Genomic DNA, 111,949 nt, shown 5'->3' on the forward strand with positions numbered 1-111,949 from the left:
CTGAAGACTGCACTTGCCCTGTTGAGCTGCAACCCCAGAAGTGTAGCAACAAGCGGTCTCACACTCAGGCCCCACGGCCTCCATGAACTGACCTGTTCTCACAAGTATCCCTCCCCGTTTTCTGTTTGATCCTTCAGGATTGAGCCCTCACCAGTTCTCACAATTGAGTTGTTTTCACTGAATAAAGTCTCTCCCTCCACCACACCCCAAATTGGAAACTCCTGTTGGCGTTGATGATGACCTTCGGTTGACAAAAGTCATTAGCAGAAGAAAAATGAAAGTTTGTTGGAGAGAAGTATGAGTTCAGGGTGACCATGACTTATTGGCCAAGTTGTGGCATTTTCTGTTGGCTGGGCTTCTTGCTGGGTAAGAAAATCTTCCTCCTTCCAGAGCAGTAACGTAGATACGCTTCCTCTTGGAGACACAAGGTATGTCTTTTCCTGTTTGAGATAACTGACAAGGAGTGGTAGGAGGTGAGAGCTTCCTTTACATAAAGCCTTCCCGACACCAATTTTAGCTAAGGATTCCTTAATTCTTATGCCTGTGTTCTTCAAAATCATTGCATTAGCTGTTCATTGTTCCACACCTAGACAACCCAGAATTTACCATACTACTCTGTTGATGGGCATTAGGGTTTTTCAATGTGTGTGCAGACTGTAAAAGCACTTTAATGCACCTCTCAGTCCCATCTCGTTTTCTTAGTTCCTTTGGTACAGATGTTCATTAGAGTTTGCCTGCCCAAAGTCCTTTAGTCATGTGCCACAGAACGATGGTTAGGACAACGAGGGACCACATGTATGACAGTGGTCCCGTACGATTATAATGGGCTACAGGCAAAAGTTACTTGTGATCTTGAAAGAAAATGCTGGACTCCACTACACTGTTGAAGTTACTACTAGCTCTCTATGATACAAGGCTCCACATTCTGTCCACATTCTACTCCATACAATCTCTGATAACACATCTCCCAACACTCATGAGTCCTCCTGAAGCTGGGCTGGGAGTTAGCAAGGGAGTAAATGGAGAGGGCTGAGGAGGAGGGGAACTGGGAGCCCACTGCCCATCCACTGATGATGGACATATCCCTTGTCTATGGAGGACCAAGGTCCCTAAGAATAAATTATTTCAAGTATGTAACCAACTGATGGCCTTGTTGGTGAGCTGGCATTTTCAGTGATTACTTTACAAACAGCAGTGAGACACACCACACCCCTCACGCAGGAGCAGCCGCATTACGTCAGCAGCTCATTGCGCACCTGATGGGTGGCAGGTTCTGTGTGGGCCTAGACCTGATGTGAGCACTCACTCCTCTCGCAGGGAAAGACCCCACCCTCACTCACCAGTTAGTGGTCATGTGACACGACCCCAGATCTCCCAGGAGACTCTTCCACAGACTCACAGGACACATAGCTGCTGTAACAGGACACCCCACTTGTATATGGCGAGACCCTTCACAATACTCACAGCACCGAGAGCTGTATTTGACAGGGAACCCCTCTCTCACATCACCTCCACATTCACAGGACTCAGAGCTAATGTCACAGGACATTCCACCCTTAAGGGTGGGACACACACCCCCCTCACAAGACCCAGAGATATCAGAGGACCCAATATTCTCTCAGGTGGATCCCCATTCCACACGAATGGATCCAGGGCTGGTGTGAAAGGATCCCAAACTCCTTCAGAAGGGAATCCATCTCCCCACTCAGGACTCAGAACTGACTTGACAGGACCTTCTACTCCCTCAGGTAGGACCTCTCCTCACAATCACAGGGCCCAGATCTGATAGGACAGGACTCCATACAATCTCTGATAACACATCTCCCAACACTCAGAGAAGCAAGAAGAGAGAAAACAGAGAGAATCAGGAAAGAAGATAGAGATCAAAGAAAACTGAATTAGGGGAGAAGTGAGATCAGAGAAGGGGAGATTCAGGAGAGAAGTGAGAGTTGAAAATACTCACTTCAGAGAAAAGGGCACCTTTCAGACACTGTTGGTAGGAACGTAAATTTGTGCAGTCTATGGAAACAGTATGGAGGTGCCTCAAATAAATCAAAACTAGATCTACCATGTGATCCAGCAATTCCTCTTCTATTTATCCAAAAGAAGTGAAATCAGTACCTCAAACACATACTAGTATCTGCACTCTCATGTTCATTGCAGCATTATTCACAGTAGCCAAGACATGGGAACAACTTAAGTGTCTATTCGTGGATAAATGGATGAAGACATGGAACATACATACAAAGGAGTATATCCAGCCACGATAAAGAACATCCTTCCATTTAGGATGTGGATGAACCTGGAAGACATTATGGTAAATGAAGTAAGCCAGGCTCAGAATGACAAATACTGTATGATCCCACTTTTGTGTGGAATCAACAATAGTTGAAATAGAAGCAGAGTAGATATAGTGGTTACTAGGGGCTCGGGGAGGGGGAAATACAATTGGCTTTAGTTATGCAAGATGGGTAAGTACTGGAGATCTAGGGTACCACCATGTGACTACAATTAACAATACTTTCTCACATGCTTGGAATTTGCTGAGCGCACACTGTACGTGGCAGCCTCCCTGGGACCCCCGAGCACCTCACAGAACCCCCATCGAGTCATTTCACCTGAAGAGTAAAGACAGAACAAGAGGCCAGACAACATGGACAGTCCATTTATTCAGCAGCAGCTTTGAAAGTGAGGTCTGTGGACTCTGAAGGGATGAGTGTTCCCATTTCTACTTCACCCCTTTCCCACACGTTTCTGTCCTCTGCAAGCTAGAGCTTGACACAAGAGGCATGTCCTAGATGTACTTGTACACCACCTTGGAGGGCACCGTTTGGAGGTGCACCCGCACGGGGCACTTGTAGAAGTGGGACAGCAGGGTCTCACTGTAGCCCACGAGGAAGTAGAACTTGTGCGCTGGCAGCTGCCTCAGCACCAGAGCACAGATCTCCACCTGGTTAGCCCGGCGCTTCAGCACAAGCTGGTCAGCCAGGCAGCCGGGGAAGGTGCCCAGCATAAACTTGCGAAGAAAAACATCCTCCACTGTTCGCTCTGCGGCGTGGTCCTCCCCATCCAGGTTCCCTGAAGAGAGACGGCACCACAGAATCAGCAAAGCTCCAGAGGTAACATCCAAAAGCAAAGGGTACCCAATTCTACCAACCCTGCCTCTCCTCTTTTCTTCTGTAAATGGAATAAGAATAACACTTTAAAGTTCCAAGTACATGCCGAAACTGGTTTGGCTCAGTGGATAGAGCGTCAGCCTGCGGACTGAAAGGTCCCAGGTTCGATTCCGGTTAAGGGCATGTACCTTGGTTGCGGGCACATCCCCAGTAGGGGGTGTGCAGGAGGCAGCTGATCGATGTTTCTCTCTCATCTCTCTCTCATAGATGTTTCTAACTCTCTATCCCTCTCCCTTCCTCTCTGTAAAAAATCAATAAAATATATTTAAAGTTCCAAGTACATTATTTCACTAAACTCCCAAACTAGGTACCATCACTATCCTTATTTTACAAAAGGGAAGAATGAGGCCTTAGCCAGGATATAGAACTCAGACGATCAGTCCATCTACTCCCTTTCCCACTCTCTCTTGACTGCCTTATAGCACTGGTCATCCGACAGGCCAGAGATGAGGCCACCAACTCCTTCTGAGGTTTGGGACATGAGCTTTCTCACAAACCAGGGCCATGGCCTACTCCCAGTGGATTCTCAGTGTGGACCCTGCAACCCCTACGCCTCTCACATCCACTGAATCTCCACACCCACCTGCAGACTTCAGAACCAGACCCTGGAAAGGGTGGGGACAAGAACCTTTAAATCACTTCTCTAGGTAGATGCATCATAAACATCCAAGTTGAAAACCCTCATACTGAACAAAATACCGTTGATTATCATTAATTTACAGTTCTGTTCTATAAAGTTGCCGTGATCTATGAATTAGCAAAACCTCAACCATAGCTCCTGGGGAAATGCAGGGCTAGGCTCTGCAAGCATTTGGCTCCATTATTTCTGTCAACAGGTCAATATAGAACCTTGGTTTATGTGTTTCTACTTAAAGGTAGTACCTTGTTTATTAAATGGGCTGATTAACACTGAACTCTCCCAACAGCACTATAGCTCAGGCCTGAAGAAACCTACTCTGACAGGCACCTGCTCTCTGTAAAGTTATCACAGCTCCTTAAGCTCGGCATCAACGACTATTTTAAGGCAGCAGTCATCAACAAAAAGCACAAAATTGTGAAAACATGGCAGTGATAAATCTCGAAAAGGACACGTTTAGTGTAGGAAAACTGAAACAGGAGGGCAGAGCCAGGAAGGAGACTTGACTTGAGGTGGTGAACAGACAATACAATATACAGATGATGTCTCATAGAATTGTACACCCAAAACTTATATAATTTTATTAACCAATGTCTCCCCAATAAATTCAATAAGATGTTTTTAAAAATAAATAAGTGTGGCCCTAACCGGTTTGGCTCAGTGGATAGAGCGTCGACCTGCGGACTCAAGGGTCCCAGGTTTGATTCCGGTAAAGGGCATGTACCTTGGTTGCAGGCACATCCCCAGTAGGAGGTGTGCTGGAGGCAGCTGATCGATGTTTCTAACTCTCTATCCCTCTCCCTTTCTCTCTGTAAAAAATCAATGAAATATATTTAAATAAATAAATAAATGTGAATAATTAAATTTTTAAAAAAGAGAGCAGAGCCCAGCCAGCGTGGCTCAGTGGTTGAGTGTTGACCTATGAACCAGGAGGTCACAGTTCGATTCCCAGTCAGGGCACATGCCTGGGTTGTGGGCTCAATCACCAGTGTGGGGTGTGCAGCAGGCAGCCGACCCATGATTCTCTCTCATCATTGATGTTTCTCTCTCCCTCTCCCTTCCTCTCTGAAATCAATAAAATGTATTTTTTTAAAAGAGGGCAGAGCCCTGTTCAACCTCAGCTGGGAAGGTGCCCATGGCTGAGAGTGACCTAGAAAGAGTCAAGAATAGGCAAATTCAAACACAAAATGAAGAAAAACCTGTGGGAAATTGCATTATTTACAGCACACTGTCCCACGAGTCCAGGCTGATTCTAAGGGGGTTCACTCCTTTCATGGACTCTGAGCCACTGCGCGTCTCTGTCCATCACGGGTGACTCCGTCCCGGCTCACGCACACAATTTCCGAGGAGGTTCACTGCGGTCCTTGCACCCGCGGAAAGAGGCAATTCTGTATCCCTTTCAATGCATCTCAGCATTCCTGACCCAGTCCCGGCTTTTTTACTTCTCTTTGAGCGTGAACCGGCTTTCCGACTCCGCACTGAGTGCTGGTTGGAATAAACCCTGACACGAGCTCATCTCGTGCGTCTGACAGTCACGACTGAGAACGCCTTCGTGGGGCTGGGGTCGCATCGCCAGCCTCCAGCGCGTGGTCGCCCCCTCACCTGTGTGCAGCGACAGCCAGCCCTTGCGGTGGGCGATGTGGTGAGGCGCGTGCGCCTCCTCGTAGGTCACGGGCTTGTCCCCTTTGCCCACTCGGACCCGGGCCGCCCGATTCTAGGAGCAAAGAGCGGCCTAAGTCCGTGCGCAAGACCCGGGCTGAGAGCGGCCCCGGCCCCGCCCCTCTCTCCGCCCCCAACTCCGCGGCCTCTCGTCCCCCGGGCCCTCGCCCCGGCCCCCACCTCTCCCCACCCCGCCTCCGCGGCCTCCCGTCGCCCCGCCCGGCCCCTCGCTCCGGCCGGCTCACCTTGGCACAGACCGCGGACACGTGCAGGGCGCGCCAGGCACACGGCAGCGCTCGGCTCCAGGACAGCACCTGCGTGCGCGGAGCGAAGAGCGTGAGACCGGAGCTAGGCCACCCCTCCGACCGCCGGGCCCGTCTCGTCGCCCACTCACCCGCGGCCCGAGGCCCTTGCCGCACACGGGCGCCGCCATCTTGAGCTACCGCAGCCTGTGACGTAACCGCGCCGCGGAGCAAAGGTCAGCGCCGGGAGGCGACCGCGGACGGAACCAAATGGAAGCGGGTGTGGCAGTCTCTCGGCCGGGGCGGGGCCTCTCGGCCGGGGCGGGGCGGGGGCGGGGCCTCTCGGCCGGGGCGGGGCCTCTCGGCCGGGGCGGGGCGGGGCTCGGGCCGGGGCGGGGCCTCTCGGCCGGGGCGGGGCCTCTCGGCCGGGGCGGGGCCTCTCGGCCGGGGCGGGGCTCTCGGCCGGGGCGGGGCCTCTCGGCCGGGGCGGGGCTCTCGGCCGGGGCGGGGCCTCTCGGCCGGGGCGGGGCCTCTCGGCAGGGGCGGGGCTCTGGGCCGGGGCGGGGCTCTAGGCCGGGGCGGGGCCTCTCGGCCGGGGCGGGGCTCTAGGCCGGGGCGGGCCTCTCGGCCGGGGCGGGGCCTCTCGGCCGGGGCGGGGCCTCTCGGCCGGGGCGGGGCTGCAGGGTGACGCTAGTTTCCGTACCTCTCCCGCCACCGCCGGAGTTGAGTCGCGGTTCCGATCCGGAGGTCTGAGGATGCAGAGCGTGAGGTCCCCCGCCCCAGCGCGCCGGTGTCCTGAGGACCAGAGCGTGGCTCCGCGCCGCCCCGCCCGGACCTCCCTTGACACGTTTCTCAGCCTACAAATTAGGCTACTTGACTTGTCTCCAAATATTTTCCCCCCACAACGTGGATTATATTTATTACATTAAAATCCTCACGATACATAAAGACAAGATCACAAAAACTGTCAACAAGATGCCATTTTTGTGAAAAAAAATCATATACCTATGCACACAGAACATAGAAGCCTATTTCAAATATTAGCAGTAGTTTATCTTTGGAAAGTATGATCACGTGTAATTTATTTTGGTTTATATGTATTTTCTATAATGAACATATATTTCTTTTATATTTCTGAAAACTTTTAAATTTATTTTTTAATTTTTCAAATACAGTTTACTTTCAGTAATATTTTCAAATAACATTCTTTGGGGCTTCTAGCGTCTGCCTTGGGGGATGAGAACCATGGGGATCTCCCTGGGGGCCTGGGATACTCAGACCAGAGCATCACTGCTGATTGCTCTCTGGTGTCACAGGGGAAAGGAGCAACACTGTATGTCTTACTGCAGAACTCAGCACAGGAACGGGAAAAACCTAGGCTCTAGGTCTGGAGTTGGGCCTGGTATAACAACCTGTGTACACTCGAGCATTAGTTCCATTATCTGTAAAATGGGCTAATTGATAGTCCCACCTCACAGAGCTGTCGGAATAAATAGTTGTCCTTGTTTGTTAGGTTGGCTCCTGTGGAATCGCTAGCGTTTGGCCCGTTGTTGTTTTTACCGACATCATCCACCCTCAGGCTGCTGTGGTTCCCCTGGGAGGGAGGGCAAGACCCTTTATGTAGAAGGGAGATGGAGGCAAAGGTGGAGGGTAAGTTGCCTAAGATCACACTGGGGAAGAGGAAAAGGGACCAAGTCTGTACATTCTCCGTAACCACGATTCTGCTGGCCACCTGAAGCTGGGTCCTCAAAAATATATATATATAATAATAATCATAAAAGGACAGTGTCTTTCATGCCCACTTCACTAGAAATGTTTTATTTCTAATTTTTTTAACTGTGGCCTCCAACTATTCTGCATGTTGGATAAGATGGCAAAACAGGGATGAGATGGTCTCTAAGCGCAATACTTCCTGGTTATAAGAACTTTTAACCCTTCCTGAAGGACCCTTTTAAACTGATACTATTTTATTTTCAATAAAGTTTGACCATTTTAGCCCTGGCCGGTTTGGCTCAGTGGATGGAGTGTCGGCCTGCGGACACAAGGGTCCCAGGTTCGATTCCGGTCAGGGGCATGTACCTTGGTTGCGGGCACATCCCCAGTGGGAGGTGTGCAGGAGGCAGCTGATCGATGTTTCTCTCTCATCAATGTTTCTGACTCTCTGTCCTTCTTCCTTCCTCTCTGTAAAAAAATCAATAAAATATATATATATATTATTTAAAAAGTTTAAAAAAAAGTTTGACCATTTTATAACTTGACTAGTGGCCTGGTGCACGAATTTGTGCACATTTAAAGGAAATTAATTAGAAGAAATATTTTAATATCGCTATTCGCCCTTTCCTCTATAATTAAAGTCTCAACCAAATTCACAATCGACAATGACAGATCAAAACACACACGTGTTATTGGCACCAGCGAGAGCTTTATATATCATGCATGTGTGAGTTAACTTAGCCTTTTATAGATATAGAATAAACTTGCTTAATTAGACCTGCTTTCTGATGTAGCTAAACGTTTTCCAGCCCAGTGAAGCACCCCAACTTCTCTTTCAGGTAATTGTCAGCAACACAGCAGTATATATCAACACGAAGTAGATTGTTATTGTAGATCACGCAGGGAGAACAAAGGGTAAAATATTTAACTGCAGCAGTGTTTGACTATATTCTGTGCAGTGAGAAAACCTGAAGTCATTTTCAAGCTCCACCATTTCTTACTTCAGTTGGGTCAAATTTCTAAGCTTTCTAAATCTCCATTTTCCAGCTAATGAAAAGAAAATAGGATTCTACCGAGTCTCCTATCTGCCTACTCCAGGACTTCTGTGAGGATCAAATGAGATGAGGCAGGGAAAACGCTTCACAGACATTTGGTTAAAGTGTAAAGTGTTTACACCTGGCTATAAAGCAAGCCGTGTTCCTGGGCTGACAAACTGCAAGGAGGCTAGTTGCTAGGGAGAGGAAGCCAGGTGTTGCTACGTGACATCATTACCCGGACGGAGGGAAGGACACTTCGCATATTAGCATTTTATATATATTCTAGTAGCCCTGTGCACGAATCCTTGCACCAGTGGCTCTCTGCGGGGCCTGGCCACTCCACGCCCACTGCCCAGAGGCTCTCCGTGGCCCAGAGGCCCATCCGCAGCCGGGCGCAGAAGGCCGCTCACACTGCCCACTCTCAGCAGCCACCCCTTCGGGACTGCTGGCTCACCTTGGCACAGACCGGCTGGACACGTGCAGGGCGCGCCAGGCACACGGCAGCGCTCGGCTCCAGGACAGCACCTGCGTGTGCGGAGCGAAGAGCGTGAGACTGGAACTGGGCCACCCCTCCGACCGCCGGGCCCGTCTCGTCGCCCACTCACCCGCGGCCGGAGACCCTTGCTGCACACGGGCGCCGCCATCTTGAGCTACCGCAGCCTGTGACGTAACACCACACCAGCAGGGCTGAGAGGACTGGGCACCGCCATCTTGTGGCTATGGGCGCCACCATCTTTGTAATGAAGTGATGGTTAATTTGCATATTACCCTTTTATTAGATATGACTAGAAGCCGAGCACCCACATGCACCTTGCCATGCTTGCAGCCCCACCCACCCACGCTAGTCTTTGGTCGGTACAGCATTAGGGCCACTGGGTTTTTATAATATAGATATATAGATGTTTTATAAATTTGCTCCAAAGTGCTGAGGAGCATGGGAGTTGATATCTGAATTCCTGATTCCTAGTGTATAATTTAGGCAAGTGACTTGACCTTCCTGAGACTCAGTTTCCCTGATCTATAAAATGGGGACAGTGATGATTGTTTTGAAAAAATTTCATTATAAATTAACAGAATGAGTAGCTAATAAATGTGGGGTTTGCAGGGGTGGTTTTGTTTTTTGTTTGCTTGTTGGTCCATTTGTTTTTAAGAATAGAGTCCCTGATTTCTACATCCTCTGAGGGAGATAAGCCAGCTATTGAGGGTTCATGAGAACTCACAAGAACACGACCTCAATCAGAGAAGAGGCTGGTTTTGCAGCAAAGGTGACAATGGCCTTGATTCCTCTGGGAGCAGAAGGCAGTGCTCAGCAGGGCTGTTGTGCTCAGGGTTCAAGGTCTGCCCTCGAGGCAGTAGGCAATCCACTATCAAAGTTTTCTTCTTCTTTGTTCCTGAGGTGTCTCCCAGCAATTCTAACTGGTCTGGCTCTCATGGGTACCCACCTTTTTAAAATTCTTACCTGCCTTGTTGCAAACAGGAGCTGGTTCCTTGATGGGGAGCGGGGGGGGGGGGTGTCTTGTGAGTGCATGATTAAAATAACTTAAAAGGATAATTTTAATGCATGAATTGCTGCACTGTTTTACGTTGCCAGTGGGAATTTTTAACAGGGTGTTTTATTTTTCTGCAATTTTCACTTGTGTTTTGATGCACTTTGCATCTTCCCCCATCATTCATGTGAAAGGCAATATTGTCAGGGTTTGCAGATGAGAAGATGGAGGTCAGAGATTCACCTGAGGTTAGAACGAGCAATGGTAGCAAGTGTTTGGGCTCCACTTCGTCTGTGAGCAGGAGCCTTCAGAACCACGTAGGATCGGGAATGGTGGGGTCCCGGGCTGAGCAGACTGCTTAGGACTGGCCCTTCCTGGATGAGGAACAAGTGACACACCAAGGGCCCAGGAACAGGAGGATGTGCAACGGTGGTTTTCTCACACACGAGCCCTTGTGATCACCAGGCATCAGTCGCTTCTATGCTCTCAGAGTGGAGGTTCTCAACCCTGGCTGCACATGCGAGTCCACTGGGCCCCACACCCCAAGTATAGGACTGGGGGTGGCACTGTGCTTTTCCAGTACTCCTCAGGTGACCCAGATTTGTAGCCAGGCTTAAGAACCAGCGCCCTGAATGCAGGTTTATGCGGCAGACTCCCAGAACCTGTGCAGGGGCACCTGGGGTGGGGGGGGGGGGCGGGGGCTGGTCTAGCTCTTACACCAGCTCACTCAGAGCGGATGGACTTAGTCCACGCCTGCCCCTCTTGGACCACAAGGCAGAGGAGGAGCCTGCTGGGGGGTCTGGACGTCTTTGAGATTGTCTGTCCAGTGGGTCCAGCACAGCCCAAGGGCTTGCCTGTCAGATAGGGCACTGGCCACTGTGGGTGACACTGTGTGAGGGGGACTCTGGGCCCCTGGATTTGCACAGTCCAGCCAGGAATATGGTGAGTCTAGTCTCAGGGAGAGGTGCCCCAGCCAGAGCCCTCTGCCTTCCTGTTGGCTGTAGACTTAGCCCAGACAATCCCACTCACAACGGTCCTCCTGGCAAGACTAGCATCCTCGGAACTGCTCACACTTGACATTTGTAAACCTGTCTCTCAAAATTACTCCTGGTAGTAAGGGGTCAATGGGAGAATCAAGGGGACATATGTAATCCTTCCAACAACAAGGATTAAAAAATAAACCAATGGCTCCTGGTGATTTGTTTTCTCCTAGTGGCCGGCCCATTCACCAGGAAGAATCCAAGGCTCCAAGCTCTCATCTGGGAACTAAGCCAAACCACAGCGGAACCCGAGTCCCGGCACCGTCCTCCGCTTTCTTTATGGAGAGCCAAGGGGCTCTGACCCTGGTCCTTCTCCAGCCCCCTCTCGGCTGCTGAGGCACAGAACGGGGTGGTACTGCTGACCTCAGCTTCGGGGTGCTGAAGTAACCAGTTCCTGACGGAGCCATTTCCAAACTCCCTGTTCCTTTGCCAAGGAACCTGGGGCTGAAAGCCACACTCCAGGCTTGGAGTAGTGGATGGGAAAATGGGCATCACATGCCAGCAACTCAGACCCCAGGACAGATCAGGACTCCAAAGTGGCTGACACCACCTTCCGCAGGGAGCAGGGAGCTTGGTGGGGGGTGCGGGGGGGGGGGCAGACAAGAGGGAAGATCAGGACAGTAACGGGAGCCTCACAGGCCCTGCTTCTCGGAGGGTAGGGTGGAGGTGGGGCTGCATCCTGAGGGAGAAGGGCCTGACAGAGCCACAGGCGGTAGAAGGAGGCCCAGGCCCAGGACAGCACATGGGGGCTGTGAGGTGAGAGGTCAAAGTCACCACACCAGGATCAAACCCCCCGGCGCTCCTCTGCATCCTGACTCCATGCAGGGAAAGCCACACTCCGAATTGGTTTTGTTGACGTCTTAGCAACTGGGGATAGTTTTATAGTCAAAATAATTTTTTTTTACTACTGACTCAGAAAAAAAGAGAAAGGATTTTTCTTTCCCAGGCTCGCTCACATCTGAAGAGCTGGAGAGAGCTACCATGCCAAGCGCACACCCGCACACATTTCTAACACAGGTCCTGCCAGGTGCTGTGTTTCAGTAAAGCTGAGATAGCATCAGTTGCAGACACTGCTTTGTATGTCGTTAAGAAAAAAGCACACACCTGATGTTCAGGAATTCAATAACCGAACCTTAACTCTGGACAACGGACAGACCCCTAGTAAGAACCCTTGACTGGTAGGGGCAGTAGGGCTAGCTTCCCCAGGTCAGACTTCTGGAATGGCTGGAATCAATTTTAAGGGTTACACACAGCAGATCTAAGACAGGTTCCCAGTGCCTGGACGTGGGCCCAGAAGGATCCTGGGTGAACGTCCCACTGAGCTGGAGAAGCAAAGTAATGGGGAGTCTGAGGTATTTCCTGTGAACCAATATCTAAAAACTTGTGTTATTTAATGATCCAGAAGGAGATGAGCTTCTAGTGCCTGAGGATTACAGATTCTAAGTTTCAGAAGAGAAGACATTTTCTGAAATCAGGTTTCCAGAGTTGGAGTATGGCTCTGCCTGTTGTGAGTCTCGAGACTCACAGCGCCCAGGGGGCAACATCCCAAACACGAGGAAGCCACGGGTGTCCTGGGATGCAGAGAAGGGCCGAGGGGCCAAGAGGAAGCTGTTCCAGACCGAGGCTCACAGGAATAAAGGACACAGAGGAGCTCGGGCCACCACCTCCGGCCGAGTTTTCCTGAAGCCACAAAATACAGAGGGGAGGCGGCCCAAGGACTAAGCTGAGGTTCCCAGAGCTGGTGACACTGCTGGGACTGGGTTCCGAGGCTCAGCAAGTGACCTTGATGAAGGCCAGTACAGGCCAGGACTTCAGCTGGAGGATCGACAGGACAGGGGCCCAAGATTCTGGCTCAAATGGTGGCGGGGAGGAAGGCTGGTCCAGGAGCACAGCGGCAAAATGAGGGCTGGCACCGTGGGCCAATGAGTGAGCCTGCTGTGTGGGCGCTGGGGACGAGAACCAGGAAGTGGAGGCCCAGTGCCTAGGGCAGCGGCTCCCTAGCAGCTCTCTGCCCTCCCAGGTCCACTGCTCTGGGCCCCTTCCCTCCCCTACAGAAGGGGACAGTGATGGGAATTGTGGCAGGAACATTTCCTTTTCCCAGGAACAGCCTAGAAGGGACCTCCTCTCGGGGTCCCCTGCGCACCCTCTCTCAGAAAGACACTGATCCTCTCGGAGGAAGCGGGAGCATCAGGCCCGGAGAGGAACCGCCTGCTCCTCTCCCTCGTGCATCCATGCGTTTCACAAACTTTTATTAACGCACCCACAGTGTACCAGGCCCTGGGGTGACAAAGTTGGGTAACAGCCCCTGCCCTCAAAGAGCTCACAGTCTGGGGGCGGGGCTGGCACGTGAGCACGTGTTCCTGTCATGGGGAGTTGTATACCAGGTGCTGCAGGGTGTGGGGTGCAGCAGGGTGGGGCTTCACGTCAGGCAATAAATAGACTTGCCACATGGGCACTCTGTCCGGGCAGCATGGACCCACCAACGCTGGGCTGGAGGGAAGCCTGTATGCTTCCTGGGGCCCCTTCCCCACCCCTCTCCTGGGACTCATGCGCCGGCTGCGTGATGGAGAGAGAGCACCTCTCCGCTCCAGGCACCGATGAAAGAGGCCCCATCGCGTGCCGCCCAAGGAGCTGAGACACAGTCCTGTATGCATCCCCCCAGAGCCGCTCCATACCACAGCCTCTGCAGCTTAATAGGGCAGGAGACTCCAGGCCCTGTCTTTTGCTTTTCTACCTTCTCCCACGGGCAGGGCACCAGCGCCTCAGGTGCCAGCCCCAGGTGGACACCCTGGAGCAGCCACACTCACAGCAGTCCCACCAGCTCAATGAGCTGCTGAATGTTCCTGTGGGGGTCGGACAGGCCGTTCCTGATGTTCTCCAGCAGGCATCTCTTCAGCTCAAACACGGCCTCACTGTACCCCAAGCTCACAGCGGCCATGGGAGGCGCTCCGTGCCACAGGCCGGGAACATGCCAGACGTGCTGCTTCTCGGGGTCACAGAAGGCCAGGTCCGCCAGCGTCCGGAGGCCGTCTCCCTGCTTGTCCACGTGTGTGGAGGCTCTGCTCACGTCCGAGGGTGGCTCCAGTAGCGGCCTCCTCTCCCGCGGCTTCGGGCCGGGGGCAGACGTGTCATGAAGGTTCTGGTACACAAACTGGTAGTTGGGCGTGTGCCCCGTTTTCTCCAGCCTCAGGAAGGCGTGTAAAATAGCCGGTGGGATGTCCCTTGTTTCCGCTAAACTGACCACGGTGACGTCGCTCAGCCCCATAATCAAAGTGGCCAGGGAGGCCTCCAGCTCAAAGCGCTCCCCAGCCGTGGCCGGGGCGCCTGCTATCAACCCCCCCGAATCTATCACCAGGATGTGGTCACAGCCCAGGTCCTGGCTGAAGCTCTCGGCCACAGTGACGAGCTGCATGAAGGCCCCTCGAGGACCCCGACCCCTCCCTGTGGCAAACCGAAGCCCGAACATGGTGTTGAGAAGAGTGGACTTCCCGGTGCCCGGCACGCCCAGCGCCGACAGCACCACCAGCCGTGACCTCCTCTCCAGGCGCGTGTGCAGCTCCTTCAAGAGCCCCGTGACCCAGCGCAGGGGGGTGCTCCGCGTGCTCCCATCAACCAGCTCCAGGGGCAGCCCCCTCACCAGCAGCTCCAGGGCTAAGCCTGGGAAGTGGGCGAACCGCCTCTGACCTGGGGGCAGCTTCCCGGCCTCCACCAGGCAGCTCTCTGCCTCGTAAAACTGTCCCATCTCCCGCAGGAAGTGCTCCACCCCCAGGGGCTCCGGCCAGAGCGGCTCGCGGTCCCCAGCCCCACCCTGCTTTGGTCTCAGGGCCGGAGCTGTCTCTGGGGGCGGCCTTGGCCTTGGCTGGGCCACCCAGGCCAGGCCCCACTCCATCCACCTCAGGAAATACTGCCTCTCGCCCAGAGAGGGGCAGCTGATGCCTGCGATGAACTCCTGCACGCCCCCCGCAGGATCGTGGACGCTCTGCTGCGTGCGAAGTTCCAGCAGCCGCTGCCTCAGCTCAGCCCGGCGCTTGTCCGAAGGGTCCCCGGCCCACTGCGCCTGGCACAGCTCCTTCTCCACGCGGGCCGCTTTCCTCCACGGCTCCCCCTGCAGCCGCAGCTCTTCCCTGCGGTAGGCGTCGGGGTCCCTGATGCTCCGGGTGATGCGCTCCATCCGGTCCTTCGCCCGCTGGCACTCCTCGCAGTCCTCGTCCACCTTCAGCCCCAGCCTTCGGGCGGCCTGGGCCATGTCCTCCACAGACACCCTCCTGCAGGGGGACCGGGCCACGCTCGCCACGATGGCGCGGACCCTGCGCGTAAAGCGGGCGCCATCCGTGCTGCTGACCTTGACGAGCACGTGGGAGTGGTCCATCCTCAGCACGGGGGTCAGCCTGTTCAGGAACCGCAGGTTGGAGTTGCGCTTCCCACGGTAGGGACTCAGGATGAAGTAGTACTTGGTGGCCGACCCTTTCATGGAGGACAGCAGCTTGTACTCCTTCTTGCTGATGTTGTCGGTCAGGATGAACACAGCCGAGGAGACCTCTGTCAAGAGCTTAAACTGCAGCCAGTGAGACCCAATGTCACCTCTGAGGTTCAGAAAGGCCACGGGTTCCGGGCAAAGGTCCAGGTCCTCCCTGCCGCTGGGCAGGAGCCAGGAGACCTCCACCAGGCCGTCCGCGATCTCCCGGGGGCTGGTGCCCAGGCTCAGGTCCCGGTGCCAGAAGCAGTCGCGCTGCCTGTGGCCCGGGCTGAGCACGGCGTTGAGCAGCTGGGACTTGGAGTTGCTGCTGACCTCCATGCGCACAAAGGCGAAGGCAGGTGTCCGGGCCAGGACCACACTGTCCTCCCTGAGGCTGCCCGCGCCCCTCAGGGGCTGTGCCCACCACGTCCGCACGACGCCCCGCATGGCCCACAGCAGGAAGGTGTGGGCGTGGTGCTCCGAGTCAGGCAGAACGAGTGGGAGCGCAAACTGGCAGAGAGACATCCTCAGCACGATCTCCTGCTGCAGGAACCCGTCGGAGGCGAGCAGCAAGGCACACAGCAGGTCCAGGGGGTTCACGGGCGTGTCGGGCGTGGGCAGCTCCGAGAAGGAGTAGATGTCCGCGGAGACGTCGTCAGCTGTGTCCCAGTAGATGACCTCCTCCTCCAACTGGCTCTCCTTCTCCGCGGGCCGGGCATCCGAGGGCGAGGCCAGCACCGTGGTGCTCCGGGCCTCCGCGCTGCGGGCCTGCAGCTTCCTCAGGAAGGCCCAGGGCAGGTCTCTGGGAGCCTGAGGCGCCCAGTTCCTCACACTGTCGCTGCTGATTTGCAGGGCGTCCTGCAGGCCCAGTTTCTGTGCCTGGTGTGTCTCCAGTCCCAACAGCGACAGCATTTCCTGCAGCCGGCTCCTCTCCACTGTGGAGGGAAAGGAAGAGGTAAGTGCTCGCCGAGAGGGCGGGGCCCAGGGCAGAGGCAGGAAGGGGCGCCAGCATGGCGGAGGTGGCCCTGCCAAGAGCAGGACACCGAGCCCCCGAGACGCAGACACACATGCATCACACCATCCAGTCCCAGCACAGGCAGACACGAGGGACAGGAGGGGTGAGGACAGGCCGCCAGGGCCACATGCAGATGTCTACGTGGCTGCTTCTCTGGAACCACGGGCTCAGCCTGGGTGAGCGGCTGGACGCCCAGAAGGCAGCCCCTGCACTCGGCAGCAGTGAAGCCCTCACTGTCACCGGGGATTGCCCACGGTGACACAATCGCCGAGTCACTCGATTTTCTTGTTCATGTTCTTTTCTCTTTTCAAAACTGGAGGATTTTTAAGGCGTCAGGAGGTGGTTACTAGGCACACACAGCTGCAGATCACAGCTCATCTATTTTGCAAGTCTGTAGCCAATACGATGGGTTTACATTTTCATTGTTTTCAAGTATTTGTTAGAGATTATTGTACTTCTGCACTTATTTATTCAGATCTTCAATGTCAGCCATTACGATATAGACTCTTACAAACACAGGATGCTCACAACAGTCAGGCCCTGCCAAGGGTTTTACCCGCTTCTCTGTCTTGGCCAGGGCCTCTTACCAATTTCCATACTTCATATAATTAGTACACTTTAGACATTAAATAAATCAACAAAATAATTACACCTCCTGCTGCTCTCCAGGGTTCTCTCCGTTCCTTTCTCAAGAGAGGAAGCACTGCCTGTGATACTCACGGAGCCACATGGGACGTGCTCAGGGCACGTGGGGCCAGCAGCACTGGGCACAGGGGCACATGTCTCCCTCCCCTGCGAGGTCCATCTGCTGCCTGTGCCGCCTGCACGGCACTCGGCGGGTTCTCGGGCCGTGGCTGCCGTCGGACCCGGGCTGGGGACTTGTTGCAGGGACATGACTTGTGGGGAGAGGGACACTGGAGAAGAAACCCTTCAGGTTCTGAGTTTTGACAGAATGAAACCAGGGACAGTGTTTTTCTCCTCAGGCATGGAACAACCGTCCTTATTTCCTAAGAAGTGAAGTGCAGCAGGGAAAAGCCAGCACAAACAAGCCTATTTATACGCCACGCCTGCCCCGTCTGTGGCCCTCGCGGTCTGTGAATGCAGCCACGGGCCACACGAGTGGTGCACAGCCTGGCTGGGCTTTAGAGTCCCTCGGAGAACTCGTTAAAAATAACATCCAAAGTGCCAGCTCACTACGTCCCTCTCTACAGGGACAGCTCCCAGGACTTGTTTCCCGCAGAATCACTCCTATGGGACTCGATATGAAGGGCTCCTGGGTGGAGTGAGTTTGATGCAGCCACCAGCAGTGATGCTATTTCCTTTGGCGGGACAGGATGCGGAGCAGAGAGCAGAAACGCTAGAGAAAGCACATACCTGTTGGAAAGTCACTGTCCTGAGCCTCGGTCATACCATCTGCAAAAGCAAAGGAAAAGGCGTGTCAATCAAACCAGGTGCCGGGACTCACACCAGTCAGTTTAAGCCGCACGCAGAGCCCTGTGTTTCTAAGACAGCAAGTTCTCCCGACGGTTCAGCACATAAAACCCCACTTAGGTTTCCCTTTGCCCGTTCCCTGCCCCTGCCCCCCCACACCCGTCACCAAACCCTGTGGCTTCTACCTCCGTACTGAAGCTCACAGTCCTCTCCTTCCATTTCTCTCCATTCCAGATCTGGAAGAAAAAGACATACGCGCTGAGTCTAGGCAGCAAGTTAGAGCGACCACATGTCCCAGCAATCCCACGCCGGGGCACACCGCCAGACACCGGCACAAGGTCTTGAAGAGATATGTGCACACTGTGTTCTGATGTCGTTATTCACAAGAGCTAAGACATAGGAGCAACCAAGTGTCCATCAATGATACACGGATAAACAACATGGGGTCTGTATCTACAATGGCAGGTTCTGCAAAATGCTGCAGCATGGAGGAACCTGATGCTGAAGGAAGGAAGCCAGTCAAAACCAGACAAAGACTGTTAAGAGTCCCTCACTGGAGGTACCTACAGTACAGACAGAAAGTGTAATGGTGGGTGCCAGGGGTTGGGGGATGGGACGGGGGAGTTGCGGTTTAATAGGTATAGAATTTCTTATTTACAGGGTGAGTAAAGTTATGGGATGGATGGCGCTGATGGGCACAGTACAATGTGAATGCATAAAATGCCACTGAACTGTACACTTACAAATGGTTAAGACGTGTATTTAACAAAAAAGGGAAAACCTTTGGGGAAGAAAACCATTTTATAGTGAATGATTCTGTGGCACTTAGCACAGTCACCAGTTGTGCCACCTCCACTTCTTATCTACTTACCTCCAAATAGTTCCATTCCCTGAAAGCCAGGCTCTGTCCCCATAAGCAGTTTCCCACATCTCCCCTCCCAGCCCCACAGCAGCCGCACCCTTTACACGCCCACCAGCAGTGCACGAGGGTTCCAGTTGCTCCACATCTTGGCCAACACTGGTTCTTTTCTGTTTGTTTTTTATAGTTGCCACTCAAGTGGGTGTCAGGTGGTATCTCACTGAATAACTATTTGTTTGAATTAATACAATAAAACAAAACGTGACTGACCCTAACTTATTTGCATATTTTGTGGAGTTATTTTTGCGTAACACTATTAATATCCAATAAAACACATTCATTTGGAGACACACCAAATCTATGAAAGACACATCCAAAATGAGTTTCTAGGAGAAATGAAGATGTCTGGAGTGTGGCCACACCTGAAAGCTTAAGTCACGAGGGGCAGCTACAGCCCACCTGCCCAGGACAGTTCCAAGTTATACCTGTGGTCCCAACAACATACACCTTTCCCTCTCAGAGATGCCCAGCTTAGAGACTGGTCAGTCACCCCAGACGGGTCTCGGGCAGCAGTTATGATGTGCTCACACCGGACTGACGGACAGACACGTCCTGCTGAGCAGTGTGACATCACCTGTTTAAAACTGAATCCTGCCCTAACCAGTTTGGCTCAGTGGATAGAGCGTCGGCCTGTGGACTGAGGGGTCCCAGGTTCAATTCTGGTCAAGGGCATGTACCTTGGTTGCGGGCACATCCCCAGTAGGGGGCATGCAGAAGGCAGCTGATCATGTTTCTCTCTCATCGATGTTTCTAACTCTCTATCCCTCTCCCTTCCTCTCTGTAAAAAAATCAATAAAACATATTTAAAAATAAATCAATAAATATATTTTAAATAAATAAATAAATAAAACTGAATCCTAGCTTGAATATAAAAGAGAAGTTTAAAGGATTCCTCAATGGAATATTCGGTGAAAGGAAAAACAAAGCCTATGTTTATTTACTTTTTAGGTGCATGACCCCCGGCCAGGGCGGCGCTGGGAGCAGCATCCCGAAGGGACAGAGGAACGTGCAGTGTCTGGTGGGCGGGGCCACCAGTGTCAGGTGGGCGGGGCCACCCTTACCTGCAATGGCCACGGCTGCTGGTCTCTCCGAGGCTTTTATTTCGGGGGCCACGTCTCCCAAATCTGACTGTCTGAAACAATTTCAGAAGAGCATTAAAATTAAAATAATGAACTATCACATTGGCTGCATATCAAAATCTCTTGGGGAGCCTTTAAAAACTACAAATCCTGATCGCACCCCAGATCCTCGAAACCAGACTCTCGGAGGCTCTGAGTCCGGGCGAGGCGTCGCTGCTTCTGAAAGTGCCCTCAGTGGTTCTGGTGTGCAGCCACACGGAGGGACACGGGCCTGAAACAGCAGCCCTCTCAGAAACCAGGAGCCACACAAAGACATAAAAACATACATACCCTCTGACCAGTAACTCCACTTCCACCCTAAGGAGATAATTAAGATTTAGTTACAAAGATGTTGATGCCAGCTTTATATATCACAGCAAACAACTGGACACACTTTAAACACCAAGTCCAATAACAGGGAGTTCTGTGTACGTCTCATTCTGCTACCATTACCAAGTATTCTATGGATCTCATTTTGTAGACAAAGCCATGTTGGATAAGATGTTATGGAGCCCGATCGGTGTGGCTCAGTGGTTGAGTGTCGACCTATGAACCAGGAGGTCACAGTTTGATTCCCGGTCAGGGCACATGCCCGGGATGTGGGCTTGATCCCCAGTGTGGGTGTGCAGGAGGCAGTTGATCAATGATTCTCTCTCATCACTGATGTCTCTATCCCCCTCTCCCTCTCCCTTCCTCTCTGAAATCAAGAAAAAAATATTTTGTTAAAAAAGATGTTGTGGAATGGTGTTGGGGGAAAGTCAGGCGAGAGAGTGCACAGAGCGATGACGATTTATCTGCAGTCGACACAGGAGAGCAGAGGTGTTCACCCACAGTGGACAGGGTGGGCAGGGAGGGTGGTCCTGACTCCTGAGTCGGTGTGATAGGCACAGTCCACTTCAGAATCCCTACTTCAGGTGTGTCATGGGGATGAGTAAACGTGCTGACGTGGTCAGGAGCCGGGCCCACAGCTGAGGACGGACACACAGACGAGGAGTGGAAGAAGTCAGACAAAGGACTCATGGAGCTGCGCTGGGATTGCAGGTCCACGCGTGACCTCGTGATCCCTGCCTGCATGCTCGTGTGCACATATGTTTGTGTGTGCATACACGTGTGTGGATTTCCTAGCTCTGTCCACTGACAGGGCCACAGCAGCAGTGAGCACACAAGCACACCTTAGTCATTCTTCGCTAACAGGCACCCACTCTCCGTGGAGAAATGGCTGATGCCAGACCTGGGGCAGAGGAAGAACCGGATGAGCCTAAGTACCTAATTTTAGAAAATACAAAGTGCTCAAAAATAAAGTAATAAACTAATTAATTTATTCTAGGGCATGTCACAGGACACAGCAGCCAGCGTGAAGGGGTTTCCACTGTCACATCTGGGACAATTTGAGCACGAACAACATTAAATACGGTAATTAATTAGAAGCCATTGAAAAGCAGGAATCAGTGAGTGCATGCAGACAATGAGCAGAGGAGCCCACGGGGGACGAGGGCGCTTGTCATGACAGGATGCCTCCGTGGAGCTATGGCAGCTGGAAGGGCACCACATGCAGCATCACAAGCAGGAAACACCAAGACACCCAGTCCGGGCAGGAACCCTGGCAAGGACGAGGTGTCTGCCCAGCCTCGCACCGCCTCCTAGACGGCCTGCCAGGTACCAGGGAGAGAACCCTGTCACCCCGAGAAAGGAGGGCTGTGGCGGAGAAGGCTGAACCCCGATGGAATCATGAGGACAAACCCAAAGTGAAACTTCATGTCAGATGAGGCGGAAACTGCATTTTCCCAAAGTATGAGAGTCATAACACAAACAGAAAGTATTGAGGAGATGGGCCAGATTCAGTGCTGTGGAGGCAGGAAAACAAAACGCAACACCTCACCCTCGACTGGATCTTGAAACAGGAGGAGAAACTTTAGGGTCTGCTGACCAAATTGAAATATGGGTGCTGTCCAAGTTAAGTTTATGTCGTTGACAACTGTACTCTGCTTGTGTAAGAACATCCCTATTCTTAGGACACAGACACAGGAGGATTCAGGGATAAAGGCGATGATGTATGCAACTTACCCTCTAATGCTTTTAAAAAATGGTACACGTGTGTAACTTATATGTGCATGTGTGTATACACACATGCATACACATAGAGACAGCGAGAGAAAGAATGACAAATGAGAATGGCAAATGAACTAAAATGTCAAGAATAGGGAAAACATATTTGCAAATGCTATCACTGATAAAGGTTTAATCTCCAACATCTACAGGCAGCTTATGCAACTTAATAAGAGGAAGATAAATGATCCAATAAAAAAATAGGCAACAGACCTAAACAGAATATTTTCAAAAGAAGACAGAAGGAAGGCCAAGAGACACATGAAAACATGTTCAAAGTCACTTATTATCCGAGAGATGCAAATCAAAACAACAATGAGGTACCATCTCACACCTGTCAGAATGGCTATCATCAACAAATCAACAAACGACAAGTGTTGGCGAGGATGCGGAGAAAAAGGAACCCTCGTGCACTGCTGGTGAGAATGCAGACTGGTGCAGCCACTGTGGAGAACAGTATGGAGTTTCCTCAAAAAACTGAAAATGGAACTCTCATTTGACCCAGTAATCCCACTCCTGGGAATATATCCGAAGAAACTAGAAACACCAATCAGAAAGGATATATGCACCACTATGTTCATAGCAGCACAATTTACAATAGCTAAGATTTGGAAACAGCCTAGGTGCCCATCAGCAGATGACTGGATCGGAAAACTGTGGTACATCTACACAATGGAATACTATGCTGCCATAAAAAAGAAGGAATTCTCATCATTTGCAGCAACCTGGATGGAATTGGAGAACATTATGCTAAGTGAAATAAGCCAGTCAATGAAAGAAAAATACCACATGATCTCACTCATTTAGGGATAGTAAAGATCATTATAAAGTGATGAACAAAAAGATAGATACAGAGACAGTAAAGCATCAAACAGACTTTCAAATTACAGGGGGAAAGTTAGGGAGAGGTGGGGGAGTTATGAAATCAAACGAAGGACTTGTATTCATGCATATAAGCATAAACAATGGACGCAAAACTCGGGGGGGGGGGCATGTGTGGGTTGGGGTGGGGGGGGGTAATGGTAAGATATGTACACATATAATACCTCAATAAAAAATATTAAAAGAAAAAAAATAAATAAAAATAAAATGTCAAGAATAGGCCACTCTTGTTTTTAAATATATTTTTATTGACTTCAGAGAGGAAGGGAGAGGGAGAGAGAGACAGAAACATCAATGATGAGAGAGAATCATTGATTGGCTGCCTCCTGCACACCCCCCAATGGAGATTGAGCCCTCGAGCCCGCAACCCAGGTGTGTGTCCTGACAGGGAATCAAACCCTGATCTCCTGGTTCATAGGTCAATGCTCAACCACTGAGCCATGCCAGCTGGGCTAGGCCACTCTTGATAAGGGGGATTTTATTTTTATAATTTATTTCTAAGCAGAAATTATTTCTAAATAAAATGTTTAAAATAGAGGTTAGGTATTTCTGGGTATAGTATGTTTATTGTCTTATTTGAAGTCTTTAAATAGAAGCATGTACTTATTTAATAAAATTAAAAGGGCTATGAAAAGGATGCTGTGAGTGGGGAGTCAGGCCAGAACACAGTGTGTGGGTGCCGCAAGGAGACCCAATGCTCTGGGACCTCTTCAAGCCAATGTCAGCTGTAGTTGGTGGCAGGCACCTGGGAGAAACACAGTCCAGCTCCGCTTAATCCACCAGCAACACGAGTGCTGTGTGCACCAGTCCCCACGCCCCCCCACCAGGAAATTTCAGGACCCGCACTGGTTATGCCAGCACGTTCCTTGGGTCCCCCGCGCCCTCTCTGAGGCATGCCAGTCCCCATACTGGCCACTGTGCACTAAGGAACTGACTTCATCTGAACTGCTGCTGGTAAACATGGGAGTTTGCCTTCTCACTGTTCTGCAGAGAACATATATTGCTTTTGTAATAAGGAAAGAAAGCAACCTTAACAAAAGAAAACAGCAGGATGGGTGACAAAGAGTTCCCCTGAGGGCAGGTATTTACAGCCCGTGGGAGAACAGCAACAAAACCTCACTTTCATCCAATGCTTTTTGTTGTTGTTAATCCTCATCCGAGGATATTTTCCCACTGCTTTTTAGGGAGAGTGGAAAAGAGAGGGAAAGACAGAGAGAAACATCGATGTGAGAGAAACACATCCTATGGGTTGCCTCCTGCATGGGCCCTGACCAGGGCCTGGGCCAGGGAGGAGCCTGCAACAAAGGTATGTGCCCACCCTAACTGGTTTGGCTCAGTGGTTAGAGCGTTGGCCTTCGGACTGAAAGGTCCCAGGTTCGATTCCCATCAAGGGCATGTACTTTGGTTGCAGGCATATCCCCAGTAGGAGGTGTGCAGGAGTCAGCTGACCAATGTTTCTAACTCTCTTCTTCTCTGTAAAAAATCAATAAAATATTTTTTTTTTTTTTAAAGGTATGTGCCCTTGACCAGAATCAAACCTGGACCCTTTGGGCTGCAGGCCGACACTCTATCCACTGAGCCAAACCAGCTAGGGCCATCCAATGCTTTTCACTGACAACTCTGCTTCCAGTACCTGAGTTGTGTACTTCAAGTCCCCATGATGGAGCCATAACCCCACTGTGACTATTTGGAGAAAGCGGGGCATCGCCTGGGATCAAACGCGGTCCTAAGGGGCAGCCCTGCTCTGATGGGAGTGGTGTGCCTGCAGGATGCTCTCTGCCTGCGGGCTCAGGACAGGCCACAGCAAGAAGGCGGGCACCTACAAGCCAGGAGCGGAGCCCCAGCAGAAACCAAACCAGCCTGCAGCGTGATCTGCAAGAGATAAGGTCTGCTGTTCAGCCCCAGTCCCGGTACTTGGTTGGTCACAGCAACCTTGAGCCGTGGGCGCCTCCTCAGGCCGTCCACAGCTTCCAGACCAAGACAGCCAACCAACAGCTCTTCCAGCGGCCTCAGACATGGGCGAGGGGCTTTCAGCACAGCAGTGTTTGAAAACCACTGATACCAGTAATATCTGTGTCTGATTCCAAACATACGACAAATGTAGAACACAGACGTACAAAGAAACGCCTTTGCTCTTTGAAAAATACTAACATATTAACCCGTCTTCTCCTTTCAATCTAGTCACGTTGCTGCAGGTCATTCCATGAACTGACAATACTCAGGACTAACTCTATGGCTTGTTTCATTGCTTAGGGGGCTGCTGAGGTTTCATCTCCTGTCCTCTCCAGACACCAGGGCACGGGCACAGGAGCCCAGCGCAGGCTCTGCCTGGGGCACGCATGGCACGACACGGCTCCCCTTCCTGCTGGTGCACCTCCCCACACACTGCTCTCAGGGCAAGGGGTGATGGACTGCTGCCCTGAGGCCTAACGTGTCTAGCAATTCCTTCTCAGTCCGGAGATGGGTGTCCTGGTGGGCACGCAGGGCTTCCTTCACGTCTGCAGGTGGCATCAAGACCCTGACAACTTGCACTGCTGGTGGGAATGCAGACTGGTGCAGCCACTGTGGAGAACAGTATGGCGATTCCTCAAAAAATCAAAAATGGAACTCCCACCTGACCCAATGATCCCACTTTTAGGATCACTAGAAACACCAATCAGAAAGGATATATGCACCCCTATGTTCACAGCAGCACAATTCACCATAGGTAAGATCTGGAAACAGCCTAAATGCCCATCAGCAGACGAGTGGATTAGAAAACCATGGTACATCTACACCATGGAATACTACACTGCTGTAAAAAAGAAGGAATTCTTACCATTTCCAACAGCATGGATGGACCTGGAGAGCATTATGTTAAGTGAAATAAGCCAGGCAGAGAAAGATAAATACCACATGATCTCACTCATTTGTGGAATATAATGAACAACATAAACCGATGAACAAAATCAGATCCAGAGACAGAGAAGCATCAATCAGACCATCAAACCTCAGAGGGAAGGCAGGGGAGGGTGGGGGTAAGGGGGAGAGATAAACCAGAGGACTTGTATGCATGCATATAAGCCTAACCAATGGACACAGACACCAGGGGAGTGAGGGCATGAGCGGGGGGTTTGGGGGGCACTGGGGGGATAAGGACAGATATGTAACAAAGAAAAAAATTATATTAAAAACGAAGAAAGACCCTGACAACTGTGTGTCTGCCTCGCTGGCTGTCTCTCCGAGGAACTACCCGAGGGGCTTTGTACTTACACCTGGAGAGTCTGGCTCAGGAGAGACCCCCACCACACACACACACACACACACACACACACACACAGGAGAGACCCCCACCACACACACACACACACACACACACACACACACAGGAGAGACCCCCCACCACACACACACACACACACACACACACACACACACAGGAGAGACCCCCCACCACACACACACACACACACACACACACACACACACACAGGAGAGACCCCCCACCACACACACACACACACACACACACACACACACACACACAACGGAGACGCCTGCGACCACTCAGAGCTGCGCGCAGCTTGCAGGGTCCCTCGGCACCCAGAACTGTGTCCACACCTCGTGAACTGGGCCAGATCCTAACAACAACCCAGCTCCTCCCTGACGGTGCCGATGAAACCCGACACACAGAACATATCGGCACAGAGGCACCGCCGGGAGCACACGTGCTCTGCTCACGGCAGTGTGGTCGGCACCATGTGGTAACTGCTTTGGATAATGAAGATTCGGACAAAATGTTTGCTGTTTGATGCTGACAGCTTTGAAGACCTGCCGCTTGTGCTCGCTTGGGCAGCACATATACTAAAACCGGAAAGAAACAGAGATGAGCATGGCCCCTGTGCAAGAATGACACGCAAATTCGTGAAGCATTAAAAAAAAAAAAAAAAAAAGACCTGCCATTTGCCCCTCCAGCTCATGTGGGCCCAAAACACAACAAAGCCAAAGCCAGTTACTCCGCCCGAAAAGCTTCACAAAATTATTACAAATCTTCTCAAACCCTCTTGGTGTCTGTTATGGGTTGAACTGTGACTTCCCCCCACCCCCTCAAAAAAAGAAAGATTTGTTCAAGTCCTAACCCCAGACTCGTAACAGGAACTTGTTTGAAAATAGGGTCTTTGCACGTGTAATTAGTTAAATGAAGATGAGGCCACACTGGGATAGGGTGGGCCCCTCAGGCCATGGACAGAGGACACCTGGACACGGGAAGAAGGAGGTGACAATGGAGGCTGAGATGCAGGGAGGGGTCTCCAACCCCAGGAGCCCCAGGACAGACGGCAGTGCCAGATGCGGTGAGAGGCCTGGGACAGACGTGCTGGAGCTTCCGGAACAAACGACCCTCCGGCACCTCAGTGTCGGGCTTGTGTGTGTGGAGCTGCTGCAGCCCCGGTTCTCCCCTCGAGCGACCGTCTTCTCTGCTTCTTCGAGGACATCAGTCATTGGATTAAGGCCCAACCTCACCCAGGGCAACCTCATCTCTACTACTCACCCCTGCAAAGAGCCCACTGGGAAAAAGGTCACATCCACAGGCGCTAGAGGTCAGGACTTCAACAGGAGAGTGGGCACACGGCAACCCAAAACTAGGGGTCACACCTCTGCAAGGTGACCGAGGTCCCCCACATCTGCTGGCCAGGGGGCACCCTCCCATCGGGCAACACTGTCGTGGCTGCTTGCCAGGCCCTTCAGCAGGCCTTGGGGCAGCCATATTGCAACACCCCAACTAAGGGCGCTCCGAGGAGAGGAGGTGTCCCGAGCACCCAGTCCTCACCCGAGTTCATGCTGCGCAGGTCCGCCCGCGGAGAGGAAACTGCAGGAACTTACACTAGAGCAGGCTGGGAAGAGCTGTGAACACTCACACACACACTGCAGCAGCGGTCGCCAGCCTTTCGGACCTCGGACCAGTGGTCCATGGGCCACCGGTTGGCGACCGCTGCTCTACAGAATACACGTGACCACGGCGCTGCACACCTCATAAGGTTAGTGTCGGGATCCAGAGAGACTGACGGACATGACGTGGGTTTTCAGGAGGCAGTCCATGTTCTCTTGGATTTATCCCCATAGTCATCTGCTGCTAGGAATATTTTTTAAAATATATTTTTATTGATTTCAGAGAGGAAGGGGGAGAGAGAGAGAGAGAGAGAAACATCAATGATGATGAGTCATTGATGGGCTGCCTCTTGCACGCCCCCTACTGGGAATCAAGTCTGCAACCCGGGCATGTGCCCTTGACTGGAATGGAACCCGGGACCCTTTAGTCTGCAGGCCGACGCTCTATCCACCGATCCAAACCGGCTAGGGCTAGGAACTTTTATACAAGTCTGGGATGCATCAGTGAGGGGCACAAACATCCCTGCTCTTAGCTTCCACTCAACGAGGTGGGGAGACTGACAATGAACAACAAAGGGTGCTGAGTCGGGGACACCCGGGAAGATGTTCAGGGTGGTGACCGGGTGGACATGCTGCTGTAGCTACAGGGCGCTCAGGGCGGGCAGGCTTGGCAGGAGGTGAGGACGTCACCATGCAGCTCTCCCGGGGGGAGTGGACCCGGGAGAGGCAGAGGGAGACGTCCGGTGAGGCCGGTACAGAGTGAGCAGAGTGAGGGGAGGGCCCCCGGTGAGGCCGGTACAGAGTGAGCAGCGGGGAGGCGGCAGGCGAGGTCAGATGGATGGAGCTTCTAGGCCCTAAGAACAGACTGGCTTTGATTCTGAGGACACAGAGGACCAGCGACACGCCTGTCTTATGTTGACAAGACGAGATGGAGATCAGGCCTCGGTGGCAGCACCGGAGGTGACACTGCAGGGTCAGGTTCCACGTCTCTGAGGATTTCAATAGACTGGCCAGAGCGTGGGCGAGACCCCAGGAAACCTCTCGTGTTCAGGCTCAACAGGGCTGCCCGTCTCAGGGGGAAGGTGTGGGTGAAAAGGGTGGAGAGGGTCACGGGCAGCTTGGTGCCAGGTGCCAGCCCAGGACACAGGGGGGCCCGCCCGTGAGGATGCTGCGCAGACACAGGGCTGGAAGGGGCTCACTGGCCGGGGAAGTCAGCCCTCCATCATGCCCGGGGCAGACACTGCCGCTCCTTCCCCAGAGACACTACCCACAGGAAGGCAGGATGAACGTGCTGATGTGCCCACGACAACAGAAAACAGCCCGGTGCTGAGACCTGGGAAACCCGAGGGCAACTGCAGTGAGACTGCACACAGAGAACGGGTGGGGACACAGCTGCCTCCCTCTGCGGAGGGGAAACGCCCGCTTACAGGGCCAACGAGGGGAACTTAGAATCTACCTCATAAATGTGCAACATGTACATGACAAGACTCTAAATATGACAGCACAGACTTGAACAAATGAAAAGCCCAGCGGTTTGGGGGAAGGAAGGCTCTCCTTTAAAATACATTCTCCCCCAGCATGAGCTGGTGTGGCTCAGTGGATGGAGCATCGGCCTGCGGACTAGGTTCGATTCAGGTCAGGGGCATATGCTGGGATTGTGGGCTCGATCCCCAGTGGGGGGCGTGCAAGAGGCAGCCAATCAATGATTCTCTCTCATCATTGATCATTGATGTTTCTATCTCTCTCTCCCTCTCCCTTCCTCTCTGAAATCAATAAAAATATATATTTTTAAATCAATGGAAAAATACCCTCGGGTGAGGATTAACAACAACATTAAAATAATACAGTCAATTCTCCCTCAAAAAGCCTACCAGTGAATTTAGGCTCAAAAACAGATACACTGATCCTATGGGGAGAGAGCTGTATAACACTAATCGGGAAAACTCTGAGAAAGAACAGGAAGGAAGGAAGACAAACCCTGCAGCGAGTGACACGGGACACAGCCACGGCACTGGAGGCTGCAAAGCTGGTCTGTGAGAGTCTGGCCAAGGGAGGGTCTGCTAATCACTCCCTAACAACTGCCTGGAAGAATAAAGGGAATCCCTAATGCTGCTTTCACCAAAGTCAATGCCAAATGAGTCTAAGAGTCAAATTAGAACAGGCGTCCTCAAACTACGGCCCGCGGGCCACATGCGGGTTTTTTGCCGTTTTGTTTTTTTACTTCAAAATAAGATATGTGCAGTGTGCATAGGAATTTGTTCATAGTTTTTTTTAAACTATAGTCCGGCCCTCCAACGGTCTGAGGGACAGTGAACTGGCCCCTGTTTAAAAAGTTTGAGGACCCCCGAATTAGAAAATGAAACAAAAAATGCACTGAAAGAAAAGATTAAAGACTTAAAACCTCAGAATATGATGAGCTCAAAAGGCAAATGACAGATGGACAGAAATATTTGTGACACAAATGACAAAAGGCTCACGTTCTCGACGTACAAACATCTATAAATCCATGAGAAAGAGGCAGGGACACCTCCATAATGCGTTTCTGGCTTAGACCAAGTCTCAGCAAGGAACAGGTGCAGAGGGCCCTGAATTTTCATCTAATTCCCTTCCATACCTTTTGAAATGTGTTCCAGGCACATGTATTACTTAATTTTAAAAATAAGGCAACTAGCCCGGCCTGTGTAGCTCAGCGGTTGAGCATCGACCCAGGAACCAAGAGGCCGCTGGTTCGATTCCTGGTCAGGGCACATACCCAGGTTGCGGGCTCCATCCCCTGTGGGGGGCGTGCAGGAGGCAGCCAAGTGATGATGTTTCTCTCTCATCAATGTTTCTCTTAATCCCTCTCCCTTCCTGTCTCAATAAAAACATATTTTAAAAATTAAAATAAGGCAACTAACAACTTTATGAAAAGCTACAATGTAGCCCTGTCGCTGGTCTGGGCTAGAGTATCAGCCCCCACAGCGAAGGCTCTGGGTTTCATTCCCGGTCAAGGGCATGTACCTAGGTTGCAGGTGTCTGATTGTGACCAGTCGGGTGTGTGTGGGCAGCAACCAATCTCTGTCTCCCTCACAGCGATGTTTCTCTCTTCTTCTCTCTCTTCTCCCCCCGCCCCCTTCTACTCTCTCTAAAAATCAATGCGGAAAAAACAAACCAAAAAAGGGCTACAATGCAGAGAATCTACAGAACCACCGCATCTGAACGACAACAGGAAAGGCCATCCTGGGCACGGGCATGGGCATGGGCACGCAAGGTGGATCTCAGAAAGCACAACCTCGAGTGGGAATCCTTCTTTAAAGGAAATGGCCACTTCTAAGTTATTTCCTTTTCAGCCAACTTTTGTAAAACCATAACCAAAGGGACAACCATTTTTCTAATACAACTTCTTACACAAACGAAGAGAGAGAACACATCCTCACTTCAGCTTCACGCAGAGAACTCTGGTCAGAACAAAATACAGAATCCGACATTTTTGTTTGTGCTTCATTAACCAAATATAAACCAACCTTCCTCAATGTGGTTGTTCTACACCAAGTTTTAACTTAAACTGTTTAGTTAGGCCTCAGTTTCCTAACCTGTATAATGGAGATAAAAACAGGATTTACTGATAGGGTTGTGGTGAAGATTCGGTAACTTAATACATGCAAAAGCACCGAGAAGGGGCTTGACAGCTCTTCCAGGAACAACCCAGCAGAAATCACGCTGCCCGTCCCATCCGTGCCCTGAATCCCTGCACTGCTCCCACAGCACCGACTTCAGTAGACAAAGCGCCTGCTGGTCAGCTGGCTGAGACAGGCCAGAGGATCTGAGGAAGCCAGGTCTCCCAGGCTGAACTGACTGTCAGCAAAGCCTGCAGAATAGACGCCTCTGCAAGGGTGGACTGCCCCCAGGTCTGAATGCAGCATGAGGGCACAGTTCTCTTATAAAACAGCATAACATGCGTTAAAGGGTTTGTGACCCTGCGTTTGCAGTGGGTACTTACAGATTTGAACCAACTTCAGACTGGTGGGGTCACTCACAAGTAGTTGGAACTGCAAACATCAAGTCTGCACTAATGCCACCTTCTACAGGGACACGGTGCAGGGCCCACGGCCTCACAGAAGGGCACACCAGCCTGGCACTGAGTCCCCTTCTGACCATGCCTGCAAGGAGAGGGCCTGGGTGCCGGAGGCACCATCCCTTTCTAAAAGGCGTCATGGCTTCCCCACCCAGGCTCAGCCACCTGCCGCTGCCCCGCCCTGAGGGCTGGCCGCAGGGGACCTTGACCCCCTGGTGAATCAGCGCGGCCTTCTGAGGGATGGGCCCTTGTTTATCCATTTATGAGCTCAAAGTACTGGCCCCTCTGACCACTGCTCCCCAAGCCCAGAGGCAGCGGTAGGGCGGGAAGTGCCGTGACAGCTGGTCAGGGCCTGTCACTGGTGGGGGGGCAGCTCCCCCCGCCGCTCATCCCCCCCAGGCCTGGCCCCACCGCCCGCACCCGCGGGGCAGGCCCGCACCGCAGGCCCGAGAAGTGAAGATGCACAACTTGCTCCATGTCACACGCACCAGGTCTGAGCCCCTCGGGAAGGTGGGTCACAGTCAAGTGACGACTCCACCCGCTCAGCCCTGACCTTGAGTCTAGTCTTCCTCCTCCGGAGCCGGGAGGGACGGGCACTCCGGCTGCCGACTAGATCCCCCAAATGAAAGTGACCCTATCGCATGCATGAGGTTTCATTTTGCAAGTAGGATTTCTTAAAAATGGCAAACTCTGTCACCATGTTTCCTAGAGAAAAGAACAGTTTAATACGGAGCTGGCAGAAGGGAGGGGAGGTCAGAGCAGGGCCCCACAGGCCCACGGCGCGCCCCGCGCCCCGCACTGCCCCGGGGCCAGGCGGTGCCGGCGCGCGGGGTCCCCGCCCTGGCCGCTGCCCCTCGGGGCGTCCGGGCCGCCGGCGAGCGAACCGACCGAGGCGACGGCCGCGGGCGCTCCCCTCCCCCTCGCCCGGCCCGGCCGCCGCGTCCGCCCAAGGTCGCCGGGGTCCGCGGGGCCCGCGCAGGAGGCCGGGGGGAGGGAGGCCGCCCCCCGCCTCGCCCGCCCCCGCCCCCGCCCGGCCGGCCCCGCCGGCCCGGCCCGAGCGCTGCACTCACCCCGGTGACGCCATGAGCGCGGCGAGGTCTCCGCGCCGCCGCCGCCGCCTCCGCTTCCTCCGCGCGGCTCGGGGAGGGGCCTCGCGCGGCCACCGGCTGCCCGCGGGGCGCTCCGGGCGGCGGAGCGGGGGAGGCGGGAGCGCGGGAGGCGCGCGGGGGCCCGAGAGCGGGCGGAGGGGCGGGGGCCCGGGGGGTGTCGGGGGAGGAAGGGTTCTGGGGAGGGGCCACCGCCGGAGTGAGGGAGGTCGGGTAATTTTAGGTGATGCTGCGGGCTTGAGGCGGTATCTTACATCATTAGTACAAGTTCACGGACATTAAGAATTGTTTCTCTACGTGAGTGTTAATGGGCGCGAGGCGGTTCGCTGCTGGGTGGGCCGCGCGGTGCGCACAGGCCCTGGAGCCGTCCCTTCCCCAGAAACAGCGGACGGTGCCCACGTCCCGTCCCTCCATCCGGAGGTCTCCCTGAGCCCAGCTTCCCGGGGTTGAATTTCTGGGTCGGATGACATCAGGGTTGTCAGTCTTTTCAGATCCCATGTCTCTGTACATACAAACATAAGTGCCAGTACACGTACACCTATGTGTAGATACCACACACATGTATACATACTACATGCACACACATGCATGCTGCTCCCCAGCAAAGTCACCAACATGGATGACAGGGCCAGTTTCCCAAAACTCTCTAAATTCCCCATGTTTGCTTATCATTGCCAGCTTCATAGGTTAAAAACCGGTCTTCCCCTGAATGGCAGCCTGCAAGTGCCAAGCTCTCTTTCCCCACAGAAACATGGAGGACACACCCAGAAACTGCCCGCACTCGCTTTGTAGGGCTTTGAACACTAGTGGAAGTTTTGCAGCAACCAAGCAAACCTCAGGCCAGGAAAAGCATCTTCAGCAGGACAGGGGGTCAGTGGCCTTTTTACGTGCTGTTGCCCATCCTTCCCCAGGGTCCAGTGGCCCTGGTCCAGAGGCCCTGCCTGCTCTGCCGTCTCTAGTTCAAGGGGATTTGGGGCTGAAAAAGGGGATGGGGAACAGGAATGGAAGCGCCGAAGGGCAAGTTCTAACGGAAGAGCCTGACCATTGATGTGGTGAGGGGTCAGCACAGGGCTTCCTGGGCAGCAGACCCTCCGCTCTGAAAGGGGGTGGTGGCGAGTTCTCATATGTCCAGGTTCTTTGGTTCCCTGTAGGAAAGCCGGGGTTAGGGGGGAGGGAGGGACTTTGGTTCTGGTTGTAGGTGGAAGAACTTTTTTTTCTTAACTGATTTCAGAGAGGAAGGGAGAGAAAGATCCATGATGAGAGAGAATCATTGATCGGCTGCCTCCTGCACGCCCCCAACTAGGGATCCAGCCCGCAACCCGCCATGTGCCCTGACCAGGAATCAAACCATAACCTCTTGGTTCATAGGTCGACATTCAACCACTGAGTCACAGCAGCAGGGATGGAGGGACATTTTAAAAAAACAGCAAAATGGCAGTAATTCCTTCTCATCAGTAATTATTTCTCAATGTAAATGGATTAAAAAATGATTCGAGCCCTAGCTGGTTTGGCTCAATGGATAGAGCGTCGGCCTGTGGACTGAAGAGTCCCGGGTTCAATTCCGGTCAAGGGCACATGCCCAGGTTGTAGGTTTGATCCCCAGTAGGGGGCATGCAGCAGACAGCTGATCAATGATTCTCACTCATCACTGATGTTTCTATCTCTCTCACCCTCTCTCTTCCTGTCTGAAATCAATAAAAAATATATTTAATAAATGATTTGAATATATACAGTGTACACTCTAAAGAAACTCACTTTAGATCTAATGATAGATAAAGGTAGGGAGTAAAAGAATGGAAGAAGAGATCCCATGCAAATATTAACCAAAATAAAGCTATACTAATATGACGAATAGAGCTACCCAGCAATTCCTCTTCTGGGGATCTACCCAAAAAAATTGCGAAAACATTTATAAAGACACATGCACCCCTACGTTCACTGCAGCATTAGTCACAATCGCCAGGGCATGGACAGCATCTAAGTGTCCTTCAACTGATGACTGGATGAAGACATGATGCCATGGACTATACCCCTTAGCCATAAAAAAGATGGAATAGCCGAGGCCGGTTTGGCTCGGTGGATAGAGCGTCGGTCTGCGGACTGAAAGGTCCCAGGTTCGATTCCGGTCGGGGGCATGTACCTTGGTTGCGGGCACATCCCCAGTGGGGGGTGTGCAGGAGGCAGCTGATCGATGTTTCTCTCTCATCGATGTTTCTGACTCTCTATCCCTCTCTCTTCCTCTCTGTAAGAAATCAATAAAATATATTTAAAAAAAAAGTGGATTTATTTAAAAAAAAAAAAGATGGAATACTGCCATTTGTGACAACATAGCTAGATCTTGAGTATCAAGCTAAGTGAAATAAGTCAGACAGACAGGATGAGGACCATATGATTTCACTCATATGTGCGATATCAAAAACAAACAGCCCTGACTGACTGGCTCAGTTGGAGCCTCATCTGTACAACAAAAGGTTGTGGGTTTGATTCCTGGTCAGGGCACATACCTGGGTTGCAGGTTTGATCCTTGGTCGGGGTATGTTGCTGATCAATGTTTCTCTCTCACACTGGCTCCCCCCCCCTCTCAAATAAAAAAAAAAAAACATATCCTTGTGTGAAGATTTAAAAAAAAAGATGTCGAATCAACAAGTTAACTCTATGCCATAAGGAACAAAAAAAATGAAGAGCAAACCAAATCCAAAGTAAATAAAAGGAAGGAAATATTAAAAGTTAGAGCAAAGAAAAATAGAGACTAGAAAAACAATAGAGAAAAATCAACTAAAATAAAAGTTTGTTCTTTTAAAATATCAACAAAATTAACAAATCTTGCTAAACTCACTAAGAAAAAAGGAGAGAGCCCTGACTGGGTAGCTCAGTTGGTTACAGCATCGTCCCTATAAGCCAAGGTTGCAGGTTCGATCTCCAGTCAGGGCACATGTACAAGAAGAAACCAATGAGTGTATAAATAAGTAGAAGAACAAAACAATTTCTCCCTCTCTGTCATCTCTATCTCTGCCTCTCTATCTCTCTCTCTCCCTATCTCTAAAATTAATAAAGAAAATTAAAAAGAAAAAGAAAAAAGGAGAGAGAACTCAAATTACTAAAATCAGAAATGAAAGTGGGGACATTACTACTGATTTACAGAAATAAAAAGAACTGTAACAGAGTAATATGAACAGTTATGCAACAACTTTGATAACTAACTGGAAAAAAAAAGTTTCCTGGAAACACAATCAACCCTAACTGGAATAATGAAGAAATGGAAAATCTGAATAGATTTATAATAAGTAAAGGCACTGACTTAGTAATAAAAAATTTTTTAAAAACCTGCCAAAATAGAAAACTGTGGGACAGATGGCTTCACTGGTAATTCTACCAAACACTTAAAGAAGAACCAATTCTAACATTATCTTCCAAAAAAAAACAGAAAAGGAGGGGCTTCTCAACCCATTTTATGAGGCCAGCATCACCCTGATAACCGAACCACACAAAGACCATCCGAACACGGGAAACTGTAGATCAATCTCTTACAAACACAGAAGCAAAAACCTTCCACGAGCATTCATCAGTGGAACTGAGCAACAGAGAGCGAGCTCCGGGATCCGGAAGGATGATAGAGCAGGAAGCACCAGGTCTCTGACTTCTTCTTTTTATTTTTATAATATATTTTATTGATTTACTACAGAGAGGAAGGAAGAGGGAGAGAGAGTTAGAAACATCGATGAGAGAGAAACATCATCAGCCGCTTCCTGCACACCCCCTACTGGGGATGTACCCGCAACCAAGGTGCATGCCCTTGACCAGAATCGAACCTGGGACCCTTCAGTCTGCAGGCCAACGCCCTATCCACTGAGCCAAACCGGTCAGGGCAGGGCTCTGACTTCTTGCCTGGACGGTTGTACTGGAGACCCTGCTGGTAGGACTGTGTTGGGATCCTAGAGTCGTCAGAGATTTGCAGCTTTGCATAGACTAGATCTACCTTCTTAGCAAATTTTTAAGTTTCTCCACACAAGTTACTTTTTTTAAATGAATTTTTTTTTTAAATTCACAATGGAGAAATTTGAAAAATGTCAAGAAGTGCTCAGACTTAACCAGTCGTACTTACCAATGCCACTACCCTCTGATGCACAGCCCTGCGAGGGGCACAGGTCACCTCTGAGACAATCTTCTGTAAATGAGCAGACTAACTCATCAATCAGAAAACCCACACTGAGGGACAGTCCACAAAATAACTCTCCAACACTCTTCAAAAGTGTCAAGGTCACCGAAACCAGTTTGGCTCAGTGGATAGAGCGTTGGCCTGCGGACTCAAGGGTCCCAGGTTCGATTCCGGTCGGGGGGCATGTGCCTTGGTTGCGGGCACATCCCCAGTGGGGGGTGTGCAGGAGGCAGCTGATCGATGCTTCTCTCTCGTTGATGTTTCTGACTCTCTATCCCTCTCCCTTCCTCTCTGTAAAAAAACAATAAAATATATATTTTTTTAAAATAAAATAAAAAAGTGTCAAGGTCATCAAAGACAAAGAAATACTAAAGGACTGCCTAAGATGGCAGGAAGCTAGAGGGACAGGATGAACAAATGCATCATGGGATCCTAAGTCAGCTCCTGAACCAGAAAAAGGACCTTAGTCAGACAATGAATGAAATTTGAATAAAGTCTGTAAATAGTTCATAGTATTATACAGATGTTAATTTTCTGGACAATTGTATTACAGTTATGTAATATGCTAATGTTAGGGGAAACTGGGTAAAGGGTATACAAGAATTCTGTGTGTTATTGTTGTTACATTTTAAAAAGCTTTACAGACATATAATTTTCCAATTAGCAACCACTGCCTATTCCCTCACTCCCTCAGCCCAGGTGACCACTAAACTACAGTCTTTATACAGTTGCCTAATCTGAACATTTCATATAAATGGAATCATACAATATTTGGCCTTTTGTGACTGGATTCTTTCATTTGGGGTAATGTTTTCAAGGTTCATCCATTGTTATATATTGAATTGTGTCTCCAAAAGAATATTTTGGCATCTTAACCCCCAGTATCTGTGAATGTGAATTTATTTGAAAATTGGGTCTTGCAAATAGATGAGGTCGGGGGGGGGGGTGCCCTAACCCAATATGACTGAGTCCTTATGAAAAGGGGGACATTTGGATACAGAGATAGACATGAAGACGATGTCAGGACACAAGTAGGCCACCATCCACAAGGCAAGGACTGCCTGGGGTCCCCAGTAGCTAAGAGAGGCCTGGGAAAGGTTCTACCTCGCAGCCCCAAGAAGGAACCAGCCTGTCAACTTGGTTTCAGACTTCTAGCCCCAAACTGTGAGACAATAAATTTCTGTTAAGCCACCCAGTTTGTGGTACTTTGTTACGACAGCCCCCAGAATCTAACATATCCATGTTGTAGCATATATTGGTACTTCATTCTTACTTATTGCCAAAAGTCTCCATTAGGTGAATATATCACATTTTGTTTATCAAGTCAACAATTGAGTTGCTTTGACCTTTTTGGTTACAATGCATAATGCAGCTTATAAACACACGTGTTAAGTTTCTGTATGGACATGTTTTAATTTCTCTTGGGTAAATACCTAAGAATGGAATTGCTAAGTCATGTAATTATGTTTAGCTTTCTAAGGAACTGCCACACTGTTTTCCAAAGTGGCCGCACCATTGACATTCCCACCAGTGAACGTGTGAGGGTTCCGATGCCTCCACGCCCTCACCAAAACTGTCATTGTCTGTCCTTTTGATTAGAGGCATGTTAGGATATGAAATGTATTTCACTGTGGCTTTGATTTGCATTTCCCTAATGATTAAGGATGTTGACCTTTTTTGTGTTATGTACCTAATGGCCATTTTCTATCTCTTCTTTAAAGAAATTCCTATTCAAATCATTTGCCCACTTTTTAATAGTTTGTCTTATTTTTATTACATTAGTAGAGGTCCAGTGCATGGATCCATGCACCAGTGGGGTCCCTCGGCCTGGTCTGCATCCTCCGGGACCCGTTGGGGGATGTCGGAGGTCTGGAGCACAGATTCACCCTGATCCCCGCAGGCCAGGCCAAGGGACCCCGTTGGTGCATGACTCTGTGCACTGGGTCTCTAGTTTGCATATAAGATCTTTGGTTAATCTCTTCCCTGCCCGCTTCCCTCTGAGATTCATCAGTCTGCTCCATGTTTCCATGCCTGTGCATTGAGCATCTGCCCCCTGGTGGTCAGTGTGCATCATAGCTACCAGTTAAACAGTCGCTTAGTCTTTTATATATATAGATAAGAGTTACTTTATGTATTCTGGATACTGAACCCTTATCAAATTGCAAATAATTGCTCCCATTCTGTGGGGTGTCTTTTTGCTTCCTTGATGGTGCTGTTTAAAGCACAAAACTTTTAAATTTTTATGAAATCCAATTTATCCATTTTTAATTTTTTTGCAACACTTCTGTACATCTAAAACTACTTTTAAATTTTAAAAAAATGCATAAAAGTTTATGTAAAAAGTTTAGAAAACTATGCATTAAACTACCAACAGGAAATAGAAATTAAATTTTAATTTGCTATTCAACACAAATTTGTTTCTTTTCCTTTTTCCGATTAAACAAGTGATGCAAATTCTCTGAGGAAATTTTGGAAATTAACATCATAAGTAAAGTCACCATCCAGAGATAACCATCATTGTAATTCAGATTTACAGTCTTAAAGGAATAAATAAACATTTACAAAAATTTAGGGTCGTTTGTTCTATGAGGGCACAGCCAGGTAAACAAAGTGGCCATGGATGACTCGTGGACCAACAGGAATTTGTGTTGCACAGAAACAAGAAGCCATTGGGGGCGGGGTGGTGCTTAACCTGGCTTTGCAAGATGAGGGATGGCTCTGCTTTGGGGGGGAAGGAAAGAGAGGGCTTTGCAGACAGAGGGCAGCCAGGAGTAAAGGAGTGCAATCCGGGCAGGGACGGAACCGCGGACAGTAAGCCAGGCGGGACAATACTGGATTCCGAAGGGCCCTGATGACAGAAGATGTACGTGATCCTTGTAGAGCGCAGGGCATCCTTGTAGAGTTTTAGACAAGGACGCGTCATGATAAGATTTACATTTTAGAGGCAGTTCATGAAGTTGTGTGCGAGATTAGAGGAATGAGAATGGACGCCAGGGACTTGGCTGGGGACCATGGAAATGTCTGTGATGCATTCTATATTCTGGGTGTGCACATGTCCTGCTTGGCCAGAGACAGGCTCGGATGACACCTTTGTCCTAATTATACTGCACCCCGTTTCCGTCTCAAAGGGTCTCCGTTTGGAGGGTAAATATCTATACACACACAACAAAACTTCCACAATCCTTACAATGTGAGACGCACTGATACTTTGTATTCTACTTTATTTCATTTTCTGCTGATTGCAACCCATTACACTTACTTTGTGGCACACGAACTGTTCCTCGCCCAGTTTCTAGGCTCGGTCCGGGTGCCTGCAGGTCTCGAGAAAGGGAAAGGGTGTGCGCGGGGTGAGGCCGCGTCAAAACCGCCGCGCAGACCGGGGAACGCACATCTCAGCCCCGCTGCACCCGCTGCCAAGCTCCGTGTGTCTCCAAGGGAAGGGCTGTAAATGCCTGACGCCCACACACGAAAGGGTGGGAATGCTTACAGCCTCTGTTCACAGCGGGGCTGAGAGCCGCTACGCGGCAGCCGGGGAGGGCGCCGGAAGCCGCACGGGTGCCGCGTGCCAGGGCTGCGCGCTCGCTGCTGACCTGGAGCGCCCCCTCCCGGCGACATCCGGGCCTCCGGACCCTGCGCGACTCGCTCCCCGCGCGCCTCCGGACGCCGACCCACAGTGCCCCGCGGCGCGCACGCGCAGGCGGCCGTTCCCCTAGCGGCGCTGCGCGGCGGCGGAGCCGGCAGCGGGCAGCCTCTGGCCGCCCTGGACCGGCAGCAGCCTGGTCCCCAGCAGCGGGGAGAGGATGGCTCTGAAGCGGATCAAGAAGGTAAGGAGCCCTTTGGTCCTCGGGCTCCTTGCGAGTCCCAAGCCTCCACTCGCCCGCGGGCCGTTGGCCCGAGTGGACGGGGTCGGAGGGCCACCGAGCGCGGCGACACCTGCCCGGAGGGAGACGAACCGCCGCCTGAACGGCGCGCGCAGGCCCGGCCGGTAGCGCCGTTGGTGCGAGCGTCCCCGGACGCCTCGATTGCGGTTGGACCCGCTCAGGGCACGTACAGTACCAGCCAGTAGCGCACAGATCAGCGGACAGCAAAGCCATGTTTCCTTCCCTCTCCTCTTTCTCCGTCAATAAATTTTAAAAGTTTAAGGGCGGGGCACGGCGCGTGGGGCTGAACCCAACAAGGCCGGCCGCACCTGCTGCCGCCCGCGCCTGTTAGGGAAGCGCGGGAACGTGCGGGCTTGTTTTTCTGAAATCACATTGTTCTTCCTTTATTTTTATTATTTTTTAAAATATGTTTCATTGCTTTTTTACAGAGAGGAAGGGAGAAGGATAGAGAGTTAGAAACATCGATGTGCCCGCAACCAAGGCACATGCCCTTGACCGGAATCGAACCCGGGACCCCTGAGTCCGCAGGCCGACGCTCTATCCACTGAGCCAAACCGATGCGGGCCGGACTTGTTTTTCTGAAATCACATTGTTCTTCCTTTAAATGCCAGTTAGCAGTTGACGCTCCTCTATGCTGTTGAACTCCCTCCATCAAGACTCGGGGTCTTGCCCTGGCTGGTGTTGCTCAGTGGCGAGAGCCTCGGCCTGTGGACTAAAGGGTCCCAGGTTCGATACCAAGGGAACATGCTCGGGTTGTGGGCGCGATTCCCAGTAGGGGGCGTGCAGGAGGCAGCCAGTCAACGATTCACTCATCATTGATGTTTCAATCTCTCCCTCTCCCTTCCTCTCTGAAATCAATATATTATTTAAAAAAAAGAAAAAAGACTCGCGATCTTTCAAGAAGCATTAGGTCCCAGTAACCGTTCCCCATGCCACAAGAGAGGGGCCGCGTTCTGGGGGGGACGGGGAGCTGGGCCTGCGCTCGGCCCTTCCCGTGGTCTCTACAAGGTTGTCCTGACAGCCCTTCTCTCTCCGTGGCTGTGGGGATGGCGGTGGGGGCGCTTACCGAGGGCAGCTCACGTAGGCACTGTAGCTTCTGAGAGCCGGGAGGTGTTTACAACCAACCAACCCTCTGGGATGAAATGTGGCCGGATGTGTAGTGCTTGCTGGTCACTGTGGTGTAAACACTCCTGCGTGGCCAGTATTGGAGGGCAGGAGGAGTAGACACAGGTGGCGGGAGAGCCAGAGTGTGGAGTGGGGGGGACTAGGATGGTCAGCACGCCCCAGACATCGGGAGTCAGGAGGGTCTTGGTGCCTGGGCTCATTTTCAGGCTTGTTCAGGTAGGAGTGTCGCCAGCCAGGTGCGAGCTTTGTGCATGTTCTCCAGACCCGGGGAGTCCCTCTGCCACCTGCTGGACCCAGGTCTGTGCCTTCTTCCTGGGCGTTAGAGCCTCCCTGGAAACGCCGAGGTTCGCCCAGATCTGGAACCTGGGAGGATGGAGAAGGTTAGGACACATGCACGGACATGCAAGCTCAGTTTGAGAGTCACTGTCCAGAAGCTGGGCTTGGACGCTCATGCTGGGCCAGGAAAGCAGGGGGTTGTGAATCTAGCTGTCGTGTGATTCCCGTTTCTCTGCAGGTACACGGGCGGCTGTGTCAGTCAGACTGACTCGTGGCCTTAGTCTCTCACCCAGAGCCTTGAGCCTTGCCACACCCCATGGTGGGTCAGGTGGGAGGGGAGCCGGATGGAAGTGCAGGAACCCTGTCCGTCACTGACCACCTCCTCTGGGCTGAAGGCTTCTGGGCGTTACCTCGGGAGCTGAGAGCTAAAACCCTGCCTTCACCTGCGTGTGAGCAAGGCTAGGCTTGAGGGTGAGGGACACACAGAGAACTCCTTGCCCTGCCCTCTCAGCTCGGTGATCTTGGTAGGCAGCTTCACCTCTTCACATTTCAGTTTCCCAACTTACAAAATGGAAAATGCTGACACACACTTGACAAGTGTCTTTACAACCACAAGCAGACCTTCCAGTCTCCTGTTTTCATCGCCAGGCCAATCGTTCCTGAGGCCTGGGAGCCCTCCCCCGGGAGGATGCACTGCTGGCCAAGGGGTGTGGGTGCAGAGCAGCCTCCCGCACACAGCTGAGCCGCTCCCTGTGTTCTAGGAATTGAGTGACCTGCAGAGGGATCCTCCTGCCCAGTGGTCCGCAAGACCTGTGGGAGATGATTGTGAGTATTCTTTTCCAGGCTCCAGGTCACACGAGCCTTGCCATTAAGACCCGGAAATTTATTAGCCCAGCTGTTTCTTAAGAACACTTGCTGCTTTCCCTCATTTGCTCGTGAGTTGCTTTTTCATTAGACACATTGAGTTCATAGCCTGGCTGATCAGGATGGTGCCTGACATCACCACCCCTCCAACGCCCTGTCCTTCACTGAGCTCCCTCCACTATTGGTCCCAGGCACTTGCCTACTCTAGGTATATCCCCTAACGGGACCACACCTTAGCCCTTTTGTGTAAGGCTTACGTGACCGTGCGTGCTCTCAAGGCTCGTCCATCTTCAGCACAAGTCAAAACTCCTTTCCTCTCCGTGGCTAACCACCTCTGCTTACTCCTGTCGCCGGGCACTCGGGCCTTCACCTCCACGGGGCACCTGAAAGCACATTGGCTTCTGGAAAGTGCCTCTGACCAACGAAAGCGTGGCTGTTGGTGTGAAGTGGTCATGACAGCGGTGGTGCTGCTGCACGTGGGGCACCTGGCCTCTGCAAAGTGGGGGTCGGGGGTGGGCAGGGCCCATGCTTTCCCCCACTCTGCTCCTCCCCGGGGAGCAGCAGCCAGCCCTCGGCTCCTGTACAGCTGACCGGCCAAGGCCCGGCTGCCCCGCTCGTGGGCCCCCAAGTACATGTTCTGCTCCCACCTCACCTCCACTTTCATCTTGACTATGAGATGGTGTCAAAGAGGGGGTGTCCTGCACAGACACCAAAGAACTGAAAATAGGGACTCAAACAGAACTCGATGAAGGTATCACAGTCACCGAAGGCCCGAGTGCCCGGCGACAGGTGAAGGAGTAAGCGGAGGTGGTGTGTCCACACAGCAGCGTGTGGTTAGCCACGGGGAGGAAAGGAGTTTTGACTTGTGCTGAAGATGGACGAGCCTTGAGAGCACGCACGGTCACATAAGCCTTACACAAAAGGGCTAAGGTGTGGTCCCGTTAGGGGATATACCTAGAGTAGGCAAGTGCCTGGGACCAAAAGTGGAGGGAGCTCATAGAAGTGGAGGGAGGCAGAAACGTGCAGTATGTCTGTTTGGAGTCATGAAAGATGTGTCAGAATGGGCAATGGTGGTGGCTGGGCAACGTTGATACACTTAATACCGCTGAACTTCTCACTTAAAATGGCTACGATGACATTTTACCTATTTTTTACTTTTTTTTTTTTAATATATTTTATTGATTTTTTACAGAGAAGAAGGGAAAGGGATAGAGAGCTAGAAACATCGATGAGAGAGAAACATCGACCAGCTACCTCCTGCACAACCCCCACCGGGGATGTGCCCGCAACCAATGTATATGCCCTTTACCGGAATCGAACCTGGGACCTTTCAGTCCGCAGACCGACGCTCTATCCACTGAGCCAAACCGGTTTCGGCTATTTTTTACTTTTTATTGTGTGAAAATGCACATAACAAAGTTTACCATCTTAACCCCCTTAAAGCACATAGTTCAGTGGTGTCAAATACATCCACACTGCTAGGCAGCCACCGTCACTCTCCCTCCTGGTAACTGTCTTGTCACCATTGTGTTGCACGTGTTACTGCAATAAAAAACAAGGTATCTTCACAGCGCTGTCAGGAGAGAGGTGGGTCACATGCAGTGCTGTGGGCTGCAGCGCTGAAAGGGGAGGTGTGAAGGCACGTGTGACCGTCTGGTGGACAGGGTGGCGCTGGTGCCGCTGTTCCCTGGTCCTGGTGGCACCTGGCCCGTGCTCTCTCCAAGCATCCCAGGTCTCCGCAGCATAGTCTCCCATGTTACCTGTCACAACAATGCCAAACTGGGGTGGCTGGTAAAATGGAACTGGTCCCAACTCAGCCCAGCTTCCTGGCAGCACGCTCAGTGTTTGCTCTGCACCTGCACGCTCACCTTCACGGCAGCCCCGTGCTGGAGGCAGCATCATTGCTGGAGGGTGTCCTGGCCCCCCTCCCTGCTCAGCACCTCCCAACTGAGGCATGTACAGCCTTGGACACACCTAACCTTTTGGGCTATTCCATGCCTCCCTGTGGGCAAACAGCCCCTTTCCAGCAGTCCCTGCAGTTTCCTTTCTCTTCCTCTCTTTTGGGGCCTTCTCTTCTGACCGGGCCCAAGCCCTGTGTAGCCCCCTCAGCCCTCAGAGGTCCCAGAAGAAACCACTTTCACTCTCTACTTCTCCCCATGGGCTCCCAGTCCCTCGTGTTACTTAACAAAAACATTTAATAAGGAATTCCATTCTACAGTATTATCCACCTGCCAACCACAGCTAGTAATTAGCACGAGTTGGCATAAAACCAGTCAAAAGCAAAAGAAGTGACACTGGTCGGCTCAGGCAGCCTTGTTACAGGTAAAGGTGTGCTCTTTGTACCAGTTCCTTGAAGTGTTGAAAAGGTCCTGGGCAGCCTTGACTCCTTCGGCACCTCTAGGGTCTGGAAAGCCTCCCTTTAGTCCCCGCACCTGCCCCTCCTCATGCCTTGATGATTTCCTGTCCTGCTTTCAGGGGACGGGGGGGAGGGTATTTGAACAGGGGGCAGGAACCCAGCACAGGTCTGAAACTTTGGGTTAATTCCACACCACCCTGGAGCCATAAGACAGAATTCCCTAGAGAGGGACACATTCCTCCAGTGGTCTCAGCAGCCCACTTGGTGGTCGGGATGTTCCACAAAGATGAGTCATTGCTCTAGGAGCTTGAAGGTGAGTCATTGCCACCACCACACCACCACCACAGCCCCCACCCCCCCCCCCCCCCCCCCCCCCCGTCCCCGGAGGCCAGCTTTGCCGAGTGCCCTGGAGCTTCTCGGGCTGAGATGCAGAGAGGGCACCAGGTATGATGTCACCGAGTCCCCAGAGCATGGGCAATGCCAAGGGCGATGTGGGAGAGACACCATGGAGGGTGGCCCCATAGAGGTCCCAGGGCCAAGGGCATGTCTCCTGAGAAACCCTTGGCAGAGGGCTTCAGAATGACCCAGGGAAGGAGAGACTGGAAGCGATTTATATAAAGGAAGATGGAAAATGGTTGAAGCCTTAATTCTGTGCAAAGAGAAGAGGGAACTGTTGGTGTAAAAAATTTAGTTCTGTCAGAGATCTGCCTTTGTCCGCAGCCTCGGGAGGTGATCTCTGTGATTTCCTGCCTGTTGGACAGTCTCTGCCTACCTGAGGCTTTGACCCACACCGACAGTGTGACTTAGCGTGGGGCTGGCCACGTCCGAGAGACCGGCCACGTGGGGATGTGGGTCCTGCCCAGAGGGACTGGACTCTCAGATCAGCCATGTGGGCAGTCCATTGATCAGTCTTGGTCAGCCTCCCTGGTGATAACCACTAACTGTGAGCACACATCTCCTGGGAGTCTGGGGGCCCCTGGGGTGGAGTAGACACTTTGGGGGAGGTCTCTGACATCCTCTTCTTTTTCTTGCAGGGTTCTGCTGGCAGGCCACCATCACCGGCCCGGTAGGTAGTTGCCGCTGAGCGCCACCCCTACGCTTCCTCCCTTGCCGCTTGCTTCTGTGCGCACTAACTGCCTGTCTCGTCCTTCCAGAATGACAGTCCTTACCAAGGAGGCATTTTCTTCCTGAACATCCACTTTCCCACAGATTATCCGTTCAAACCCCCAAAGGTGAGGACGGGTCAGAGTGTGATGAAGGGGCCCTTCTGGTCAGTGGTGCAGCAAGCTGCACAGTCACAGCCCAAATTTGAAACCCTGGAGCCATGGGGGCGTGGTTGTAGCTGCGTCTGGCCCTTCTCTGCAGTCCCTCTCAGTCTCAGCCAGGAGTCCTCAGCCCTTCCCCAGGGACATTGGATGCAGACCTGGGATGTTTGGGCTATGAAAACGGGGCGGGCGGGGAAGGGGGGTTGCTACTGGTTCTGGGGGGGGAGCCCAGGAATGCTGCTCATACCCTATGGGCTCAGGACCTGAGTGTCAGTGGGCCTGGCAGTCACCTCCCTGCACACACACCATCCCAGCCATGGGGCCTCGGAGGGAGGACAGCACCACCAACCAGAGGGAGAAGGCGGGAGGGTCCTGCTCCACACCCTGGCCCAGCAGGGCTGCCCATTACTCACCAGGTGCCAAAGGCCTAGGGCAGAGCCCAACCCAGAGGAGTCCTGCCTCTTACGGGAACAGTCCTGTCTGGTGGCCAGCGCCAAGGAGCACAGAGCGGCTGGGAGGGTAGCAGCGGGCTCGTCCTGAGCAGGTCAGGGCCCACAGGGTGGGGAGGAGCCCAAGGAGTTGTGCGCTGAGGTGGAGGCTAATGGGGTGGAGGCAATAGCAGTGGGCACATGAAGCTGGGGAGAAGAGGTGCATTTTGGGTGCTCACGGTGGAGCCAAGAGGACAGGCATAGGTCAGGGGCGGTCATAGCAATGTGTGTGGGTCCACATTTTAGATTGTTTATGTTTCTGACTGCACAACTGGTAGATTGATTATTTTAAAATTAGAACCTTGGTGCCATAGCCAGTTTGGCTCAGTGGATAGAGCATCAGTTCGAAGACTGAAGGGTGCCAGGCTTGATTCTCTTCAAGGGCACAAACCTCGGTTGCAGGCTCCATACCCAGCCCTGGTCAGGGCGTGTGCAGGAGGCAACCAGTTGATCTTTCTCACATCAATGTCTCTCTCTCTCCCTCTCTCTCTCTCTTCCTCTCTCTTTCTCTCCTTCCTCCCTCTCTAAAAATCAATAAAATCATATCATCTGGTGAGGATTAAAAGAACTGGTGCCTCAGCCCATTACCTAGGAAAATTCCGGTGTGGCTGCCGTCCTTCTTGTCGCTCCTCAGAGCCCACTCAGTGCTCTGGGGGAAGTGGGTCAGTCCCAAAATCAGAATGAATGAGTCAGGACTTCCCTCGGCTATCCCACCTGAGTCCTGTCAGGGTTCAGGGTGGGGGCCCAGCTCACCCAGGACCGTGTAGCCAGCAGCGGCCTCTTCTGCCTCCCTCGGTCCATGTTCTAGACAGACGCTGTCTAGAGCATCCCTGTGGCCTGTCTCACTTGAGGTCTTGTCTCTGCAGGTTGCTTTCACGACCAAAATTTACCACCCCAACATCCACAGCAACGGCAGCATCTGTCTCGACGTCCTGCAGTCCCACTGGTCTCCATCACTGACAGTGTCGGAAGGTAACCTCGCATGCCCTGTCCCGCGCTTGTGGCTCTTACAGCAGCCCTTCTGTCTCCGCATCCCTGGGTGGAGACTGAGGCTCAGAGACAGCAGGCAGCTTCCCACAGCTCCTAGGGGAGGAATTGGGAGACGCTGTTCCCACCCCGAACCCCACAGGGTTCTGTTGCCTACATTATAGAGGGGGCTTCAGAAACGCAGACATTCCTTCGGAACCTCAATGTAAACGATATGAGTGTCCTGTCGGTGGAGTGGGTGGGATGGTAAAAAAAAATCAGCCAGAGAGAAACAGGGTCCCAGAGCCCAAGAAATAAGCAGAGGGGAGTGTGAGGCAAAGCAGGCAGCAGAGCCTGACAGACAACTGAGGGGAGGGGAGGGGAGGCACGGGCAGCTGGGGGGCCAGGTTTTCAAAGCTGAACGGTGAATACAGAGGGAAAGTTGCCACCCCCCCATTCCAGAATGTTCTGAGTTCCCATATCCTAATTAGTAAACAGGCCCCTGGGAATACACACCAAAGGTCTGTGGCAACTGCGGCCTCCCTACAGCAGCTGTGTCTGGGACAGCTCGGTTCAGCTGATAGATGAGCAGAGCAAATCCTTTCATGACTTTTGGGGTGTCGAGCAGAATAATTCAGACGGAAGAGAGCTTGAGTTGGGGGGCTCACCAGATCCAGGCAACCAGGCAGCCTCAAGGCTGACCCAGCTCCTCTTCTCTTCCCAGTGCTCTTATCCATCTGCTCCCTGCTCTGCGAGCCCAACCCTGACGACCCTCTGGTGCCAGAGATAGCTCACACCTACAAGGCCAACCGAGAGAAGTACGCGTCCTCTTCGGGCTCCTTCGGGCCTCAGCGGTACCCACCCTGATCTGGTGCCTCCTGGCGGACCAGGTTCCCTCAGAGGTCTTCCTGCCCTGCCCAGGCCGTGCGGGGGTGCAGGGGGTGTCCCTTGGCTCAGACTCCTGACTCTCTCATGAACATCCCCTTTGGCTCTGAGAAAAGGGAGGAGATAAAAGCAGTTCACCCTCCTTGGTAGCTCATCAGCTGCTGCCACAACACCCTTAACTCTTGTTGCCCAGCCTGCCCTGAGGTCAGCCGAGTTGTGGTCAGCCAAGAATGGGCTCAGAAGAATCTGACAAAATGCTGGATTACATTCTAAACTTGATAGCATAGGACAGAGTGGCTTCTCAGATATGCCAGGGTAAGGCAGAGGCGTCCTGATTGAGGCTCAGCAGTCAGCAGTGTGTCACCCTCATGGCCAGCCCTATTTCATTTTTTTGTTTATTTATTTTTTTAGATTCCACATATAACTGAGATTATATGGTATTTGTCTTTCTCTGACTTATTCACTTAGTGTAATACCCTCCAGGTCTATCCATGTTGTCACAAATGGCAAGATTTCATTATTTTTTACGGATGAGTAATATTTCCTATATACGTACCACGCCTTCTTTATCCAGTCACCTATCGATGGATACTTAGGTTGCTTCCATATCTTGCTATTATAACTAAATAGAGGCCCAGTGCACGAATTTGTACATGGGTGGGGTCCGGCTGGCCTGGCCCAGATCGGAGCAGATCAGGGCTGGGCCTGTTGGGAGGAGGAGATGGTGGGAGGTTAGCCGGCCAGCCTGCCCCGATTGGGGCCCAATCAGGGCTGAGAGGGAGGGATCGCTGGCCATTGGCAGGTGGGCCCCGCCCCTGATTGGGGAGGGGCTGCAGGCAATTGGCCGCCAGCCCCACCCACTATCGGGCCGGTTCGTTGGCCTCAGTGGGCATCATAGTGATTGGTCATTCTGGTCGTTACATTGTTCAGGTCGCTGGATTTTTATATATATAGGTGCTGCCATGAGCATAGGGATGCGTATCTCCCTTTTTTTTTTTTAATTTAATACATTTTTATTGTTCAGATTATTACAATTGTTCTTCTTTTTTCCCCCATAGCTCCCCTCCACCCGGTTCCCACCCCACCCTCTGCCCTTACCCGCCCCCCAGAACTGTCCTCATCCATAGGTGTACGATTTTTGTCCAGTCTCTTCCTGCACCCCCCACACCCTTTCCCCCCAAGTATTGTCAGTCCACTCCCTTTCTATGCCCCTGATTCTATTATATTCACCAGTTTATTCTGTTTATCAGATTTTTTTATTCACTTGATTTTTAGATTTACTTGTTGATATGTATTTGTTGTTCATAATTTTTATCTTTACCTTTTTCTTCTTCTTCCTCTTAAAGAATACCTTTCAGCATTTCATATAATACTGGTTTGGTGGTGATGAACTCCTTTAGCTTTTTCTTATCTGTGAAGCTCTTTATCTGCCCTTCAATTCTGAATGATAGCTTTGCTGGGTAGAGTAATCTTGGTTGTAGGTTCTTGCTGTTCATCACTTTGAATATTTCTTGCCACTCCCGTCTGGCCTGCATAGTTTCTGTTGAGAAATCAGCTGACAGTCGTATGGGTACTCCCTTTTAGGTAACTAACTGTTTTTCTCTTGCTGCTTTTAAGATTCTCTCTTTGTCTTTTGCCCTTGCCATTTTAATTATGATGTGTCTTGGTGTGGTCCTCTTTGGATTCCTTTTGTTTGGGGTTCTCTGCGCTTCCTGGACTTGTAAGTCTATTTCTTTCACCAGGTAGGGGAAGTTTTCGGTCATTATTTTTTCAAATAGGTTTTCAGTATCTTGCTTTCTCTCTTCTTCTGGCACCCCCATAATTCTGATGTTGGTACGTTTTAAGTTGTCCCAGAGGCTCCTTACACTATCTTCATATTTTTGGATTCTTTTTTTCTTTTTGCTTTTCCGGTTGAGTGTTTTTTGCTTCTTTGTATTTCAAATCTTTGACTTGATTCTTGCGATCCTATAGTCTGCTGTTAGGTCTCTGTATAATATTTTTTTATTTCAGTCAGTGTATGCTTAATTTCTAGTTGGTGCTTTTCATATCCTCGAGGGTCTCGCTAAATTTAACGGTCTTTTCTAGAAAATTCTTGAAAAACCTTATAACTGTGGTTTTGAACTCTATATCCAGTCATTTGCTTTCCTCCATTTCTTTCATTTGTGATCTGTTTCTTTGTCTCTGCATTTTGGCTGCTTCCCTGAGTTGATATAATGGCTTTGTGTGCTAGGTGTCCTATAGAGCCCAGTGGCTAAGCCTCCCCAGTTACCTGAGGTGGACGCTCTTGGTGCACCCCTTTGTGGGCTGTGTGCACAGTCTTGTTGTAGTTAAGCGTTGATAGTTGTTGGTATCACTGGGAGGATTTGACCTCCAGGCCAATTGGCTGTGAGGATCAGCTGTGTCTACGCTGGGAGAACTTCTGTGCTGGAGACACCCTTATGAGACAAGACTTGCAAGAGCCTCTGTGCTCAGCTTGGATGGGACGGAGTCTCAGGGCAGAGCAGACAGCATTGGTTTCCCGTCAACCCTGCCCTAATAGGCCCCTGTGTCTCAGTGTCCCGTGGTAATCGCTGCAAGCACCTCTGAGAGAGAGCCGCCCTCGAGTTCCGCCCGCTGCCTCCCCAGAGTCTTGCCCGGAACTGGAGTTCAGTGCAGTCGGGAGCTTTTGTCTCCCTCCCGCTTGAGAAAGCCAGCCGCGTACTCAGTTGCCCGCCCTCTCCGCGCGCGCCTTGGTACCTCTGCCTTCCGCAGTTGCCCTGAGTCTCAGTGCTTTTCTCTTTCCTGACAGTCCAGTTTCACCCCGTATGGGTCTGGTCCCCAGAGTCTCACCCGGAACTGGAGTTCAGCGCAGTCGGGAGCTTTTGACTCCCTCCCGCTTGAGAAAGGCAGCCACGCACTCAGCCGCCAGTCCTCTCCGTACGGGCGCGTCTCAGTACCTCTGCCTCCTGCAGCTCCTCTGAGTCTCAGTGTGCTTTGCTCTTTCCTTCTAGTTGTAGAATTTCCACTCAGCCAGCCTTCCTGTGGTTCTGGATGATGTCCATTTTGTCTTTTAGTTGTAGTTTTGAAATTGTAGTACGGGGCAGCAGTTTAGGTGTTTACCTATGCCGCCATCTTGGTTTCACCGCATATCTCCTTTTGAGTTGGTATTTTCAATACTAATACCCAGAAGTGGAATTGCTGGATTGTATGGCAGCTCTATGTTTATAGTTTTGAGGAACCTCATTCTCTTCCATAGTGGTTGCACCAATCTGCAGTCCCACCAACGATGCATGAGGGTTCCCTTTTTTCCACATCCTTGCCAACCCTTGGTTTTAGTTGATTTTCATTGGTAGCCATTCTGACAGGTGTGAGACAAAATTTTATTGTGGTTTTAGTTTGTATTTCCCTGGTGATTAGTGATGTTGAGGACCATTTCATGTCTATTGGCCATCTGTATGTCCTCTTTGGAGAAAAATCTATTCAGGGCCTCTGCCCATTTTTTAATTTTTTAATATATTTTATTGATTTTTTACAGAGAGGAAGGGAGAGAGATAGAGAGTTAGAAACATCGATGAGAGAGATACATCGATCAGCTGCCTCCTGCACAGCCCCCACTGGGGATGTGCCCGCAACCAAGGTACATGCCCTTGACCGGAATCGAACCCGGGACCTTTCAGTCCGCAGGCCGACGCTCAATCCACTGAGCCAAACCGGTTTTGGCCCTCTGCCCATTTTTTAATTAGATGGTTTGGTGTTTTGGTGTTAAGCCGTACGAGTTCCTTATTTGAATGTAGCATTAGCAAATATCTTCTCCCATTCAGTAAGTTGCTTTTTTGTTTTGTTTTGTTTTTTAATATATTTTATTGATTTTTTTACAGAGAGGAAGAGAGAGGGACAGAGAGCTAGAAACATCAATGAGAGAGAAACATCGATCAGCTGCCTCCTGCACACCCCCTACCGGGGATGTGCCTGCAACCAATGTACATGCCCTTGACCGGAATCGAACCTGGGACCCTCCAGTCCGCAGACCGACGCTCTATCCACTGAGCCAAACCGGTTTCGGCTGCTTTTTTGTTTTGTTGATGGTTTCCTTCACTGATATTCTCCCATTTGTTTTCTTCTTGGAGTTTTATAGTTTTGGTCTAACATTTAAGTCTTTAATCTATTTTGAGTTTATTTTTGTATATTGTGTAAGAAAGTGGCCTAGTTTCGGTTTTTTTGCATGTATCTGTCCATTTTTGCCAAAACCACTTCTTGAAGAGACAATCTTCACCCCATTGTATATCCTTGCCTCCTCCACTCTGTTTAAACACTGATGACCAGGCCCAGAGTTGTAGAACTGCACCCATTAGGCCAGCACAATCACGTGCACTGTGGTCTGGGAGGTGTCTTTGAGGGGAAGCAGGTAGAGGAAAGGACTGGGCCCTCGCCTCCCCATGGAAGACCTCTGGCATTGACAGTCTGCTGACACAGGGCCAGCCTGGTGCGGCCCTGGCATCAGGAGCCTGGCCTGTGAGCAATGCATGGTGCGGTGGTAGGAGGGCAGGATAACTGCTGGCTCTTTTAAAGAACGTCTCCAGTGAGTCTTTTAGTTTATCAGTTCTCTTGTCTGAAGAGATTAGAATGGAATGTGATTTTTCCAACTTATATTAATCTTGAAAGCTTTATAGATATCATTATTTCCCTCATTGAGTTTTCCAGAATGACAAAGACATTTTTAATTGACTAGATTACGAACTGTATTTATTTATTTTAACACTTATGAGATACTTTAGATATACCAAAAGTGTTTTTTTTCATTGCCCTCTAACTACAAATCTGTCTTACAACCCCATGGCACTAGATCTCATTACGATAATGAGAATAAACGTACATGCCACGTGCTTACATAGCCCTCCATGGGTGCATGGAAGGCACAACTCACTCTCTGGTTGCCAGGCTCCAAGGCGTGCATCCTGGAGTCTGACCGGCAGCCCCTTTCCTGATCCTCCTCGTCCGTGCTGTGGGACAGGAGAGAGGAAGAGAGATGGCTGGTGCATTACCACATCTTCCACAGCAGGCAGTTACGGAGAGCATCGGGACTCCCCACGTGAGGAGGCACTATGACATGTCCTCGTTCCAGGCAGCTTTGTTCCACTCACTCCCTAGTCCTCGGTGTTTGCCAGCAGCAGCGTCCCTGCATTAGTTCTGTTCTCGCCTCGACATTGAATGAAGTGACCATTTGAATAAGCACATCACCCCTCTGCTTTCTTCTTCCAGGTACAACAAACTGGCAAGAGAGTGGACACAGAAATATGCTATGTGAGTGCCTTGGAGGTGGCACAGGGGACACTGCTCAAGAGAAGCTGAGCCCCTGGCTGAGCCTCCCATAGGGCGTCATCTCTTCCACGAGCAAGTGAGGGTCCCACCCTCTCCAGCCGCAGCTTGTTGGTGCCGCTCAGTCCGCGTGGCTCTGACACCGTCCCACCCTGATGCCAAAGCACTCGTCACCGTTAGATCTGCAGCCTCCTCGCTACCCTGGAACCAGTCCCTCCACCCGACTCACTGCTGGACTCGTGGGGGACAGTGTGCTGTCACCTCCCTACCCTGCCTCACTCATGGTGGCATCACGGGCCGTGGCACCACACAGCCTGGCCCTCACCTTCTGGGACTCAGTGCCAATCTGGGCGTCCAGGGCAGAGCGGGCAGGCTTTCCTCACATCCTGTCTGCCATAAACCACATCCCAAGGAGTCTCAGCTCATCCCAGGAGGCTCCAGGGAATTGGGAAGTGTCCCTCACACCAAGAAGCAGCAAACAATGTCGGGGTAGAAAGCACAGAACACCCATGAGATGACTGTCTTCAGAAGCAAGACCTGGAGAGATTGGGGTTTTGCCTTTCCATGGGAAGAGTTTTTACCACCTACCTCCCTCCATAGAGCCTACACTAAGTCCAGTGTGTGCCACCCACAGACCAGAGCACAGGGGCAGGGAGAGACTTTTAAATGTAAATAAAATGTAATTCACGCATAACCCGAAATGGTAACTAACAGTTGAGTCTACTTTTTTTTCCAGGAAAAACATAAACTATGGAAACTTGTCGCAGGTTCTTTGGAACCTTGAATTAGAGCAGCCTGTCGAGTGGCCGGACTCCTCGTGGAGTTCTGGGGTGACACACTCCAAGGGCTGCCTTAGCGCTCAGAGCTTAGAGATGAGATTAGCTAGAAGGAGGCGGAGTGTTCTAATTAGACCTCCTGAGAGGAAATTTGAAGGGTTTCAAGCCTCTAAAGTCAAATCTGACCTAGTGGTTTCTAAGTGGTCCCCTCCAGGACAGCCATGGAAGAAACTTAGGCTGAGTAGAAGCAGGGGATGAAGCATGAAATTCCGCCCCCAAATGGCCAGGCGGGGCCTGTGCAGGCTGGTGGGACGGAGGAAAGGTGACGGCAGGTCAGCCTGCTCCAGGAGCTCCCCAGTTGTCACACAGCTTCACTGCCGAGGCTCCCTGGGCAGCAGTCTGAGCTCATCTGCATTTCCTTTAGAGGGGTCCCCATTCAGAACCCTGATACCACAGGCTACTTTGGGGGTACCATGGGCCCTTTTCCCTGCCTGTCACCATGGTGAGGATTGCCTTTTTAATGTTTTGTCTCTGCCACCCCTTTGGTCTTTGCTTAAACAAAATGTTAAATCTTCATAGACAGGAAAATGACATCAGCATGACCCCTGGGAAGGCTATCAGACAGTGGTCACAGTGCACCTTAGCCAAGTGTCCTAAAGCACAGGAAGGTGGGGCAGGTGCATGTTTCAGAGACAAGTCGGGATCAGAGGGGAAATCCCAGCCCCACCTGGTGTTGAGACTGGGGGGGTCCATGCTAATCTTGAGGCTTCCTTGCCTCCCTTTGTGTACCACAGACAAACCTCAGGCCAGGAGTTCTGCAGGCCTGTAATAGTGTAATAGGACTCCCAGAAGCTGGTGAATTTCCTGAGTTCTGTCAAAATTCTTCTCGCCTGCCGTCTCCATTGGAGACATGGTGGAGAAAGTGAAATCAGCCCTTTGGGATCCCAAGTGCAAATTGCTGTTCACCCTCGGCCAGCCTGAGTTGTGCTGTACCTGCCAGACCCGGCGTGATCCCGGCAAGTCCCCTAGAGTGTCTCCTCCTGGGAATCTCACCCGCTTGTCATGCCTGAAGAATGGGTTTCTCAGGTCAAAAATCTTACCCTGTGCTGTGGAGCTCCCGTGTAACCCACATGTGCAGACATCCCGTTTCCGAGGTGTGACCCAGGTGGGCAACTGGACAGCAGATCCAGAAAGCCAACTGGGGGAGGGGGGTAATGTGGCTTTTTTTCTCTGGACCAGAGACATCAGGGAGATACATGACCTTAAGCAATCGATCCACCATGAACAAGTGACTATTAACTATGGCCAGAAGCACCTGGGTTTGGGGGATAGCGCTGAGATCATGATCCTCTGTCAGGCTCCAGGAACTCAACGAATACGGCAAAGGGTCACAATCTCCTGACCAGGGATAAAGTGCTAGATGCAAACATCCCCGGCCTCATAGCTCAGAGCTGAAACTGTCCCACCACCTCACTGCAGATGCTTAAGGGGGCAGGTTTCTGTCTGTGAAATTCAGGAGATGGTTTCCTTAAGTGCCAAACAAGTGCTTGAAGGACAGGCCTGCAGAACTCCTGGCCTGTGGTACCCAAAGGGAGGCAAGGAAGCCTCAAGATCAGCGTGGACCCCCTGGTCTCTCCTGCCCCCAGACCCTCCTTCCTATGCCTCTTATAACTAGCACATGCTTCCTCCCCAGCAGTGCTGGGCAAGGCTGGACCTGGATTAGATCTAGTCATGAATGCAGGTCCTCTGGAAGTGGAGGGGAGGCAGCCAGCGCCCATGACGGCAGGAGTGCTGGCCTTGCCATCCCTACCACCCAGGTTTCTCCCTGTTGACAGGTTTATTAATAATAAAATCATAAAACTATAAAGAATCTGCAAAACCTATCAGACTATATAGCAGCTTCTTAATTTTCCTTAAAATGTCCCCTTCCTTTCGCCCCTTCTCCCAGACCTCCACTCCCCACCTTCTTCAGGGCAGGGCTGCCACCCTTGTGTGGCCATTTCTGCATCCGAGTCAGGTGCCCAGCAATGCAGGCCTTCATCCTGAAGCAGGAAGGACTGATGGATTTGCTGACATTTTAGGGTTAAAATGGCAGCAAAGTTGTGAAACTTCAAATTCCCCACTGCCTGTATGTCCCGTTCCTCCTTGCAGTTTCTGCTGTCTCCTGGGAGCCCGCACTTGACAGCAGGAAGCTGGGCTGAGGCTTCAGGCAAGACCTGAGAAGCCAGAGACCCTCAAGGCAAGAGGGTAGGTGGCGGGAGAGCCCTCCTCCTGAACGTAGGAGGGCCTTCATCCTCCTGTGAGCCATCTTGTCCTGGATGGTGGCTGACTTAGCCCTAAAAGAGGAGGCCCTGCAGCCACTGCCCCCCAGAAGGCCCCTGTCCCAGACCCCGGCCAGGACTGCAGCCCGCCTACCTCCTGCCTCTGTTCAAACCCCAACAGGGACTCAATGAGGTTTTCTTAATCTCTCAAGCTGTGAAGCATTTGTTTACTGGACTCCACTTACCATGCAGCATAAACAAGGTTTTAGGGCAATGGTTCCATTTCTCTAGCTCTGTAGTAATGAGGCCACGTGGGGCTGGAACAGCTGTAATCCTGGTGGTTTTAGGAAAACGATTTTCCTGGTCACTGGCATTTCTGTTGATGAATACTTTGAATACAGAGCTATCCCTTCTGATTGGTTGCTTTGGTCTGAATGCCTGTACCCCCCCAAGTGCCTAAGTGGAAATCTTAACGCCCCGCGACGCTGTTAGGAAGTGGGGCCGCGCCCCCAGGAGAGTTGCGCGGCCCCGCCCGCTTCCTGCTGGGGCGGGGCTTTCCAGCGGGATGGGCGGGGCTTCCGGCCGCGGGGGCGGGGCGGGCCCGGAAGCGGTGGCGCTGGGACGAGCCGGGCCATGGCTGCGAACCTGAGCCGGAACGGGCCGGCGCTGCAGGAGGCCTACGCGCGCGTGGTCGCCGAGAAGTCCCCGACCGACTGGTGGGCGCCGGGCCGGACCGGGGCGGGAACCGGGGGCGGAGCCGCGCGGCCGCGGGCGGGCGGGCGGGCTCACCTGCGCACCCACACCTGCGCCGCGCCCGGGAGGGGGTCCGGCGCCGTGCCCGCCGTGTGCGCCCGGGCCCTCCCCTCCCCACCCCACCTCACCCCCGGCCTCTCTCCGGGCCGGACTCCGCGCTCGGCTGCGCTCGGGGGCTGCGCCGGGTTCTGCTTTGCTGCGGGACCTCCCAGCCCCCTGAGAAAGCGGAAGCCACGCCCGGCTTCTTGCAAACGCGGAGTCCCCGGACGGGCCTCCGAGAGCGGCTGGCGGCCCGGCGGGACCGGAGCCCTGCCCGAAGGCGTCAAACAGGGAGGTCGGGGGTTGGGTCCCTGCTCTGTGCACGTCGGTGTCAGCACCTCCCTTTCTGCAAGGAGACCCCTTCCTGTGCCAGAGCCCCGGGCCGAGGACTGCCTGTCGGTGCTGCTGCCATCCTCCTCACCCCTCACCCCCCACCTCCCGTGACTTCCTCTGCGAGGCGGCAACTCCTGAGGTTGGGGCTTTATGGCCGCTGGAAGCCTGGTCCGAGTCCCTGGGTGGCTGGGCAGCCCCTTGGCTTACATTGTTTTCCCTGACCGGTTCTGAGCAGGTCCGGTTAGAAATGCAGCTGTGGCCGACTAAGAGGCCCCTCTTCGGGCAGGGCCCGCTGGGTGCAGCTGTGCTGCTGGGACCGGTCTCCACTTGTCAGCGCTGCTTTCTCCCCGCTGCCTCCCCGGTGCCCAGCAAAGTGGTTTCACACAGCCTGACTTTGCAGCCCTCGCCAGTCCTCCCGGTTAGGGCTTTGCTCCTTTGCGTGCTCGGGTGCAGCCCTGTCTGACTTACTAACGCACTCCTGGGTGTCCCATGGGCCTTCCAGGTCTCTCTTGATCCTCCGTCTTCTCAGCAACTGGCCCTGGTTTGGAGATGATGTAGTTCAGGGATCCCTCTTCCGGCCTCCCATGTTTCAGCCTTTCCTTGAGCTTCTTCCCAGAGCTGCCTGCTACCCCTCCCCCTGCCTCCCCTCCTCTGAGGGTGCCAAGCTTCCTCTTCTAATCAGTCCGAACCCATCCATCTCGCCAGCCTCCTCACCCCCCACCCCACACCCACCCCCAGCTCCAGTGGCTGTGCCCCTGGCCACTGCCCTCATTGTCAACAGATACTGTGTGGCAAGTCCCCACTCGCTGAAGTTGCTTCCCTGCAGTGACTTCCGGTTGCTCATTAAATAAAGCCCAGACTCCACGCCTGGCTGACAGTCCCTGACTGCCCAGCTCCTGGCCTCCCCTCCCAGGGCCCTTCGGTGAACACACTATCCCTCTTTTCCTCTTCCTCAGACTTGCAGGCTGGTCCCTCCTCGGAGCCCTTGCTATGGCTGCCTCTTCTGCTGGGAGCGCCCCCCTTCCACATCACCCCAGGGCCCCCCCCCCAAGTTGTTCTTAGCTCCCCAGTGGCCTTCTTGCAGGGCTTCCTCACTGCCTTGGCCCCTGGCTGCGGTCCCATTTTCCCAAATTCTCCAGACCCATCCAGGCATCCTCACTGGTTTTGTGTTGCCTTTCTCTTTTGCAGAAGCGGCAGGGTGGGCTGTCTGTCCCTGGTGCAGGGCTGTGCTGTGTGGTCAGTGCTCAGGAGGAGGGTGGAGTGAGGGAGACGGGAAAGATGTTATCAGCAGGAAGAGGTGGTCTCCGGCGTGGCTGGCAGGCTGGGTGACCCTGGGCCAGGCCCTGAGGCCTGTGGGCACGTCAGCTCTGCTCCTTGGCTCTCTTGGTTCTCCCTGGTCGCTCTCCCCTGATCACAGCCTGGGGCAGCTCCTGCACCCTCCACCTGGCAGTGCTCGTGTTGCTGTGGGCCCCTCTCTGAGGCTTTCTTGTGGCTACATTCCCATCACCGCAGGCAGCAGGTTCTCTGTGTTTGGAAGGAAGGACTGGATTATAAGGTGGCCAGTGCCCCACGCTTCGTGTGCCATGAACAGGCCAGGAACCCCTCTTTTCATGTTCATCAGAAAGAAGGGGGGACTTGATGGATGTGGGAATGAGCCTCTGAACTGGAACATCCAAGAATGGCTAAGGCTGGAGCCCAGGGTGGAAAGCAGTGAGGCCAGAGGACCGGGGCGGACACGGAGCCTGGCTCTTGGGAGCTGCTGTGTCCCTTCTTGGAAGAGCCCGGCCGGGCGGCCATCGCTGTCCCTGCTGCTGGTCTTGCTCCTGGCTTCTGTGGCCTTCAGGGGGAATAGGGGTCTCTCCTCCGACAGGGAGAGGACATGCTAGACCAGGTTTCCCCTTTGACTTGCTGTCCGACCGCACGGCCTGGAGCTGCGCTCCTGCAGCGTTGGTGCTGGTGGCCGCACTGCCGGGAAGCCACCTCTTCCAGAATGTTCTCCTGGAGGTCTACCACCTCCCAGGTCTTCTTTGTCCCGGTTTCTCTCCTTCCATATTCTCTCTCCTCTCCTAGGAAGCTTGGTTCCTTAACTGGCAGCGTGTGCTCCCTGTCAACCAGATCCAGTGGGCCTGGATCGAATTTCGTTTCCTCGACTTTCTTGGGTCGAGGCAGCTCTGCCCAGTGGTGTTAGCAAGGCCGTGGAGAGCCGAGCAGGAGCTGACTTGTCAGACCGTTTGCCCTGGAGCCGGGTCCATCTGGCCGCTCCGCAGGCCTGTGCTCGGCGAGGAGCCTTCCATAGATATCCATCATTGAGTATGTAGAGGGCCGCCTGGGAAGGCACATGGGCAGTTTTCTTTAATTATCGTCAACTGAACTCGGGGTATAGGCAGAGCCACGCCCTGGGAACATGCTTCCCCAATGAGGCTGGACGTGTTAATCGGTTCTGACTTCAGAGCAGCCCAGGTGTCAGCAGGGGCGGGACTAGATATGTAAATCCAGTAATGCTGGGGCCTAGTTAAGAATGCAAATAAGCTCCTTTGATCCTAAGTTATGGTGTTACTTCCTGGATTTGGGGATATAAAATAAACCTGCTGTGTGGCTCAGGGTCGTCGTCGACTTGCTGCCTCTCCAGCAGGCAAAATGGCGTCCCACCCAGCCCCCAGCTTTGTGAATCTATTTCTGCGTCTTGCTCTCTTTATTTCTATTATTTCTCGATCCCTGGCCCCCTCCATTTAGAACCGGTTCGTTCATCTCTCTTTCCCCGCGGGACGTGGAAAAGGGAGATCCCCGCCATGCTTGGCCCCGCCGCATCAGGCCCCCGCAGAGCAGAATTTACCCTGTCTCCTAAACACCTCTGGGGCACGTGTTTTTAAGCCCAGATCTCTTCCAGAGTTGTTACGAATAATTAGTCTTTCAGGAAGAAGAGGGGTGAGGGCAGGGTCACCCGTGGAGAGGGAAGACTCTGGTTGGTCTAGATCTTGCCCCACAAGGAGCCTGTCCCCTGAGGACCGGGTGCCATGCCGAGTCAAGACCCCTCTGGTCTCTGGTGCTGCATGTTTTTGTCGGGAGTCCCGACCCAGACAGACCTGCGCACCACCCTGCAGTCCCCAGAAGAAGGCAGACATGCCCGGGGGCGGCACCTTCCCAGGCGCCTGGTGCCAGTCCCTCCTTCCTGCTTCTCCGTTGTGCTTTGGGTTCAGGAGTGTGCAGGTGTCTGTCTTTTCAAATTCACACACCTGGCAGCCAGCGAGTGCTTCACGCGTGCAAGTATCCAAAGCTGCCATGACACCAAAGGCTCAGCCTTCCTCAGAGGGCATGGACGCTCCCGTCTTTGCTGTCGCTCACATGCCCTATGGTCGGGCAGGCCAGCGTCGTTGCAGCTTCGGAGCTGAGAAGACACACTTCGGCGGGCACAGTGGGTCTCGGTGGGGCCCATGTTGGCCCACAGAGACTGCCATGCTGAGCTGTCGGGGAGGAGGGCAGACAGTGCCCACTGCTGGCTACAGCGCCCCCTGCTTTGTTTCAGGGCTCTCTTTACCTATGAAGGCAACAGCAATGACATCCGCGTGGCTGGCACTGGGGGTGAGTATGGCCGGGGGATCCAGGGGCTCCCGGAGGGGGGGTGAGGGGGTGGAGGGAGAGTGGCTGTCAGGGCCCCAACTCCGGTGGCATCTCGCCCTCCCAGCAGGAGGAGGGCTCGGGCAGGCAGTGTTGAGTTCTCTGGCCCCTGATCAGGCAGGATGGGGGTTTCCAAGTGAAAGTAAGCCCTCCTCCACGTTCTCGGCCTGAGGTGCTGCCCTGTGTTGTAGCTGAGAGAGCTCACGGGGGCCTGGGCTGGAGGGGGAGGAGGAGGTGCAAACACACTTTTCCCTCCGCCCCATCTGATGGGTCGGGGTGCAACAGTGCCCATGCTCAGCTGGGACGGGGCGACCTGGAAAAGTGCTGCTGGCATGCGGGTCGGTGGGTAGTCTGTAAGGAGGTCTCCCCTGGCTAGAGCCAGTGGGGGCGGGGCGAGCTGCGGCCCCCAGAGGTGCCAGGCTTTGTGTGCTCACGGCCAGTTTCCCGACCTGGGCCAGGCACAGCTTTGCCCCCAGCGGCTGGTTCTGAGGATTTGTTGGTAGAGAACCCTGCTCTCTCTCCAGCACCTTCCCCACGGCCCTCTTTCTAGAAGGACTGCCACTGCGTGGCCTCATGCGCTGCGATGCCCGTGGCGCAGGGATGCCACGGGCGACAGTTGCAGAGTTTAGCGGTTGAGCCCCTCTTTGCAGTCGGGAGATGTGCAAGGCAGGTGAGAGCCGCAAACCCTAGCACACGGTGGGCCTCGGCCTCGAGGTCCAGAGAGATTGTCTCGGCCAGCCCTTCCTGCCCTGTCACTTCCTGCGAGCATCTAAGAGCTGAGCCTTGAGGGTTGGTCCTGTCTGCTCACAGCCCTCCAGGTGGCCCTGCAGTCTGAGCAGCCACATGGGCAGGGCCCTTTGTGGGGTCCAGGAAAGGAGGGAGGTACGGGGAGAAACACTGACGTGAGAGAGACACATCGATGGGTTGCCTCCTGTACACACCCTGACCAGGGCTGGGCACCGAACCTGCTACACAGGTACATGCCCTTGACCAGGAATCAGATATGTGACCGTTCAGTGCACAGGCTGACACTCCCAGCTGCTGAGCCACACCAGCCAGGGCTCGTTTCTACTTTACAAAATGGTGTTTACGCTAGTGCGATAAAAGTCACCGGAGTTTCGTCAGCCCAGTCCTGCATCCACCTGCTGGCCCTTCAGGCCAGGATCTCACTCTGATGCAGGAGGCAGCTTGGCCTTCCTTTCCTGGTGGGTGGGGTGCTGGGTGGGCGGGGTGCCTGCTGCCTGTGACCCTCCTGTGACTGCTGCAGAGGGGGGCCTGGAGGAGGTGGTGGAGGAGCTCAGCAGTGGGAAGGTGATGTACGCGTTCTGCAGGGTGAAGGACCCCAACTCTGGACTGCCCAAGTTTGTCCTCATCAACTGGGTAGGTGAAGCCTGGGGCTCGGGGCTCGTCTAGGTGTGACCGGGAAGCTCTCTTCCCTCCTGCTCTGAGTGATTGGAGCAGAGGAGCGTTCTCAGCGGGAGGGCTAGTTCACTGTGGCCCAGAGAGGGCCGTCACTCCCTCCAAGCCCAGAATTACTCCTGCAGAATGAAGTACCAGCAGCCACAGGACACCCTGTTCTCGTCCCCTGGGCGCTGAGGGCTTGGAGAGGCCGGGAGGCTCTGGGAGTGCAGGGCGGGGCTGGGGGGGGGATGCGGATTTTCGGTGCCCCACAGTGGAAGCTGCCCCGACAGCCTGCCGAGACCCTAGGAGGGCAGTGGCTCTAGGGAATGGGCAGGTCATGCTGGGTGTGTTGTGTTGCAGACGGGCGAGGGCGTGAACGATGTGCGGAAGGGCGTGTGTGCCAACCACGTCAGCACCATGGCCAGCTTCCTGAAGGTGAGGGCTGCACCTGCAGGGCCTCACAGCTCCTCGGGCCCCGGGTGTGTGGAGTGAGTGATGGGGCCCACGTCCCGCTCTGTCTGAGCCTCAAGGTGTGACCGAGGCTGCTCAGCGAGGGCCTGGGGGTGTCTTCAGGGGAGGCGGGCCAAGGACTGCGAGGAGCACCGTGCGGGCGGGCGGGAGCTGGTCCTGGCAGGCCTTGCTCCTCCGGCCTCCTGAGTGCTGTGAACACGACCCAGCCGTGTTGCAGGGATCTGAGGAGGCGGGGATTGCAGTGCCTACACATGTCCCCCATGCACTGGTTTCCATCTGTGTCTGCGTGTCAGTCATAAATGGAACCTCTGGTTTCAAAGCATTTGTTTTCGAGGGTCAGGTGACTGCGTTTCCTTGGTCACTGGCAAGGAGACCGGGACTTCGATTTCCAGTTCTGCCAACACTTCCTCAGATGTGCCTCCATTTCTCCAGCGAGGAGCTGGAAGAGAGGGTCTGGGTGTTTGGTGACAGGCAGAGGCCATAGCCTGGCTCCTCCGCGGTCGGTGGCCCGTGTAGAAGATGTGTGCTGGTTTCTGCACGTCTGTCAGGGCTGGGTCCCTGGTGAGAAAGAGCCCTCTGATGCCTGAGCCATCTGCTCAAGGCAGAGCCACAGGACACGCTTTGGCCACGCGGGCCTCCCACAGGAGCAAGACGGGTCCCAGCCCGCAGACCGGCGTGCAGTCTGGAGCTGCAGCAGCTCTTCTCGCTACAGGGCGCCCACGTGACCATCAATGCGAGGGCCGAGGAGGACGTGGAGCCTGAGTGCATCATGCAGAAGGTGGCCAGGGCCTCGGGCGCCAACTACACCTTCCACAGGGAGAGCGGCCGCTTCCAGGACATGGGCCCCCAGGCCCCAGTGGTGAGTGGGGCCGGGGCTGCGGGTAGGGGGCATTCCCAGTGACCAGACGCTGCCTCGGCACCTGATGCCTCAGGCTGTCTCCTGCCTGCCTGGTCTCAAGGCCACGGCACCAGTGTGTCCTGTGTGGTGGCGCCGTGGAGGGAACAAGTGGCAGACAGGGCAGGCCCCACCTCGTCGGGCAGAAGCCTGTGGGCCTGTGGCCTTGGTGCTGGGTGGGGAGCCGAGTCCCCTGACAGTAAGCGGGGGTCCGTGGGGATGTGGTGGGTACAACCATGGTGGTCAGCTGTCTGCGCTGGGGGGCCATCCTCCTAGGAATGGCCCTGGCCAGAGGTAAGCCCTAGACCTGCCCTGGTTTCACCCACAGGGCCTGGTGCCGCCAGAGACCCACCCTGCTGTGTGGGCTGCACCTCCTGCTCAGCAGTGTCCAGGGCCTTCCAGGCCAACCTGTTGTCAGCCTCCTTCGGGCGCTGGGCCGGGGACACTGCGTCTGCCGGGCGCTGTCCTGACAGTCCCTGCCCGGGCCCTGCGCTCTGTCCCCGTCCCCACAGGGCTCCGTGTACCAGAAGACCAATGCCGTGTCAGAGATCAAGAGGTTCGGCAAAGACAGCTTCTGGGCCAAAGCGGAGGTGAGTGCTGCCGGCGCGACGATCGCGGGCGTTTGTGGAGCGTCCAGTGTGCGCCAGGCGTGAAATAAGCACGTCGCTCTCTGCCAGTTTTCTCATAACAAGCTCCTAGAATCACCCGTGGGCACAGACGTAGTGTGGTGAAGGCCTGGGGAACTGGAGGGGCGGGGGACGAAGGGGGGACGTCTGTAATACTTTCAACAATAAAGATAAATTAAACAAAAAACTGGTGCGATGTTCTTGTCCGTGCCCATGCACAGATGGCCCCGGGGCTGGCGGGTTAAGTGAGGAGGCTAGGGTTGCGCTGGGTCGGGCTGAGCACACTCCCTGCAGGAGGAGGAGGAGCAGCGGCGGGCCCAGGAGAAGCGGCGGGCGGAGCAGGAGCGGCAGCAGCTGGAGCAGGAGCGCCGGGAGCGGGAGCTGCGGGAGGCCGCCCTCCGGGAGCAGCGCTACCAGGAGCAGGGCCAGGAGGCCAGGCAGAGGTGAGCCCCGGGGAGATGGGGCTGCCCGGGGTCAGCAGGCAGAGGCTCAGCGCTGCCCTCTGCCCTCCCAGCAGGAAATGTGAGCAGCAGGAAGTGGTTGCGAGGAGCAGAGAGGAGCAGGTGAGGGGTGCTCACACTGGAGGGCCCGTCCCACATTGCATTGGGTGGAGGCCGCCCACTGTGAGCTGCCCTGCAGGTGGGAGCCTGGGACGTGTGGGCGCACCTTACCCCATCCTGGGGAGGCTGTGAGCCCCAGCACTGGGAGGAGGGCAGGCTCACGGTTCCCGCTCACCCTGGGGCCATGCGTGTCCCCAGGAGCCTGGTCAGCAGTCACCTCGGGAGATGTTCATGCAGAAGGAGAGAGCCGTGTCTACCGCATCCACCTCCAGCCCCCAGCCAGGTGAGACTTCTCAGTGCCTGGCCCTGCCCTGAGCAGGGCTAGGCGAGGGCATGCAGGGACGAGTGAGCCAGGAGCTCCTGTGCGTGAGGACAGCGTCTGCCCTGACCTGCAGAGCCAGACCTGGAGGAGAGGATGGGAGCCTCCAGCCCCGGCCCCGTGAGCCCTGGGAGAGGTCACACTTGGCTGTCAGCTGGGTCCCAGGGGCCCATGCAGTCACCTCTCTGGCCCCCAAAGGACACAGGACTAGTCCTCCAGCCAGCTCTCCCGCACTGCACGTGCCCCAGGGGCTGCTGGGAGAGAGTCCCCGTTCACTCCTGGTGAGTGGGCAGAGCTGTGTTCTCCCTCCCGCTGTGAATCCTGTTCACCGTCCATTTGCAGGCAAACTGCGGAGCCCCTTCCTACAGAGGCAGCTCCCCCAGCCAGAGAGCCCCCTCGGCGGGGAGAGGGCTCACGCCGCCTCAAGGCCCAGCGCAGGCAAGGCTCTCGGCCACCCCGCGGGGTGGTGTGGGGGGAGACGGGGTGTCCTCTCCCTCCCCAGGGTCCGAGCCGGCCGCACCGCTCTTGCAGGTGTCTGTGAGGAGCCGGCGCCCAGTGCCCCTGCGTGCCCGGTGCAGGTGGAGGAGGAGGCCGTGTACGAGGAGCCCCCAGACCAGGAGACCCTCTACGAGGAGCCCCCCGTGGTGGGTTCCCTGCAGCTGGGTCAGGGCTGCGAGGGCCTGGGTCCTGAGACAGCCTCCCAGCCACACCTGGGAGGCTCACTGCCTTGTTTAAATTTGGAGCCGCTTGTGCAATAAGTTGTGTGGCGTGCGCCGCCGCGTGGGAGGTTCTGGGTGGGGAGCACTGTGGGGTCCCCGAGGCCCGGCCTTGGGCACAGCCGAGGGAGCCAGGACCCGACTTCCTTCCTGTCCGCGCAGGGGGAGCAGCAGGACACTGGCTCTGTGCGCCTGGACCACGACCCCGGGCTGAGCGGGAAGGGGCTCTGTGCCCGGGCCCTGTACGACTACCAGGCAGGTACCGTGCCAACCCACCCCGGCCACAGGCTCCTCGGGCAGCCCCAGGGGTGTCAGGATAAAGGAGGGCGCGAGGAGCAGGCCTCTCTGTGGGTGCTGGCAGCTCCTCATCCACAGCGTGACTCCCTGTCCAGCCTCATGGGTGTGGCTGAGCGGTGGCTCTGGGGGTGGCCTCGGGGAGCAGGCAGGTGTGTGGGAGGAAGTGCTGTCTCAGCCTTTGGCTGGGACGGGCCCAGAGCCAGGCCCAGGGAAGGTGTGTGGGGAAAGGCCCCTGGCACAGTGTCTGGACGGGTGGGCTGGTGCCTGGGCCCGGGGCTCCCGTGCAGCTTCGGGCTCCCCTCCTTTCAGCGGATGAGACCGAGATCTCCTTTGACCCCGAGAACCTCATCACGGGCATCGAGGTGATCGATGAAGGCTGGTGGCGCGGCTACGGGCCCGACGGCCACTTTGGCATGTTCCCTGCCAACTACGTGGAGCTCATTGAGTGAGGCTGCCTGTGGCCTCGTCCCGCCCCACATGGCCTCACTGCTGGAGGTGGCGGCGAGACACCGCGCCCCATCCTCTTTCTGGCGTGGGCCGCAAATGCAGCAATAACCCGGTGGTTCCCACACGCTTCTAGCAGCCCCACAGCAGGGGCCTCTGCCTTCTCTGTTCCCTGCAGCTCTGAGGGGTGGTGGTTGGGGAGCCGTGGACTCAGCGGCTCATGTCCAGTTGGTCTCGGCAGCTCTGGTGGCGGCAGCTGGTCTGGGTCCTGCTCCTCTGTCCCCTGCCTGGCTCTGGGCACTGGGGATGGGACGACAAGGCCCCTGAGTACCTGGGCACAGCGGCAAACACGTCTGTGCTCACTCCTGCCTGCTGGCCCTGTGGGGACCTGCCGTCTCCCCCGTCCCAGACCCCCCCCCACCTCTGTTCGTGGAGTCAGCATTGCACACCCAGGCCCAGCTCGATGCCGTGACAGCCTGGCGGCCCCGGGTAAGACCCGCCTTCCTGGTGTCTGGGAGTGCGTGCGCACCTCAGGCTGCCGGCTGCAGCCACCTGGACGAGGCATAAAGATTAAGATGTGACTGATGTTTCTCTCTCTCAAATCAATAAGAAATAAAAAGATTAAGATGTGAGTGAAGTGAGCCTCCTGCGCTTGTTCTCTGGGAGGGCGGCGGCCTGCCTTGTCCCCTCCACGGGGCCTGTGCCCAGGCGAGACTGTACGTGCGCGTGTGCGCAGTGAGGCGCCTGGCACCCAGTGACGGGGAGAAGGCTGTACTGAGGAGGCCTGGGGTGTAGGCAGGCCTCCTTGATTTCTCTCCCACAAAGACGATAGTGCCCCCACCCCCAGCTGTGGAGGCCCCGTGAGTCAGGTGTCCCCAGTTTTGAGGCCGTCTGTGGGCGTGTCCCAGACAAGGGGACTCCCAGGCAGGGGGACTCGGAGAACGCAGAGGACAGGCGTCTGAAAGGAGCCGGCCAGGTCACTTAGCCTCCCTGGAGCCAGGTTACAAGCGGGTCTTTTGCTTTGGGGGTCACCACAGGGACTTGTTAGAGCCTCCTCCTGGCCAGGCATGGGGGCCGGGCCCACACACAATGGGCTGGGCAGACAGGAGGGGCCAGGCGCCCCTTGGGCAGCGTTTGTGCATCTCGGCCCCGAGTGAGCGCTGGGCACGGTGGACACGAGGTGGGGGAGGCGCCTTTATTGCCAGAGCGGACGCTTCACTTGGCCTTGCCCTGGGCGGCTACAGCCTCCATGGCCTTGCGAACCGTCTCCTCGTCGCCTAGGAACCGCATGGGCTTGGTGGGCTTCAGGGCGTTGTCCAGCTCGTACACGATGGGGATCCCCGTGGGCAGGTTCAGCTCCATGATCGCCTGGTCCGACATCCCTGGACGGGAGGAACCAAAGGCCTCAACCCTCCCGGCCTGTCCACCAGCTGCTGACCTTTACGAGCCACGGCTGGTCGGCAGACACGGCCTCCCTGCCAACCGCAGGGCTGGAGATGTGTGCCCGAGAAGGTCAGAGCAGACCGGAGAGGAGGCTACAGAAATAGCCAGCAAAACCAAGGGCTGTGTCCTGGGCCAGCGCCCGGTCTCGGCCCAGTGTGGACTCTGACCAGACGGCCAATGCTTGGTTCAGTTGGGACATTAGCCATTCAGTTATGGGGAGTGCTAAGCTGGGGCTTCCCGAGCAGGGGAGCAGGGGTGCTGCTACCCAACAGGGTGGGTGAGGGACAGCAGGGGGGTTACTGGGGCCACAGTGGGCGGAGGCTCTGCCAGGCGGAAGGCTGTGTTTTCTGAGGAAACTCGACCCGACTGCCTCCTGCCTGGAATAGCTCGCCCTTTGGTATTTCCATCCCCAGGAAGCGAGGAGTGAGTTCCCGGCAGTGGAGACCCCGGCATGCTCCTGGCATGCTGGCACGAGGAGGCACTGTCTGTCCCCCTGCTGGGCTCAGTGCCCACTGAGGGGTCTGCGGCACCTGGCATCCCAGGCAGGACAGGAGCTGGCCAGGCCTCCGGGCCGGCCTGACTGCTCTGGCAGCTGCCCACCACCCCACCTGCGTTCCTCTCTTCTTGATCCAAACTTGAAGGCCATCAGAGGCAAACAGACTGTCCCTCTGTCTGAAACTCCTGGAGGGACGGGTCCTGTCAGGGTCATCTGCCAAGGAAGCCCCGGGAGGAGCCGCCATGCGCTTCATCAGGAGTCTGGCTGTGAACCTGGGGTCTCCAGGCTGCTGCACACCTGCACCCTCTGAGTGGTCTCACCTCTGCCTGAGTGGGCGGAGCTGGGGCGTCAGCAGCCACAGTACCAGGTGTTGCCCCAGAGGGTGGTTGAGGCCCAGCAAGTGACACGACTGGACCAGGGACACACAGCAAAGCAGGGTTTGGAGCCAGACGGGCCAGTGTGCCTGGGCAAGATGCCACCCAGCACCCCACCTGCCCAGGGCTCCTGTCCAGGAAGCTGGGGGGCCCGGGGCCTCAATCCCCTGTGCAGGGCCTGGCCTGGTCAGAGTGGGAGGCCTTTCCACCTTCAGTCTTCAAAAGGAAATGACACCGTGTCCCAGTACATGCACAGAAATGAAACCAAAATCCTACAAAGCTGTTTCCTACATGGTCTGTCCAACCCTCCCCGTTCAATTCCGTTGGAAAACCCCACCCTGGGCCCTGAGGCCTGCAGAGCTGCCTCAGCCAGGCCGTGGGCACCTGCTGAAATGTGAGCTGGGCAGGTCCAGGGCCCGGTGTCGCTCTCCCACCCCCACCCATGCCCCACGTGAGGGCCTCACCTTCCAGGTGCTTGACGATGCCCCGCAGGCTGTTCCCGTGAGCGGCAATGAGCACCCTTTTGCCGGCCTTGATCTGGGGGACGATCTCCTCATTCCAGAAGGGCAGGGCCCGGGCGATGGTATCCTTGAGGCTCTCACAGGTGGGCAGTTCCCCAGGCTTCAGGCCTGCGTATCGGCGCTCCTGGGGGTGTGCAGGCGCAGTTCACATCCCCAGCAGTCGGTCCCCCACCTGGCCGCCCCTTCCCAAGGCCCCTGACCCCAGGCTTGCCCTCGGGCACCCTGAGTGGCTGACCTTGCTGATGACGCTGTAGTAAGGGTGCTTCTCGTCCATGGGGGGAGGCGGGATGTCGAAGGAGCGCCTCCAGATCTTCACCTGCTCCTCCCCGTGCTTGGCGGCCGTCTCCGCCTTGTTGAGGCCCGTCAGGCCCCCGTAGTGCCGCTCGTTGAGGCGCCAGGTGCGCACCACCGGCAGCCACATCTGGTCCGTGCCTTCCAGGATGGTCCAGAGCGTGCGGATGGCCCGCTTCAACACGGACGTGTAGCAGATGTCAAACTCCATCTGGGCGTCCTTGACGGCCTGGGCCCCCCGCCTGGCCTCCTCGGCCCCCTTATCACTCAGCTCCGCGTCGAACCAGCCGCAGAAGCGGTTCTCCTGGTTCCAGGTGCTCTCGCCATGCCGGACCATCACCAGGCGGTGGGTGGACATGGCTGCGGTGCTGGGGACCGTGGCAGGCTCCCGAGGAGGACAGCTGCCTCTGCCCCGGCACCAGCTTTATAACAGTCCCTCCCCACCCCCACCCGGCCAACTGCCAATCTGCATTCCAGGCCAACAGGCAGCCGCAGGTGGCCAGCAGCAAACTCTCTCGAACTCTCAGGGGAGGGTGGGCCAAGATGGACTTAAAATAGTCCCACAGCCACTGGTCCCCACATGTCCAGAGCCCAGGCGGTGGGGGGTGGGGGTGGGGTGGGGGGCGGGGATGGCTGCTGGGCAGGGTGGGAGTGAAGGACCAGCCTGAGGGGTGGGCACAGCAGAAACGAGGGCTCTCCAGGGAGCGCTCCCCACGTTGGCGCTCCAGCCCCCGTCAACCCCTCCCTCCCAGGGCCCTGGCACCTGACCCAGGCACAGAGTCTCCCCACCCCCTTGCTTTCTCCTGTCCCTGAGCACAGCTGGGAGCCCACCGCATGCTGTGAGGAAGGGGGGCTGAGCAGGTGTGTGGACTGTGCATACGTGCATGTGTGCTACACACACGTCTGTGTTGCGTGTGCCTGCATGTGTGCATGGGCCTATGTGTGAATGTGCACGTGTGTGGACTGTGTTGTTTAAGCCCAAACTTTCCTTATCTTCTGTCTGGACGATCTACCCGTTGTGGAGAGGCGGGTTCTGAAGTCCTGCTGGTCTGTACCCCGTCCTTCCTCCCTCAGGTCTGGTAATGTGCGCTCATCTATGTCGGCGCTCCTGTGTGTATGTCCTCTTGCTGGATTGACCCCTTTGTTACGTAACGACCTCTCTGTCCCCTTGGAGACTGAATAAAGCCGGTTTTGTCTGATGTAGGTATAGTCCTGCTTCCTCTTGGTTTCCATTTGCATGGAGTATTGTTTTCCATCCCTTCACTTTCTCAGTGTGTCCTTCAAGCTGAAGTGAGTCTCTCACAGGGAGCACACAGGTGGGTCTTGTTTTTATAATCCATTCAGCTGCTTTGTACTTTTATTGATTTCAGGGAGGAAGGGAGAGGGAGATAGAAACATCAATGATGAGAATCATTGATCGGCTGCCTCCTCATGCCCCACACTGGGGATCGAGCCTGCAGCCCAGGCATGTGCCCTGAACCAGGAATCAAACCATGACCTCCTGGTTCATAGGTCGATGGTCAACCACTGAGCCATGTTGGTCGAGAGGCGGTGGGTGGATTAGAGCAATTGATGTTAGTCATCTTTTGGTTAGAGAATTTAGTCCATTTACACTTGAAGTAATTATTGATAGGTGTGGACTTACTGTTGCTATTTTATTAATTTTTCCTAGTTGTTTTGTGAGTCCTTGGTTCCTTTCTTCACCTCTTGCTCTCTTCCTGTGACGTGATCCTGCTCTGGCGTGGAACACGTGGGTTTCGCTATGTGTACCTGTTACAGGCTCTGGCTTTGTAGTTACCATGAGGCCTACATGGAACATCTTACAACAGTCTATTCTATTCTAACTTAACTCTGAACACATACTGTATTGATTTTCAGAGAGAGAAACATCAATTTGTTGTTCCACTTATTTATGCTTTCATTGGTTGCTTCTTGTATGTGCCCTGATCAGGGATCAAACCTGCAACTTGGTGTATTGGTGTATTGGGACAATGCTCTAACCAACTGAGCTACCTGGCCAGGGTCCATAGTATTCATTTAAAAAAAGAGGGCATTTAACATGGAGAAGGTGTAGAACTGAGAACTCAATGTTTTGACTTTGGAAATTTTTTTTGTTCCATTGATCCCATCTGGTACACATGACTCTCGCTGATACTGAATTGATGGAAGACATAAAATTTATTTCATTGCAACTGAAAATATCTCCACAGCACAGGGCCGGGCTGGCTCCACACCACAGAGAGCGCTCCCCGGAGTGGCAGTGGCACCCACGACTTGTCAGCGTGGCTCCCGTGGACTGAGTCCTTGTATAGGGTCCCCCACAAAGAATGCACAGCAGGTACCCTGGGGACCATGGAGCTGAGAGCCCTCCAAACAGGAAGCGGGAGGAAGGTTCCTCTAGGCACACACAGGCCCGTGGCTGCCTGATCAGGGTATAATCTGTGCATTCAAAATTGAGGTGCTGTGAGAGGGGATCTTGCCAGGCCCCACAGATGTTGCTCCCGTCAGAGAAAAAAATAATTTCTTCTGAATCACATCTTCTTCCATTTTTTGTTTTCTACTTATTTTTATTTTTTTCCTCCCATTTCTCATAGGAAGCTCAGCTGCGTTAAGATCTATGGGCCACGTGGTGCCTGCAGTCCACCGCTGACGGAACTGTCACGTGCGGCCACGCCGGTCCTAGCCACGGCTCAGGCGGGAAAGGGAAGGAAAGGCACCCACGTTGGAAAGGGAGAAGCAGAGCACTCCGTGCCGTGGCATGGCCTTGGACACAGGAACCATAGGAATCCTCCAAAAGGCGACCCGAGAGGGTGAAAAGCTCAAGGTCCCACGACACAAAGACCAACCTGTCACATGTCTACACACTAGTGAACAACCAGAAGGTAAAATTAATAAAATTCCACTTAAATGACATCAAAGAATAAAATACTTAGGAATAAATTTAATAATTTATTAAAGTTTATAAAATTTTAATATAAATTTATTCTGAAAACTTTAAAGCATCACTAAAACTAAAGGAGATCTAAATAAACGGAGAGGCACCTGTGTTTATGGGTTGGAAGCCAGTACTGTTACCATGGCAACACTCTCCAGATGCCCAGCTCACCCTTCAGGACCCCAGGGTCACACGGTCATAGGGCCCACCTCACCCCCAGCCCCCCTCCACCCCCCTGCACAGCAACACTTTCAGAAAACAGCCTGGTTTGCTCCGTGTTCTCATTTCATTGCTTCCTGGGCAGGGTGTGCATGGGGGAGTGGGGGTGCACAAGGGGCTCCCCCAGGAGGGTGAGAGTTGCAGCAACCTCTCCGGCCTGCAGATGGTCAGTGTCCAAGGGCGTCCATGGTCTGGCTGGCTGAGCAGCCCCCCATCCCGAGGAGTGGCTGGGGGCCGCAGAAGGGATCAGGCGTTTCTCTGCTCTGGGGGAAGGTACGCCAGGCCCAGATGTCTGAAGACGTCCTCCTCGGCAGCCGCTTGGAAAAAGGTCTTCTGCAACAGAGTGTGGGCCTTGGTCTGGGCCCTCCACCATGCAGCTCCCCTCAGGACCCTCCCTGTCGGGCCCAGGCCCCTCTGCCTTCTGCCCCGGCCACACACCTGCTCCGGGTCAAACAGCCCATGGCTGTTCAGCCACAGACCCCGCTCCTTCCGGCTAAATCGGCGAAGCTCCCGCTCGAAATGCTGGGGGAAGAGAGGCGTCAGCAGGGCCACAGCCCAGACCCTCCCGGGCCCCCCACGCACTGCCTACCTTGGAGCCAGTCCAGCCCAGCAGGGCAAAGGGGAACTGGCTGATGGGGGCGACCACCAGGTCCACACGCACAGCCTTCCAGGAGGGGTGGGGGCTCCGAGTCCCCGCCTCGGCAGACCCTGGGGGCCTCGGCAGACGGAAGATGCAGAAGCTCCGCTCAAAGGTGTCCATGGAGCGGCCCTTCGGGGCCAGGCGAGCAGGCTCTCCACTGGGGCGGCGCTGATGCTGCTGATACAGGACAAGGCCCTGGGCGGGGGCGGGGGGGCAGGTGTGACCCGCCGTCCACGTGGCTGGAGGGGGCCCAGCAGCTCCCTGGGAGGGCAGGGACGCTCTCACCTGCTGCTCCAAGTAGCGCATCACCCTGGGCAGCAGCCCCACCTCCTGGCCCTCCTCGGGGTGGGTGATGAGGAAGTCCACGTCGTGGCCCTGCAACTTCCCCCTGAGGGTCGGGTCTGATGTCCGGGCGGCCCAGAGACAGAGTCTCCCAGTTCCCTCTAAACCCCAGGGTGTGGGAAGGCCCACCACAGGGCCGCCCGGGCCTAGCCGCAGGCACATGGCCTTACCTCCGGAAGCCACCAGCCAGCGTGACGGTGGCCCGAGGAAGGGCCCATCCCACAGCCTCCGCCACCACCTGCCGCAGGGCCTCGGCGTCCGGCCGCTGGACGGGGGTGCTCAGGTCCTGGTAGTGCTGGAGGCCTGGGGGCACGGGCGGCTGCTCTGACCCACCCACCGCCTCTCTACCCACCGCCTCCTTACCCTCCTCCCTTTCAAACAGAAAACTTCCTTTTAAAGGTGACTGTAGATTCAGGGCAGTTGAAAGAAATCCCAGAGGTCCCCTGGCCCCTCCCAGCTCCCTGACCCCAGATCTTAGGCTGTGTGCTGAGGGTGCCGGCCTCGGGTGAGGTGGGGCCGGAGCTGATAAAAGGCACAAGGAAGGCGCTCCATCTCTGAGGAGCAAGCGCCGTCTCACCCGTGCCTCCCACGTCCCTCTGCTCTGACCCCACCGGCAGCCTCAGCACTCGGGTGGGAACCTTCAGGCCCAAGCGGGGGCCGGGGGCCACGGTGCGGTCACCTGCTTTCTGCTGCCGGGTCAGCCTCTGCACCTGCTTCCAGACGTCGTCCAGCGTCCGCAGGCCTTCCCGGTACCACTGGTCAGCAGTCCTCACTCCAACCCCGAAGATCCGGGTGAAGAGCTGTTGGGAGCGTGAGGCAGCCCCATCAGGCCTGGGTCGCCTCACAGCCCGGTCCCCTCCTCCAGGAGAGGTCTCGCCCAGAACCGGCACCATCACCAGCCCCCTTGCGGCGGCTGAAACCCATCACTGCGTTCTCCTTCAACAGAGCAAACACAAGGCTGTGGGAGGCAGGGGGCTGGGGGACGCAGGCCTGGCCCAGCCAGCGGTCAGCACAGAATCCAGGCCAGTGGGGACGACCCTACCGGAGCCGACCTCACCCTGACTCCGGCCCAAGCAAGTCACCTGTCCCTTACAGCTTGCTGGCTGGGTAGGCACCTGCCCTAGGCCTGCCACTCAGAGTCCCTTCCTGGGAATTTCTGGAACTAAACCAGGTCAGGCCCATGCAGGGGTGGAGCTGTACGTGGGGCGGGAGCACCGGCCCTTCAGGCTGTGCGGACCACCCTTTCCTTGATCCCCTAACCAAGGGCTTGCATGCATGCACTGCTCACGGTCACCAACAGAAACCTCACACAAAAACGCTGAGAAGAACCTAATCACATTGTTTATAAAAATAACTGTGTTAGCATGCTTCCCTGCAGGCTCAGGTGCACTCTGGGGTGCACACAGGGAGGCAGACGGCTGTCCTCTGTCCATGCTTCCCCACTCACTAGCTCCTACCTGAGCCCCTCCATCCTTCACACATGGGCCCCCCCACCTCCTCAAAGCCCCCCTTGATCCTCATAACATCTGGGCAGCCCCAGGGCAGCGATGACCCCGCCTGTCCAGGAAGCCTACCGCCCACAGGCGGCCCATCCGACAACCTCTGGCCACAAAAGCAGGGCGTCCGAGCAGCAGGAGGGACAGTGGCAGCTCCGCATCAGACCAGAGTGAGGGGCAAAGGGCAGGTGCGCCGTGGGCCAGGTGGGACACCAGGAAACAAAAGTGCGAGCTCGGGACAGAGACAGTCCAGTGAGCCCGCGCTCCTTCGCCCCCCACGTTCTGCTGAGGCTCACAGAGCCGGTCACGTACCGGAGGCCAGTCCGTCAACGGCAGGCAGTGCTGAGTGATCTAGAACATTCCTGTGCTCAAAACAAGCTTCTCCCTGTGGTCTGTTGGGCTGCCTCATGCGAGTCAGACATCAGCTGCCACTTCCTCAGAGGCCTCCTCTGACCTGGGGGTGGGTCCCTGGGGAGAACTGGGTGTGCCCCTGGCGTACCTTCATGCTCTGGTACCGCTCTGAGCGCTGGACTCGCTCCACCTCCTCACACACTCCGTGTTCCAGCAGCTCCTATGGCCGAGACAAAGCAAAGCCCGGCCTGACCACAGAGCAGACCCCATGCTCAGCAGGGGGCCCTGCGGGGTCAGGATCTGAGGGACTTGCAAATGGAGACTGTGCCTCGGAGCTTCTCCCTCAGATAAGTCGCAGTTGATGTAAATAATTACCTTTAAAACATAGGCGATGAATTCAATGCCACTTCATTTAAAAGCGAACTGAATTCAAAAGCATCTCTTGCCATGATGTCCTCTCCCGGTGACGTGCACAAAAGCACGGCTTTCCTAACACGCTGCCCTTAGAGAGGTGCTCCCACGTCCCGGGCAGTGTGGGCCGACGCCAGCAGTGCCGAGACCAGCCTGCAGCCCGAGCCCTCTCAGCCGCCCTGGCGCAGGTGCTGTGGCCCTCATTCACATGAGGTGTCTGGGTGGAGGGTGGCATCCCAGACTCGGAGCCTGCGGCTCCTCCCCAGCTGGGCTGCACACAGAGGCAGATACTGTCACCAGGCTCCACTTCCCTGACACCCACTCGCACTCACACCTTGCTAAGTGCGGTGAGCACCTACCTGGATGACCCTGCAGGAATGCTCTCCGAAATGGGGCAGGCCCTGCAGCTGGCTCAGGGCTGTGACGGGGCAGGGCAGCGCCTTGAGCATGGAGGCTGCTCTGCAGAAGGAAAGGAGGCGGCCCTCGCTGCCTTCAAAGCCCGCAGCTTCTGCCAGCACCTCCAGCGCCTCCTGCAAGGAGGGGCCCTTCGTGAGGGCAGGGTGGGTGGGGAGCCTCACCCATCCCTCCAGCTTCAACCCCCCTCTCCCCGAGGCTGGGACAGAGTGGGGAGTGCTCACAGGAGCAGGCCTGGCCCCAGCTCAGGGAGGCTGGGATCACCGGCTCACCGAGAGGCTGGTGTTGTGGTGTGTGAGGGGCGTGGGACGCTGGCAGGCATAGAGTGGCATCCACACTGGGTTTGGCAGCACCTCCCTCGGCACAGCCACCTGGGGACGAGCAATGAACAGGCCACTTGGAAGCTTCAGGACTGACAGCCCTCAGTCTTGCCTTGCCTGGGCAGTCACCTGGGGCTCTCAGGTACACAGGACAGGAGCCCCTCTGAGGGGACGAGACTACTGGGGCTACAAACAAGTGGGCCCCAAAAGAAGCTGAGAGCAGAAGGTGGGATGGCCTGTTGTGGCGATCTGGGCAGAGCCCTCGCTGCCCACCTCATGTGGACGTGCCTGCCCATCACCTGTCCAGCTGAGCTTCCACCTGCTGGGCCTTGCTAATCCTCCACCCGGCTCACCTGCAGGCAGTGCCGGCCCTCCACAGGGACCGGCTGCCCAGCTGCCATGCTCTCTGTGAACCAGCTGATGTCCAGCAGGGCTGGGTGGGTGCAACCTGGGGGAGGGGCCGGCCTGCTGTCCTGCCAGCGGACGGCCTCCGCGGCTGAGGTCTGCTCCATCACCACGTGTGTCACCTCGGAGCTGGGCAGAGGAAAAGAGCCCTTGCCCAGGCCTGCCACCCTCCCTGCTTCACTCCACACCTGCAAGCCTTTGCTCAGCCAGGGGAGCATTACTCATTCTTCAAATGTGCCTGGTCAGGCAGGCGGCCCCGCCCCCCGGCAGGCGGCCCCGCCCCCCGGCAGGCGGCCGGCGGCAGACACGCACCTGTAGGCGTCCAGCACGCGGAAGCCCTTGGACAGCGCCAGGCGCGTGAGGAAGGCCCGGCGGCTGCGGCCCATGCGCGGTTCCGCCAAGTAGATGGCGACGCCGGGGAAGCGCACGGCGGAGGAGACGGCGCAGGGGGTCCCGACCCGCGCCTGCCGCCGTCTCGGGAGCATCGGGCCTGGGCTTCGGGCGGCGCCGAAAGAAGGCAGCGGGCAGCGGACAGCGGGCAGCGGGCAGGCGGTGGGGAGGAAGGAAGGCGGTCGGAGCCGACTGGAAGGGGAAGCGGCGGGCCTCCACGCCGGGGCAGGCTCGGTCCCATGCAAATGAAGGCTCGGTGGGGCGCCAGAGGCCCCGCCCCTATTCAAATAGCACCGTAGGACACGCCTCTATGCAAATAGCACCGTAGGACACGCCTTCTGTTGAAGGGCGGGGCCGGGCCAGTGACCACGGACACCAGGCGGCGCGGGGTCTCGGGAAGGCGCAGCGGAGCCTGGAACGCGCTGGTGCCGCGGCGCTTCCGCCCCGGGAGAGGTGTTCAGCTGAGGGCGTTGGGACAACCGGACAACCGGCCGTCTGGAGGAATAGAAATCGAGGCCCTCCCTCCCTAAAACCAAAATAAAATCCAGATGGATCAAAGGAAGAACTTTCTGGAAAGGGGATGAATGTTTTCATTGTCTAAGTGTCACAATAAACCTGAAACACTGAAAGAAAAGGATAGTCTTGACTACATACAAATTTAAAATGTAAAAGTAACCCAGAGGAAAGTGTCTGTGACACATTTTGAAGTGAAGTCTAATTCATGTGATTATGAAGTTGTCCACAGATAAATAAGGAACAATGACCTAAGAAAAACTGGCAGGAGCAGCGGTAGGCAAGTCACAGAAGACACGCCGCTCATAAACGTTTGCCACGTCGCCTGACCTGCCAATCATTAGAGAAGTGCACATACAGGGGAGACAAGTCCACCTGCCGCATTGTCGAGCGTTTACAAAATTAATCACACGTGTTGACGATGTGAGGGAATTGGCAATTTGTAGGAAGGTCTTTTTGGAAACCAGTTCAGCAAACATTTCCAATTAAAAATCACAGCCAGCAATTCCTCTTCCAAGATTGGGATTTCGCTGAATCTACGGATCGGGTTGGGAAAGCTGACGTCGTGGAACTACTGAGCGTTCCTGTGTGCACTACGTTTTGGAGTCTCTTGGTTAGAGCAGTGTAGCAGACTAGGTGGGACAGGCCAGGTGGGGCCGGTCTCAGCCTTCTCCTCCATCACCCCACATGCAGTGGGCACGGGGCTGAGGGAGGCAGGTGCTGCAGCTGCCAGCCTGCCCTCCTGAGCCCCCGAACACACCCCCAGGAGGCTCTGTAAAGGGTGGGAGCCTTGGTCCCCACCGGTGGGTGCCACCTCTCCTCAGAGAGCAGCCCTCTATCCCTGAGACCATTTCCTTTTCTTCTAATGTCCACTGTCTCTGGCCAGGGCACCTGGGTTCTGTCCTGGGGGCAGAGGCAGCTTTTAATGACCCATCACACGTGAGTATTTAAAACACTGAGCAACTTGCACGGTTGAGGGACACAGGGCTTCCTCAGGTGCCGTGAGGTTTTGTGAGGGCGGGGAGAGCCTCAGTGCCCTCTGCGTGGAGGCCTGGCACCAGCGGGCAAGGCCATGGGTGGCCTGCTCCTCTCCCTGGACCACCAGGTCACTGTCCAGCCAGATAGGAAGCGAAGACCTCAGGCCCCTATTTCCAAAAGCCATGGCTTGGGGTTCCCAAGTGCCTATGTCCCCAGCCTCCTGCTCCCCACACCAAGACCACCCCCAAAAAGTCAGAGAGGGTGCCCAGATGAGCTCCTGGCTGGCCCTTCCGGCTGCCCTGAGGGTTGCCATCCCCCCTCCCTGTCCCATGCTGTGCTGTCTCATCCTGTGTTTTGGATTAATTTTACCCAGATGTATGAGTTTGTATTTTCCAGGATGAATCGGCTCCAGCTATTTCCTGTTCCCACGTCCAGCTCCTCGTGGTCCCTGGGGGCCATTTTTCAGTCCTCGTGATCTCAGGGAGCACCATCTTTGAGGTTCACATCAGTGCTGTTGGCACGGCCCTTGGCCTGTGGGGCCTGGACTCTGCCCGGGCTCTCAGGCCTCCCCTCCAGGTTCCTGTCTTCTGTGGCCTGCTTGCCAGCAGCGTTCCAGTGACACGTGGTCAGACTGCTGATGCTGCTGGATGGAGCTCCTGAGGGCCGCTGAGCCCAGTGTGCTGGCCTCTGGTGCAGGCCTGTGCCTTCCTGAGCAATCCCCACCTCCCTGAGGCTGGGTACCTGGTATGTCAGTCAGCTAGGCTGACAACAAAATACCACGAACCGGTGGCTTAAACAACAGAAACGCGTGTCTCGTCGTTTTGGAGACTGGAAGTCTGCGATCAAGGTGCTGGCAAGGCAGCTGCCCTCGGAAGCCCCTCTCTTGGCTGGTAGGTGGCCACCTCCTCCCACACGCCTCTGTGCAGGTGTGGAGACCGACAGAGAGACCCCTCCTCTTCTAAGGCCACCAGTCCTATCGAATTAGGCCCCCACCTATGGCCTCCTGTAACCTATTAGCCCCTAGAGCCCACCTCCAAATGTAGTCAATTGAGGTCAAGGTCCAACATAGGAATTTGGGGGCACACAGTTCAGTCCATAGTACCTGGTGTATTTGTGTCCCACAGGTGCTATCCAAATTACCACAAACCAGCTGGCTTCAAACAACAGACATTTGTTCTCGCCCAGGTCTGGAGGCCAGAGTCTAAGATTGAAGTGTTGAAAGGGGTTAGGGGACCTTCCAGCTTCCAGTGGCTCCTGGTGTCCTGGGCTGTGGCTGTGCCCTCACCTCTGCCCCATTTCTAATGGCTGCCTTCCCTCTGCCTTCTCCGTTTCTTTCTTTAAAAAAAACAACTGTCCCCTTTATTGATTTTTAGATAGAGAGGAAGGAAGAGGGATAGAGAGATAGAAACATTCATAAGAGAGAATCATCAATCAGCTGCCTCCTGCACAACTCCACTGGGGATGGAGCCTGCAACCCGGGCATGTGCCCTGACCAGGAATCGAACCATGAGCTCCTGGTTCATAGGTCAATGCTCAACCACTGAGCCACACTGGCCAGGCCCTTCTCATTTCTTATAAAGGTACCAGTCATTTGATTTAGGTCCCACCCTAATTCAGGATGACCTCATCTTGAAATTCTCAATTACATGTGCAAAGATCTTTATTCCAAATAAGGTCGAATTCGAGGATCCACATGAACATGAATTTTGGAGACCACCATTCACCCTGCTCCCCTGACCCAGGTTCAGCTCTGAACTCTGTGATAGACTCCAAATGTCTGTAAGCAAGTGCATGTGCACATAATGAGGGCAGTGCTCTCTGCCAGGCACTGTTCTAGGCCCTCCCCAGGCTCCAGTGAGCTCACCGGTGCCCAGACCATTGCTGTCTGTGGATGACATCCATGTTCCCATTGGACTAGGGAGGAGATGAGACACAGAGGCCAAGTCACTTGCCTGCGTTTGCACAGCTAGTGCACAGCAGTGTGAGGATCTTGTCCTGGAGCAGCACAGCTGTGCTCTCCACTCGACACAGCACTTCTGACGCCGGTGTGCAGGCTTTCCACACGGAGCAGCTCCGTGACACCAGCCGGGTGATGGTAAGGGAGGGAGCCAGTGTGGCTTCGGATGGGATATACTTAAGGTTAATTCTGTGGCAGAAAGTGTTATGATTAAGAATATCTGGCCCTGGACGGTTTGGCTCAGCGGATAGAGCATCGGCCTGCAGGCTGAAGGGTCCCAGGTTCGATTCCGGTCAAGGGCATGTACCTTGGTTGCGGGCACATCCCCAGTAGGAGGTGTGCAGGAGGCAGCTGATCGATGTTTCTCTCTCATCGATCTTTCTAACTCTCTATCCCTCTCCCTTCCTCTCTGTAAAAAATTCAATAAAATACATTTTTTTAAAAAAAGAATATCTGGAGTAAAATTAGTATAGTGACCTCTAATTACTTTTGTGTATGGGGTTCTTTGGCCAGGTGGAATTGACTAGCAATACTTGTAAGTGGCAATAATCAAGTGGATAGTAGAAGTAGTGGGGTGGGTAGAGAATCGGGAAAGAATATTGTTGATAGGTCCTACAGTTCAACTCAGTCGCCTCACACAGACACACACACACACTTAGATGCCAACCTTGTGTCCAGGTTGGCACCTGTGCTTCTGACCAACCAGCTATAAATTGGTCGGTCAGAAGCACAGATGAATTTGGTAATTGGTTAGAATGGACTCACAGGTAAACAGTTTACCTACTAGATTACAAGCTCATTACCAAGGACGAGCAAAAAACGCTAGGTGGAGAGGTAACAGGCGAGGCCTGGCAGGGTCCTGAGCCCAGAGGTGGCTGTGCCTCCCTCACATGGACGTGTGACAACTCAAAGTTCCCTGAACCCTGCGCCTCAGGGACCGCCAGCAGGCTTCGTCACACAGGTGGGACCATCGTCCACAGTCTCCCCCCCCAGGGTGGGGGCAGGGCTGAAGGTTCCAAGCTTCTCATCGTGGCCTGGTCTTTGGGGTGACCAGCCCCATCCAGGGACCCACCCAGATGCCTCTCATTAGGACAAAGCACACTCCTTTCACCCCAGGAAGTCCCAGGTGTTTCAGGAGTTCTGTGCCAGGAACTGGGGGCAGAGACGGGTGTGTGTGTTTCTTATTATCTCACAGATGTGGCCCAGTGCTCCTGGCTCCACCACAGACCTCCCGAAACACCTGGCCGACCCTCTGACAAACTGTGGCCTGTTCTCTCCGGGAAGTGGGGTGGTCTGAAATGCGGTACAACTTATCACAAGCATTTATTATAATAGAACTTACCATCAGCATTTTACTACTTGCTTTTCTGTGTTTTCTAATGTTTTTACAATGAGCACACATCACTTCATTACAAAGGACTTTGACATAAGAAAAGTGTCCAATGGGCCCCCAGCCAGGAGCTGGAGGAGTGGGGGAGTCGAAGCTTTAGCCAGGTGGGGTGCCAGCCAGGCTTGGGGGTGGGCGTGGAGCGGGCACTGGGGCTTCCCCGTCTCCAGCCCTGTCTCTGATGACAGCAGCTGGCAGGATCCCAGCCCCGGAAGCAAGGTGCTGCACCACCCCGTGTCCAGCCCGGCAGACAGGAGCCATGCACAGGTATGTGCCCTGTGGCCTTGCAGGCCCCGAGGCACCAGCTCGTGTGGAAAGTGGCATCTGAAATGGCACCGAGCGGCCAGCAGGGGGTGCTCTCGGCCCTAGTGGCTCTCTGAGCCCTCAGAGAACAGTCCAGCAGTTTCCTCTCCAGGTCTGGCCATTGGGCCCCATGTTGTCTGTTGTTCCTGAATAAACCGATTTTGCTGGAGAAATATTTGTTTAGGTCAACAGTGGCATCAGGCACCACCACCTCACATCTGGTCTGTCACCAAAGCTGGTGGGTGGGCTCACTGCCCACTCCCCACACTCACTCCTAGAGCCATCAGTCACCCCTAAGCCCATGCTGCCCGTGCGTGCCCAGCTGTCCGCGGAGCAGCCCCACGCTAGCCTCCCCCTCCCTCCCTGTCCCTGTCCTTCCCAGGCCCCTCAGCACCCACCTTCCAGCTCCCAACCAGTGAGCGGCTTTGCCGGCTCCTCCCTCCGCATCGATGGGCCCGGGATCGAGGGCCCTGCCAGCCTCGTCCCTAGGCCAACACCCTGCACCACAGCCCATGGCCTCCCTGTCTACACTCAGCTGCAGAAGCCCCATGGCCCACGGGATAGAACCCAACCAAGTGCAGGGTTTTCAGAGAAACAGAAGCTGAAGGGTACAGAGAGATTGATTATGAAGGATTGGCCACATGATTACGGAGCCGTCTGCTGTCTGTAAGCCGGGGACCCAGGAAATCTGGTGGTCCAAACCCGGAAGCTTGAGAACCAGGGACTGCCATCCCCCCCCCCCCCCGACTACCCCCTCTCCTCCCCTCCCCCGCCCCCGCCACACACACACACACACACACACACACACACACACACACACTGTCATCTGCTTTCTCAGCTCACGGATTCAGGTGAGGGGCTCTCTTCTGGAGACGTCCTCACAGCCACACCCACAGCTGCCCGGGGGCCCTGACCGCCCAGTGGGCACACCTGAGCACCCACAGTGGGTTTCTGTTCTTTGCAGCCCAGTGGCCCTGGGTGAGAGCAGTTCCCAGCCCGGCCCACACCAGGACCTCTCTCATCCTTGAGGGTTCGATCTAGGAAAGGTAGAGCTCAGCATGTCTTAATTTGCATTTTCATGACTTTTAGTAAGGTCAACATGTTTGCATGTTTACTGTTCACTTACATTTCTTCTTTTGCGAATGGTCTACATGGGCCTCATAGCTCACTTTTAAAAAATGGGAACAAAGTCAAATTGGCTTGAAAGGTGTAAAGAACTTTATTTAACATTTTTTCCTTTACCTAAGACTTACTATTTTTAAAAAAATCTTTTTAAAAATATATTTTTTATTGATTTTTTACAGAGAGGAAGGGAGAGGCATAGAGAGTTAGAAACATCGATCAGCTGCCTCCTGCACACCTCCTACTGGGGATATGCCCGCAACCAAGGTACATGCCCTTGACCAGAATTGAACCCGGGACCCTTCAGTCCCCAGGCCGACGCTCTATCCACTGAGCCACACCAGTTAGGGCAAGACTTACTATTTTTCAGGCATAACTTCTCAGCTGGCAGAATCCCAGTCCCAGAAGAGGTGGTGTTGTTGTTACTATTCAGAGGAGAGAAATTGAGGCTCAAGCCCCAGCCGCTGGCCAGCTCTGACCTAGGGGTTGCAATCCCTTTCCTGTGCTTTTGTTTGCCTTTTAATTTCATTTTCAGTATATTTTGAACAGAAAGCTAAAAGTTGTATGCAACCAAAATTCTTGATCTTTTTTTTTCTCCTACAGCCTCTGCTTAGAATATAAACGCAGACTCCCGTTTTCTTTTAATCCATGGGTGTTCTCTTTAACCCCTGCATCTAGCCTTCGGGAGTGCACGGAGGTGACGGGTGATCTCTGGTTCAGGGGACCCGTCTGGAGCTGAAGACCCTCCTTTCTCCACCCGTGGGCTCACACCAGTCTCCTCACGCTTCCTCCCACACCCCTGTCTTCCGGCTGCTGGATTACTCATGGCCCTGGAAGCCAGCCTCCCGCCCCCCTCAGCCAGGCGGCTCCCCTCCCCACGGCTGCGGTGACCCCCAGGGGCTGGGTCCTGTGGTGAGTGGAAGGAATTTGGGTGAACTCTGCTCGCTCAGCAGTCTGGGCCTGGGGAGCCGGGCGGGGGCACTGACAGTGGAAAATCCCAAGTGCTTTTCAAGTTGTCAGAAACCAAGGAAATTGTTCTGGTTGTGCACATGGCAAGACACCGTGCGGAGACCCCAGGTCCCCTGGCTCAGGAACCACCTCCTTGTGGCCCCAATAGCCAGACTGCAGACTAAGGTTGCTTCTAGCCCCTCCCACCAGAGGGGCGGTCCTTCTCCCCGAGTCCTGGAGGCAGACCCAGGACTTGAGGAGGCTGGGAGTGGCTGGGGCTTGACCCTGGAGCCTGCTGTCCAGAGCCCCGGGGCCTGGGTCTCCACTCCCCCGTAGTCATGCTAGTGAGCTGGGCCAGGGAGGAGGGCACCTTGCAGGCCCACTTGGCCATCTCAACATCGTGGCTTCCCGCCCGTTGGGGCCTGGCCTCCAGTGACTGAGCTGCTGCCTCCGAGGCCCAAGCACCCAGGACAGTCTCCTCCAGGCCTCCCAGACCCTGTTCCTCTCCGTCCCTCATCCTGCGGCTGCCCAGCGAGAACTCGGCACACTGGCCCTGCTAGCTGGCGAGGTCCCACCTCTGCCCAGGCTGAGGCACCAGCAGGAGGGGCCAGTGCCCCGTGGCTCCATGACCCGAGTCTAGGGAGCCTCAGAGGCTTCGCCTAACCTCTTCCTGTCACTGAGGTGCTGTGACCTGGACGCGTCACTTCTCGCTGGGCCTCGGTTTCCTCACGGAGCCAAGGGGAGGATGGCGCCCGACTCAGCGGGCATCAGTCACTGTCCAGGTGCTGCCACGTGCCTGCACTGGACACTGCTGTGGGAATCAGCCTGGGGCAGAGACCCCCAGGGCAGGACTCCACTCCTGGATCAGTGTCCCCGTGCCCTCTGTCCCAGGGCCCCTCGCTGATTCCTGTGTCCTCCGCCTGACCCTTCAGGGGGAGGCTGCCTCTCTGGGCACCTTGCTGACTGCTCCGTAGAGACCCGCCCTATGACAAGCGAGCCGCAGGGACACGTGCTCCCATGTGCACATGGCCTGGGACCCAGGTGAGGAGGCTGTGCCATTGGAGAGGGTGTGGGTGGGGGTAGGGGTGCAGGGTGCTGATTTCTCTTGCTTTCCAGCCACAATGGCATGAAATGGATGGCAGCTCCTGGCAGGACGGCCTGGGACTCAGGAAGCTGAGGTATGGCGTCCGGGTGGCAGAGATTTCTGGGAAACCTCTCACATGGGGGCAGGGATGAACTCGCTGCGGGGGTCTGTAGAGGATCTTCATGGAGAGGCCCCTGGGCTCAGGACCTGTCCTCCAGCCCCTGCATCCCTGGATGTTGGTAAATGGAGGCTCCAGGAGCAGGCCCAGCCCCTCCCAGGTGCCTGCAGCTCACAGCTGAGATGGGACTGACCCTCAGGTCTCCAAGGCCCAGCATTGCCTCCAGGTCCCAGCTGGGCCTGCTCGATGGGGAACGTGCGGATGGGAGACCCTGCTCTTTGGGGCAGAGGGTCCACCAGGGTCACACCCGGAGCCCCTGGCCCCTCAGAGCTGAGGGAGGAGCTGAGATGGGGGGGAAGCAGGAAGCCTGTGGGGCGGGGGGGGAAGCTGTCCCACCTGGCAGTGTGAACAAGTCAGGCTGTCTAAACAGCCCCCTGCCCCCCGTCTGTGGGCCTGGCCCCACACAGCGGGAAGAGGGTGGGTTCCGTTCCTGCTCACTCCCGGTGTGGGAGCTGCCGGCTCTGTTGGGGGAGGGGCAGGAGGTAAAGCAGCCCTGGTGCCCGTGTACCGCCTGTGCCTGCATGCCCCCTTGCCCCTCTCTGCAGCCTGCGGGGCTTCTGACTGCACAGCCCTCGGAGACAGCCCTGTTCCCAACCCCGGGTCGGGGAACCCCACCCTGGCTGCTCCCCCAATGACTCTCCTTACCCCTCGGGGAGCAGTGAGGGTAGACCTGCTGGGTGACCTGTCACTTCCCTCCCTGATAAGCCAGTTCTGCTTCGGTCCCTCGGGAAGACCCTAGGAGGGAGGAAGCTGGAGGGGGGTTCCTAGGGTGTCCAGCAGACCCCAGCCCAGCCCACAGAGTCCTCAGACAAGGACCCAGATGCCCTGCCTAGGGGTGGGCTCTGGACCCTGGGAGGGTGAGCAGCAGCCACAGGGGGCAGGACCTCCCACCCCCACCTGCCTCTCCCCGGGGAGTTGGTTTCGATGCTGCCTCCTCAGCACACGGGGTCTCCTGACAGGCCCTGGCTGCCCCCCTGCACCCAGACACAGCCTGGTCTGAGGCCTCCGTGGTGTGGTCTTAAAGCTAAGTGGGGTCTCAGCCCCACCCACCTATCTGGCATGGAGAGCAGTCACCCCTCCTCTCTACCTGCCCATACCTTCGGGGTGAAGGATCCCCCCACTCCCTGGCCCTCACCAGGGTCCAGGGCCCCAGGAGGCCTTTGCTCGTGTTCCTGTTGGTGAGTCACTGTGGCTGAGAAAAGGCTCTCTATTCCTCTGAATGCTTTCATGGCTTCTGTTTTCTCTGGCAGAGCTTGTGGGCCCAAATCTGACCCATGTGGGAGCCAGCTGAGCCGGCCTGGAGGAGTGACGCTCCCCAGCCTCAGCCTCCCTGCCTCCCACTCCGCGGGGGCCAGAGAGCAGATTCCATGAGAGCCCAAGCAGTGTGATTCTAGGCTCGCCGAGGACATTTATGGTAAGAGCTGGCTTCATCGGCCTGCTGCCAGGCCAGCCTGGGGACACATGGCAGAGCGGGCACAGCCAGGAGTAAGGCCTGATGGGGGCTGCAAGCCCAGCGCACTTGTCTCCCAGGGGAGATGGTCCTGAAGTTGTACGAGGCATAGCTAAGCAGGACCTGTCCAACCTGCAACTCGAGGACACAGGTGAGGAGCAGAAGGTGCACGGCCATCAGAGGGCCCAGCTCTGACACAGTCCACTGCCTTGTTAAGTCAGTACAAGCTGCCCGGCCAGCGTGGCTCAGGGGTTGAGCATCAATCTATGAACCAGGAGGTCAGGGTTTGATTCCCCATCAGGGCACATGACCAGGTTTTGGACTCGATCCTCAATAGGGGGCGTGCACAAGGCAGCTGATCCATGATTCTCTCTCATCGTTGATGTTTCTGTCTCTCTCTCCCTCTCCCTTCCTCTCTGAAATCATTAAAAAAAAATTTAAAAAAACGTAAGTACCTGGCTGAGCCCGTGGGAAGCGAAGGAAGGGCCTGGCAAGGAGGTGAGAGAAGGCAAAGCCCTCCTGGGTCCTGCTCCAAGTCCCAGGCTGGGCCAGCAGCCCTACCCACAGCTGCTGCTTGCTCAAGCTGCCCAGGGCCCTGCAGGGCCCAGGTACGCCCTGGCCTGTGTTCTGGGTCTAGTAAGCGGAGAGGAAGGAGAGATTGGCTGTCTGGCACCTCACCTGGCAGGGAGCAGTGGGTCCCTAGAGGTGAGGCTATGTCCACTGGGGAGATAGTGAAAGAAATGGGTGGGGGAGCCTGTGCCCCATTGGGTGGCACATAACGGGCACATCCCATGCGGCCTCCGGGGTAAAGGCACTCTCCCCAGCTGGTCGCCTCCTCTGGGCACAGTCTGCCTCTGCCCTCGAAGCCCCGAAGCCCCGTGTCTTCCACATGGAGCTGGGCTCACAGGTGTGGCCCCTAATACCCGCCCTTGATCTGACCTGGGGTCACCGGAGGCTGTGCCATCCGCTCAAGAGAGGCCGAAGCCTGCCACCTCCTGGCCAGGTTCTTCACTGGGGTCCAGGCCCCCCACCCCCTAGGCGGCTGGGAGTGCAGGAGTGGGCAGGAACCCTTTGCACCTGTATGGAGATCGCTGTGGAGTGTCAAGCTTTTCAACACACACACACACACACACACACACACACACACCCGGGGACAGCCTATTCCTGTGATTTACACAGACAACCTCATGAAAGGCTCTTCCCCAACCGGCTCTGTCTCTGCCCTTCTCCAAGCGTCACCGGCTGGGCCAGGACCTGATGGAAGGGGACCCTCGCCTGGGGCTCCCACCCAGCAGAGCAGCTGGCCGGGGCTGTCATGGACCTGGGAGGTCAGTTGATGTCTGAATGACAGAGCTGCCAGCCCCAGGCTCCAGAGTTGGAAACACGGGTTGGCCGGGCGCCCACAGGACCCTCCCGCAGCTGAGATGGGAGGATCCCAGAGGCCAGAGTCCGCGCTTGTCTCGGCTCCCCGCGTTCCCGGTTCTTTCCAGCGGGTGCGGTGGTACCTGGCGACCTGGTCCCGCGGGAGGAGCCGGACAGGGACGTCAGCTCCCTGGTCCCGCACCCGCGGGACCTCCCATCCACTCCAACCGCCCTTCCCGCAGGCCCTGCGGCCGAGGTGCAGGCCTCCAGCCCGGGACGCCGCCCCCATCCCGCTCCGGGAAGCGCCAAGCACGCTGCGCCCGGACCGCTAGCGCCCCCCCAACCCACCCCACCCCCGCCCCGCCCCGCAGCCCCTCCATCCAGGCCCGGCTCCTCCTCCTACCCCAGGGGTTGGGGAGCCGGTTCCGGAAGCCTCGACGCCCCCGCCCAGGCCGCCGCCGGAGCTTTGGAGAGGGCGGTCCGCGCCAGAGCGCGCCACGCGGGCCGAGCTTTCCGCCGGACCAGCGCCTCGGAGTCCCCCGCCTCGCCCGCGTCCCGACGGGCCACTGCCGGGCCGGAGCCCCCGCATCGCACCCCGGATTCCTCGCGCACCTCATCCCGGATTCCTCCCGCGCTCCACCCCGGAGCCCCCACGCCCCCTCCCCATCCACGCCCCCTCCCCATCCACGCCCCCTCCCCATCCACGCCCCCTCCCCATCCACGCCCCCTCCCCATCCGCGCCCCCTCCCCATCCACGCCCGGCCCCCGCCCCCGGTCCCCCAGGCGTGCGCGCCATGGCGGCGGTGCGCGGGGCGCCCCTGCTGGCGCTGCTGGCGCTGCTGGCGCTGTTGCCCGGGGGGCGCCCGCAGACGGTGCTGACGGACGACGAGATCGAGGAGTTCCTCGAGGGCTTCCTGTCGGAGCTGGAGCCCGGGCCGCGGGAGGACGAGGGCGGCCTGGAGCCGCCGCCTCCTGAGCCCACCCTGCGCCTCCGCAAAGCCCAGGCCGGGGACAAGGGGGCGCGCCCCGGGGTGGACGGAGAGGGTAAGTGCCGGCACAGGGGTGCCTCTGGCGGGATGGGGGCCCTGGCACCCCCGCCTCAGGTGGGACTGGCGGCCTCCTCAGGGCTGGCTGCTGTCTGTAAAGCACGGGACTGCCCAGATGTCTGGGGACTCCGTGCCAGGCCGCGGCCAGCGCTGGCCCGTAGCCCTTTGGGCACCAGACGCATGCAGCAGGTCTGCTGCCCGCAGCTCTGATCGGCCCAGCACCTCGTCCCCAGCTCCCAGCCACCCAGGAGGCCAGGCCTGGACCACAGGGGACTTTGCTGCCCCGCCCCAGGCTGCTCTGTGACTCGCCTGCTGTCCCAGTGGGGCCCCTCAGCCTCTGTAAGGCACACACTGCTCCTGGCACCGCCAGCGTCCCAGACTCAGCAGACACTGGAGGGTGCCCGCACCCTCCTGCCTGGCCCTCCACCCCCAGAGCTCCGAGGCGGGGAAGACGCTCCCCCAGGGCTCACTGGGCGCACTCAGTCAGATGATGCATCCCCAAGGCATTCCTTTGGCCTCTTGCGCAATCAGTGGTCGATAAATCTTAGCTGCTTGTGTGCCTTTGGGAGGATGGCAAGGTCTTGCTGGTCTCTCTTCCAGGAGACCAACCTCTCTCCTTCCTGAGCTCAGCAGCCTCCGCCCCCACTCTAGCTCTTTCCTGGCTCCTACCCCTGTGGGGGGGGCGGTCCTGGGATCTTCTGAGCCTCCCCCACCTCCAGCTCACATTCCAGGCTTGGGTGATGCTGGGGACCTCCCTGTTTCTCCCCAAAGTCTCATTCTGTGCATTTTCCTGTGTTTCACCCCTTGGCCCCCAACCCCCTTTGAATTCTCAACAGCATACAGGCCCCTGCCCCACCCCCACGCAGCTGCTGACTGTCCTCTGTGTGGCCCAGACCCCCTGTCGGTTATGGTTCCAACCACCCCGCCCGCACTTCTCATAGGGCGTTGCCACAGGTGCCCCGTACCTTGGAAGCTTTTCTTGCCCCTGAGAGCGCACCTGAGGCCCAGCAGTGCCCCCACACCCACCGTGCCCTTCGTTTTGGTGGCACTTGGCAGGGAGGAGACTGCCTCCCCCTTGAGACTGGGGTGTTCCCCCCCCCGCCCCCCTCCCCACCCAGACCTGGAGGGCTTAGTCACCTGGCGCTTTCTCTGTCCAGCACAGAACAGCACTCCCTGACTGGCCGAGGGGACGTACTGGGAAGGTGCTTTGTGACCGGTGGGAGGACGAGGGCCTGCTCATGGGAGCGGAGCCAGCACGGTGAGGGTGGGTGTGCGCCCTGAGCCAGGATGTGCTGACAGCAGTCTTGCAGACAGAACCTGGGTTCTGTCACGGGGCAGGTGACGTCATCTCCCATCTGACCTGGGAAACGGGTAAACAGGAGCGTTAGGGTTGTGGGGGGGGGGGCCCAGGGGCACAGAGTGGCTTCTCCGATGATGAGCCCTACATCTGCATCTTGGTCAGCACCCCCAGAAAAGACCAAAGACAAAGGAAAGAAAGGGAAGAAGGACAAAGGCCCCAAGGCGGCCAGGAAGCTGGTAGAGGGATCCCCCAGGCCACCCAAAGCCACTAAGAAGCCGAAGGAAAAGCCACCCAAAGCCACCAAGAGGCCCAAGGAGAAGCCACCCAAGGCCACTAAGAGGCCCAAGGAGAAGCCACCCAAAGCCACCAAGAGGCCCAAGGAGAAGCCACCCAAGGCCACCAAGCGGCCCCTGGCCGGGAAGAGGCCCCCGACCCCGACCCCCTCAGAAGCCCCGTGGTGGCCACGGCCCCCGCCCCTCAGCCCCAGCCCCAAGGAGCCGCCGCAGGAGGAAGGTGTGTGTCAGCTCTTCCGGGTGCTGGGCTCTGCCCCGCTGGGCTGCGGGGAGCGAGGGGTGAGGGGGTCCCTGGTGGGTCCTGGGCCCCTGCTTCCTGCAGACCCTCAGGGCCCCCACAGTTGGGATGGAGCTCTCTCAGGTTGCTGGGTGGGGGCTTGATGGCCTCGCTGGGGGTTTGCTCTCCACTGTCCTGGGATCTGTCCCCTGGATCCCACTCAGAGCCACCCCTTGTGTGTTGCTGGGCTCCCCAGGTTACCACCCAGCAATCGCCCTGGGAATGCCAGCAGGGTGCTGAGGGCAGAGCTCCCGGGCCTCCGTCTACTGCGCTGGGTTTGTGTTGCAGGTGGGGCCCTCCCAGGCCCCTGGCCAGGTCCCGGAGGAGAGACCCCTGTGGAGCACCACCCTGGTGAGTGGGAGACCGACCACTGGGCTTGCTGGGCTGCCAGGGGCCGGTGGAGCGTCAGTGAGTGTCTTCAATGGGGCAGCGCTCCTGTCTCCTCCCAGAGCCGGAGGAGGAGCCGGAGCAGCCCACCCTGGACTACAACGACCAGATAGAGAGGGAGGACTACGAGGACTGTGAGTAGGACCCAGCTGTCCAGCCACCACTGGCCCCACCTCCCCATCCAGATCCAGACCCCTGCCCTGGGCGTCCGCAGGTGATCCCCCCGGGACCCCTCCCAGCCCTGCTGCCTCCGCCCGCTCAGCCCACCCTCTCCCCCAGTCGAGTACATCCGGCGCCAGAAGCAGCCCAGACCGCCCCCCAGCAGGAGGAGGCCCGAGAAACCTTGGCTCGAGCACCCCGAGGAGAAGGCCGAGCCCCCAGGGCAGGGGGTCGAGGCCCCAGAGGAGAAGGAGAGGATCGGTAGGATGGGGCAGGGGGGCGGGGGAAGTCCTCCCAGGGGCTCGGTGCCCACTGCCTCCCCCTCTCCACAGAGCCGCCTGTGAAGCCCCTTCTGCCCCCCGACTATGGGGACGGCTACGTGATTCCCGACTATGACGACAGTGAGTGCCCGAGGCCAGCTGGGAGGCAGTGACCCGCCGTCCCGTGCCACCAGCCTTGCTGCCCTCATTCCTCTCCTTGCTCAGGCTGGGCCTCCCCTGGACACCTTCCTGGTTCCTGACTGCTCTTCTTCCTGCCCCACCTCTCCTGCCCTCTGCACCCCTCTCTCCGCTCCCTGTCCCCTGGGGTGACTCCCTCCCTGGCTGCAGGCCTAGCAGGTCCTTGTCCTTGTCCTGTCCCGTCCACCCTCCACCCCTTGGCCCAGCTCAGCCCTCGTAACTCACCCTCCTGATCACTGGTGCCATTGTCACTCGAGGCTCCCACTCCCTGCCCCACAGCCCACATTTCCCCAGGCCGAGCCCTGCTGGGTGGGGCTGCTGACTTCCTGGGGTCTTCCGGCCCCAACTGAGCCCAGGTGGCCTCTCCGTCCAAGAGGACCTCCCCCTCCTCTGGGCCTGTGTGGATTCTTCAAGGCCCACTGACCCCACTTCCTCATCGTGGTGGGCGCCCGGGGCCGGTCCTGCCTGCTCTCACTGTGGGCCCTGCGAGTAGCTGGGGGGCCCTGGAAGTAGCTGGGGGGTCTTGGAAGTAGCTGGGGGGCCCTGGGAGTAGCTGGGGGGCCCTGGGAGTAGCTGGGGGGTCCTGGAAATAGCTGGGGGTCCTGGGAGTAGCTGGGGGGCCCTGGGAGTAGCTGGGGGGCCCTGGAAGTAGCTGGGGGTCCTGGAAGTAGCTAGGGGTCCTGGAAGTAGCTGGGGGGCCCTGGGAGTAGCTAGGGGTCCCTGGGAGTAGCTGGGGGGCCCGGGAAATAGCTGGGGGTCCTGGAAATAGCTGGGGGGGGCCCTGGAAATAGCTGGGGGATCTTGGAAGTAGCTGGGGGTCCTGGAAGTAGCTGGGGGGCCCTGGGAGTAGCTGGGTGGCCCTGGGAGTAGCTGGATGGCCCTGGGAGTAGCTGGGGCGGTCCTAGGAGTAGCTGGGGGGTCCTGGAAAAAGCTGGGGGTCCTGGGAGTAGCTGGGGGGCCCTGGGAGTAGCTCGGGGGCCCTGGGAGTAGCTGGGAGGTCCTGGAAGTAGCTGGGGGGCCCTGGAAGTAGCTGGGGGGCCCTGGGAGTAGCTAGGGGGCCCTGGGAGTAGCTAGGGGGCCCTGGGAGTAGCTGGGGGTCCTGGAAATAGCTGGGGGGGCCCTGGAAATAGCTGGGGGGTCTTGGAAGTAGCTGGGGGTCCTGGAAGTAGCTGGGGGGCCCTGGAAATAGCTGGGGGGTCCTGGAAGTAGCTGGGGGTCCTGGAAATAGCTGGGGGGCCCTGGGAGTAGCTAGGGAGCCCTGGGAGTAGCTGGGGGGCCCTGGAAGTAGCTGGGGGTCCTGGAAGTAGCTGGGGTCCTGGGAGTAGCTGGGGGGCCCTGGGAGTAGCTGGGGGGTCCTGGGAGCAGCAGCTGGCCATCTCAGCAGGGCTCTCCCTCCCCCAGTGGACTATTACTTCCGGCCTCCCAGCCCCCGGAAGCCTGACTCTGAGCTGGAGACTGACAAAGAGAAGGAGGAGCTGAGTGAGTGGAATCAGGCTGCCCCCACCCCGCCCACCTCCACCTACATTCTCAGCTCAGCCTGCCGCCCCAACAAGCCTGGTGAAGCCTGGGGCTGAGGGACAGGTCCTCCCACCTTCCACTTTTCAGAGAAACCCAAAAAGGAGGGCAGCAGCCCCAAGCAGGAGGAGACCGATGACAAGTGGACGCTGGAGAAAGGCAAGGACCACAAAGGTATGGCTGGGGCTGGGGTTGGGCCCACACGGCCAGGTCCTGGTGGCAGAACTCTGGGCTCCTGGTGCCCCAGGACCCTCGGCACCCAGTTCTCTCTTGTGCTCAGGGCCCCGGAAGGGCGAGGAGGAAGAGTGGGCTCCAGCAGAGAAAATCAGTGAGTAGGGGCCTAGGAGTGTGGGCGCAGGGTGTGCATGGCGGGCCTGGGACACGCGACCCCCCCAAGGGCACACGTGGGTCCCCAACCTGGACTTCCTGCCATCGCTCCAGGCCTCCAGAGCCCTTTCCTGCTCCTAAGTTCTTGGGGCCTGGAGTGGCTCTGCCCAGGCCCAACCCCAGGGCACAGAGCTCATGGCACAGGCAGGTGTGCAGACGCCTGAGTGGGTGAGGCCTGGGGTGGCTGGGCCCTGGGGCGGCTGTCCCGTGACGTCCTGTGCGCCATGGCCTCTGGAGCGGGGCGTCATCAGCCTGTTCTCGGGAAGGCCGAGGCCGGGAGCACAGCCTGGGTGGAGCTGCCCTGACTGGCTCCCCGATGTGAGGGGAGAGGGCTCTGGGGTCCTCAGTTCTGAGTTGGGTGGAGGGAGGAATGGAGCCACGGGCCACCAGCCTGGGGTCTGTCTTCAGAGTGCCCCCCCATCGGGATGGAGTCGCACCACATCGAGGACAACCAGATTCGAGCCTCCTCCATGCTGCGCCACGGCCTGGGCGCCCAGCGGGGCCGGCTCAACATGCAGGTGGGTGCTGGGAGGGGCCCCTCTCCCGGCCGGCCGGCTCCTCCACCCGCTCAGCCTCCCGCTGCTCGGCAGGCCGGTGCCGTTGAGGACGACTACTATGACGGGGCGTGGTGCGCCGAGGACGACGCTCAGAACCAATGGATCGAGGTGGACACCAGGAGGACCACCAGGTTCACAGGCGTCATCACCCAGGGCCGCGACTCCAGCGTCCAGTACGTCGCTCACAGGCGCTCGGGGGTGGGGAGCCCAGGCCCACCTCCGTCCCACTCCAGACACTCCTGTGGGCCCCGGGCCTCAGCCCCCTGCGTGGTCATGGCGTGTCCATGGCCACGCAGCGGGCACGGGAGCCACTCCTGATGCCAGGCAGCACTACACACCCCTGCCAGCTCTTAAGTGCTTGGGCCCGGGAGAGGGGCCTCAGCCATCTGGCGGCCGGAGACCAGCCTTGCCCTGGCCACTGACCACTGTCGCTCCCCAGTGACGACTTCGTGACCTCCTTCTTCGTGGGCTTCAGCAACGACAGCCAGACATGGAGGATGTACACCAACGGCTACGAGGAAATGGTGGGTACCTGAGCCCTCTGCTCGCTCCCGGCATCTGGGCCTCAGGTGGGCCTGGCCCAGCATGGGGTGCTGCTCTGAGGCCTGCCTCTCCCCAGACCTTCCACGGGAACGTGGACAAGGACACGCCCGTTCTGAGCGAGCTCCCGGAGCCAGTGGTAGCCCGTTTCATCCGTGTGTACCCCCTCACCTGGAATGGCAGCCTGTGCATGCGCCTAGAGGTGCTGGGCTGCCCCGTGTCCCGTGAGTGCAGGCGGGGGCAGGGGCTTGGAGGGGCGGCTGGAGGACCGGGGCTGGGCTGGCAGCTGACCAGCTCAGGGCCCTGCCCGTCCACCTTGCAGCTGTCCACAGCTACTATGCACAGAATGAGGTGGTCACCACCGACGACCTGGACTTCCGGCACCACAGCTACAAGGACATGCGCCAGGTGGGTGCTCGTCCCAGGGCACGGGGTCCTGTCCAGAGCTCAGGCTCCTGGCTCTCAGGGTCTTGTGTCGGAGCTCCGTTTTGCTCCCCTCCCCAGCACGGCCCCCTGGGGGAGGTGGGCGGGCCCTCGCCTCAGGAAGGAGGAACCCTCCACCCCACACTAGCACCTGAGGGCCGGGCTCCCTGCAGGGGCCATGCCTACTACGGAGGCCTTCTCAGGGAGCAGATGGGCGATGCGGGGGCCATGGTCCCTGGGGAGGTGGGTGCTGGGCTGTGTGACGGGTCCTCTCCCGTGCCCAGCTGATGAAGGTGGTGAACGAGGAGTGCCCCACGATCACCCGCACATACAGCCTGGGAAAGAGCTCACGCGGGCTCAAGATCTACGCCATGGAGATTTCCGACAACCCTGGGGACCATGAGCTGGGTGAGGCCTCCATAGCCCCCTGAGCCTGGCCTCCCACAGATTAGAGGCAAGGCCCTGCACTACAGCTCCCCTCTGCCTGCCCTCGGAACCCCCCTCGCTGGGCCCCACAAGCCTCAGCTGCCCAGCCCTCGGGGTGAGGCCAGCTTGTTCCTCCTCGGCGGCCACGCCCCCTCGGTGGGCCGAGTGGCTGCTGAGGCCCTGCCCTTGCAGGGGAGCCGGAGTTTCGCTACACAGCCGGCATCCACGGCAACGAGGTCCTGGGCCGCGAGCTGCTGCTGCTGCTCATGCAGTACCTGTGCCGCGAGTACCGCGACGGGAACCCCCGCGTGCGCAGCCTGGTCCATGACACGCGCATTCACCTGGTGCCCTCGCTGAACCCCGATGGCTATGAGGTGGCAGCGCAGATGGTGGGTGCAGGGGCAGGCGGGGGCTGGGGGCAGGCTGGGTGGGCGGGGATGGCATGGGGCAGGTCTGGACCACCAATTGCTGACACCCCACCCCCGCACCCAGGGCTCCGAGTTCGGGAACTGGGCACTGGGGCTGTGGACCGAGGAGGGCTTCGACATCTACGAGGACTTCCCGGACCTCAACTCCGTGCTCTGGGGAGCGGAGGAGAGGAAGTGGGTCCCTTACCGGGTTCCCAACAACAACCTGCCCATCCCCGAACGCTACCTCTCCCCGGATGCCACGGTGAGGCCGCCGTCTGGCCAGTAGGTCAGGGGAGCAGCCGGGGCCCCGGAGCTCCGGGCACTGGCTGCGGGGCTTTGGGGGGACAGGGGCGGGAGGGCCGGTACAGGTCTCCACGGAGGGCGGTGGAAGCCGTGGCCCAGACCTCACTCGGAGCCGCCCCCAGGTGTCCACGGAGGTCCGTGCCATCATCGCCTGGATGGAGAAGAACCCGTTCGTGCTGGGGGCGAACCTGAATGGCGGCGAGCGACTCGTGTCCTACCCCTATGACATGGCCCGCACGCCCAGCCAGGAGCAGCTGATGGCCGCAGCCCTGGCGGCCGCCCGCGGAGAGGACCAGGACGAGGTGTCTGAGGCCCAGGAGACCCCAGACCACGCCATCTTCCGCTGGCTGGCCATCTCCTTCGCCTCCACCCACCTCACCATGACCGAGCCCTACCGGGGCGGGTGCCAAGCGCAAGACCACACCGGGGGCATGGGCATCGTCAACGGGGCCAAGTGGAACCCCAGATCCGGGAGTGAGTCGACTGGGGCGGGCGGTGGGGCGTGTGGGGCGGGGTGAGGGTGACTGGGTTCTGTCTGCTCCCACCAGCCATCAATGACTTCAGTTACCTGCACACCAACTGCCTGGAGCTCTCCATCTACCTGGGCTGCGACAAGTTCCCCCACGAGAGCGAGCTGCCCCGCGAGTGGGAGAACAACAAGGAAGCCCTGCTCACCTTCATGGAGCAGGTGGGGCTGGGGGGCGGGGAAGGGCTGGGGCCGGGGGCCTGGGACTCCCACCCAGAGGGGCCTGGACAGGGCAGGGGTGCAGGCCGGTCAGCCTGTGGACACCCCCCTCACCCCTTCCCGCAGGTTCACCGCGGCATCAAGGGGGTTGTGACGGATGAACAGGGCATCCCTATTGCCAATGCCACCATCTCCGTGAGTGGCATTAACCACGGTGTGAAGACAGGTACCTGCTTGTAACCTCTACCCCCTTCCCAAGGTGGGGGCCCAATCTGTGTTGGTCCCGGCAGGTGGAGCCTGGGCCTGCCCAGCAGAGGGGCCTGGGCCTTGGGTGGGGTACCCTCCAGCAGCTGAACCCACCTTCCCCCTGCAGCCCCTGGCGGCGATTACTGGCGCATCCTGAACCCCGGGGAGTACCGCGTGACCGCCCAGGCGGAGGGCTACACGCCCAGCGCCAAGACCTGCAACGTGGACTACGACATCGGGGCCACCCAGTGCAACTTCGTCCTGGCGCGCTCCAACTGGAAGCGCATCCGGGAGATCCTGGCCATGAACGGGAACCGGCCCATCCCGCGCATCGACCCTTCACGCCCTATGACCCCCCAGCAGCGGCGCCTGCAGCAACGCCGCCTGCAGCACCGGCTGCGCATGCGTGAACAGATGCGGCTTCGCCGCCTCAACGCCACAGCGGGCCCAGCCACCACCCCTACGCTGCCCCCCATGCTGCTCCCCACCCCCTCCATTGCCCCCTCCTCCGTCCCCAACTCCACCCTGGGGCCCTGGGGCCTTCCACCTGAGCCCACGGCTGACTGGGGGGAGTCCGAGACGGAGACCTACACGGAGGTGGTGACAGAGTTGGGGACTGAGGAGTTGGGGACTGAGTTGGGGCCCGTGGAGGAGGAGGAGGAGGAGTGGGAGGAGGGGGAGGGGGCCGCAGGCCCGGAGCTCCCCTTCACCACCGTGGAGACCTACACGGTGAACTTTGGGGACTTCTGAGGACAGGTCAGAAACGCTGGAGCCCATGCCAGGGTCACATCGCTGGGCCCGCTCGGCAGCCATCAGCACACCAAGGCCCCCTGGTGTGGCACACACACGCCCACCACCTCCGAGCCAGGCTCCTGGACTGCCCGGCCTCAGAGAGGTGGGACCTGCAGGCGGAGCTGGAGGCGAGCCCAGGGCAGCCTTGTGAACTGCTGCCCAGGCCACACTAATAAACACGCTCATGGCACAGGTGTCCCTGACCGCGGGCCTGACCGGCGGGGAAAGGGCAGGAGGCCCACGCGGAGTGGGCTCCCCCACAGGAGGGCGCGGGCACAGCACAGGTCCACCCAGATCACCCGTGAGCGTCAGGTTTATTTACAGACGAGCTGCTCCGTGCTGACAGCAGGGCAGGGCCACCGCCACGACTCAGGGGCCCAGACCCAGGCCTCCCAGGACGTCGTCCTCGGCCCCGAAGCCCGAGAAGCTGATGGGCTGGCAGGCCAGGCTGCGCAGGTTCACCAGGCAGGCTGTCTGCGTGGCACTGAAGTCCGGCACAGCCACCAACAGCACCGTCTGGTCCTCGGGGCCTGCAAACGAGACACGTGGGGACCCACTTTAGGTTCTGGGTGAGCCCGCCTCCAAGGGAAGTGGGAAGTCACCATGAGACACGGGAGTTTCCGTCGGCACGTGGGAGTGCTGACCACAAGCTGCTTTGGGCCAGAAAAGGAAAGGGCCGAGGACACCCCAAAAGTCAGAGGCTAGCGTGACCCCGACCAGAGAGGAGCCCTGGCACGGCCACAGTGAGCCAGCGCCGGGGGCCCCGGGCTCCAGGGCAGGCTTTTCCACGAGCCGGGTCCCCAGATGAACGTGTCCTGTGACAGCCCCGGCGGGCGGCGCCCACAAGAGAAAGCTTACCTCGGATGGTTTTGGAGCCAAAGCTGGGGGTGTTGCCACAAAAGTAGACGTGCGGGCACTCCAGAAAGATGAACGGGTCGCTTTTGTAGAAAGGGTAGCAACCTGGAGAAGGGGGCCGACAGCTGAGCGCGGGCGGTTCCAGGGCAGCTCCCAGAACGGCGTCGCACTCCGGGGCAAGGCCGGCAGGTGCAAATTCACGCGGAAGCCACCGGGCATCACGGGCCACCGGGCTGTCCCTGGTCTCTGGTCCCACCCCACAGCTGAGCCCCGGGCATTACCCAGGGTGTCCGGGGCTGTGGGGCTGATGTGACGGACGCGCAGGGTCCACTCCAGGATCTCCAGGTGGTCCTCCATGCTGCTGTACCGGAAGATGTCACTCACGTTCTGTCCCGCTGTGCCCAGGAACCTGCAGGGCAAGGGGATGACACCTGCACTCCCCCGTGGGCAGCCCGAGCTCATCGGCGCACGTGGGGGCGTTCCCAGCCGCCCTTAGGAAAGGGGCCAATCGAGGTGGGCTCGCTGCAGTCCTGGACCCAACCCTCCCCTCCTGGTGCCACAGAGACCAAAGCCATGGGTCAGGCTGCAGTTGGGCTGTGCTGGCTACCTGACTCCATCGATGGTGGCCTGGTAGGGGTTGGTCACCAGCTGCAGCGTAGAGTAGGCGGTGGCCAGTGGGAACATGCAGGGGTGCAGGGGCTGCTGGGGGAGTGTGTAGTTCGTTGGGTCAAACTCGCCTGGCATCACGTCCACGGGTACCGAGGCCTGGAGGGCACAGGGCGGGGGAGCTTCAGGGCCGGCACCCACCATGCAGCCTGTTGCCCTTTGCCACCTGCCTTCTGGTGCCCGGCCGCAGCCTCAGTGTCCAGTCCCGTCCCTGCCAGCCCCGGGTGCTCACACTCAGCTGCAGGAGGATCTCGTCCAGCATCTTGACGGCCTCCACGCTGGCGGCCTGGGTTTTCTTGGTCAGGTACTTGGCCTGGGAGTAGAGCCGTAGGCTGTGAGGCCCTGGGGAGTCTCAGATCAGAGGGTCACCTAGCTACCGCCTGGGGCACTGGGCTGGGAGCAGAGCAAAGCCCTCCGGGGGGACAGAAAGCAGGGGCTGAGCCAGGATGGTCCCTGAGCAAAGGTGGCCCGGCATCGCTATTGGGCACTGCCCACGAGAACTGCAAGACCCTGTGCCCGACGCAGGGAAGGAGGGGCTGCTGCGGGCAGGTGGTGCCCTACCTTGTTGATGGAGTCTCTGCTCTGGGTGCTGTGGCTGAGGAGGTTCCCAGCAAGGATGACGCGAGACACGTGGGCAGCACTGCACTGCTCCCCCTCGTCCCCCAGCTGCCCCGTCACCACGTCCACCAGCAGCTGGGTGCCCAGCAGGCTCTCGCCCCCGCCGCCACCCAGGCCCAGACCGGACACCAGCAGCACAAACCTGCAGCACAAGTCAGGGTGCTCTGGGTGCCATGGAAACAAGTGCCCCCGGCCCCATCACCTTCACAGGTGAGCAGGAAGATGGCGCCCAGGGACCGTGATTGCCCTGGACCACTGCCCGGGGCCCCAAGCACCTGCTCACCTGTCCAGGTCAAGGGGCGGTGCAGGCGCCTGAGGAGCCAGCCCTGCGAAGCAATGGTCCTCCACCAAGAACTTGCCGTCGTCTCGCACAGAGCCCAGCACGGCCAGCACCGTCCCTGGGAGCGGCAGTGTCAGGCCCAGGAGGGGAGCCGAGGGACCACCTCCTCCATCACTCACTCTCTCACTCACACACACACACACACACACACACACACACACACACGGCCAGGCCTGCCACTTCGTGGCCGCGATGGCGAGTTCCCACTCAGGACCTGCTTCCTGGGACACTGCCTTTGGGCAGAGGCAGGAGCACTGACCCCTACAGGCCACCCGCCCCACTCCCCACCTGTGACCAGCCTGGACACATCGATGGTGCCTTCCAGTCTGATTCGCTGCAACTCATCTTCCAGGACCAGCTCATCGTCTGGGTGGATGTACTTGCTCCGGGGGGGTTGGGGGAGCAGGTTGTGCTGGAAGGCAGAGGTGAAGGCGGTCGGGGCCAGAGTCCACCAGGGCTCCCGTGCTTGCTCACCGAGATGGCCCCCCTGCCCAGCCCCCCACTGTCCCCAGGGAAGTGTACTCACCTCCTCGCTGACCTCCCGCAGGATGGAGGGCTGAAGCGGCATGGCCTTGAAGAGAGTCCCCACCACACAGCACTTCTCCCCGGGCTGCAGCTCACACAGCTTCTTCACTCGGACCCCACTGCCTGGGCACGAGACCTGAGCTCAGAGACCAGGCGGCCCGCCCGCACCCACCCCCTACAGGGGCGGAAACAGGCCTCCCAGAGCCCAGCCGCCCAGAGACCCTGCCTCTGCCAGGAGGGTGAGGCCACTGAGGGCAAAGACCCCCGAGACCTAAAGGATCGCTTGGCCCAGGGGGACGGGACTCGGGGTGTGGACGGGCCCGTCTGAGAAGCAAACAGGCAGAGGGTGCATCTGCGGGGACAGGGCCACAGCTGGAGCACCAGCAGTCACGGAGCTGGCGGAGGCGGGAAGGACCTCCCTGGAGCCTCTGAGGGGTGCAGCCCTGTGACCCCGCACCCCAGACTCTGGCCTCCAGACAGAATGAATGTGCTTCAAGCTGCCCAGTGTTTGGCTGTTGTTACAGCAGCCACGGGCCCTCGGACAGGCACACCTCGTTCACACCGACATTAGAGCACGGTTCCTAGACAGATGTGCCCGTCTCCACACAGCCCTGTCTGAAAAATATGACACGTTCCTTTAAGAGTTTGGCTTCTTCTGAGCGCCACAAATGCTTCGTGCTCTGAAAACAGACACCGCCAATCAAACCACACCCCACCCACCCCATCGGCTCCCCGTGGAGACAGGCGCCTGGGGTCCTGGGAACAGCGTGGGGACCATCAGGATGCACAGTACAGGCTGGTCCTCAGGGGTCAGAGGGAGGAAGAGCACAGGTTCCCGAAGGCCCCTGGACCCATCAGCCCCCAGGCCTGGGGAGAACGCCATCCGGAGGTGACGGGATCATGTGGCTGTGGGACCAGCCCCTTCCTCAGCTCAGCCGACGGCAGCATGAGCCCCTCCTGCCTGGAATAACCAAGAGCATAGCACAGATCGACCCCCGGGGGTGGAGAAGTCGTTCAGAACAAGATGAGGAGGGCGCCAACACCGGACACAAATGCCAGACGCCAACGGGAACCACAGACCCCAATACCCCAACGTCAGAGCCGCATTCACCCCCCAGGCGGCTATGCCGAGCACTGTGCATGGAGCTCCCCCGGCCTGACAGCCCCATCGTGCGGCTGAGGAAACCGAGGCACAGAGGCTCAGCAACATGTTCTGAGCACCAGGCAGAGCTACAGCCACTGTGACAAGTGCCACCCTGCAGCTGAGACAGCAATGGAGGCCCTGATGGCTGAGGTGGCCCCTGGAAGCACATGACATTCGCATGGAGGTCCCGAGGGAAGCTGGACGGAGCCTCCTCAGCGGGAGAAGGGAGAGCCACAGGCTAGGAAGGGCGCTAGTTCAGGAAGCAGGGGAACGGAGAGGGGCTTCCCGGCACCGGTTGGGCTCCGGAGAGGACTCCGGTCACACTGGGGGCCGCATGAAGGTGTTCGGGGTGAAGCCAGCATGAGAGCCAGGCACGTGAGGAGCAATGTTGCCCAGCGAGGCCCGTGCACTGTGGGCCACTGTCGGGGCTCCTGACCCCAGTCTGTGAGCAGGATGAAGCGGCTGTTCCATCTCTGGGGAGTTGTTAGCAGCAGGAGGGACTGGAAGAGAAATCTGGTACCAGAGAGGGCGCTGCTGTAAGGAATCTAAAAGGTGTCAGCGACACAGGGCCTGAGGGGGAGCCCGGGCTCCCAGGAAAGTGAGGAGGCCCCTGGGAGCCACTGGAAGGAGACCCTTACTGTGTGGCCGAAGGGGAAAAACACTGCCTGCAGCAAAGAAAACAGAACGCCTTTCGTGAATGTGGCCGTCCAGCTGGGAGCCGCTGATAAAACCAGTCATCCAGCTGGCCTGCGGGGTGGGCCTGGGCCCCGCGCTGCCCAAAGCTTCCCTGGGGGCCAGTGTGCAGCCAGGCTGAGCCCGCGCCTGGTGCCGGGGCAGGAAAGCGAGTAAGACAGGGTCTCACCTACACAATGCCCGCTTAGTAACAGTAACAGGTTATCTGGAAACTACACGGACAGCCACTCTTACAGCGACAATGGGAGAATGCAGCATCTCCCAAAATGTGAAAGGGGGTCCCGGTTCACCCCCAAGAATAACTGCAGGAGAGGCCACCAAGGAAGAAACGGGCACTGCCCAGGCCACGTTCCTAGGAAAGAGAGACAGCAGGCACGGAGGCCGGGCAGAGAGATCGAGAGGTCAGTGACAACAGGCCCCTCCAGGGTGGTGGGCGCCTCCAAGGGAGGTGGGTGCCCCCTGCATTGAAGACAAGGAAGACATGTCCCTACGCCAGGGCAATACCACTGTTACCATCAAACTAGGCCCTGCAGCCACTGGCCAACCTGCCTTTAATCCTGCCTTTAACCCCTTCAGCACCTGGAGACACTGAGGCTGAAAGCGGTAGCTCTCCCCAGGCCTGGGGGAGGGGATACACGAAGGTCCCAGTTCTGCCCGGTCTCAGGCGTTGCTGAAGCCCAGGTTCCCCCGGCTGGTGGGAGGAGGACTTACCCCACTGCTGCTGGGCCCGGCTTACCAGGAAGGGCCTCATCTGGAGGAGGCGGGTGGCATAGATGTGGGCATACTGACGGCTAAAGCTGCGGTCCCCCAGCCGGAAGGGCTGGGAGGAGTTGGTGTAAGTCGCCACGGGCACTCGGGCAAAGGTGGCGTTGCTGGCTGACGGCGGGGACAGCAGAGTGTGGGCCCTCTGGGCAGCCTGCTCGGCAAACATGGTGTGTTCCAGGCCAAGGAGGTGGTCCCTGTGGGCACACAGACACTCCTGCAACCCCTGCCCCCCACAGGGCTGCTCTCCTGGTGTCTGCACCCAGCTGACCATCGGAGCTGACCACCGGGCACCCACAGGCCTTGGGGATGGAGGGGAAGGCTGCAAGCCCACTAGAGGGCCGAGCTGCTCGGGAAACGGTTGTGCTGGATGCGTCTCACCCTGCACCCACCCAGAGGGAAGGCTGGGCATTTCTCCCGGAGAGCTCTCCGAACCGCCCTGTCCCCTGCCTGCCCCACCTCCACCTGAGCAACTACCAGGTCTCCAGTCCACAGGCCCCAAAGGAATCCTCTGCCCGTCCAGCGCCCCAGCACCTGCTCCATCTGGGGGCGTGAGGCCAGACAAGCCTGCCCCATAAGCCTATCACTGTACAATACAAGCAGGTGTCAGCCCTGTGCTCTGAATGAAACCCCAGTCCCTACAGCGGCCTGTAAGATCTGCCCCTGCCGGGGTCCCCCCAAACCCACACGAGGGGCCCCGCACTCTCCCTCGTCGTGGCTCACATCTCGCCTCCTCCTGCCCAGCCCTCCCTGCACTTCCGCTTCTTCGGGGTGTTTTCTCCCGGCATTCACCTCCTAACACGATGCGTTTGAAGGTTCCTCTCGGGGCTGCAGAGGTGCAGCGCCGGACCCTCCCAGCAGCAGCCCCAGCCCCAGCCCGACCCGGCTGCAGGCGTCCGAGCCCCAGGGCTGCCCCGTGCGCGCGAGAGTGGCCCCGCCACGCAAACCCGGACGAGGCCCACCGACTCCTCTCCCTCCCGGTACCGCCGTGGGTGACTGCCGATTTCCACCGGGCAGATCTGGGGCGGGTCTGATTCACTTTCAGCCCAAACGTGCAGACGGGGGGCGGGGTGGGAGGGCCTGCACCCGGCCGCAGTCCCGGATGGAGCCCCGCCGGCCCAGCCCCGCGCCCGCTCGAGGGGAACAGCGGAGACCGGCTCAGAGTCCGCGAGACGCCCCTCAGCCCCGGCCCAGGGGCCCCCACACCGCCGGGACCACTCCGGACGTCTCTCACCTCGCCGCGCGCGCGCCCGGGCCCACCCACCGCCGCGCGCCGCATCCGCCAATCTGAGCGCCCTGCCCGCCCATCGCCGAATCCCGCCAATCGCCGAGCGCCTCGCTCTGTCCATCACCGCGGGGCCTGCCCACCGCCGTGCGCCGTTACCCGCCAACCGCGCGCCCCGCCCGCCACCATCGCAACCCTCCAATCCGCGCACGCCCCACCCCACCCGTGCGCGTGCGCGGAGTCACGCCCCCGTCCCCCGGGCAACGCGGGGCGGGGCTTGCGCCAAGGGACCCGTGTGCGCGTGCGGGCGCACGTCATCCAGACGGGACCCTCCTAGGAGGCAGGTCCCCCGAGGTCCTCGTGCCTTCGGGGTAGTTGGCGCCCCTCGCGCTACCGCGGGACCTGCCAGTCTGCGGCGGCCGCCCGTGCTGACCACAGGGTAGGCGCACTGAGCCCGCAGGCCGCGTACCCCGGGGGAGCGGGCACTCCGCGGAGGCCGAGGAGCGGGGCCGGGGAGCGGGCGGTGGGAGGCACTCCGCTCCGGCCACGGCCCTGCCAGCCTCCATGCAGCGCGGCTCAGTCCCGTCCACCGGCTCCCCAGCCGCCCCATCGCGGGTGCCCTTCCGCGTCTCACTCTCCCGGGAAGCCTCACGCCGCTCCCACCACGCCCCCTGCTCATTCCTGATCCTGTCCCCACCGACCAAGTGGACAGTGCTAATGGATGACACATGAGCCTGGGTTCTCCGTTCTCCGCACGTCACTCCACCTAATCCCCAAGTAAGCCTGAGGCGATGAGGAAGCTGAGGCACAGAGAAGTCACAGCTAGTAGCAGCTGGACCCAGCCCAAGGCAGCCTGACTAACGTAGGGGTGCTGGGTCTCCCAGAGAACCGGTGTCCCCCAAGGTCAGCTGATCGCCGCTCCGGTTTGCCAAGCTCCCCTGCAGACTGAGAGAGCCTGCCCTTAGGGGGCATGTGGGAGGGTCCCAGGTGAGCTTGTGTTTCTGAGTGAATGAATGAGTATTTTTCGGGGAGCAGGCAGTGTGCTAAGTGTCAAGAGCATTATGTCATTGGATCTCGCGCAGCCCGTGAGGCCGGCACTATCACCATTTCTGTTTTACAGAATGATTCATGGTGGCACGTGGCACAGCCAGGAAGCGGCCCAGCTAACACGGAGCTGAGCAACCCCTCCCGGAAACTCTGCCACGTGGCCTGTGTTGGGCACACAGCCATAGTAGGATGCTGGGGGCTGGGAGTGGTGCCCCCACTGCGGGGGGCTAACACCACGCCTCCCTCACCCCCTCTCCTTGCTGTGGGCAGGGATGGAAAGTCCGAGCGCTGCCTTTCCCAGTCTCCTGGCCGCCACGTGCGGTGTGAGATCAGATCTGGCAGAGACTTCGGAGCATCTGGCAGGGCCAGGGGTCTGGGCTTCTGAGAAGCAGGCTTGTGTGATCAAAGGGAGGGGTGCAGCTGGCTGCCCTCCCACCGTCTCGTGTCCTGGAACAGGGGATGCAGCCCGGACCGCTTAGCCACCAGACCAAGCCCAGCAACTGCTGACTTCTTATTTCATAGCAAAAAAGTGAACCCCGTTTGCTTTCTCCACTTTGGGTTTTCTGAACGCGAGACCACGATGTTCTTAAATGAAATATGTACGTGGCGAGGCTCCCAGGAGGCTTCGGAGCAGTGCGCCCCTCAAAATAAGTGCAAGGGCCGGTGGGTCTTGTGTGGTGCTCCTCGTGTGTTTTATTGTGTAAAGTGCATATAGTGTAAGAGTTACCACTTTACAGGAAATAGCCCTGGAGGAACACGGCCGGGGGGCTGGCCCTTCCCCTCCTGTCCCTGGTCTTGGGCCAGTGCCTCTGTCCCCACAGACCTGCCACCTCTGCTCTGTGTCCCTCTGGGAGCAGTGACCACCCCAGTGCAGTCAGTCACCTGTGGCCCCAGGCAGGGGCCCCACCTCTCAAGGCTGCCACTGCTTGACCCTGTAGGTGTTTTGGGGAGGGGGATCCGGGCAGGGGGCTGGCTGTGGCAGTTGAGAAGGGGGAGCAGGGTGCTCGGCAGGTCCTGGGAGAAGGAGAGTGGGTGTTGCTGACGCCAGGCGGGCAGGCAGGGCTGATAAGGTTCTATTTTGGAGCCAAGTGGCTCTCACGTCATCAGCTTGTCCCTGTGGGGATGCTCCACAGACAGCAGGAGGGCCGGTGGGAGGTCAGAGCTGTTTCAGCTCCTGGGGGGCAGAGAGGCATTGAAGGACAAAGATGGTGGAGAGGGAAGGGACAGATGGGAGGGCAGCCGGCAGAGGGAGTCCCGTCCCCCAGGCTGCAGCCACCCCCTCCTTCCCTTTCCTCTGTGCTGGCTCCTGGGGGCAGGGCCCACGGGCAGACTCCCGGAGTCTAGATTCCTGACACCCCTCATCACTCACCAGGCGGCTCTGTACTAGGGGACACAGCACCCTCCTGTGCCGAGGTTTCCCCTCCCCACTCCCCCGGGAGGGCGAAAGTCTTCCAGCTGCACTCCATCCGAATGTCCCTCGTATGCCATTCAGTCAGAAAAATGGAGCCAAGTGCTGTGGCAGCCCTGCCTGTGGCTGTGCCTGGTCCTGAGCTAAGTCAGTGTCCAGGGGGACTCTGGGCGGGGTGGGGAGTACCTGTCCGGTGGGCGACTCAACACCATACCTGGAGGCTCAGGGAGACCCAGCTGCTGTCGACATCCAGCCCAGCTTCTCCTTCACAGAGGAGGCAGCGAGTCGCAGAGAGGGAGCCGGCATCCTTCAAGCTCACTGATGCACAGGGAGTGGTCTGACCCCCAGGCAGCTCCACGTCTCTGAGGGCCTCTCCCAGCTCATGCTCTTCTGCATTTCCACACCCTGTCCTCTGACCAGAGCGACCAGAAGTGTCTGCACGGCTCCCAGCAAAGGCAGGGGAGTGGGTTTGACCTATTACTTACTAGTCTGTCCTGCATTGCTGCTGGGTGTAACCCAGCCAAGTGCCTGCACTGCCATCTCTGGGGGGTTTGGCCTTAGCCCCCGTGGGAGCCAGTCTGCACTCAGGGTAAGCTGTGCGGGGCGGGGCGGGGTGGGGGGGGTGAGGTGAGGTGTGGGAACAGGACAGCTGCCCGGAGGAGGATGCAGATCTCAGACTCCTGCCAGGATGCAGCTTAAGAGCCCGTCTTCACCTTGGTCAGCAGAGTTAACACGTCTAAAGAAAGAAGGTACACCCTGCCAGAGGTGGGGCGGGGGCAGGGCAGGGACTGGGGCCCTGGCTGGGGGCTGAGGGGTTTCAGGATAAAGTCTGAAAATACCACCAACGGGCCGGACACTCACTGACTGTGAGGCCGCTGAGCCCGGCCCCTGGGGCGTGGCTGAGGCTCCTGTGGGAGGGAGCTTTAGGCCTTGCTGGGAAGCTAATCAACACAGACAGCCTTTCCACACAAGTAATAGAAAGGAAAACAGATTTATTGTTAATGAGCATTCAACTGGACCGGGTGCTCCTCACAACGACGAAGGAATCGGGCGCACCCACCGGCCGAGCTCAGGAGACACCCACAGACCTGCCTGCCCCCATCCTCTCCCCTGGGCTGGCTCATCGCTGTAACCGGGAGGAAAACCTCTTCTCACACCTTTCCCCCTGGCAGTGGGCTGGGGCCTGAGTCAGGCTCCTACCTCCCAAGGAACTGGGAGCTGGGCCTGACCTTCCGAGCGATGGCCCAGCCCCCGGGCGCTGTCTTGGGCTGTAAAACTTGCAAGAGGCTCACTGAGCTTTTAGACAGTTTCGCACAAGAAGGGGTGGGAAAGTCCTGGGATTACAAGTTTCTTACAGGCCCTGCCCCGAGAAAAGGGCTCCCCCCTTTTGCACCAGGAGTGTTAATCTTTTCCTGTTTCTGGGCACCTCTGGCGGCACAGCAGGCCTGTTTCCTGGGCCCCCGAGCTTCTGCGTGTCCAGCAGCCCCGAGTGAGGCTGTGCTGCCGCTGGGGACCCCAAGGTCGGCAGGGGGTGGGGGTGGGCAGCAGGGTTTGGGTTGGAGCCTGGGACGGACGTGGTCCTCTGCAAACCCTTGGACTGAATGTGAGCCCCTGCAGAGGAGCAGGCAGGGGCCAAGAGCCCACAGGAGCTGGCATGGGCATCCTGGACACAGTCCCAGGGAGGGCCGCAGGCTGGGACACCTGCTCAGGGGCCCTAGGGGAGTGGGGGGGAGGGGGTCTCTGGGCCAAGACTTTTGTGATCACTGATGAGCAAGAGTCAGATAACGTCCAAACCCCAGTGTCCGTGAGTAACTAAAATGGCCAAGTCCCAGATAAAACTCTCAACGGAGCCCCTCTCTGGGCAGCCGCTTTGAGGATCCACCAACTAGTTTCCACTTGACGGGCAGGCCCTGCAGTTTCCTCTCGGACTCAGGAGGCGAGTCAAGGCTCCACTGCTCCTCCGACTCCCTCTCCACCGGGACTCCATCACAGAGCCCCAGCGTTTAAACTGATGTGGGTGGACGGGGTGGGGGCGGGGCTGAAGGGAAGAATCACGGCTCTGTCCAGCCTGATGGGAAAGGATAGTTGGCGTTTTCCCGCGTTGTAGCTTTTCTTACTGTTTCTT

At 56.9% G+C, this 111,949-nt stretch overlaps 8 protein-coding genes, 1 long non-coding RNA gene and 1 other non-coding gene across 15 annotated transcripts; 5 read left to right on the plus strand and 5 right to left on the minus strand.

Moving 5' to 3' along the window:
• Positions 1 to 2,644: 2,644 nt before the first annotated feature.
• MRPS24 (mitochondrial ribosomal protein S24) lies at positions 2,645 to 5,994 on the minus strand. The gene is made up of 4 exons (XM_008160614.3): positions 5,867 to 5,994; positions 5,718 to 5,786; positions 5,416 to 5,527; positions 2,645 to 3,078 (listed from the first exon to the last, which is right to left on the minus strand). The coding sequence occupies exons 1-4, from the start codon at positions 5,903 to 5,905 to the stop codon at positions 2,795 to 2,797; spliced, it is 504 nt and encodes a 167-aa protein (XP_008158836.1). The 5' UTR covers positions 5,906 to 5,994; the 3' UTR covers positions 2,645 to 2,794.
• Positions 5,995 to 13,229: 7,235 nt separating this feature from the next.
• On the minus strand, positions 13,230 to 33,066 carry URGCP (upregulator of cell proliferation). The gene is made up of 6 exons (XM_054726236.1): positions 32,909 to 33,066; positions 20,222 to 20,248; positions 19,874 to 19,944; positions 18,079 to 18,129; positions 17,837 to 17,875; positions 13,230 to 16,382 (listed from the first exon to the last, which is right to left on the minus strand). The coding sequence occupies exons 1-6, from the start codon at positions 32,920 to 32,922 to the stop codon at positions 13,795 to 13,797; spliced, it is 2,790 nt and encodes a 929-aa protein (XP_054582211.1). The 5' UTR covers positions 32,923 to 33,066; the 3' UTR covers positions 13,230 to 13,794.
• On the plus strand, positions 26,738 to 26,841 carry LOC114229304 (U6 spliceosomal RNA). The gene has a single exon (XR_003615393.2). It is a non-coding gene; the product is annotated as a U6 spliceosomal RNA (small nuclear RNA).
• Positions 33,067 to 40,796: 7,730 nt separating the features above from the next.
• UBE2D4 (ubiquitin conjugating enzyme E2 D4 (putative)) lies at positions 40,797 to 55,208 on the plus strand. Its single transcript, XM_008160612.3, has 7 exons — positions 40,797 to 40,924; positions 43,144 to 43,207; positions 46,637 to 46,668; positions 46,757 to 46,834; positions 48,222 to 48,327; positions 49,046 to 49,139; positions 54,445 to 55,208. The coding sequence occupies exons 1-7, from the start codon at positions 40,901 to 40,903 to the stop codon at positions 54,488 to 54,490; spliced, it is 444 nt and encodes a 147-aa protein (XP_008158834.1). The 5' UTR covers positions 40,797 to 40,900; the 3' UTR covers positions 54,491 to 55,208.
• Positions 55,209 to 58,135: 2,927 nt separating this feature from the next.
• On the plus strand, positions 58,136 to 68,639 carry DBNL (drebrin like). 3 transcript variants are annotated; one of them, XM_028137727.2, is made up of 13 exons: positions 58,136 to 58,254; positions 62,187 to 62,242; positions 63,546 to 63,658; positions 64,040 to 64,114; positions 64,863 to 65,009; positions 65,558 to 65,635; positions 65,966 to 66,114; positions 66,186 to 66,234; positions 66,430 to 66,514; positions 66,893 to 66,988; positions 67,082 to 67,194; positions 67,429 to 67,525; positions 67,873 to 68,639. In XM_028137727.2, exons 1-13 carry the CDS (start codon positions 58,172 to 58,174, stop codon positions 68,010 to 68,012), a joined length of 1,281 nt encoding a protein of 426 aa, XP_027993528.1. In that variant the 5' UTR covers positions 58,136 to 58,171; the 3' UTR covers positions 68,013 to 68,639. The 3 variants fall into 3 exon arrangements, with proteins under 3 accessions (XP_027993528.1, XP_027993529.1, XP_027993530.1); XM_028137728.2 differs by having other exon boundaries at positions 66,189 to 66,234; XM_028137729.2 differs by lacking the exon at positions 66,893 to 66,988.
• Positions 68,640 to 69,188: 549 nt separating this feature from the next.
• On the minus strand, positions 69,189 to 71,584 carry PGAM2 (phosphoglycerate mutase 2). Its single transcript, XM_008160606.3, has 3 exons — positions 71,077 to 71,584; positions 70,785 to 70,965; positions 69,189 to 69,389 (listed from the first exon to the last, which is right to left on the minus strand). Exons 1-3 carry the CDS (start codon positions 71,488 to 71,490, stop codon positions 69,223 to 69,225), a joined length of 762 nt encoding a protein of 253 aa, XP_008158828.2. The 5' UTR covers positions 71,491 to 71,584; the 3' UTR covers positions 69,189 to 69,222.
• Positions 71,585 to 74,077: 2,493 nt separating this feature from the next.
• On the minus strand, positions 74,078 to 79,197 carry POLM (DNA polymerase mu). Of its 2 annotated transcripts, XM_008160604.3 has the most exons (11): positions 78,978 to 79,197; positions 78,614 to 78,794; positions 78,213 to 78,311; positions 77,886 to 78,056; positions 77,264 to 77,335; positions 75,948 to 76,068; positions 75,439 to 75,571; positions 75,212 to 75,314; positions 74,876 to 75,121; positions 74,725 to 74,808; positions 74,078 to 74,619 (listed from the first exon to the last, which is right to left on the minus strand). In XM_008160604.3, the coding sequence occupies exons 1-11, from the start codon at positions 79,148 to 79,150 to the stop codon at positions 74,533 to 74,535; spliced, it is 1,470 nt and encodes a 489-aa protein (XP_008158826.2). In that variant the 5' UTR covers positions 79,151 to 79,197; the 3' UTR covers positions 74,078 to 74,532. The 2 variants fall into 2 exon arrangements, with proteins under 2 accessions (XP_008158826.2, XP_008158827.2); XM_008160605.3 differs by lacking the exon at positions 75,212 to 75,314 and having other exon boundaries at positions 75,439 to 75,563.
• An 11,875-nt stretch (positions 79,198 to 91,072) lies between these two features.
• On the plus strand, positions 91,073 to 100,747 carry AEBP1 (AE binding protein 1). The gene is made up of 21 exons (XM_008160630.3): positions 91,073 to 91,381; positions 92,846 to 93,196; positions 93,542 to 93,604; positions 93,703 to 93,774; positions 93,920 to 94,060; positions 94,132 to 94,200; positions 95,659 to 95,736; positions 95,863 to 95,946; positions 96,053 to 96,100; positions 96,568 to 96,677; positions 96,750 to 96,889; positions 97,156 to 97,240; positions 97,336 to 97,480; positions 97,579 to 97,664; positions 97,964 to 98,087; positions 98,298 to 98,494; positions 98,598 to 98,777; positions 98,941 to 99,292; positions 99,367 to 99,506; positions 99,630 to 99,729; positions 99,877 to 100,747. Exons 1-21 carry the CDS (start codon positions 91,132 to 91,134, stop codon positions 100,497 to 100,499), a joined length of 3,438 nt encoding a protein of 1,145 aa, XP_008158852.2. The 5' UTR covers positions 91,073 to 91,131; the 3' UTR covers positions 100,500 to 100,747.
• Positions 100,748 to 100,836: 89 nt separating this feature from the next.
• On the minus strand, positions 100,837 to 107,436 carry POLD2 (DNA polymerase delta 2, accessory subunit). Of its 3 annotated transcripts, none has more exons than XM_028137775.2 (11): positions 107,379 to 107,436; positions 106,094 to 106,341; positions 103,547 to 103,668; positions 103,309 to 103,432; positions 102,964 to 103,078; positions 102,624 to 102,822; positions 102,295 to 102,375; positions 102,004 to 102,161; positions 101,678 to 101,805; positions 101,400 to 101,501; positions 100,837 to 101,071 (listed from the first exon to the last, which is right to left on the minus strand). In XM_028137775.2, the coding sequence occupies exons 2-11, from the start codon at positions 106,311 to 106,313 to the stop codon at positions 100,911 to 100,913; spliced, it is 1,410 nt and encodes a 469-aa protein (XP_027993576.1). In that variant the 5' UTR covers positions 106,314 to 106,341; positions 107,379 to 107,436; the 3' UTR covers positions 100,837 to 100,910. The 3 variants fall into 3 exon arrangements, with proteins under 3 accessions (XP_027993576.1, XP_054582197.1, XP_027993578.1); XM_054726222.1 differs by lacking the exon at positions 107,379 to 107,436 and adding an exon at positions 107,107 to 107,193; XM_028137777.2 differs by lacking the exon at positions 107,379 to 107,436 and adding an exon at positions 106,937 to 107,087.
• Positions 107,437 to 107,681: 245 nt separating this feature from the next.
• On the plus strand, positions 107,682 to 108,955 carry LOC129151431 (uncharacterized). The gene is made up of 2 exons (XR_008558116.1): positions 107,682 to 107,808; positions 108,490 to 108,955. It is a non-coding gene; the product is annotated as an uncharacterized LOC129151431 (long non-coding RNA).
• Positions 108,956 to 111,949: the final 2,994 nt, after the last annotated feature.

Source organism: Eptesicus fuscus, chromosome 14, assembly GCF_027574615.1.
Source record: "Eptesicus fuscus isolate TK198812 chromosome 14, DD_ASM_mEF_20220401, whole genome shotgun sequence".
Classification (NCBI taxonomy): Eukaryota; Metazoa; Chordata; class Mammalia; order Chiroptera; family Vespertilionidae; genus Eptesicus; species Eptesicus fuscus.

Bases quoted from the DNA above. Each gene is read 5' to 3' on its own strand.
- PGAM2 (XM_008160606.3), bottom strand. From the start codon at position 71,490: ATGTCCACCCACCGCCTGGTGATGGTCCGGCATGGCGAGAGCACCTGG. The intron at 70,966-71,076 runs GTCAGCCACTCA...GCACACCCCCAG, and splicing joins ACTACAGCGTCATCAGCAAG to GAGCGCCGATACGCAGGCCT. The intron at 69,390-70,784 runs GTGAGGCCCTCA...CCTCCCGTCCAG, and splicing joins CATCGTCAAGCACCTGGAAG to GGATGTCGGACCAGGCGATC.
- UBE2D4 (XM_008160612.3), top strand. From the start codon at position 40,901: ATGGCTCTGAAGCGGATCAAGAAG. The intron at 43,208-46,636 runs GTGAGTATTCTT...TTTTTCTTGCAG, and splicing joins AAGACCTGTGGGAGATGATT to GGTTCTGCTGGCAGGCCACC. The intron at 46,669-46,756 runs GTAGGTAGTTGC...TCGTCCTTCCAG, and splicing joins AGGCCACCATCACCGGCCCG to AATGACAGTCCTTACCAAGG.
- DBNL (XM_028137727.2), top strand. From the start codon at position 58,172: ATGGCTGCGAACCTGAGCCGGAACGGGCCGGCGCTGCAGGAGGCCTAC. The intron at 66,515-66,892 runs GTGAGACTTCTC...GTCCATTTGCAG, and splicing joins CACCTCCAGCCCCCAGCCAG to GCAAACTGCGGAGCCCCTTC. The intron at 67,195-67,428 runs GTGGGTTCCCTG...CTGTCCGCGCAG, and splicing joins TCTACGAGGAGCCCCCCGTG to GGGGAGCAGCAGGACACTGG.
- POLM (XM_008160604.3), bottom strand. From the start codon at position 79,150: ATGCTCCCGAGACGGCGGCAGGCGCGGGTCGGGACCCCCTGCGCCGTC. The intron at 78,057-78,212 runs GTGAGCCGGTGA...CCCTCCTTGCAG, and splicing joins ACCACAACACCAGCCTCTCG to GAGGCGCTGGAGGTGCTGGC. The intron at 74,620-74,724 runs GTGTGTGGCCGG...ACTCTGTTGCAG, and splicing joins GGCTGTTTGACCCGGAGCAG to AAGACCTTTTTCCAAGCGGC.
- AEBP1 (XM_008160630.3), top strand. From the start codon at position 91,132: ATGGCGGCGGTGCGCGGGGCGCCCCTGCTGGCGCTGCTGGCGCTGCTG. The intron at 94,061-94,131 runs GTAGGATGGGGC...CCCTCTCCACAG, and splicing joins AGAGGAGAAGGAGAGGATCG to AGCCGCCTGTGAAGCCCCTT. The intron at 98,495-98,597 runs GTGGGTGCAGGG...CCCCGCACCCAG, and splicing joins ATGAGGTGGCAGCGCAGATG to GGCTCCGAGTTCGGGAACTG.
- POLD2 (XM_028137775.2), bottom strand. From the start codon at position 106,313: ATGTTTGCCGAGCAGGCTGCCCAGAGGGCCCACACTCTGCTGTCCCCG. The intron at 103,433-103,546 runs GTGAGTACACTT...TCTGCCTTCCAG, and splicing joins TGCGGGAGGTCAGCGAGGAG to CACAACCTGCTCCCCCAACC. The intron at 102,376-102,623 runs GTAGGGCACCAC...CTCTACTCCCAG, and splicing joins GCAGAGACTCCATCAACAAG to GCCAAGTACCTGACCAAGAA.
- MRPS24 (XM_008160614.3), bottom strand. From the start codon at position 5,905: ATGGCGGCGCCCGTGTGCGGCAAGGGCCTCGGGCCGCGG. The intron at 5,787-5,866 runs GTGAGTGGGCGA...CCGCGCACGCAG, and splicing joins GCAAGGGCCTCGGGCCGCGG to GTGCTGTCCTGGAGCCGAGC. The intron at 5,528-5,717 runs GTGAGCCGGCCG...CTTTGCTCCTAG, and splicing joins TGTCCGCGGTCTGTGCCAAG to AATCGGGCGGCCCGGGTCCG.
- URGCP (XM_054726236.1), bottom strand. The intron at 18,130-19,873 runs GTAAGGGTGGCC...TTTTTCTTCCAG, and splicing joins AGCAGCCGTGGCCATTGCAG to ATCTGGAATGGAGAGAAATG. The intron at 17,876-18,078 runs GTAGAAGCCACA...TTGCTTTTGCAG, and splicing joins CTGTGAGCTTCAGTACGGAG to ATGGTATGACCGAGGCTCAG.